Genomic DNA, 110,834 nt, shown 5'->3' with positions numbered 1-110,834 from the left:
AAAAGGCAGATCTGTTGGAATCATGGGAATGAGAGGAATAAGAACAGCCTCACCCTCAAAAGGCCCTGTCAGGATTGTGGCCTCTATTAGGTTTTCCATTGTTTTTTTTACGGCAAGTCGAGTGCCATTGCAAAGCTTTGGTGGGTTTATATTTCTTAAAAGTATTATTGGTACGCCTATTTTTAGTTGTAGCACGTGTGGTGGAAACCCTGAAAGATCTATGGAATTTAAAAATTCAGATGGATAATTAACCGCTTCATTTGGTTCCAAAACTGTGTCGACTGACTTGTAAAGGACTGCCTGGTCTTGAATCTTGGTCAAAACAATATTGTTGATTTCGTGGACGTCTATATTTTTGGGTGCGAGAATCGCTCTTTCACTTAGCCATTTATTATTTTTATAATTTTTTAGAATATTCGGAAATACTTTTTCAATCAATTCTTTTTTGGACGTCACTAAATTACAGAAATCAGCAGGTAGTTGTATACGTCCTGAAATTGAGTCTACTGGGAGCTTTCCGTTTCCATTGCCAGCAATTGATCTGAAAATGTTTGACCAGAGTCATCGTTTTGCAATCGGACACGCATATTTGTAGTTAATTTTAATGTTTTTACGTGTGCCCATAAATTAGAATTTTTCAGGCAAGCATTCATTTCGTCTGCAGGAGTTGATCTAGGTATTATAGGTAATGTTTGCCTGAAATCTCCCGCAAGCAATATTAAGGTGCTGCCAAAGGGTTTCGACTTCCCTCGCAAATCTTTCAAGCATTGATCCAGAGCCTCGAGCGATTTTTTGTGTGCCATTGTGCACTCATCCCAAATAATAAGTTTGCATTGCTGCAATACTTTACCCATCCCAGATGATTTGGAAATATTGCACGTGGGAGTTTCTGTAGAATGCAAGTTCAGAGGCAATTTCAAAGCGGAATGAGCAGTTCTTCCACCAGGCAGCAATGTTGCGGCTATTCCGGACGACGTAATTGCCAACGCTATATCATTTTTAGATCGAATTGATGCCAGAATCAGTTTTATCACAAACGTTTTACCAGTACCTCCTGGCGCATCCAAAAAGAAAATTTCTCCAACGTTGTTATCGACACAATGCATTATCGTATCATAAATGTCTTTTTGTTCCGCCGTTAACTTGGAAATGTTATTTTGTACATACGACAATAGATCACTCGTACTGTAACTTTGTTCACGATCCAATTCTACACATGTCGAAACAGCAGCGATACGGTTAGGTGAAGGCATTCCCAAACCCTGAAGAGGTTTGTTTGCCATACTTATGCAAAAATCTTCTATAACAACTAAAGTGTAGTTATAAATTTCTGGTGTAAAATCGAAAGTCATGTCTGACGTCTCTAACTGTTTTCGATGAAGTATATCTTCGGACATTTTTGACTTATATTTTTCCCATAAATCTGTAGGAGCTGATGGAGAGCAAGTTGTTAAAATGATGCCAAACAATGCACGAATTTGACTTGGGGTTGACGTTTCGCACGCGTCATTGATGCAGTTATCCCAGTGTTGGTCATTCTCCAATAAATTCAGAGCTTGGCATGCACTACGGTAAGTGTCATGTATAGTACCATTTACAGTCCTCAAATACTCAAAGGATGTCGGACCGGGTACATTCACCAAAAGCAGGCGTAGAAAGAAGCATTCATGTTGATTGGGGTGAACGGTGTAGAGTCTTCCTATCGTGGTATCTTTGAAGATGGTAGGTTGGCCGTCGACTGACTTACCCTGTTTTCGACGTTCAAATACTTTATTTTTAGTATTCCACGTGTAATACGAAGGCACTTCAGTATACAGCAGCTTTTTTGCAAAAGAATCATTTTTGCAAAGCGAAAAAAAAGCTGTTAATGTTGTATCCGGTGGATTCAGGACTCTTTGTTGCACGTTGGTTTCCGTGAAATAAACACGTTGACCATTCTGTAAATGTACCGCTAAGTGAACAACAGCTGGACTACGTTCATGTATCGGAAATGAAAGAATTCGCCAAACAGCTTCATTACTGCTTATGTATCTTCCAGCCTGATATTCTACGATTTCATCGAAATCTTTGATTTCGGACTGCAAGCCAAAAACTGCCATGTCACTGCCTTTGTTGACGTATTTACATATGTATTTGATTGCCTTTACGGAGTTACAGTATTCAACGTTTATGTGTGCATTAAATGTTTTTGATAATAAAGGGGAATATGGAACAACCCACTGGTTATCTACTTCGATGGTGGTACCGTTACGCTTCTTTATTATTGCTGTTTTACCGCCATCTTCAGTAGATCTTCTTCTATATTGTGGGTAACCATCATTGCCAGTAATTGTTTTAGGTACTAAAAGTCGAGGATATTGCTTTGTGCACCTTCCTTTGGCCATGCATGGTGAATTTTCGTTCAGTGCACCGCAAGGTCCATGTATCATATTTTTTACAATAATATCATGTAACCCCTTATCGACATTTTTATCAGGTATTTCAGCGGAAATCACATCATCAATTTCGTTTGAAGTAATTTTTTTATGTAGCCAGATTAGTATATGTGTGTGTGGCAAACCTCGTTTTTTGCCATTCCACTGAGTACATCCAGCATCGCACTGACCCAAACACTTCATGTTTTACAAGGTAGTTTATCAGTGATTTCAACTTTTGCCGGAAGACACGTGCCGTAATGTCATGCCTATGAACCGCCGATTGTCCTTGAAGTAAAAGCTGCAGTATCTCGTCCCAAGATTGATTACATGTAAATGTAATAAATAAATCTGGACGACCATAGAGACGAACATACGCAATAGCATCTTGAGCATATTCATGCATATGACGGGGACTGCCAGCATATGACGAAGGTAAAATTGTTAATCTTCCAACGTTTGTGGTATTACCGTCATTTATAACTGCATCTCGCAAATGAATGTATTGTTCAGAGCGGAGCTTGGTCTGATTCAGGCGGATATATAGCAAACGTTCTGATTCAATTTTAGCATACATATCAACGATAAATTGGTGAAACAATTCACGGCATTTTAAAATATAATTTTCTTCATCCTGCCGAATCATTAGTCTATAGGAATAATAATGCATTGCACTGCATTTCTTATTCATTTCTTTGTTAGTGGCTGGATTCATCAATTTAATATTAAAGTGATAGCCGTCGGCTCCATCCCAAAAAATGATAGGATATTGTAGGGCATCGTAGCATCGATGAGTTTCAGCAATTCTTAACAACTGAGCGTTTCGCTTATGTAGAATAATATCTCGAGGTAAAAACTGATCACCGACCATAACGATTGCCACTTCGTCGATAGTCGGAGCATTGTATCTACGCACATGTTGGCCAGGAGGCGTTTTGTCAGCGGAAATAACAATTTTATGAGTATCAGTAGGCATCAAATCGATGGCTGTTTTGAACAGAAGCACTAACTTATTATTTTCGTGGAAAAGATGTTGCAATTGGGAAACGATTGTCCTTTCAACGTTGGGAGAAATTTCGCAACGTGCATTCAATTCAGAATTTCTATCACTGATGAAGTACAATTGTAAAAATTTATGATTCTCGCCTGAGAATGGTAGAAGGGACCCTGCTTTATGATAAATTTGCCCTTTTACTTTGAAAGTAGACATAAATTGATCTGGATTTTCGATTTGGGCTCCAAACGACGTCATTTGGAAACATGAGTTGTATTGTCTGATTTTTGACAAAAAACGCTTAGATTCTGACGTAGTTCCAGTAAGGAAAGTCTTCAATGGCTCTGGTGGTGCAGCCAATAGAGGAAGTTTAACTTTTCCTGAGGCGCAACACATTCCCATTGTTTCACCATTGAATTTCAAGGCCTTGCAATAGGGACAAATTTTAGACATTGTCCCGATTTGAACACATCTACTCAAGCTATAATCATCGACTGGGTTGTACCTGAATGCCAGGCGATAACTTTCAGATTGCTCTGATTCCTCGGCACGCTTTCTTTTCTTACTTTCTCTATCAGCAGCAAGCCTGTTTCCCTGCTGGTCTTTTGATTCCTCGGCACGCCTTCTTTTTTCACTTTCTCTTTTAGCAAAAAGTCTGCTTCTGCGTAGCTCTAGTAGTTCCTCGGCACGCCTTCTTTTTTCACTTTCTCTTTTAGCAGCAAGTGTGCTTCTGCGTTGCTCTGGTAGTTCCTCGGCATGCTTTCTCTTCTTTCTTTCTCTATCAGCCTCAAGCCTGTTTCCCTGCTGGTCTTTTGATTCCTCGGCACGCCTTCTTTTTTCACTTTCTCTTTTAGCAGCAAGTCTGCTTTCGCGTTGCTCTGGTAGTTCCTCGGCACGCTTTCTTTTCTGACTTTCTCTATCAGCAGCAAGTTTTTTGGCATAGAATCTTTGAGCATCTTCATCAGTCATTATAAACTTAAACATTAATAGAATTCTACGCGAACATACGTTTTATATAACTTGAATGACGTCACGCCTTCAAGGCAAAAATGATGGCAACTAATTTCATGACGTCAGCCGAAACATGACGGCGAACATATGTCTTATATAACTTGAATGACGTCACCTTCAAAGCAAAAATGATGGCAACTAATTTCATGACGTCAGCCGAAACATGACGTCACCTGATCCACAGATCCACACACAGACAACTTATTTTTATATATATAGATATATATATATATATATATATATATATAGATATATATATATATATATATATATAAATATATATATATATATATATATATACATATATATATATATATATATATATATATATATATATATATATATATATATATATATATATATATATATATATTGTCTGTGCATATATATATGTATATATATATATATATATATATATATATATATATATATATATATATATATATATATATATATATATATATATATATATATATATATATATATATATATATATATATCTATATATATAAAAATAAGTTGTCTGTCTGTGGATGTGTGGATGGATGTGTGGATGGATGTGTCAGGTGACGTCACCTGAAAAAACTGGATTAGGTGACGTCAAAACTGAAAAACTAAAAAAAGGCAAAAACTACAAAAAAAAACTAAAAACTAATAAAAAAAATAAAAAAGCTAAAAAACTAAAAAAACTATAAAGGTAAAAAACCAATAAAAAACTAAAAAAAAAACTGAAAAAACTAAAAAAAGGCAAAAACTACAAAAAAAAACTAAAAACTAATAAAAAAAGTAAAAAAGCTAAAAAACTAAAAAAACTAAAAAAACTAAAAAAAGGTAAAAAACTAAAAAAAATAAAAAATAAAAAAAAACTAAAAAAAAGGAAAAAACTGAAAAATAAGCTAAAATAAAGGTAAAAACCAATAAAAAACTAAAAAAAAAAAGGAAAAAACTAATAAATGACGACACTCAAAGAGAAAGCGACCAGGACAAAAAACTAAAAAAAAAGGCAAAAACTACAAAAAAACTAAAAACTAATAAAAAAAATAAAAAAGCTAAAAAACTAAAAAAACTAAAAAAAGGTAAAAAACTAAAAAAACTAAAAACTAAAAAAAAACTAAAAAAGGTAAAAACTAAAAGAACTAAAAAAGAAAAAAATAAATGACGACACTCAAAGAGAAAGCGACCAGGACAAAAGGAATGTTCGATTAGCAATCAACAAAGCACCGGGACACAGGGAGTATAAATGACGACCAGGACACAAGTAAAAAAAAAATTTAACAAAACTAAAAAGAAGGTAAAAACTACAAAAAAACTAAAAAGAAAAAAAAACTAAAAACTAATAAAAAAACTAAAAAATCTAAAAATCTAAATAAACTAAAAAGGAAAAAAAAGGAAAAAAATAAGGAGAAAAACAAAACTAAAAAACGAATGTATATACAGACCGGTACACCGGGATACAAATGACGACCGGGACACAGGGAATATAAATAACGACCGGGACACAGGGACACAACTACAACGGGGACACCGGGGGAAACAGGGGGATATAAATGACGACCGGGACAAAAAAACTAAAAAGAAATAAAAACTAAAAACTAATAAAAAAAAACTAAAAAATCTAAAAATCTAAATAAGCTAAAAAAGAAAAAAAAAGGAAAAAAATAAAGGAGAAAAACAAAACTAAAAAACGAATGTATATACAGACCGGGACACCGGGATACAAATGATGACCGGGACGCGGGACACAGGGAATATAAATGACGACCGGGACACAGGGACACAACTACAACGGGGACACCGGGGGAAACAGGGGGATAACCTGACAATCTATTTATATGCAAAGACAATGGGACAGCAAAGAATGTTGTATATTCGCAAGTTTTACGTAGTTAAAACCATATATATATATATATATCTATATTCACAGGTGGGACATAGGGACACAACTACAATGGCGCGTAACTATTATGGCGCGTAACGACTTACGCGCGCGGGGGGGCTTGGGGGGGGCGCGAAGCGCCCCCACCAACTAGGTGTTGGGGTGGCGCGAAGCGCCACCCCAACAGCTAGTATATATATATATATATATATATATATATGTATATATATATATATATATATATATATATATATATATATATATATATATATATATATATATATATATATATATATATATATATATATATATATATATATATATATATATATATATATATATATATATATATATATTTAACTATGTAAAACTTGCGAATGTACAACATTCTTGGCTGTCCCATTGTCTGTGCATATAAATAGATTGTCAGGTTTACCGAAACTTGAACATGCAACATATAATTGTCCATGGGAAAAACAATCTGTATTCAGATCTATACCTCATTATTTTAATGATTCCCCTTGAGCTTTGTTGATGGTGATTGCTAATCGAACATTCCCTGTGTCCCTGTCGTCATTTATATATCCCCTGTGCCCCCCGCGTCCCCGTTGTTGTTGTTTCCTTGTGTCCCAGTCGTCGTTTGTGTCCCGGTGTCCCAGTCTGTAATTTCTCTTTGAGTGTCGCGGTTATATTCCCTGTGTCCCGGTGTCCCGGTCGTCATTTTTGTCCCGGTTGTCATTTGTGTTCCGGTGTCCCGGTCTGTAATTTCTCTTTGAGTGCCCTGGTCGTCATTTATATTCCCTGTGTCCCGGTCGTCATTTGTGTCCCGGTGCTTTGTTGATGGTGATTGTTAGTCGAACATTCCTTGTGTCCCGGTCGCTTTCTCTTTGAGTGTCCCGGTCGTCATTTATATTCCCTATGTACCGGTGTCCCGGTCGTCATTTGTGTCCCGATGTCCCGGTGTGTAATTTCGTCAATTTTATTTTGAAAAGAATTTGTCTATCCCTCCTCCATTACGCTGATGAAGTCCTAAATTAAGAAGAACCGCTTTGTCTATTGAATAAAATTTGTATGTGGTTAGTAGGGAGAAAGCTGTAGTCGATCCTGCTGTTGGTAATATGACGTCAGTCGACGCACAGACACACAGACAACTTATTTTTATATATATAGATGTTCCGGTGTCCCGGTCGTCATTGTGTCCCGATGTCCCGGTGTGTAATTTCGTCAATCAACAAACATGACGTCAGTCGACACACAAAAATGACGTCACTCGACACACTCACACACAGACAACTTATTTATATATATATAAATATATATATATATATATATATATATATATATATATATATATATATATATATATATATATATATATATATATATATATATATATATATATATATATATATATATATATATATATATATATATATCTATATATATAAAAGTTGTCTGTGGATCTGTGGATCGTGGATCAGGTGACGTCACCTGAAAAAACTGGATCAGGTGACGTCAAAACTGAAAAAAAGGCAAAAACTACAAAAAAACTAAAAACTAATAAAAAAAATAAAAAAGCTAAAAAACTAAAAAAACTAAAAAAAGGCAAAAACTACAAAAAAAACTAAAAACTAATAAAAAAGCTAAAAAACTAAAAAAACTAAAAAAAGGCAAAAACTACAAAAAAAACTAATAACTAATAAAAAAAATAAAAAAGCTAAAAAACTAAAAAAACTAAAAAAAACTAAAAAAGGTAAAAAACTAAAAAAACTAAAAACTAAAAAAAACTAAAAAAAAGGAAAAAACTGAAAAATAAGCTAAAATAAAGGTAAAAACCAATAAAAAACTAAAAAAAAACTGAAAAAACTAAAAAAGGCAAAAACTACAAAAAAAAACTAAAAACTAATAAAAAAAGTAAAAAAGCTAAAAAACTAAAAAATAAAAAAAAACTAAAAAAAGGAAAAAACTGAAAAATAAGCTAAAATAAAGGTAAAAACCAATAAAAAACTAAAAAGAAAAAAAGGAAAAAACTAAAAAAAATTTTCATCTAAAAAACTAAAAAAAACTAAAAAAGGTAAAAACTAAAAGAACTAAAAAAGAAAAAATAAATGACGACACTCAAAGAGAAAGCGACCAGGACAAAAGGAATGTTCGATTAGCAATCAACAAAGCACCGGGACACAGGGAGTATAAATGACGACCAGGACATAAGTAAAAAAAAAACTAACAAAACTAAAAAGAAGGTAAAAACTACAAAAAAACTAAAAAGAAAAAAAAACTAAAAACTAATAAAAAACTAAAAAATCTAAAAATCTAAATAAACTAAAAAAGGAAAAAAAAGGAAAAAAATAAAGGAGAAAAACAAAACTAAAAAACGAATGTATATACAGACCGGGACACCGGGATACAAATGACGACCGGGACACAGGGAATATAAATGACGACCGGGACACAGGGACACAACTACAACGGGGAAACCGGGGGAAACAGGGGGATAGAAATGACGACCGGGACACCGGGACAGGGAATGGTCGATTAGCAATCACCATCAACAAAGCTCAAGGGCAATCATTAGAATCATGAGGTATAGATCTGAATACAGATTGTTTTCCCATGGACCATTATATGTTGCATGTTCGAGAGTCGGTAAACCTGACAATCTATTTATATGCAAAGACAATGGGACAGCAAAGAATGTTGTATATTCGCAAGTTTTACGTAGTTAAAACCATATATATATATATATATATATATATATATATATATATATATATATATATATATATATATATATATATATATATATATATATATATATATATATATATATATATATATATATATATATATATATATATATATATATATATATATATATATATATATATATATATATATATATATATATATATATATATATCTATCTATATTCACAGGTGGGACATAGGGACACAACTATAATGGCGCGTAACTATTATGGCGCGTAACGACTTACGCGCGCGGGGGGGCTTGGGGGGGGGCGCGAAGCGCCCCCGCCAACTAGGTGTTGGGGTGGCGCGAAGCGCCACCCCAACAGCTAGTCTATATATATAAAAATAAGTTGTCTGTGGATCTGTGGATCGTGGATCAGGTGACGTCATGTTTCGGCTGACGTCATGAAATTAGTTGCCATCATTTTTGCTTTGAAGGTGACGTCATTTAAGTTATATAAGACATATGTTCGCGTAGAATTCTATTAATGTTTAAGTTTACAATGACTGATGAAGATGCTCAAAGAGTCTATGCCAAAAAACTTGCTGCTGATAGAGAAAGTCAGAAAAGAAAGCATGCCGAGGAATCAAAAGAACAGCAAGGAAACAGGCTTGAGGCTAAAGAACGCAAAACCGCGCAGTTAGATGAAGATCCACCTGGACAGCGAGAGTCAAAACATATTAAAACTGAAAATGATAGCGATGATGATTGGGTTTGGGATTTTGACTTGGATAAGGTCATCAATGACTACCAGATTTTAGTTAAAAAAACAAAGGTTCGGCTGAAAAATAAAAAAAAGAAAACTGAAAAAAGAAAAAAGAGAAATTACAGACTGGGATACCGGGACACAAATGACGACCGGGACACAGGGAATATAAATGACGACCAGGACACAGGTATTTAAGAATATCGTTCAAAGACAAATTTTTAATTGTAAGAAGACCGTTGAAAGAGAAATTTCTAATTGTAAAATGACTGAAAAACCTACAATGGCAACGGTACCACCATCGAAGTAGATAACCAGTGGGTTTACGGCCAACCTACCATCTTCAAAGATACCACGATAGGAAGACTCTACACCGTTCACCCCAATCAACATGAATGCTTCTTTCTACGCCTGCTTTTGGTGAATGTACCCGGTCCGACATCCTTTGAGTATTTGAGAACTGTAAACGGTACTATACATGACACTTACCGTAGTGCATGCCAAGCTCTGAATTTATTGGAGAATGACCAACACTGGGATAACTGCATCAATGACGCGTGCGAAACGTCAACCCCAAGTCAAATTCGTACACTTGCTCTCCATCAGCTCCTACAGAGTTATGGGAAAAATATAAGTCAAAAATGTCCGAAGATATACTCCATCGAAAACAGTTAGAGACGTCAGAAATGACTTTTGATTTTACATCAGAAATTTATAACGACACTTTAGTTATTATAGAAGATTTGTGCGTACGTATGGCAAACAAACCTCTTCAGAATTTGGGAATGCCTTCACCTAACCGTATCGCTGCTGTTTCGACATGTGTAGAATTGGATCGTGAACAAAGTTACAGTACGAGTGATCTATTGTCGTATGTACAAAATAACATTTACAAGTTAACGTCGGAACAAAAAGACATTTATGATACGATAGACTCAATTTCAGGACGTATACAACTACCTGCTGATTTCTGTAGTTTAGTGACGTCCAAAAATGAATAGATTGAAAAAGTATTTCCGAATATTCTAAAAAATTATAAAAATAATAAATGGCTTTTAGTTATTATAGAAGATTTGTGCGTACGTATGGCAAACAAACCTCTTCAGGATTTGGGAATGCCTTCACCTAACCGTATCGCTGCTGTTTCGACATGTGTAGAATTGGATCGTGAACAAAGTTACAGTACGAGTGATCTATTGTCGTATGTACAAAATAACATTTACAAGTTAACGTCGGAACAAAAAGACATTTATGATACGATAGACTCAATTTCAGGACGTATACAACTACCTGCTGATTTCTGTAGTTTAGTGACGTCCAAAAATGAATTGATTGAAAAAGTATTTCCGAATATTCTAAAAAAATATAAAAATAATAAATGGCTAAGTGAAAGAGCGATTCTCGCACCCAAAAATATAGACGTCCACGAAATCAACAATATTGTTTTGACCAAGATTCGAGACCAGGCAGTCCTTTGCAAGTCAGTCGACACAGTTTTGGAACCAAATGAAGCGGTTAATTATCCATCTGAATTTTTAAATTCCATATATCTTTCAGGGTTTCCACCACACGTGCTACAACTAAAAATAGGCGACCCACCAAAGCTTTGCAATGGCACGCGACTTGCCGTAAAAAAAACAATGGAAAGCCTAATAAAGGCGACAATCTTGACAGGGCATTTTGAGGGTAAGGCTGTTCTTATTCCTCGCATTCTCATGATTCCAACGGATCTGCCTTTTCAATTTAAAAGATTGCAATTCCCAATTCGATTAGCATTTGCAATCACCATTAACAAAGCTCAAGGTCAATCATTAGAAAAATGTGGTATAGATCTTAATACTGATTGTTTTTCCCATGGACAATTGTACGTTGCATGTTCGAGGGTCGGTAAACCTGACAATCTATTTATATGCAGCGACAATTGGACAGCGAAGAATGTTGTATATTCGCAAGTTTTACGCAGTTAATTTGTATTGTATCCATCTATCTATCTATCTATATAAAAACGAGTTGTGTGTATGCATGTTTGTTTGTTTGTAAAAAGAGCGTTTGCATATGACGTCATTATTAGTGCATACGGCTTTGTATATGCACAGACAATGGGAAAGCCAAGAATGTTGTATATTCGCAATTTTTACGTAGTTTAACTCCTGCAGACGAAATGAATGCTTGCCTGAAAAATTCTAATTTATGGGCACACGTAAAAATATTAAAATTAACTATAAATATGCGTGTCCGATTGCAAAACGATGATTCTGGTCAAACATTTTCAGATCAATTGCTGGCAAATGGAAACGGAAAGCTTCCAGTAGTGGGAAAGCCAAAAATGTTGTATATTCGCAATTTTTACGTAGTTTGAAACACATATATAAATCTATCTATATTCACAGGTGGGACACAGGGACACAACTACAATGGCGCGTAACTAATATGGCGCGTAACGACTTACGCGCGCGGGGGGGCTTGGGGGGGAACGAAGCACCCCACCAACTAGGTGTTGGGGGGGCGCGAAGACACTCAAAGAGAAATTACAGACTGGGGCACTGGGACACAAATAACGACCGGGAGATATAAATGACGACCGGGACACTCAAAGATAAATTACATACCGGGAAACCGGGACACAAATGACGACCGGGACACAGGGAATATAAATGACGAACGGGACGCTCAAAGAGAAATTACAGACTGGGACACTGGGACACAAATGACGACCGGGATACTGGGAATATAAATGACGACCGGGACACAGGGAATGTTCGATTAGCAATCACCATCAACAAAGCTCAGGGGCAATCATTAGAATAATGAGTTATAGATCTGAATACGGATTGTTTTTCCCATGGACAATTTTATGTTGCCTGTTCAAGAGTCGGTAAACCTGACAATCTATTTTTATGCACAGACAATGGGACATCAAAGAATGTTGTATATTCGCAAGTTTTACGTAGTTAAAAACATATATTATATATATCTATAACGAAAAGAGAAATCTTTTCTCTTTTATCTATATTCACAGGTGGGACACAGGGACAAAATAACAATAGCGCGTAACTAATATAGCCCGTAACGACCTAGGCGCGCGGGGGGCTTGGGGGGGGGGTTGGCACCCCCACAAACTAGGTGTTGGGGTGGCTCTTCGTGCCACCCCAACAGCTAGTATCTATATATATATATATATATCTATCTCTATTCACAGGTGGGACACAGGGAACCAACTACAATGTCGCGTAACTAATATGGCACGTAACGACTTAGGCGCCTGGGGGGGGCTTGGGGGGTCCCTGAATGCTGGTCCTTACTTTCAGTTGAAAAAACTTTTTCATATTTATTTTTTCATTTTTTTTTAAATGCGAAAACATCCTACATGGAAATTCTCTTCCCCCTTGACCAATTCATCCATGGAAATTTCCCCAATATATACCCCTCCCCTCAACCCCTTCTACCCCAACCAAAAGAATCTCCCTGAAAACGTCTTTACGCTTCCCAATAACCATTACTGGATGTAAACACTGGTCAAAGTTTGTCACTTGCAGCCCCTCCCCTGGGGACTGTGGGGGAGTAAGCCGTCCCAAAAGACATGGTTTTTAGGTTTTTCGACTATGCTGAATAAAATAGTTATCTCATAATTTTGATCAGGTGACTTTGGGGAAAAAATGAGCGTGGAAAGGAGCCTATTTACGTAAAAAGGCCACTAGAATAAGCCCTCTCGCGACATTCTACGACCACTGGGTCGATACGATCACTCCTGGGAAAAAACAACAACAATAACAAAAAAAAACAAATAAACACGCATCCGTGATCTGTCTTCTGGCGAAAAATACAAAATTCCAGATTTTTGTAGATAGGAGCTTGGAACATTTACTGTAGGGTTTTCTGATACGCTGAATCTGATGGTGTGATTTTCGTTATGAATTTTTTTTTATCACTTTTAAGGGGTGTTTCCCCGTAATTATAAAATAAGGCAAATTTTCCCAGGCTCGGACTTTTGACTTAAATCAACATTAAAATGTGAACTATTGGTATCAAAATTCAATTTTTTTTATAGTTTCGGTTACTATTTAGCCGGGTCACTCCTTACTACAGTTCGTTACCACGAACTGTTTGATAATTTGGATTTCGTAAGAATTATATTGAATTATGTAAAAATTATTTTGTTTTTTGTAAGGATTACATTTTGTTTTATAGGAACAGTTTTATATTGTATATATTAAGTATTATGCATTCTGTAAGAACTATTTTGGATGTTGTAAGAACTTTTTGTGTTTTGTGAAAAGCATTTTTTGTTTTATAAAAACTGTTTTGTATTTTGTAAGAACTGCTTTGTAACAGTTATTTCGGATTTTATAGGAATTATGTTTTATTTTACGAGAATGAATTATTGTATTTCTTTTGACGTATTTTGTATGAAGAATTTTGTACTTTTAAACAACTCTATTGGATGTTGCTAGAAATTTCTTTTATATTTTGTAAGAACGGTTTTTGATTTTATAGGAATTTGTTTTCTTTTGTATGAACTGTTTTGTATTTCGTTTGAAGTATTATGTATTTTTGTATGAACTGATTTGGATGCTGTTAGAACTGCTTTTTATTTTGTATAACGTTTTCTGCAGTCTGTAAAAACTATTTTGGATGTTGTTACAGTCTTTTGTGTTTTGCAAGAAGTATTCCGTATTTTGAAAGAATCATTATGTGTTTTGTAAGAATTATTTTGGGTTTTGAATGAAGAATTTTTATTTTGTCCGAACTTTTTTTGTATTTTGTAAGAAATATATCTAAGTATGTAAGAACTAGCTTGTACTCTGTTGACTGTTTTGGATTTTGTAAGAACCTTTTTTTTTTAATTTGTAAAAAGTATACGGAATTTTGTAAGAACTGTATTGTTTTTTGTAAAAGCTATTTCTTATTTTGTACGAAATATTCTGTATTCTCTAAGATATAGTTTGGATTTTGTAAGAATTTTTTTACTTTATAAGAATCTTTAAATATTTATAGATTGTATCTTTTTTTCGTAAGAACTATTTTGTATTTTGTTTGAAGTGTGATGTATTTCGCGAGAACTATTTTGCATATTGCTAATATTTTTTTGCGATTTGTAGGAAATATTTTCCATTTTATAATAACTATTTTTTAATTAATTGAAAATGTTTAGTGTTTTGCAACAGCTACTTTTGAATTTCTTAGGAAGTATTTTGTATTTTGTAAGAACTATATTGAATTTTGTAAGAAGTAGTTGCTCTGAAAAACTTACTCTTGCATGTCCATTGTTAACAAATATTTTTTTTTTCATGACTTCTTAGGAATTTCATACATCACTTGTATGAGAAGACACATTTACATTTCCGAATGACGTCACCTTTATTGTTGGTTCTATATTTAACAGGCTCATTTTTTAATATATTCAACACTATAATTATTGCGCTACGAGTACATACTGTTGTGATGTAAATCTCATTATTCTTTATTCTCTCAACAAATGTTGAGTTTTATTTTATTTTGTCTCAATGACCAAATCATCAAATAGAGTAAATGCTTTGAATCCGCAACAATCTGAAATAATTTATCAAAATAATTTCTAGCAAGGGCCCGACTGAAATAAAATAGTTCCTCCTTTTGGGGTGTCTGAAACAATTCTACAAATTATCTTCTCTCATAGGGCCGTCTGAAATACCCCCTCGAATTGTTTTTATCATGGTACCATCCAAAATAACACCTCAAACCGTTTCTAATAGAGGGCCGTTTGAAATTATTCCTCCAATCATATCTCGCATATGACTGTCCGAAATAAACATTCAAATAGTTTCACCCATATACCTCATCAAATACTTCATGCCTGAAGTAATCCCTCAAATCACTTCTATCACATCTTTGAAAGAATGTCATTCCAGAAGTAGGAGTATGTCCCCTAAGGTTGACATGTATTAAACCAAAGCCCATTACCCTGATATCCCCTAGATTTGTATTCAGCTGAAGTTTATTGCTTCTAGAACCTTTGAAACTGTTTATTTAGATTCAATTATTTTTCCAAATTAACGAGATATCGTGTGACTCTTTATGTGTCCATTTAATTCATCTTTAGCAAAAAAAAAAAAAAAAAAACAGAGCGTAAAAGCACCAGTAAAAATAAATCTAAGGGCCAGGCTCAGTTTTCCTAAGTTTTTTAAAGGGTCAGTTCCCCAAAGTTTCCTTAAGAGAATCTTACATGGCTTTTCGTCATTTGGTTCAAAGGGTTAGTCCCTATAAAAATCTCGTTAAATCCCTATTCTCCTAACAAAATAAAAATTGACTATATTAATTGTTATTTTACATCACCAGTGTAAAAAATAATATATATTTAACACCAGTTAAATATATCGTAAACAAATCTTTTTACGGAAACTTTGAGTTGCTGCAAGAAGTGGCGACCAGCAATATCTACTGGTAGAGGTGACCAAAGCATCGATAGGATTATTTTAAACCTTTTCTTTTTATTTTTAATGATCGTATTTTAATATAAATATTTTTTTATTTATATTTTGAGGAGGACGGCTCTTGGACATACCGGTCTTTATATTCATTCAAATACAGAATTCCACTGTCTTACAAAAAGAACTGCTTATTTTTCTTCTTGTTGTTGATGTTTAAAATCAATCACTCAAGTATGAATCAGAGCTCGATGCTGCACTCCGCCGTTTGGACCATTTTATTTGTTTCTTAGTGTCAGTGTCAACGGTGAAAATAGTTATAAGGAAATTAAAGAAAAAGTATTCTAGAGGTGTTGTGGACAAGGTTTAAGGTCTACACTTGTTTTTATGGTAGTTCTAAGCTCGCTGACCATTTTACATTATTTTATTAGATGTTTATTTCTTCTGGATTAGTGCCTGATGTTTTTTCAATAGGTACAGTCTCTCCGGTTCTAAGAAAAATGTAAAGGCCAAAAACTATGAAATATAGTTCGTTTTCTACTCCCGATCGTCAGTTTAGCTTTAAAGTAGGCCTTTCTAGAGACATAGTACATTGTGTTCTTGCACACATGCTGATTGATCGTGATGAAAGGAGGGGAAAGCTTATATTGGTTACCCATGAGAGTAGGCGAGCTTTAGACCCCGGAAAACGTGTGCAGCTTCTTTTAAGCGCCCTTCAACCTGGTCTGTCTAGGTCTATTATTGTAACATTTAGAGATCTATATTGTAAGTTAAAAGTAAAGATAACATTTCCCGGGGCATCTACTCTGATTAATAGGCCTGTAGTATTGATTCCTGTTTGCAAGGGTTTTATGCGGGGAGCTCCCCTCCTTAATATAACAATAGTGCTATTGGGGCACAGCAGATCATATTACAGAGTTGTGTGTTTCTTGTAAGCAAAGTTATGTTATTTAATTATGCTGATGATATCCTGAGGCAATCTCGTATCATATGATTGGTCTTTAGCTTAATTAAATAAAAAAAAAGAAAGTTTTTTAACTGCAAGTAAGGAGCTACATTAAAACTTAAAACGAACAGAAACTACTTCGTATATGAAAGGGGTTGTCTCTTACTCAACGCCTAGCTCTTTACGCTAAAGTTTGACTCTGTCCCAACTCTACTTTTTTAAAACAATAAGAAAAACTTTAGCGTAAAGAGCGAGGCGTTGAGTAAGGGACACCCCCTTTCATATATGAAGTAATTTCTGTTCGTTTTAAGTTTTAATATAGCTCCTTACTTGCAGTTAAAAATATTTGTTTTTTATTTAATTTCTGAACATTTTTGAATTAATATATGCTTTGATTTTGGCTCCCTGCACATGAATAATTAAAACGAAATTTGCATATAAATTTTTTTTACTTAATGGCTTTCTTATAGTTTTGATCGGATGATTTTGATAAGAAAAAGGGGTGGGGGAGGAGGCCTAGTTGCCCTCCAATTTTTGGCTACTTAAAAATGCAACTTGATTTTATTATTTTTTGTACGAACATTTGTGTTAGTAATAAACATACGTACCTTACGAATTAGCTTACGTAACGAACTTCTATATTTGTGTATTTTAATTACGTATATGAGGAGGTTTGCCCCCTCGTCAATACCTCGCTCTTTACACTAAAGCTTGAATTTTATCCTAAATCTTTAAGAATGACCCCTGAATCACAAAGGCCGTAGAATAAATAGTAAAATTTAATAAAAATACTTTAGCGTAAAGAGCAAGGTATTGTGAAGAAGACGAACCCCCTTATAAATGTCATATTTTATGTTCGTTTTAAGTTTTAATGCTACAGTCATCCCCAATGACATTGTTACAAGGTTTTCGACTAAGTTGAACATAATGGCTATCTCAAAATTTTTATCCGGTGACTTTGGGGAAAAAATGTGCCCTCCAATTTTTTTGTCACTTTAAAAGAGCACTAGAACTCTTAGAGATTTCTGTTAGAATGAGTCCTCTTGCAACATTCTTGGACCAATGGGTTGAAACGATCACCCCTGGAAAAAAAAACAAAAAAAACAAAACAAAAAACAACACGCATCCGTGATCTGGCTTCTGGAAAAAAATACGAATTCCACATTTTTGGAGATAGGATCTTGAACTTTTAACAGTAGGTTTCTCTGATACGCTGAATCTGATGGTGTTATTTTCGATAACATATATGATTCTATCACTTTTAAGGGGTGTTTCCCCCTATTTTCTAAAGTAAGGCAAATTTTCTCAGGCTCGCAACTTTTGATGAGCAAGACTAAACTAGATGAAACTTATATATTTAAAATCAGCATTAAAATGTCATTCTTTTGATGTAACTATTGGTATCAAAATTTCGGTTTTTAGAGTTTCGGTTACTATTGAGCCGGGTCGCTCCTTACACGTTACCACGAACTGTTTGATGACAGTAAAAGTGAAATACTTGTGTGTGACCCCCGTTCTAAACAGGCTTCTTGCATACCTGTTCGGCTCGGTGATAAGTTGTCCACCACTTCTAGCAATATTACTTATCTTCGCCGGCCAATTGCGTCAAATCTTAAACTGACTTGTTTGGCTTTTATTTGGCATTTTGCTGAAAAAGCCCGCCGTACCTACGGAGTCCTTATCGGTAGTAGATTATTGTTTAACTGTTTTTGGTTGCACACCTTTATAGTATGTTTGTTATGCCACATATTCTGTCGTTACCTCCCTTGATCCAAACAATAGTTCTTATGTATTATTATAATTTTTCGGTTGTATAAGATATAATTTACGCTGTACTGATTCTCTATATTGGTGTTTTTTATTAATAGTTATCTTTGGTATTTTTAACGTATATTTCTTTTTTTTTTCTTTTCTGTCATTATTCCTCTTGTTATTTTTAGCTTTAAAGTGGGTAATAAATTTATTCATTCAGTCAAAATAGTTCTAAGAGATACTTGTTACAAAACATTTCTTACGGAACACAAAATATTTCTTCCGAAAAAAACCAGTTTATAAAAAACATTAAATAGTTCTTAATAGTTTGTAAAAAGTTTTTAAGAATTATTTTGTATTTTATGAATACTATTTTGTATATTCTAAGAACATTAATCTCACGCTTATTGAGCCCCAACGAAACAAACTAAAACTCAGTCAGCATAATGTAATCTAAGCGAAAAATCAGTTGTGGTGTCATCGATAGCTTTAGAGAGAAAAAATGGCAGCACTGTAGTAGGAAAATAGAAACGATGCCACCTGCGAATGTTTATTAATATATGACATCAGACAACATGAATAATTACGCAATATCAGATAACACATCATGCAACAGTAATCAAGTCCCCAAAAAATTCCGAAAAGAATAAGAATAACTCAAAGTTCCGACAAATAATATAAATTTCATATAATCAACATAAAACTACGAAGAAGCTAAAGCTGTAGTTGACCCGGTTGGTATCTCAAAGGACCAGATTTGAGGGTTGTCACATGATGTTTTATATTGTTTCACTGACAACATTAATGATTACGAAATAGCAAATAAAACATCATTTATGAAGTTCTCGGAGATATGCCAAGAAATTCTCAGAAACCAGGATGCCTATTACTAAAATGATGCCAAAAAAGGTGTTAGCAACTCCAAATGTACATCAGGATATCAGCTGCAACAGTATCTGTGCCCCAAAAGACTAGGTGTGAGGGCTGTCACATGATGTATTGTATTGTTTCACTAACAATATGAAAGATTAAGCAATACCAGATAACTGATATTGTTTTACTAAAAACAAGAAAACTGAAAGTCCTACGTTGTTTCACTAACAGCAAGAAAGTCCAAAACAAGTCCCAAAACAAACAACATAATTTTCTTTAAATCAGTTGAAAATTACTTAAAAGCTAAAAATATAGTTGACTGAATTCATGTCGCAAAAAACCAGATATGAGGGCTGTCAAAGGATATATTGTATGGTTTCACTAACAACATGAATAATTACACAATACCAGATAACGCACCATTCTTGGAATTCTTGGAAATATGCCAAGAAATTCTTGGAAACCAGGATGCATATTCCTGGAATGATATCGAAAAATGTGTTATAAATTCCAATAGTACATCGGAATATGTGTTCCAATAGTATCTGTGTCACAAAAGACCAGATGTGAGCGCTGTCGCATGTTGTATTGTACTGTTTAACTGACAACATGAATAATTACGCAATACCAGATACCACATCATTCTTAAAATTCTCGGAAACATACCAAGAAATTTTAAGTGGCTCAGAATGCTTCTAAGTACCAAAAAAATCTAAGCCCCCCCCCTTATTTTTTTATATATAAAATCAAAGGAAAACTGCTTAGAAGCTAAAAATGTTGTTGACTCGCTTGTTATCTCAAAAGATTAGATACGAGAGCTATCCTGGGATGTATTGTATTGTTTCACTGACAACATGAATCATTATGCAGTACAAAACAACGCATCATTCTTGAAATTCTTGGAAACATGCCAATTAATTCTTAGATACCAGGATGTATATCCTTGGAATGATGCCAAAAAGGTGTTGGCAACTCGAATAGTACATCGGAGTATGGACTACGACAGCATTTACGCCATACCAGATAACGGGTCATTCTTTAAATTTTCAGAAATATACCAAAAGATTCTTGGTGTCCAAAAATAATAATGAAGTCTCCAAAATGAAAGTAAAACAGTTCAAAATAGGGATGAAACCTTTATATTGACAATGAATAGATATAAAATTATTTAACTGGATATTTCGAACACATATACAGTGTTTATCATCAGCAGTAAAACTAAAAGACAGGAATAAAAATAAACAAAATTTTCAAAATTCCAAAAAGCTCTAAAATTCTAAATTCTAAAAATTCCAAAAAGTCCCAAAATAAATATTAAAAAATAAAATCAATGAGAGTTGACTCAGGTGTTATTTCAAAAGACCAGATGTGACCGCTGTTACAGGATGTATTGCATTGTTTCACAAACAACATGAACGATTATCCAAAAAAATTTTGGAACCACGAATGTATATTCTTGGAATGATGCCAAAAAAAGGAGTTAGAAACTCCAATAGTAAATTAGAGTACGTGATGCCACAGTATGCCACAGTATCTGTGTCTCAAAAGACCAGATGTTAGTTGTCAAGAGAGTTTCAATGCGCCCAAATGCTCGAGTTTTGATTGCAAGAGACTTTAATGGGGACTTAATAGATAGTTCATCGCCCAGAACCCAACTCCTTCTTAATTCCGCCCTCCCTCCCTTTATACTCAGTTGCTACCAAAACACAAACTGTCACGTTTATAGGTGTCCTGTCAGCAACTTCTAAACTTGATCATTTTATTGCATCATTCCCCTGTGAAACTGTCGAGGTAATTAGTCACGGCTTTTAGTCGGATCACCTTTCAATAAATTTGAAAATAAATGCCTCTAATTGAATGCAACAGAATGTTAAATAAAATAAAAGTGCCCTGTCATTTGTTGTGCACACACTCAGGCCTTAGTGAAAAAGAAATAGCCATTGGACTTACCACCTATCTTGCAGAAATAAACCATGCATTAAAGTGTGCTGAAGCTTCAGCTGTCCCGTGCAAGAGGGTTAAGAAAGGCTCTCAAGTTCAGGATTGGTAAAAAAAAACCTCCCTTATGTCCACGTGTGAGTCTTCTAAAGTTTTGCTGAATATTTAGAGGAATTTGAACGCCCTTGTGAATACATTTGTGCAAATAATATTCCTCAGCCTGAGTGGACAAACTATTATAAGCATGAGTCTATTTTCTCCCAATCCTGCAGTTGAATCAAAATTTGAACAAGATTCAAGTGCTTGTCAGAAAAAACACGAAGCTTTGACATTTATAATTGAGCGATACATCATTGAGTGATACATCATTTTATTGTAAAAAATTAAAGAAATGAAACGCTGTGGCAGTTGATGGAATTACCACCAGACATTTCGATTATGTGAGTGCTTTTCTTTATAATCATTTATCTTTCATTTTTCAAATGTCTATTGAAAATGGAGATGTTCCTTATCAGTTTACAGTTGGTGAAATAACCCCTATCCCCAAAAAAGGCAAAAATGATTATACAGCGTGTAATTTGTTCCGACCAATAACAGATTCTTGTACTATTTTTTTATTATTTGAATCAGTTATTCTGGATGAAATTGTTTCCAAGTGTTATGTCCCACCCAACCAGCTTGGCTACCAAAAAGGTATTAGCCGGGAGCATGCCCTTTTTGCTTTGATTAATGTTCTTGCTGATGCAGAAAGACGTAGATACTATATTATCCCTTGTGCTTTAGATGTTGCTCGAGCTTTTGACTCTTGCATTTTTTTCCAAGTTTTACTTCAAGAGTATAAAGTAGGGGTAATTTTTGTCTAGTAAAGGGCTTTTTGTATATGTACCATCACCTTAAGGAAAAGTTCAAAGGGGAATCTTCCCTTTTTGATATTTTAAATGGAGTCCATCAGGGTGGCCTTACCTCACGGTCCTTATCTAAAAACTTTGTCTTACATGCCCAAAATTCTGTTAATTTTAGTTGTATTTACCGTGGATTTAATTTGTCATTAATGACATTTTCAGATGACGTTTTGGATTTAAGCCGTAATTTTAGTGGATGCGAAAACGCGTTTCATCAGCTTTATGATGGATATAAAGATATGGGGCTTTCTTTCAATGCAGAAAAAAACATTGTTGTAGCTTTCAATTTTAAAGAGAAAAATGGCCCTACTTTTTCATCTTTAGCTAATACTCAAGTCACCTTTTTCTAAAAAATTAGTTTACCTTGGAAAGCCTATTGAAAAGAATATGAAAGAAACTGTTTTGAATAATCTGAAAATTTGAAAAAAAAAGCTGAGAACTGCTTTTGCTTCAATTGTATCTAATATTAAACAAATAAATAAATTAAATCTCGCAAAAATTTATAATAGCCTAGTCGTACCTCATCTCCTTTCTCTTTATCCAGTTTGGCTGTTTTTTGATGAGCCTCAGAAACTATCTGTTCGTAGAGTATCATTTCGTTATGATAAATTCCTTCTCAGTAACTCTCCTTGGACAAGAAATATTTACTTAATGAATAAATTCCGCATAGTTTCGTCTATATGTGTTATTGATAAAAGGCTTCATGATTTTCGTTCTTCTATGTCGATAGTATTTCATCCTTGGTCTACATTATTATTTATTTGATTGTCTCTTGGTGTTGATTAGATTTGTATTCATTCATAGCTCATTTATTTTTATATTTTTTATTATTCCATCTTTAGGATTTTTCGCCCTCTTTTTGTAAAAGATGGGTTATAAATGAATTGAATTGAATTGAATTAAATTGTACCACTGACAACATAAACATTTATGCAATATCAAGTAACGCATCATTCTCGAAATTCTTGGAAACATATGAAGAAAATCTCGGCGTCCCAAAATTCTTCTAAGTCTTATTATTCTCAGAATGATGTCAAAAAAGGTGTTAGCAACTCCAATGGTACAACGGCGTATGGGTTGCCACAGTAATTACGCAATGCCAGATAAAGCATCATTCTTGAAATTCTCAGAAATAAATCAAGAAATTCTTGGCGTCCAAAAAGAATTCTGCGTCCCAAGTCCCCAAAAATTTGAAGTCAAAAACAATAAAAATAGCGCAATACCAGGTAAAGTATCACTCTTGAAATTCTTGGAAACATGCCAAGAGATTTTGGGAAACCAGAATGCATATTGTTGGAACTATGCCAAAAAGGTGTTAACAACTCCAACAGCGTCTCGAAAGACCAGATGTGAGGGCAGTCACAAGATGTACTGACAACAATGTATTTTTTCTCTGATAACATGTAGAATTACGCAATACCAGATAACAAATCTTTCTTGAAATATCCGGAAATATATAAGAAACACTCTCGGCATCCAAAAATAAAAAAGCCTCAATTTTTCTTAAGTTCAAAACAATAAAAGTATTTCTAAGTCTTATTTTCTATTCTCAGTATAATTCTAAGACTTTTTTCTTATTTTGGAATAAGAAACGATAGTGTAATGCATGCTGGTCATTTTGTTCTCGTTATATGGGAACGGATTATTTTTTGCGTATAAGTTTATTTGTAATCAGCACGTGAGAGTCAATTTAAAATGAATAAAGCGAAAAAAATGTAGAAAATCTTGTGAAGTCTTGCTACTTCACATTTTTGTGGTTAGTTTAGAATAGGTTACATCAAATTAACTGCTTTTAAGTTAAGATCAGTTAGGTTTGGTTGGCTTGACCAGCCATGCTAACTAAACCCTAATTGAAATTACTAAACCTTAGGCTGAATTACTAGACCTAAGCTAATCCAGCTTAAAAGCAGCTAACTTAATCTGGTCTTTTGAGACCCAAATACTGTGGCATCCAATACCCCGATGGAATTTCGATGTTGCTAATAGTTTCCCGATGGAAACTATGGGAATTGCTATCACATTTTTGGCATCATTCTAAATATATGCATCCTGGTTTTACGAGAATTTCTCGCCATGTTTCCTTGAATTACAAGATTAATGCGCTATAGGGTGTTGCGTATTCATTCATGTTGTCAGTGAAACAATAAAATACATCCTATGACAACCCTCATACCTGGTCTGTTGAGATTAAAACTTAGTCAACAGTATTTTTTAGCTTTTTAGCAGTTTTCTATTGATTTTATGAAATCTATGTTTTTGAGGATTTAGAATTATTTTTTTTTACTTAGAATTTTTTGGAACACCGAGAATTTCTTAATATGTTTACGAGAAGTTCAAAAATGATGCGTCATCTGATCTTACATAATCATTCATGTTCTCAGTGAAACAATACAAAACATCTAGTGGCAACCCTCACATCCGGTGTTTTGAAATAACAATTGAATCAACTATATTTTTAGCTGCTCATTAATATTGGAGTTGTTGACAAAGTTTTGGCATCATTCCAAGAATATACATCCTTGTTTCCAAGAACTTCTTGGCAAGTTTCCGAGAATTTCAAGAATGATGTGTTATATGGTATTGCGTAATCATTCATGTTGTCAGTGAAACAATACAATACAGCCTGTGACAACCTTCATATCCGGTGTGTTGAGATAATAACTGAGTCAAAAATATTTTTAGCTTATAATCAGTTTTCCATTGATTTTATGAAATTTATGTCTTTTTCTGAGAATTTCTTTGCACGTTCCCGAGAATTTTAAGATTAAATCGTTATCTGGTATTGGGTAATCATTCATGTTGTCAGTGAAACAATACGAAACATCGTCTGAGACCCCTCACATCTTGTCGTTTGAGATAAAAACATACTTAATTTTGCGGATATGAGTATTTTAAAAATAAATTGTACAAAATATAAAGGAGTTTTAATTGATGAATGTCTTAGCTTTAGCGAACATATAGATTATATTAGTCTTAAACTCACTAGGAATGTTGGCATTTTAAGAAAGTTGAAGTACATTTTCCCAAGAGATATTTTAAGAATACTGTATTAATCCATAATTTATCCTTATCTGCTATATTGTTGTACTGTTTGGGGTAGTACATTTCCTTCTCATCTCCATGATATTCGAGATTTGTAGAATAAAGTACTTCGAGTGGTGTGCGGAGTTGGTTTTAAAGACTCGATAAAAAAGAGGTATATAGATTGCAATATCTTACCTCTAGCAGGACTTGTAACTTTTATATCGAAGCCTGTTTATATATAAATATTTTCAAAATTATTTATTAACTAGCTGTTGGGGTGGCGCACCAACACCTAGTTGGTGGGGCGCTTCACGCCCCCCAAGCCCCCCCGCGCGCGTAAGTCGTTACGCGCCATATTAGTTACGCGCCATTGTAGTTGTGTCCCTGTGTCCCACCTGTGAATATAGATAGATTTATATATGTGTTTCAAACTACGTAAAAATTGCGAATATACAACATTTTTGGCTTTCCCACTACTGGGAGCTTTCCGTTTCCAATTGCCAGCAATTGATCTGAAAATGTTTGACCAGAGTCATCGTTTTGCAATCGGACACGCATATTTGTAGTTAATTTTAATATTTTTACGTGTGCCCATAAATTAGAATTTTTCAGGCAAGCATTCATTTCGTCTGCAGGAGTTAAACTACGTAAAAATTGCGAATATACAACATTCTTGGCTTTCCCATTGTCTGTGCATATAAAAAGCCGTATGTACTAATAATGACGTCATATGCAAACGCTCTTTTTACAAACAAACAAACATACATACTTAACCGCTTCATTTGGTTCCAAAACTGTGTCGATTGACTTGTAAAGGACTGCCTGGTCTCGAATCTTGGTCACAACAATATTGTTGATTTCGTGGACGTCTATATTTTTGGGTGCGAGAATCGCTCTTTCACTTAGCCATTTATTATTTTTATAATTTTTTAGAATATTCGGAAATACTTTTTCAATCAATTCATTTTTGGACGTCACTAAATTACAGAAATCAGCAGGTAGTTGTATACGTCCTGAAATTGAGTATCGTATCATAAATGTCTTTTTGTTCCGACGTTAACTTGGAAATGTTATTTTGTACATACGACAATAGATCACTCGTACTGTAACTTTGTTCACGATCCAATTCTACACATGTCGAAACAGCAGCGATACGGTTAGATGAAGGCATTCCCAAATCCTGAAGAGGTTTGTTTGCCATACGTACGCACAAATCTTCTATAATAACTAAAGTGTAGTTATAAATTTCTGATGTAAAATCAAAAGTCATATCTGACGTCTCTAACTGTTTTCGATGGAGTATATATACGGACATTTTTGACTTATATTTTCCCCATAACTCTGTAGGAGCTGATGGAGAGCAAGTTGTTAAAATGATGCCAAACAATGCACGAATTTCACTTGGGGTTGACGTTTCGCACGCGTCATTGATGCAGTTATCCCAGTGTTGGTCATTCTCCAATAAATTCAGAGCTTGGCATGCACTACGGTAAGTGTCATGTATAGTACCGTTTACAGTTCTCAAATACTCAAAGGATGTCGGACCGGGTACATTCACCAAAAGCAGGCGTAGAAAGAAGCATTCATGTTGATTGGGGTGACCGGTGTAGAGTCTTCCTATCGTGGTATCTTTGAAGATGGTAGGTTGGCCGTCGACTGACTTACCCTGTTTTCGACGTTCAAATACTTTATTTTTAGTATTCCACGTGTAATACGAAGGCACTTCAGTATACAGCAGTTTTTTTGCAAAAGAATCATTTTTGCAAAGCGAAAAAAAAGCTGTTAATTTTGTATCCGGTGGATTCAAGGCTCTTTGTTGCACGTTGGTTTCCGAGAAATAAACACGTTGACCATTCTGTAAATGTACCGCTAAGTGAACAACAGCTGGACTACGTTCATGTATCGGAAATGAAAGAATTCGCCAAACAGCTTCATTACTGCTTATGTATCTTCCAGCCTGATATTGTACGATTTCGTCGAAATCTTTGATTTTGGGCTGCAAGCCAAAAACTGCCATGTCACTGCCTTTGTTGACGTATTCACATATGTATTTTATTGCCTTTACGGAGTTACAGTATTCAACGTTTATGTGTGCATTAAATCTTTTTGATAATAATGGGGAATATGGAACAACCCACTGGTTATCTACTTCGATGGTGGTACCGTTGCCATTGTAGGTTCTTCAGTCATTTTACAATTAGAAATTTCTCTTTCAACGGTCTTCTTACAATTAAAAATTTGTCTTTGAACGATATTCTTAAATACCTGTGTCCTGGTCGTCATTTATATTCCCTGTGTCCCGGTCGTCATTTGTGTCCCGGTATCCCAGTCTGTAATTTCTCTTTGAGTGTCCCGGTCGTTATTTATATTCCCTCTGTCCCGGTCGTCATTTGTGTCCCGGTCTGTAATTTCTCTTTGAGTGTTTTTCTTTTTAGTATTTTTTAGTTTTTTACATTTTTTCTTTTTTCAGTTTTCTTTTTCTTCTTTATTTTTCAGCTTCACTATGAAATACATATCGCCGAACCTTTGTTTTTTTAACTAGAATCTGGTAGGCATTGATGACCTTATCCAAGTCAAAATCCCAAACCCAATCATCATCGCTATCATTTTCAGTTTTGATATGTTTTGACTCTCGCTGTCCAGGTGGATCTTCATCTAACTGCGCGGTTTTGCGTTCTTTAGCCTCAAGCCTGTTTCCTTGCTGTTCTTTTGATTCCTCGGCACGCTTTCTTTTCTGACTTTCTCTATCAGCAGCAAGTTTTTGGCATAGACTCTTTGAGCATCTTCATCGGCTTTTGCCATGGTAAGTTCATCAGTCATTGTAAACTTAAACATTAATAGATTTCTACGTGAACATATGTCTTAAATATCTTGAATGACGTCGCCGTCAAAGAAAAAATGACGACAACTAATTTTTATGACGTCAGTGGACACAGAAACATGACGTCACCTGATCCACAGACAGACACACAGACAGACAACTTATTTTTATATATATAGATATGTTCTAAAAGTATGTTTGAATTAGGAAGTGATATTCATACACATTTTATGAGACAGTCCAATTTAATTTGTCGTCCGCTTGCTATTACCCGTAGATCTCAATTTTCTATTCGGCATTTAGGACCCCATGCATGGAATTGTTTAACTATGACTTTAAGAAACATGGATAATTTTCGTGAATTTCGGCGGGACTTACAGCTATTTTTCCTTAATATTTATGGTTTTGATAGTTGAGTGGAACTCAAGTGGATCCAAGATGTTGATTTTGTTTTAGGCGATACTGGTCAAGTGGTTTTAGTTTCTTTTTGTTTTTTCTTTTTTCTTTTTTAAGTGTAATCCCACATCGATCAAAATGCAGGGTAATTGAATATTTTTTTTCTCTTTTTCTTTTTGCTTCTGGCCATTTTTTGTTTTTTTTATTTTTTTTATTAATAAATCCATCTTTCTGTCTCTCTCTCTCTCTCAACAACATTTCATTGAGAGTTTTCAATCAATGAAGTTTTTCCTTGATTTCATGAAATTTATGGTTTTTTTTGGACTTAGAATTTTGTGGGGAGGCCCGGAATTTCTTGATATGCTTCAAGAATGATACCTTATCTGGTATTGCGTAATTATTAATGTTTTCTGCTGCCAATTATTAATTCACAGTTGTAGAAGGTACTGTTTTTATTTTCCTACTCAAGTGCTACCATCTTTCCTCTCTAAAGGTATAGTTGACACCACTACTGATATTTCACTTAGGTTACATATGCTTTTCATCTGCAACGACCAAGGTATACCTCCTGACCTCTACAGACGCAAGAAGAAATGTAGTGCTCTTAAATGAGAGGATATTAGTCTAAGGACGTTTAATAGAAGGTGGTCAAAGAATTTCATTGATAATAGAGACCTTGCAAAAGCTAGATTCTTTTTTGTTGGCAAAAGTGATGATTTAGTGTGTTTTTTATGCAGGTGAGGATGGAAACTGTGAAATTGTGAATTTCAAGTTTGAAAAAAATCTAAGTTTAAAAAAATCACTACAAATATTATCTTTATAATATAAAAAATCACGAATGACATATCTATAGCATCTTCATTTGGTATTTTCAAAATGCCAAGGTGAATTTTTTTTTACAAGCATATCTAATGTGATTTTAAGACATGAAAAGAAGTCAAAATCTAAAGTTAAGAAAATGGCTATGGGGCAAAAAGATGGGAGGGGGGTCAAAAAACTGGGGGGAGTCATCTGGCCTCTGGGTCCAAGACAGGGGAATAGGGACCGTATTAGGGGGATATGTGGTCCTGAGTGGGAATATGGAGACCCAAACTCATGGGAAACTCCGGTAAAGGAATGCCAATTTGTTCAGGACTATCATTAAAAAATATAATACCTGGTCGATTGTATTCATTACAAGTTTTGAAGATCGAAGCAAGATCTAATGACCATAAAAAGCTTATTTCGGTCCATCTAACATCTCAAATCATCACGGTATACATATTCCTCGGAGTGAAGCCAAAAATGGTGCCCTGAAACAAATCACTGGTAGTATATACCCAAAAATCTGACTCCAATTGAAATATCGATTGCTTAATTCACTTATTACGATATTGTTACGCGTAACATCAGTTTGCGAGTTTTCCAAAAACAATACATTGATTACCTTAGAATATGTTGCTAAGAACATAATATTATCAACGATTTGTTGGCTCAAAGGTGTAATGTGTTGTTCTCTTAAAGCAGGAAATCATGGGTCTCATTTTCAACTCCTACATCAAACATAAGTTTAATAATATCATAATAACAATTTAATAATATCAATATCATAACAAAATCTACGATTTTGGTTATTTAGATAGAAGCATTGGGGGAATCCCCATTCTGTTTGGTCTTTAAAAAATTGCCTGTGCCAGGGATCGAAGCAGTATTGCTGTGCTAGTAGTATTGCCCCACAAACTACTTTTATAAGCACGGCAGTGGAATTTATAATTGTTTTTACAGAGAAAATTCATACTAGTTACTGTTTTTGTACTGTATATTTCACTTTTTTCATCTCTATAATATCACAACAATGTCTTTCTAACCAATTTGATTATGGGATGCTTTTTTTTCTACTTATAGAGCAAAGGAGAATTTAGCCGCCTCAATTGTGTGTTCGATCATGTGCATATTGCCTATTTTATTTGGAATACTTGGACTTCTTTTTGATAAGTATAAAAATTTTTGCACTCCAGTGCAAAATTGCGTTGTATACGGTACGTTTTATTTGTTATGTTTCACAATTATTTTTGACTGCTTCCTTATTTTTATCACTCATATCCATTGCCTGCAAGTTGGCTAGCACTCAGTGCTTTTAAAAGTAACCCCACTAACAGTCATTCCTTTCAATGAAAATCCCATCATGTCAGTGCAACAGAAATTTAAAACTATGTTGTTTTAGATCATTGACTTGTTCAAACTTATTTTGGATTAGTAAACTATCTTTCTATTTTTAATTGAATTTGTTCTCTTCGTCAACTACATAACAATGGTTCATAAACTTAAATGATTTTGGACCCAAAAAGACCCACAAATATCCACAACAGAGAAGCAATGATCTTCATAGAAAATCAGCTACTACAATCAGTTGCAACACATGTGGCAAAACTAAAAAACAGCTGGGTAAAGTTATTTACTGTCTTTTAACGGCTGGGTTTTTCGACGATTAAGTTGAAAATATCTTACTTTTTGATTTGACGCATTTTAGTATGACTTTTATTCTAGATGGCCAAGTAGATTTGAGACAGTAAGCACTGGATTAAATTGACTAACACAAAACATTTGTTTTGGTTAGAATATACAGCAGCATAAACTCTTCGATGAAATATTAACAGTATAGATTTTGAAACATATTGGCTAAACTGAAGTTGGTTCTTCGGTATTTCGGTCAGGTATTCATTTTTCTTAAATTAGGACAGCAGCTTGTTAATTTTGGTACCCAAGAAACTTAAGGGAATCAATTAATAGGAGATGCCGATTGCTAACTTTGGCGTCCAGGAAAATACATTAAAGAGTTTAGTTAGAATATTAATGCACCCATGTAAGAAGGCTACTGGTGCCTTCATTTTTTGAAAAAATTCAAAAAAATTGCAAAGGAAAACACTAAAACTTAACATAAGCAGAAATAAAGTCGTATGATAATTCAAGTTTCAAACATACGGAAATCCAATATTTTATTGTAACAAACAGTAAATAGGAAGTGACTCGGATCAAAGTAGTGTGGGGTTCCAGATACGAGCTTTACATCCTTATTTGGGCACTAAAGATTGTCATTGGTAACTAGAGCATTTTTTGACAAAGATTGTCATTACTAACTAGAGCATTGACCTACTTACAGTACTACTTCATTGGATCATCAGCATAATCCAGCCGGCAACTTATTTTTAAAAACCTGTCTGAACATGATTAACTTAAATACGCGTTTTGATGATTTAATTATATGAATATTTTTTTATTTAGGATTGAATGAAACTGGTCTTATCACGAACCTGGGTATAGTAAACCGGCAAGGTTATGTTCCCCCAATGAATCAATGGCTTTGGCATTTTTTTTTTTTAGAAGGAACTTATGGTCATCCATGTTCAACCTCCAGGGGCTCTATGTCCCCTCCACTAAATTTGTGCCCCCCTTTTTTTTCTTAAATTTTTTTAGCTTTAAAATTTTTTTGAACTTAAAACTATTTTGTTTTCTTCAACTGTTTTGTACATGTTTTAAAATGACATAAAATATACTTAAAACCAAAGAAATTAACTTGTCATATTTTTGAAATACGAAATGAATATGATATAGATATGTGATTTTTCTTATTAGAAAAATAATGTTTGAAGTCACATTCTATTTTCTTTTTTTGACTTAGAATTTTTTGGGAATTTTTTTTTAATCAGAACAGAATATGTAACCAGAACTAAGTCTAATCTGAACTGGAGGTCTTTATTGATGCACTGAGGTTTTAATAATCTTCTCAGAGCTTTGCAAAATCTGAGATTTAAGTTAGTGAAGGAATTACAAAGTATCCCACAAAGGATTGTGCAAAATTGTGGTATTAAAAAGAGCTTAACAAAGTAAATTTTCATAAAAGGATTGTTAAAGGTTTTTAAAAGTGATCGTGACTAACACTAATGAACACAAGATTTGGTTATAGAAGCTTCGATTGTGCAATAAACCTTTCGTAATGTTATTGTAAATGTTGGCAAATCAAAGTATTAGTGTTTTAAATTCAGACCTATTGTCACTGTCTTATTGCTCAAAATTGCTGTCTAAGTTTTCTCATGTTTAGATTTTCGTCCTCTAACAGTAGTCTACATTTGCGCAATAGTGGCAGCATCTCTATCCCTAATTACCAGCTTCTTTGAAATTGGATTTACCGTCAAAATCGTCAAAAAGTTGAGAGCAAGAGATCAAACAGTAAGTTTTTGGACTAGACTACTCTCTTTAAAAAAGAAACTTCTGTATTGCAAATTTTCTGAAATTCTTATCTGATACTTACTCACATACCAGTCCAGTTAAGGGGATTCGATACTATAAAGAATCAGCCTATTATATCCACTATAAACTCTTTTAGTCTGTGTGGTCAAACTATTTAGAATTGATTGGTTGGTCTTTCCATAACTTGTATAGCTTGGATAAGCAATCCGAATAAATGGTAGCAAACTAAAAGCCGACATCTACTTCCCCTGAAATCTTCAGAAAACCTTGTAACTTTCCTTGTTTCCTTGTAACTTTTCTCTGTTAAAATGTTTCATTATAACTACCAGGAAAATGCCCAAAATCACCTCAAAAGAAATATCATTATATCAATGTGACAGCTTTTCGATTTTTCTGTGATACAATCCACTTTGATTGAAAACTTTGCCGACAGAATTCCATTGCGTCTAGATCAAATTTCGTAATCAAATAACAAATTCTCAATAAGTTTCAATAATAAATGGCATCCAGGGACAATTTGCTAGTGGACCCTTTGCCTTTGAGGCTGTCAGCCAACGTCGAAGCTCACAAAATAATGTTTAAGGTATCGAATCCTCTTAATCCAGTTACTTGCTGAATTTTAGTAGATTACGAGTCAAATTGTCTCGACTGAAGTTTAAAGCTATGATTTTTGGGTGGCCGTAGCTAGTACTGTTATAATGTGTACAAAATAAGAAGAAGTCTAGATATACGTTGTATGGGCAACATGAGGTGCTGCGGAAAACTTTATTCGGCTTCACCGAAAAGTGTTACGATAGCAACACTTTGGTTTTGTTTCCTCGCTTCGATGAAACGCTGAAGTTGTTAATCTGTAAGGATCTTAAAATAAATATTAGGTACACCAACTCGCAAAAGTTACAAACCCCTCATTGCAACTAGTAAAAGTTGCAAACCCCTCATTGCTGAAAATGATTATAGGCTAACAGCCGATTATTACTTAGAAGTCCCCTACATGTCTTACCACTGGAACCAAATTAGTCTTACCATCAAATACACCGGAAACAAACAATAGGTACACCAACTAGCAAAGTTACGAACCCCTCAGTGCCGAAGATGATTATGAGCTATCAGCCGACTGTTGCTTAAAACTCCCCTATATATCTCACAATTGGTATCGGTTTATTTTTGGTTTCAGTGTATACCTTACTACTGAAGTTGTCGACCCCTTTAAACTTTCAAACCCGTATATCTAATGAAGGAATTTTTCTACCAAAAAATTTGATTAGCTCATCAAGAGCTATCGACTATCGTTGAAAAAAAAATCTATCTGTCTTAGTTCAAAAATTGACTTTTTTGCTGTAGGCCAAGTTTTTTAACGTCATCACTTAGAAAGGAGCAAAGGATAAACTCTAATTTCCTTAGCAATGAGATAACTTTTAAATTTTAAGAGGCACATCCGATACCATTTATGTATCGGCCTATGTTTGGTTTCAGGGTGTACCTTACTACTGAAGTTGTCAACCCCTTTAAACTTTCAAACTGGTATGTCTCATGAAGGATTTTTTCTACCAAAAAATGGATGATATATACTTTGATCAGCTCATCAAGAGCTATCAACTGCCGGCAAAAAAAAATCTATCTGTCTTAGTTCAAAAGTTGACTTCTTTGCCGTAGGGCAAGTTTCTAACGTCATCACTTAGAAAGGAGCAAAGGATAAACTCTAATTTCTTTACCAATGAGAGAACTCTTAAAGTTGAATGGGCACATCTGATACCATTTCTCTACCGCAATCCCAAGTGCAAAAACCGAATGATAAACTCAGGTGAAATCACGAACATAATTTGGTAGAAACAATAGATTTTTGGCCCCAGGCAAGAGTTCTACGAAGCTTTCCAAAACGCAAAGTCATTTTCATCAATCCAGCCTGAGGTAAACACTTTCTGTAAGAACCAGAGAGGTTAGACCCTTACCACTTCCTAGGAATAAGCTGAAATCAAAGTGCTAGGAAAAAACAAACAAAAAAACACACGACAAAACCAAAGTGTTGTTCTCGCAACACAATAAAAACAATGTGCATTGGGTGTCAAATCAGTGTTTCAGGTCCTGGGTCTTTTTACATGAAAATGTAGCTAGCCTGGTGTCCAGCCTTCTGACCACGGAGATTAATCCCTGGGCCCCGTACTGCCAGAGAGCACCAATCCACTCTTCAATCGAAGGATTAAAACAACGTGTATAAAATATACATAATCAATAGAAAGGCTATCCATGAATTACAGCAAAATGCGAAATGTATTATGGTAAACATAATTTTTTCCACAAAGAAACACGCATAGTCTTAGGTTCTTTTTGATCACCTGATGCACAAAAAGCGAGGATGTGTTGCTGTGCGTGATAGATGATTATTTTCAGAAAGCATATTGTATATATATATATATATATATATACTAGCTGTTGGGGTGGCGCTTCGCGCCACCCCAACACCTAGTTGGTGGGGGCGCTTCGCGCCCCCCCCAAGCCCCCCCGCGCGCGTAAGTCGTTACGCGCCATTGTAGTTGTGTCCCTATGTCCCACCTGTGAATATAGATAGATATATATATATATGGTTTTAACTACGTAAAACTTGCGAATATACAACATTCTTTGCTGTCCCATTGTCTTTGCATATAAATAGATTGTCAGGTTTACCGACTCTTGAACATGCAACATATAATGGTCCACGGGAAAACAATCTGTATTCAGATCTATACCTTATGATTCTAATGATTGCCCTTGAGCTTTGTTGATGGTGATTGCTAATCGACCATTCCCTGTCCCGGTGTCCCGGTCGTCATTTACATCCCCCTGTTTCCTCCGGTGTCCCCGTTGTAGTTGTGTCCCTGTGTCCCGGTCGTCATTTATATTCCCTGTGTCCCGGTCGTCATTTGTATCCCGGTGTCCCGGTCTGTATATACATTCGTTTTTTAGTTTTGTTTTTCTCCTTTATTTTTTTCCTTTTTTTTTCTTTTTTAGCTTATTTAGATTTTTAGATTTTTTAGTTTTTTTATTAGTTTTTAGTTTTTTTTTCTTTTTAGTTTTTTTGTCCCGGTCGTCATTTATATCCCCCTGTTTCCCCCGGTGTCCCCGTTGTAGTTGTGTCCCTGTGTCCCGGTCGTCATTTATATTCCCTGTGTCCCGGTCGTCATTTGTATCCCGGTGTACCGGTCTGTATATACATTCGTTTTTTAGTTTTGTTTTTCTCCTTTATTTTTTTCCTTTTTTTTCTTTTTTAGTTTATTTAGATTTTTAGATTTTTTAGTTTTTTTATTAGTTTTTAGTTTTTTTTTCTTTTTAGTTTTTTTGTAGTTTTTACCTTCTTTTTAGTTTTGTTAATTTTTTTATTACTTATGTCCTGGTCGTCATTTATACTCCCTATGTCCCGGTGCTTTGTTGATTGCTAATCGAACATTCCTTTTGTCCTGGTCGCTTTCTCTTTGAGTGTCGTCATTTATTTTTTTCTTTTTTAGTTCTTTTAGTTTTTACCTTTTTTAGTTTTTTTTAGTTTTTTAGATGAAATTTTTTTTTAGTTTTTCCCTTTTTTTCTTTTTAGTTTTTATTGGTTTTTACCTTTATGTTAGCTTATTTTTCAGTTTTTTCCTTTTTTTTAGTTTTTTTTTATTTTTTATTTTTTTTAGTTTTTTACCTTTTTTAGTTTTTTTAGTTTTTTTAGTTTTTTTAGTTTTTTAGCTTTTTTACTTTTTTTATTAGTTTTTAGTTTTTTTTTAGTTTTTGCCTTTTTTTAGTTTTTTCAGTTTTTTTTTTTTTTTAGTTTTTTATTGGTTTTTACCTTTATTTTAGCTTATTTTTCAGTTTTTTCCTTTTTTTTAGTTTTTTTTAGTTTTTAGTTTTTTTAGTTTTTTACCTTTTTTTTAGTTTTTTTAGTTTTTTTAGTTTTTTAGCTTTTTTATTTTTTTTATTAGTTTTTAGTTTTTTTTGTAGTTTTTGCCTTTTTTTAGTTTTTTTAGTTTTTTAGCTTTTTTATTAGTTTTTAGTTTTTTTTGTAGTTTTTGCCTTTTTTTAGTTTGACAACTTATTTTTATATATATAGATAGTTTTTTTTTTTACTTATGTCCTGGTCGTCATTTATACTCCCTGTGTCCCGGTGCTTTGTTGATTGCTAATCGAACATTCCTTTTGTCCTGGTCGCTTTCTCTTTGAGTGTCGTCATTTATTAGTTTTTTCCTTTTTTTTTTTTTAGTTTTTTATTGGTTTTTACCTTTATTTTAGCTTATTTTTCAGTTTTTTCCTTTTTTTTAGTTTTTTTTTTATTTTTTATTTTTTTTAGTTTTTTACCTTTTTTTAGTTTTTTTAGTTTTTTTAGTTTTTTAGCTTTTTTACTTTTTTTATTAGTTTTTAGTTTTTTTTTGTAGTTTTTGCCTTTTTTTAGTTTTTTCAGGTTTTTTTTTAGTTTTTTATTGGTTTTTACCTTTATAGTTTTTTTAGTTTTTTAGCTTTTTTATTTTTTTTATTAGTTTTTAGTTTTTTTTGTAGTTTTTGCCTTTTTTTAGTTTTTTCAGTTTTGACGTCACCTGATCCAGTTTTTTCAGGTGACGTCACCTGACACATCCATCCACACATCCATCCACACATCCACAGACAGACAACTTATTTTTATATATATATATATAGATAGATATATATATATATATATATATATATATATATATATATATATATATATATATTTTTATATATATATATATATATATATATATATATATATATATATATATATATATATATATCCGATTTTTAAGTCATTATGTTAAGGGATATTATGCCTCAGCTGATTAATTTTACAAATAGTGTAAATAATTTTTTTCGGTCTAAATGCTGACTCTGCTTTGAATTTTGTCTAGTTGTTATGCAACATGTATCAATGGTTCAGCTAAGTTGTGTGGGAGGTGTGCAACTAGATTTGTTGACCTTAGACATTATTTTATATGATTTTTGGACTATTGGTAACAAACTGGCTATCTTAAAATTTCAATTGAATGCGTTCAAGGAAAAGAGGAGATCCGATTACCCATTCGTAAGATAAAGATACCTATATTTTTCCGTTTTCCAAGATTTCCGATTTCCCCCTCCAAATCCCCTCAATGTCACCGAATCTGGTCGGGATTCAAAATAAGAGCTCTGAAGTACAAGATCCTTCTAAATATCAAATTTCATTAAGATCTGATCACCCGTTCGTAAGTTGCAAATACCTGATTTTTTATAATTTTTCCGAATTACAACCACCCCCTAAAACTCCCCCAAAGAGAACTGATCCGGTCCAGTCATGTCAGTCACGTATCTTGAACTTTTGCTTATTCTTCCCACCAAGTTTCATTCTGATCTCTCCACTCTATGCGTTTTCCAAGATTTCCGCCCTCCCCAACTCCACCCAATGACGCTGGATCCATTTTGGACAAGGTCCTTTTAAATATGAAATTTATTTAAAATCTGATCACTCCTTCTTATGTTAAAAATGCCTCATTTTTTCTCTTTTTCATAATTGACCCCCCCCCAACTCCCCTAAAGAGCAAATCCATTCCGGTTATGTCAATCACGTATCTAGGACTTGTGCTTATTTTTCCAACCAGGTTTCATCCCGATCCCTCCACTCTAAGCGTTTTCCAAGATTTTAGGTTTTCCCACTCCAACTCCCACCAATGTCACCAGGTCCAGTTGGGATTTAAAACATGAGCTCCGAGACACGATATCCTTCTAAATCTTAAATTTTATTAAGATCTGATCACCCGTTCGTAAGTTAAAATTCCCTCATTTTTTCTAGTTTTTCCGAATTAACCGTCCCCCCTCAGATGATCAAATCGGGGAAATGACCATTTCTAATTTAATGTGGTCTGATCCCTGATACGCTTGCCAAATTTAATCGTTAGCAAAGCCGGGACCGACAGAATTTGCGATCGCTCTATGTCACTTGGTAAAATAACAAGTGCATAAAAAGATGAAAATTAATCTTTTACTATTTTTCTTATCACTAAGAGAAACAAAAAATTCTCTTTACAGCCTTTTTTGAATTAAAATTTAATTAGCTCCAACTTATAGTATGAGTATTCTATTTTTCTTATTCACCTAATCAATTACACCACTGACATTCAGTAAACAAAATATTATAAAATATTATTTTTGAAACAATTTGGAATAGAAGAAAATTTAAAAGAAAGATTTAAGGAGAATGTGAATTTCCTGAAAGGGGTTAAAAATGGAGGCTAGGAATGGATTATGATGGAGAAGGAACGTACATAGCCGTGTTTATCGCGGGTGGCTTGATGCTGCGGTGAAATCTATTTCATCTTATTATTTACCAAAATCTTATTTATAAAGATTTAAAAACGGTGAAGAAGTCTAAGATACGTGACTGACATAACTGGACCGGATCCCCTCTCTTTGGTGGAGTTGGTGGGGGGGAGGTAATTCGGAAAAATGAGGTATTTTTAGCTTACGAACGGGTGATAAGATCTTAATGAATTTTGATATTCAGAAGGATCTTGTGCTTTAAAGCTCTTATTTTAAATTCCAACCAGATCCTGTGACATTGGGGGGAGTCGGAGGGGGAAACCGGAATTCTTGGAAAACGTGAAAATTGAGGTATTTTTTTCTTACGAATAGGTGATCGGATCTTAATGACACTTGATATATAGAGGGATCTTATGTCTTAAATGCTCCATTTTTGACTCGAAGTGGATTTGGGGACATAGGGGGTTGGAGGAGGGAAACAGAAATATTGGAAAACGCTTAGAATGGAGAGATCGGATGAAACTTGATGGGAATAATAAGTACAAGTTCTAGTTACGTGATTGACATAATTGGAACAGATCCGTTCTCTTTGGAGCAGCTGGGGCTGTGTGTTAATTTGGAAAAATTAGAAAAATTGAGGTATTTTTAACTGAAGAACAGGTGACCGGATCTTAACGAAATTTGATATTTAAAAGGAATCCATGTCTCAGAGCTCTTATTTCAAATCCCGACCGGATATGTTGAAACTGGGGGGAGGGGAAATCTTGGAAAACGCTTAGAGTGGAGGAATCGAGATGAAGATCCGGTCACCTGTTCTTCAGTTAAAAATACCTCAATTTTTCTAATTTTTCCAAATTAACACACAGCCCCAGCTGCTCCAAAGAAAACGGATCTGTTCCAACTCCCCCCGGTTTCAACAGCTCCGGTCAGGATTTGAAATAAGAGCTCTGAGACATGGATTCCTTCTAAATATCAAATTTCGTTTAGAAGGAATCCATATCTCAGAGCTCTTATTTCAAATCCTGACCGGAGCTGTTGAAACCGGGTGGAGTTGGGGGGGATCTTGGAAAACGCTTAGAGTGGAAGAATCGAGATGAAGCTTTGTGGATAGAATAAGCGAATGTAGTAGATACGTGATTGACATAACTGTACTGGATTCGCTTTGGGGGGAGGGGTTCAGTGCTATGGCGAGTTTGGTGCTTCTGGACGTGCTAGGACGATAAAAATTGGTAGGTGTGTCAGGGAGCTGCACAAATTGACTTGATAAAGTCGTTTTCCCCAATTCGACCATCTGGGGCGCTAAAGGGAGAGGAAAAATTAAAAAAATTAGGTATTTATAACTTACGAGTGGGTGATCGGATCTTAATGAATTTTGATATTTAGAAGGACATCGTGACTCAGAGCTCTTATTTTAAATCCCGACCGGCATTAAGCCTCTGATTTTTCTTTTAAATCAATCTATTGATTCTTAGAATTTTGTTAGAGCTCATACCATATGAGCTCTTGGCTCTTAGCTCTTCTGGCCTCGTCGCAAGTGCCATATGAGCTCTTAGCCCTTGTTTATTTCAGGGTTAATATTCGTTTAACAATGCTCCAAGCATGATAACCAGCCCTGAGAAACTACAGCACTCCAAAGATCAATTATGAAAGAAGAAGGGGGGGGGGGCTGAAATATCCACAGCTGATTGAAGGGTCACGGACACTGGTAGAGGACAATGCCCGCCAAGAAGAAAGAATATATCAAACAATATATATAAATAAGAAAAAATAGGAAAACACTCCTAATTTAATCTCGACAAAAACAAAGCTCCTAGTATCACTTATCCCCAAGGGCCGCACCCCCGAGATTTTCTGTCTTTGTGTCGGTAAACATGTGACTACAATGGTTTGTGTTACACTTGACTTTTATTAACATGATAAACTAAAATATAAACTATTTCAGATATAAATCCCTACGGTAGAGAAATTTTTTTATTTTGCTAACGCGTAGCGATTAACTACATCAGCTTTCCTAAAGCCATCCAAAATTAATATATATAAAAAAAAATACATAAATATTCCTCGAAAAATCCTAGACTAATTAAAATAATAAAAAAGGAGAAAATCACCTTCTCCCAAACACCCCTACGGTAACAACCATCATCTAAATACAACTCCATCCACCCTACCCCTTCAGCCCGCTCCTCCCTCCAGCCCTATAGCCCACTCACCTCCCCCTCCCAAAAAAAGACTAAAAAAACCTAAAAACTGATTCCCCAGTCTTTTGAGAGCATTATTAGCTTTTCCTATTAAATCATCCACTGATTTTGCAAATGCTGTTAGAGCAGTGTTATCCGAGAAAGAAGTAATACATACATCCTGCAGATAAAAGCGCATCATGTCCACGTAAACGAGATAAACTGAAGGGCCCAGCACAGAGCCCTGACGCAAACAACATTTCACAGGAAAAGACGATGAGACAACATCAACGACTTTAAGGGACCTACCGTAGACAAACTCTATTTATTCCAAGACTTTTCATTCGATGAAGCAACACTTGAATGTCAACCATGTCAAACGGTTTACTAATGTCAATGAAAATAGACATAGGTACGTTACCTGAGTTTAATGCATAGTTAACACTTTGAACCAGGTGCTGTAAGGCGTGCGTCATGCAATGACCCTTACGAAACCCAAATTGTGTCTGACTTAAAAGCCTATTCATCTGAAGGAAATTATACAACCGTTTATGAACTACTTTCTCCAGTATTTTTGAAGAGATGCTTAGAATTGATATGGGTCTCCAGTTTTCTATATCTGCCTTGCAACCACCTTTGTGAAGGGGAATGACCTTCGCCACCTTAAACTTCATCTGAAAACTTCCCTTTTCTAGGGAAGGATTAGTAGTGATAAAAACCAGACAGGGGAGAATATATCCTAAAATCACTTTAAGAGCTCGAAGGGTCAAACCATCAACACTGGCAGGATTAGAATTTGAGTGACTGCACAACTTTACGCACTTCTTCACTCGTGCACGGCTAAAATTCCATATTTAATGTTTCATCACGGACGTCATTAATAGTGTAGCATTTGTTTTATTATATTTATTACTAACACTAGATTGCACCTCGGAGCCAATATTCGAGAAAAAATTACCAAACTTGTTTACAATTTCAGTTGAATCACCACGGTTACATACATCCAAATTAATGTCTGCCTTAGTCTTTTTTCCTTTACCAGTAATGATCTCATTTAAAATATTCCATGTTTCTTTCATGTTAGCCAATATTCGAGAAAAAATTACCGAGCTTGTTTACAATTTAAGTTGAATCACCACGGTTACATACCTCCAAATTAATGTCTGCCTTAGTCTTTTTTCCCTTACCAGCAATGATCTCATTTGAAATATTCTATGTTTCTTTCATATTACCTTTACTTTCATTCAATTTATTTCCAGAATAATCAGCTTTTCTCCGCAGTTTTTTCACCAGATTTTTTTGCTTTGTAAATAAAAGACTCGCCACTTTTGAAACCCAAATATGTTTCATAAAGCCAATTTCTTGTTAATATTTGGTCAATTATCTCCTCTATTATCCATGGTTTACGGGGAACAAGCTTCTTTGATTTAAAAACTTTTACTGGACATTTCCTTTCATAAATAGGTTTAATGATTTCCATTAGGCAATCCTGGGCTTAGTAGGGTATTCTTTTTCTTCAAACAATTGATTCCAGTCTATTTTTGCCGATGGGAGCTTCAAACTTCTACAAAAGGGGTATCAGATAAGCTGAACCTAATGATGTGATTTTTATTAAGGTTTCAAATATTCAATACTTTTTTAATGAACGTAGTGATAAGATTTTTTTTTTTATTTCCACACTAAAAAATAATAAAAAAAACAAGAGCTAAGAGCTCATATGGCACTTGTGACGAGGCAGGAAGAGCTAAGAGCCAAGAGCTCATATGGTATGAGCTCTAACAAATTCTAAGAATCAATAGATTGATTTAAAAGGAAAATCAGAGGCTTAATGCCGGTCAGGATTTAAAATAAGACCTCTGAGTCACGATGTCCTTCTAAATATCAAAATTCATTAAGATCCGATCACCCACTCGTAAGTTATAAATACCTAATTTTTTCAAATTTTTCCTCTCCCTTTAGCCCCCCCAGATGGTCATATCTGAGAAAACGACTTTATCAAGTCAATTTGTGCAGCTCCCTGACACGCCTACCAATTTTCATCGTCCTAGAACGTCCAGAAGCACCAAACTCACCAAATCACAGAACCCCTCCCCCCAACTCCCCCAAAGAGAATGAATCCAGTACGATTACGTCAATCACGTATCAAGGGCGTTTGCTTATTCTATCCACCAAGCTTCATCCCGATTCCTCCACTCCAAGTGTTTTCCAAGATTTCCCCCTCCAACTCCCCCCAATGTCAAAAGATCTGGTCAGGATTTGAAATAAGAGCTCTGAGACATAAATTCCTTCTAAATATCAAATTTCATTAAGATCTGATCACCTATTCGTAAGATAAAAATACCCCAATTTTCACGTTTTCCAAGAATTCCGGTTTGCCCCTCCAACTCCCCCAACGTCACAGGATCTGGTCGGAATTTAAAATTAGAGCTTTAAAGGACAAGATCCCTCTAAATATCAAATTTCATTAAGATCTGGTCACCCTTTCGTAAATTACAAATACCTCAATTTTAAAAATTACCCCACCCCCTCCAACTCCACCAAAGAGAGCAGATCCGGTCCGGTTACGTCAGTCACCTATCTTAGACAGGTTTTTATTTTTCCCATCCAGTTTCATCCTGATCTCTCTGCTTTAACTATTTTCTAAGATATGCAGTCCCCCCAACTGCCCCCCCCAATGACACTGGATCCGGTTTAGATTTAAGATAAGAAATCTGAATTACGAGGTCCTTCTAAATATGAAGTTTCATGAAGATCCGATCACTCCTTCGTAAGTAAAAAATACGTCATTTTTTCTAATTTTTCAGAATTACCCCCCCCCCCCCCAATAGAGCGGACCCGTTTCAATTATTTAAATCACGTATCTAAGACTTCTCTTTATTTCCCCCTCCCCCAAGTTTCATCCCGATCCCTCAAATCTAAGCGTTTTCCGTGATTTTAGGTTCCCCGCCCCAAACTTCCCCCAATGTCACCAAATCCGGTCGGAATTTAAAATAATTGCTTTGAGACACGATTTCCTTCTAATTATCAAATTTCATTGACATCCAATAACCCGTTCGTAAGTTAAAAATACCTCATTTTTTCTAATTTTTCAGAATCAACCCCCCCCTCCCCCACTACCCCACTACCCCAAAGAGAGCGGATCCGTTCCGGTTATGTCAATCATGTATCTAGGACTTGTGCTTATTTTTCCCACTAAGTTTCATCCAGATTCCTCCACTCTAAGTGTTTTCCAAGATTTTAGGTTTCCCCCTCCCAACTCCCCCCCCCAATGTCACCAGATCATCCTGATCTCTCCGCATTAACTATTTTCTAAGATTTTTGCCCGCCCCCAATGACGTTGGATCCGGTCGGAATTTAAAATAACAGCTCTGAGACACGATATTCTTCCAAACATCAAATTTCATTAAGATCTGATCGACCGTTCGTAAGTTAAAAATACCTCAATTTTTCTATTTATTCTGAATTAACAGGCCCCCACTCCCCCCAGATGGTCAAATTGGAAAAATGACTATTTCTAAGTTAATCTAGTCCGGTCCCTGATACGCCTGCCAAATTTCATCGTCCTAGCTTGCCTGGAAGTGCCTAAAGTAGCAAAACCGGGACCGACCGACAGACCGACAGACCGACAGAATTTGCGATTGCTATATGTCACTTGGTTAATAACAAGTGTCATAACAAAGCCAAGAGCTCATAGGGAACTTGTGATGAGGTCAGTACCTAAATTTAGACTCGGTACTACTCGGTACTTATTTTCTCGAATATTTCAAGGATAAATGGCCTCCAGGGAGAATTCACTAGTAGACCCTTTGCCTTTGAGGCTGTCAGCCGACGTTGAGGCTCACAAAACGATGGATAAAATATCGAATCCTCTTAATCTAGTTACTTGTTGGATTTTAGTAGAATACGAGTCAAATTTTCTCAACTTAAATTTAAAGCTATGATTTTTGGATGGCAGTAGCTAGTACTGGTACAAGGTGTACAAAATAAGGAGAAGACAAAAACCAATGTGTACTGGGTGTCAAATCAGGGTTTCAGGTCTCGGGTCTTTTTACAGGAAAATGTAGCTAGCCTGGTGACCAGCCTTGTGAAGACAGAGATCGATCCCTTGGCCCCGTACTGCCAAGCAGAGCACCAATCGACTCTGGAATCGAAAGATTAAAACAACATGCATAAAATATGCATAATTAATGCAAAGGCTATCCATGAATTACATCAAAATACGAAATGCATTATGGTAAAAATAATTTTTCCACAAAGAAAAACGCAGTCTTTGGTTCGTTTTGATCACCCGATGAACAAAAATAGAGGACGTGTTGCTGCGCGTGGAAGATGATTATTTTCAGAAGGCATATTGTATATATTTTTGGTTTTGCCCTATCTTTCAACAACCATTTGCATTTACAAATGGAAAAAAAAATTGTTGTTTGAAAATTATTGAACAATCAAAGTCTTTTTAATTTTTTTAAAGCAAAATAAAATTATTTTATAACAAGGATTCGAGATTGACTGTGTTATAGAAGTAAAATCTTCAGTTATTATGTTTTGAATGACAACTGGTATATAAAGCACTAGTAATAACCAGCTAGCTATTCTTGTTACCCTCAAAAATGTTAAAGGCCTTTTCTAGAAGAGCAAAATGTTTATGCTCATTGGATTGAGGCTTCGTTTTGGTGTATTAGGCTACTGGTCACACACAATTATGAAACAGCTGTTTTCGTCTGACCCATTTGCATTGAATTAGATGTTTGACGTTGTTAATTCAGTGTTATGTCTAATAATCTGAATTCTGCAATACCAATAGAACTTGAGCCCTCCCCTCATATACATGATAATTTATTTTTTGCCTTGAATTCCAAAGTCGTTCTTTACTTTCATTTAAAAAGAAATTGCTGATTAAATTTAATAGATATTAAAGCACGACACAGAATATGACAGCTTACCAATAGTTTCATTTTTAGTCTAAAGAAATTCAAGTACGGGGAACCAGTTTTTAATACATTTGGTGAAAACATTGTATTATAACGAAAGTTTATAAATCTTTTGTTCGAAAAATTCATAGTTACAAATTGCAGCAAAAAACACAACACATTTTTATCAGGTCTAGTCCAAATTTAGCACAAGATTCATCATTCCCTATGTCTGAAGGCTTTACAGCGAGCAGCTGTTACTCACGATATTAAGTGACAGCGTTGTCTGCTAGGCTGTCCCTGGCATCTGTAGGTACATTGACCAAAAACACAAAAGATCTTCACAAAATCTGCAAGTCCTTCTCGAAGACTAAAAAAGTGTTATGTTTTACGCTCAGCAGAAAAAACGAAAAAGAGAGAAAATATAAAAGATCATAGTGGGTCTAACTTCATGTAATATATCCTTCTCGTATCAAATTTGATGTCACGTGGAGTATGGGGGTCGTGCAAAAGAAAATACAGGTAATTATTCTTAATCTTCACGTCCGATTTTCAAGTCATTGTGTTAAGGGAGATTTTGCCTCGGCTAATTAATTTTAATCCTGGTTAATTTTACAAATAGTGTAAATAATTTTGTTTCGGTCCAAATGCTGCCTCTCTGCTTTAAATTTTGTCTAATTGTTATGCAACATGCATTAGTGCTTCAGCTAAGTTGTGTGGGAGGTGTGCAACTAAATTTGTTGACTTTAGATATTATTTTATATGGTTTTTGGATTATTGGTAACAAAATGGCTATCTACAAATTTTAATTGAATGCGTTTAAGGAAAAGAGGATGTCAGGGGGGGATAGACGCTCTCCATCACTAGAACTATACACTATACATTCCCAGAACTGGAACTATACATTCCCAATCAAATGAACCTCTTCTAAAGTTCCACAACAACCCCTTCTATAAAAACCTTACATGCCTCACAACAACCAGCTACCACGAAATTTCTATCAGATGTATTTGGGGAAAAGACGGCGGCGGGGGGGTGGCTGCACCTCGATCACCTTGACTCTTCACGAGGGCACTAGAACGTCTGATCTTCATTCCATTGAGCCCGTTCAGGAGTTTATACGACCACTCTTTCCATATAAAACTTATATTCCATTTGGGCAGAACTCAAAAACCTTACACAGAGCACTGTGAGAGAAGGGGGGGAGTTGTCATCCTCAAAGACGTAATTTCCAGACTTTTCAACTACACTAAACAAAAAGTCAATCTCAAAATTTATGTTGGATGTGTTTGGGGAAAAGGCGGGCATGGGAAGGGGGTTGGTTGTCCTCCAATCACTTTCAACTATTAAAAAGGCACTTTCCCTTTCAATTTCCAATCGAATGAGCCTTATTCGAAGGTTCTACGACAAAAAAATGGTCATAGCAACATTTCTATCAGATACATTTCGGAAAAATACGAGGTGTGGGGGAGGGGGGGGGGTCATTTGCCCTCTCGTCACTTTGAACTTAAGAAATTACGCTAAAATTTTTGATTACCAATAAAATGAGCCCCTTCCAAATTTCGTACCACCGCGCTTTCCAAAAGAACCTTATGTACCCCCAGGGTATAACTTAGAACCTTTGTCCAGAGGACTATGGGGGTGGGCAGTGTCATCCTCAAAGACATGATTTCCCGGGCCTTTCAGCTACGTTGAACAAAATACTCATTTAGGTGATCAGAACGGATTGTAAACAAATATTCTTGTATTGTCGTTGGTTGTAATGTCGAATTATGATTCCAGTTTGGCAGCTCTGCAAAATATTTCCTTGAAAATTTCTATTTTTTCCATAATTGTTCTCGTTTAGGTGTAACAGAACTGACTGTAAACAAATGTTCTTGTATCGTCACTGCTACAAAACATGGAATCAGGAGAACAATCACATCATAATGGAATAAGTAGATTTTCTTGTGGAGTTATTGGTGACGGACGAAGCCATCAATAAAACAATCCAAAGAGTGGTAATTGATTTTAGAGGGTCATTAGCCTACAAAACGAGTGTTTATTCCGTATCCTTTATATTAGTGCCTTCAACTGGCTTAAAATAATAATTTGAATTGATGTGAGTTGAAAACTCGCATCATTCTGTCCTTTATCTTTCTGGTTTTTATCCCCTTCTAAGGAAAAATGATGTTAATCAGATTCGAACTTTTTATTTCAGATATTGTAAATTTTTACTTTATCTCCCCCCTTGGTATAGCAATGGAAAGATAATTCATAAGTTTGATGTCCCTGATATAAGTGCAAAGTTGGCCTTCCTGCATGGAAGGTTGTCGGAATCAGCTTTTTACCGTTTATCGCCTCATCATCCTTTGGTCCGTTTGTTCGGTTAATCTCATTGTAGCGAAGTGTTTTTTCTATTTGTAGTGTATTTTATTTGCAGTGTATTTCATTTTTTTTTCTTTTTGTGTTACTCCGCAAGTGCCATAACTTGTTATGATGTGGGTTATAAATAAATCCTTATTATTATTATTATTATTAAAACGCTTTTGTAAAAACTGTATAGTTTTAAGTTCACAAGGACAAAAGTGTTTAAATATCGTAAAGGCTACATTTTGGATTACAAAATTTTGCAGGGAGTGCCTAAAAATTTTTATTATACGCACTATCTCCAAAATGTAATAAAAAATATCATAATGCTTGTTTTTTTTTTTTTTTTTTTTTTAGGTAAATGCACTGTCACTACAAACTCCAGGATTATTGTTAAACCAGCCGCTTCCTCAATGGTCTTTGCAGAGCACTGAGAATGTAAATATTGGGAACACATCATTAAGCCCATATCAACAAACTCTTCTAGCTCAAAATGTACTACCAGGGCAACAAGTCCCACATCAAGCGAGTTTTACAGCTCCAAATCAACTTTATTACATGCCTAGTATGACAACCACAGGAAATCCTAACGCCATCCAGTTGCAACAGATACAGCGGCAACAAAATCAGGGAGTTGGAGCCCCAAGAGGAAGGCTATATTAAACTATGTTTTAAAAATAAAAGTTTTCCCAAAATCTTTCAAACAGCAGAAACTTTTTTTTATTTATTTATGGTAATTTGCCTAATTACAATCCTTGGATGAAGGCAGTCCTACTGATATCTTGACCGAAGGGTCAAAGATGGAGTATAAGTGGGGTTTTTGGAATAGAATAAAAGGTAATACACTATTCACTAAAGGAGATGAAACTTAAGCAATGCATACCAAAGGAGGCCAGAGCGAGGAAACCGTTGACCAAAGGAGGTCAGAGACAAAGCATGTTAAAGCTAAGAAAGTAACTTCAGATAAATATGTTGTGTTGCATGACAGAAGAACTTTTAATGCCGTATCTACGATTGTGGGAAATTGAGTTCTAGTTCTGATCCAGAATTCAGTCAAGTTTTTTTTTTGGAATTGTAGTTTTAAGTTTGAATCAGTCAAAAGCTCAGCAAATTCCTCTTGAGCTTTAAGTGGTAGGTGATCTATCTCAGTTAAATCAATACAAAACAGATTTTGAATGCAAGCTATCTATTTGAAATCAATTTAATAAAAAAAAATATGTACGGAACTGGGTTTCTAGCACTTTTAAGCGATCTACAGCAATTTTTGCAATAGACGTTTGACAATGATTTCTCTCAATTATAATATTGTCGACTCTGGAAAACATTTTGAACGATTTTCTTCTACCCTATCTTCCAAATTTCAATCATTTTAACAAAACTTTTCAATTTCATCATTAGAAGTAAAAATATCGCAATTTTTCCTTGAAGAGACAAGTTGAGATCGTTTGATTTCACAAAGATATCCGACAAATAACAAAGCTTGGATAGCCATGAGTAGTTTTGAAGAAAAGCAGCAAGTTCAGATTTTCAGATATGTCCATTTCGTCCTTTAATCTTCTTGAACTGTCAAAGCTTAAGAAGTTCTTCTTAAACTGTTAAGTTGCATTATTGAATGCAAAGTACTCCATTCAATAATAAAGTTGTGTAGAATCCTTACAACGATTTGAAAATAAGCAGCTGTTAATGGCATGGCCCTTAATAAAATTTATAATCTTAACAGCATTCTGAAGAACATCGTTAAATTCTGGTGCTATTTTTTTGTTGCAAGAGCTACTTGGTGAATAAGACAGTGAGTAAAAGTTATATGGTCATAATGAGCAGCTTGAAAAAATTATTTAAATCCGATTATTTCGCCCGTAATCGCTCTTGCAACAACTGTGCATATTCCACAGCAATTTTTTTCATTTTAGACCTTCAGTCTATAAAAATTCGTCAACTTTACAATATATGTCTTTTCTTGGAGTATGGTGTTTCATAGGACGACAAAATAACAATTCTTCCTCCACATTTTCTTTATAAACGTACCTGACATATACTAACAACTGAGCCGATTTCATAATATCAGTTGTTTCGTCCAACTGAATTGAAAATTCTGGACTTTCTCTAATTCTTGTAACAGGACTAATTGGTCCTTGTTAATATCAGAAATTCTATTCGAAACAGAGTTGTTCGACAAAGGAAGTTTTCGAATATTAGCGCAATATTTATTTCCATGTAGTATTTCTACCATTTTAGTAGCGCAGCAGGTAATACAAGGACTTCTCCAACGGTGAATGGCTTTTTAGTTTTGGCAATACAGTATAAAAACTTCACATGACGCTAGTAAATATTTGTCATTAAAGCGGTGTTCACATGCGTCTCTAGTGAGAATTTCATATCCAGACATGTGTGTGGCCAAACATCAAATTCTAGACAACTACCGCTAACAAGCAAAATTTGGTGCTTGGCTTGAAAAGTTATATCGAAGCATCCAGTTCTAGATTCGAGAACTCAAAGTCTAGGATTCTTGATTACAGCCAATCAGAATGTGTCAAGTTATACTATTTTCATCATCTATGTTTACATTTTTAAACTTAAATTTAGTTTGATTTTTTCCATTAATTGTTTTTTTTTTCATTTTAGGCAAATATGCAACACCAAACATAATAGTGAAGCAGACTAAAGTAATTGTTTGGCTTGTCTCATCCATTATCTTGTGACAGTAAAAATAGGGATTACAATTTTGTAGTTTTGCCCGCATAAGCTCTCATGATTGGCTAAAATGACAACTGTAATTTATTTGAAACTAAATATGTAGTTTTGGCTAAGGACTGAATTCTTCTTGTGGACGGTAATTTCCTAGACATTGATTTTTGTCATGACACGTGCTTGGACATGAGATTCTAACTAGACACGAATGTGAACGCCACTTGACGGTCATAAATTTGTCCAAGAATTTTTTTTTCTTTATTTAAATATTTATAGTCTTTCAAAATATTCTTTTGGTTTACTGACACACGAAACATGCTTCGATTCAAGATGTCTTTTAAATTTTGATGGTTTCATTCTCTTCAGAGCCAATAATTCATTGCAGATCAAACAAAGAGGTTGTTCATTGCCATTACAATTATGAAATGAAGCCAAATTGAAGAAAATACTAATCATGCTTTATTTTTTGCACATTAGCTTCCTGTTTTTAAATTCTTTGTCCTATCTGAGGAGAGTTTGCAGCATTATCTTCTGCGTCATTACCATTCTTTCGAAGTTCATCATTTATTCACGGCCTAAAATTATTTTGATCCTAAAATCGAATGTAAATATAAAAATAGCACATTACATACAATTGACTAATTTATTACCAAAGAAATAAAAAAACTAAAATCTTGTTACAGTGAAACACTGACAATTGATTACACTAGAAAAGCCAGTTTCGCCAGAAGGTGAACAAAAAAATGAACCAAAGCCTTTGAAAAACATACCGTTGTCCTTAATGTGCAACCCATAAAATTGTCAAGTTTAGATCTGAAATTTTCAAGCAACAAAATAGTTTTGGGCACATTTGAAGATTTCTAATATCTAAGCTTGTTTTCAGACAAAGAATTACCCTCATCTGGCTTAAAAATATAAACTTCAAGCATTAAAATCCTTTAATTTTTTCTTGGATGTCGAAGTTCCAATGAATTAAATCTAAAACAGCCTATTGCTTTGTCAAATATATGGGAGTAAAAGCTCAGCCTAAAACTTCCAAGTCCCAATAGACAGGAATTTGTAAGCCGAGCACGGACAAAAATTATATAAGAAATAGGGTAAAATATTGTCTTCTGCATGACTTCTCATTTTTTTTTTTACTACTATTATAAACAAAAAAGGTATCTATGATTTTGTTCATGTATATGCAGCTTAAATATGAAAAAACAAGAGCTAAGAGCTAATATGGCACTTGTGACGGGGTTGGAAGAGCCGAGAGCCAAGAGCTCATATGGCATGAGCTGTAGCAAAATTCTAAGAATCAATAGATTGATCTAAAAAGAAAATCAGAGGCTTAATACAGGCCGGGATTTAAAATAAGAGCTCTGAGACACGAGGTCCTTCTAAATACCAAAATTCATTAAGATCCGATCACCCATTCGTAAGTTAAAAAATACCTCATTTTTACAATATATCCTCTCCCTCTACCCCCCCCCCAGATGGTCGAATCAGGGAAAGAACTGTTATCAAGTCAATTTGAGAAGGTCTCCGACAAGCCTATTGGTTTTCATCGTCCTAGGATGTCCAGAACTACCGAACTCGCCAAAGCATTGGAAATACCCCAACTCCCCCAGAGAGATTGGATCCTGGCCAATTATATCAGTCACGTATTCAAAACTTTATTATTCCCATTAAGTTTCATTCCGATCTCTCCACTCTAAGCGTTTTCCAGGATTTCCGGTTTCCAAGATTTCTGTTTCCCCCCTCCAGCCCCCTATGTCTTCAGACCCGATTCAAATTGAAAATGGAGCATCTGAGACATAAGATCTTTCTATATATCAAGTTTCATTAAGATCCGATTACCCATTCGTAAGATAAAGATACCTAAATTTTCCCGTTTTCCAAGATTTCCGGTTTCCCCCTCCAAATCCCTTCAATGTCCCCGAATCTCGTCGGGATTCAAAATAAGAGCTCTGAAGCACAAGATCCTTCTAAATATCAAATTTCATTAAGATCTGATCACCCGTTCGTAAGTTAAAAATACCGGATTTTTTCAAATTTTTCCGAATTACAACCACCCCCTAAAACTCCTCCAAAGAAAACTGATCCGGTCCAGTCATGTCAGTCTCGTATCTTGGACTTTTGCTTATTCTTCCCACCAAGTTTCATTCTGATCTCTCCACTCTATGCGTTTACCAAGATTTCCGCCCTCCCCAACTCCCCCCAATGACGTTGGATCCATTTGGGACAAGGTCTCTCTAAATATGAAATGTATTTAAGATCTGATCACTCCTTCTTAAGTTAGAAATGCCTAATTTTTTCTATTTTTCATAATTGACCCCCCCCCCCCCCAACTCCCCTAAAGAGCAAAATCCATTCCGGTTATGTCAATCACGCATCTAGGACTTGTGCTTATTTTTCCAACCAAGTTTCATCCCGATCCCTCCACTCTAAGCGTTTTCCAAGATCTAGGTTTTCCCCTCCAACTCCCCCCAATGTCACCGGGTCCAGTCGGGATTTAAAACATGAGCTCTGAGACACTATATCCTTCTAAATCTTAAATTTTCTTAAGATCTGATCACCCGTTCGTAAGTTAAAAATCCCTCATTTTTTCTAGTTTTTCCGAATTAACCGTCCCCCCCCCCTCAGATGATCGAATCGTGGAAACGACCATTTCTAATTTAATGTGGTCTGGTCCCTGATACGCTTGCCAAATTTCATCGTTAGCAAATCCGGGACCGACAGAATTTGCGATCACTGTATCTCACTTGGTAAAATAACAAGTGCATAAAATGAAAATTAATCTTTTACTATTTTTCTTATCACTAAGAGAAACAAAAAATTCTCTTTACAGCCTTTTTAGAATTAATATTTCATTAGCTCCAACTTATAGTATGAATATTCTATTTTTCTTATTCACCTAGTCAATTACACCACTGACAGTCAGTAAACAAAATATTATTTTTGAAACAATTTGGAATAGAAGAAAATTTGGTATTTTTTAACGTAAACACAAATTAACATTTATGACATTTATATAGGCACAAATGGAAATCAGGTCGTCCACAGTTTGAGGTGGATGTCGTAAAGAAAGATTTAAGAAGAATGTGAATTTCCTGAAAGAGGCTAAAAATGGAGGCTAGGAATGAATTATGATGGAGAAGGAACGTACATAGCCGTGTTTATCGCGGGTGGCTAGATGCTGCGGTGAGTTGTTAGTAGTAGTGGTAATTAGGCACAAATGTGAGAGCAAAATATGAGCTGCAATGTTCATTATAAGAAAGTAGGGAGGGGCTGATGTAGGCACATTAAAAAATATTTTCAGCTTATAATTTGGGCTGTATTCGTGAAAGTTTCATTTTCTGGATCGCTGGGTTATTCTATTTCTTGACATGTTTGATAATAAGTAGCTTGCCCAGACTCAAAGAATTTTATTTAGTATTTCTATTAAGTCTGAAATCTATTTCATCTTATTATTTACCAAAATATTATTTATAAAGATTTAAAAACGGTGTACTAGCGTAATGGTTGCCCTCCTCAGAAGGAAACACTATAAAATTCTGAAAGCTACTTTTAAAACTCCTAAAATATTTATTAATTTTACGGCACTTGTATGAAATGTCCCCTGCATAATATTCTTCTAGTATAAGTTTCCCCCCTCCCACCTAATGTACAAATATACAGTCCAAATTATGTATTTTCCATTTATTCTGTCACTTCTCTTTGTCTTGTCTGATGCTAAGCTGAAAGAAACTAACAAAAAACCAATTCTGCAATGCGTAAATGAATTAACAAATTCGGCAGATTAACAAATGAATTAATAAATTTTACTACTCAAAGCACTTCTTTTATCTTTAGCTGCTGTTACGAATGACATAAGTATGATTTTAGAAGTTTTAAAAGTTTCTTTTTTTATTCTTTTGGTATACCTATTTATCTCAAAATTCAGTTTTTTCTGTAGTTTCGGTTACTATTGAGCCGCGTCACTTCGTACTCACAGTTCGTTACCACAAACTTTTTAGAAAACCCAACCAAATTTTTTTTTATTATATCAAACCCGTATTGTGACTTTAAACCTTAATACAATTATCAGTGCTCTCATATATATACATATATATATGTATATATATATATATATATATATATATATATATATATATATATATATATATATATATATATATATATATATATATATATATATATATATCTATCTTCTATATATATAAAAATAAGTTGTCTGTCTGTCTGTGGATCAGGTGACGTCATGTTTCTGTGTTGACTGACGTCATGAAATTAGTTGTCGTCATTTTTGCTTTGACGGTGACGTCATTAACGGTATTTAAGACATTTGTTCACGGAAAAATGTTTAATTGTAAAATGACTGAAGAACCTACAATGGCAACAGCCGAGGAAGCTGCTCAAAGAGTTTATGCCAAAAAACTTGCTGCTGATAGAGAAAGTAAGAAAAGAAAGCGTTCCGAGGAATCACAAGAACAGCAAGAAAACAGGCTTGCGGCTAAAGAACGCAAAACCGCGCAGTTGGATGAAAATCCACCTGGACAGCGAGAGTCAAAACATATCAAAACTGAAAATGATAGCGATGATGATTGGGTTTGGGATTTTGACTTGGATAAGGTCATCAATGCCTACCAGATTTAAGTTAAAAAAAACAAAGGTTCGTCGATATGTACTTCATAGTGACGCTGAAAAATAAAGAAGAAAAAGAAAACTGAAAAAAGAAAAAAGGTAAAAAACTAAAAAAAAAACTAAAAAGAAAAAACACTCAAAGAGAAATTACAGACCGGGACACAAATGACGACCGAGACAGAGGGAATATAAGTGACGACCGGGAACCTCAAAGAGAAATTACAGACTGGGACACCCGGACACAAATCATGACCGGGACACAGGGAATATAAATGACGACCGGGACACAGGGACACAACTACAACGGGGACGCCGGGGACACAGGCGGGATATATAAATGACGACCGGGACACAGGGATTGTTCGAATAGAAATTACAGACCGGGACACCGGGACACAAATGACGACCGGGACACCGGGACACAGGGAATATAAATGACGACCGGGACACTCAAAGATAAATTACAAACTGGGACACCGGGACACAAATGACGACCGGGACACAGGGAATATAAATGACGACCGGGACACAGGGAAACATCATTAGAATAATGAGGTATAGATCTGAATACGGATTGTTTTTCCCATGGACAATTATATGTTGCATGTTCAAGAGTCAGTAAACCTGACAATCTATTTATATGCACAGACAATGGGACAGCGAAGAATGTTGTAATTTGCATGTTTTACGTAGTTAAAAACATATATTTATATCTATCTCTATTCACAGGTGGGACACAGGGACACAACTACAATGGCGCGTAACGACTTACGCGCGCGGGGGGGCTTGGGGGGCGCGAAGTGCCCCACCAACTAGGTGTTGGGGTGGCGCGAAGCGCCACCCCAACAGCTAGTATATATATATATATATATATATATATATATATATATATATATATATATATATATATATATATATATATATATATATATATATATATATATATATATATATATATGTTTATATATATATATATATATATATATATATATATATATATATATATATATATATATATATATATATATATATATATATATATATATATATGTATATATATATATATATATATATATATATATATATATATATATATATATATATATATATACGACAACTAACCATGAAGTTAGTTGTCATCATGTTTGTTATGACGATGACGTCAATAAAGGTATTTAAGACATTCGTTCACGGAAAACTGTTTAATTGTAAAATAACTGAAGAACCTACAATGGCAAAACAGCCGAGGAAGCTGCTCAAAGAGTCTATGCCAAAAAACTTGCTGCTGATAGAGAAAGTAAGAAAAGAAAGCGTGCCGAGGAATCACAAGAACAGCTAGAAAACAGGCTTGCAGCTGATAGAGAAAGTAGGAAAAGAAAGCGTGCCGAGGAATTACAAGAACAGCAAGAAAACAGGCTTGCGGATAAAGAACGCGAAATCGCGCAGTTAGATGAAAATCCACCTGGACAGCGAGAGTCAAAACATATCAAAACTGAAAATGATAGCGATGATGATTGGGTTTGGGATTTTGACTTGGATAAGGTCATCAATGCCTACCAGATTTAAGTTAAAAAAAAACAAAGGTTCGGCGATATGTACTTCTTAGTGACGCTGAAAAATAAAGAAGAAAAAGAAAACTGAAAAAAGAAAAAAGGTAAAAAACTAAAAAAAAACTATAAAAAAAAAACACTCAAAGAGAAATTACAGACCGGGACACAAATGACGACCGAGACAGAGGGAATATAAATGACGACCGGGAACCTCAAAGAGAAATTACAGACTGGGATACCCGGACACAAATCACGACCGGGACACAGGGAATATAAATGACGACCGGGACACAGGGACACATCATTAGAATAATGAGGTATAGATCTGAATACGGATTTTTTTCCCATGGACAATTATATGTTGCATATGTTGCATGGGACACCGGGTCATTTGTGTCCCGGTGTCCCGGTTTGTATATACATTCGTTTTTGAATTGGTCTTTCTTTTAGTTTTTAGTTTTTTACCTTTTTTTAGTTTTTTTAGTTATACCTCATGATTCTAATGATTGCCCTTGAGCTTTGTTGATGGTGATTGCTAATCGAACATTCCCTGTGTCCCCGTCGTCATTTATATATCCCCCTGTGCCCCCCCCCCGGCATCCCCGTTGTAGTTGTGTCCCTGTGTCCCGGTCGTAATTTATATTCCCTGTGTCCCGGTCGTCATTTGTATCCCGGTGTCCCGGTCTGTATATACATTCGTTTTTGAAATGGTATATGATGAAATAAATTTTGTATTTTTCCCCTTTTTTTCTTTTTAGTTTTTTTTTATTTTTATTTTTTTTAGTTTTGTTTTTCTCCTTTATTTTTCATTTTTTTTCCTTTTTTATTTTTTTTATTTTTTATTTGTTTTAGTTTTTTAGCTTTTTTAGTTTTTTTATTAGTTTTCATTTATTTTTTCTTTTTGTTTTTTTTGTAGTTTTTACCTTTTTTATAGTTTTTTTAGTTTTTTTTTTACTTATGTCCTGGTCGTCATTTATACTCCCTGTGTCCCGGTCGTCATTTGTGTCCCGGTGCTTTGTTGATGGTGATTACTAATCGAACATTCCTTGTGTCCCGGTCGCTTTCTCTTTGAGTGTCCCGGTTGTCATTTATATTCCCTATGTGCCGGTGTCCCGGTCGTCATTTGTGTCCCGATGTCCCGGTCTGTAATTTTGTCAGTCGAAAATATGACGTCAGTCGACAAAACTAAAAACTAATAAAAAAACTAAAAAATCTAAAAACTAAGAAAACTAAAAAAGAAAAAAAAGAAAAAAAGGAAAAAAAATGAAAAATAAAGGAGAAAAACAAAACTAGAAAAAATGAAAATAAAAAAAAACTAAAAAGAAAAAAAAAACTATAAAAAAGTAAAAACCAAAAAAAAAAAACTAAAAAGAAATAAAGGGGAAAAATACAAAAATTTATTTCATCATATACCAATTCAAAAACGAATGTATATACAGACCGGGACACCGGGATACAAATGACGACCGGGACACAGGGAATATAAATGACGACCGGGACACAGGGAATGTTCGATTAGCAATCACCATCAACAAAGCTCAAGGGCAATCATTAGAATCATGAGGTATAACTAAAAAAAACTAAAAAAAGGTAAAAAACTAAAAACTAAAAAAAAGACCAATTCAAAAAAGAATGTATATACAGACCGGGACACCGGGACACAAATGACGACCGGGACACAGGGAATATAAATGACGACCGGGACACAGGGACACAACAACAACGGGGACGCCGGGGGATATATAAATGACGATGGCAACACAGGGAATGGTCGATTAGCAATCACCATCAACAAAGCTCAATAGCAATCATTAGAATCACGAGGTATAGATCTGGATACGGATTGTTTTCACATGGACCATTATATGTTCCATGTTCAAGAGTCGGTAAACCTGACAATCTATTTATATAAAAAGACAATGGGACAGCAAAGAATGTTGTATATTCGCAAATTTACGCAGTTAAAAACATATATATATATATATATATATATATATATATATATATATATATATATATATATATATATATATATATATATATATATATATATATATATATATATATATATATATATATATATATATATCTATATATATAAAAATAAGTTGTCTGTCTGTGGATGTGTGGATGGATGTGTCAGGTGACGTCACCTGAAAAAACTGGATCAGGTGACGTCAAAACTGAAAAAACTAAAAAAAGGCAAAAACTACAAAAAAAACTAAAAACTAATAAAAAAAATAAAAAAGCTAAAAAACTAAAAAAACTATAAAGGTAAAAACCAATAAAAAACTAAAAAAAAACTGAAAAAACTAAAAAAAGGCAAAAACTACAAAAAAAAACTAAAAACTAATAAAAAAAGTAAAAAAGCTAAAAAACTAAAAAAACTAAAAAAACTAAAAAAAGGTAAAAAACTAAAAAAAATAAAAAATAAAAAAAAACTAAAAAAAAGGAAAAAAACTGAAAAATAAGCTAAAATAAAGGTAAAAACCAATAAAAAACTAAAAAGAAAAAAAGGAAAAAACTAATAAATGACAACACTCAAAGAGAAAGCGACCAGGACAAAAGGAATGTTCGATTAGCAATCAACAAAGCACCGGGACACAGGGAGTATAAATGACGACCAGGACATAAGTAAAAAAAAAAAAAACTATCTATATATATAAAAATAAGTTTTCAAACTAAAAAAAGGCAAAAACTACAAAAAAAAACTAAAAACTAATAAAAAAGCTAAAAAACTAAAAAAACTAAAAAAAAGGCAAAAACTACAAAAAAACTAAAAACTAATAAAAAAAATAAAAAAGCTAAAAAACTAAAAAAACTAAAAAAACTAAAAAAAGGTAAAAAACTAAAAAAACTAAAAACTAAAAAAAAACTAAAAAAAGGAAAAAACTGAAAAATAAGCTAAAATAAAGGTAAAAAACCAATAAAAAACTAAAAAAAAACTGAAAAAACTAAAAAAAAGGCAAAAACTACAAAAAAACTAAAAACTAATAAAAAAAGTAAAAAAGCTAAAAAACTAAAAAAACTAAAAAAACTAAAAAAACCAAAAAAAAGGTAAAAAACTAAAAAAAATAAAAAATAAAAAAAAACTAAAAAAAAGGAAAAAACTGAAAAATAAGCTAACATAAAGGTAAAAACCAATAAAAACTAAAAAGAAAAAAAGGAAAAAACTAAAAAAAAATTTCATCTAAAAAACTAAAAAAAAACTAAAAAAGGTAAAAACTAAAAGAACTAAAAAAGAAAAAAATAAATGACGACACTCAAAGAGAAAGCGACCAGGACAAAAGGAATGTTCGATTAGCAATCAACAAAGCACCGGGACATAGGGAGTATAAATGACGACCAGGACATAAGTAAAAAAAAAATTAACAAAACTAAAAAGAAGGTAAAAACTACAAAAAAACTAAAAAGAAAAAAAAAACTAAAAACTAATAAAAAAACTAAAAAATCTAAAAATCTAAATAAACTAAAAAAGAAAAAAAAAGGAAAAAAATAAAGGAGAAAAACAAAACTAAAAAACGAATGTATATACAGACCGGTACACCGGGATACAAATGACGACCGGGACACAGGGAATATAAATGACGACCGGGACACAGGGACACAACTACAACGGGGACACCGGGGGAAACAGGGGGATATAAATGACGACCGGGACAAAAAAACTAAAAAGAAAAAAAAACTAAAAACTAATAAAAAAACTAAAAAATCTAAAAATCTAAATAAGCTAAAAAAGAAAAAAAAAGGAAAAAAATAAAGGAGAAAAACAAAACTAAAAAACGAATGTATATACAGACCGGGACACCGGGATACAAATGACGACCGGGACACAGGGAATATAAATGACGACCGGGACACAGGGACACAACTACAACGGGGACACCGGAGGAAACAGGGGGATGTAAATGACGACCGGGACACCGGGACAGGGAATGGTCGATTAGCAATCACCATCAACAAAGCTCAAGGGCAATCATTAGAATCATGAGGTATAGATCTGAATACAGATTGTTTTCCCATGGACCATTATATGTTGCATGTTCAAGAGTCGGTAAACCTGACAATCTATTTATATGCAAAGACAATGGGACAGCAAAGAATGTTGTATATTCGCAAGTTTTACGTAGTTAAAACCATATATATATATATCTATCTATATTCACAGGTGGGACATAGGGACACAACTACAATGGCGCGTAACTATTATGGCGCGTAACGACTTACGCGCGCGGGGGGGGCTTGGGGGGGGCGCGAAGCGCCCCCACCAACTAGGTGTTGGGGTGGCGCGAAGCGCCACCCCCAACAGCTAGTATATATATATATATATATATATATATATATATATATATATATATATATATATATATATATATATATATATATATATATATATATATATATATATATATTCACAGGTGGGACATAGGGACACAACTACAATGGCGCGTAACTAATATGGCGCGCAACGACTTACACGCGCGAGAGGGGCTTGGGGGGGGGGGGCGTGAAGTGCCCCCCACCAACTGTTGGGGTGGCGAAGCGCCACCCCAACAGCTAATATATATATATATATATATATGTATATATATATATATATATATGTATATATATATATATATATATATATATATATATATATATATATATATATATATATATATATATATATATATATATATATATATATATATATATACTAGCTGTTGGGGTGGCGCTTCGCGCCACCCCAACACCTAGTTGGTGGGGCGCTTCGCGCCCCCCCAAGCCCCCCCGCGCGCGTAAGTCGTTACGCGCCATATTAGTTACGCGCCATTGTAGTTGTGTCCCTGTGTCCCACCTGTGAATAGAGATAGATAGATATATATATATATATATATATATGTTTTTAACTACGTAAAACTTGCGAATATACAACATTCTTTTGTCTGTGCATATAAATAGATTGTCAGGTTTACCGACTCTTGAACATGCAACATATAATGGTCAATGGGAAAACAATCCGTATTCAGATCTATACCTCATGATTCTAATGATTGCCCTTGAGCTTTGTTGATGGTGATTGCTAATCGACCATTCCCTGAGTCACCATCGTCATTTATATATCCCCCTGTGCACCCCGGCGTCCCCTTTGTAGTTATGTCCCTGTGTCCCGGTCGTCATTTATATTCCCTGTGTCCCGGTCGTCATTTGTGTCCCGGTGTCCCCAGTCTCTGATTTCTCTTTGAGTGTCCCGGGCGTCATTTATATTCCTTGTGTCCCGGTGTCCCGGTCGTCATTTATATCCCCCTGTGCCCCCCGGCGTCCCCGTTGTAGTTGTGTCATTTATATTCCCTGTGTCCCGGTCGTCATCCCGGTATACATTCGTTTTTGAATTGGTATATGATGAAATAAATTTTTAATTTTTTCCCTTTTTTCCTTTTAGTTTTTTTTTATTGGTTTTGACCTTTTTTTAGGTTTTTTAGTTTTTTTCTTTTTTCTTTTTAGTTTTTTTTGAAGTTTTTATCTTTTTAGTTTTTTTATTTTTATTTATATTTTTTTAGTTTTCTTTTTCTCCTTTATTTTTAAGTTTTTTTCCTTTTTTTAGTTTTTTTTTCTTTTTAGTTCTTTTAGTTTTTACCTTTTCTAGTTTTTTTTAGTTTTTTAGATGAAAATTTTTTTAGTTTTATTCCTTTTTTTCTTTCAGTTTTTTATTGGTTTTTACCTTTTTTTTAGCTTTTTTAGTTTTTTTTCGTTTTTTCTTTTTACTTTTTTTTTAGTTTTTATCTTTTTTATTTTTTTTTATTTTTATTCTTAATTTTTTTTTATTAGTTTTTAGTTTTTTTTGTAGTTTTTGCCTTTTTTAGTTTTTTCAGTTTTTTTTTTAGTTTTTAGATTTTTACCTTTTTTAGCCTAACCAGGATTTGAACCTGGGACCTTCATTCTCCGTTCTGACACCCTCTCTCACCGAGTGACTACTCCAGCATGTTCATTTTGGTGTTTTAAATGGTATATTATTAACCAAATTAATGTGTTTTACAATATACTAAGCATCGTCATAACAAAAATGACGACAACTAATTTCATGACGTCAGTCAACACAGAAATTAAGTTCTGAAATTAAGTCATGAAATTAGTTGCCGTCATTTTTGCTTTGACGGTGACGTCATTCAAGTTATATAAGACATATGTTCACGTAGAAATCTATTAATGTTTAAGTTTACAATGACTGATGAAGATACTCAAAGAGTCTATGCCAAAAAACTTGCTGCTGATAGAGAAAGTCAGAAAAGAAAGCGTGCCGAGGAATCAAAAGAACAGCAAGGAAACAGGCTTGAGGCTAAAGAACGCAAAACCGCGCAGTTAGATGAAGATCCACCTGGACAGCGAGAGTCAAAACATATCAAAACTGAAAATGATAGCGATGATGATTGGGTTTGGGATTTTGACTTGGATAAGGTCATCAATGCCTACCAGATTTTAGTTAAAAAAACAAAGGTTCGGCGATATGTATTTCATAGTGAAGCTGAAAAATAAAGAAGAAAAAGAAAACTGAAAAAAGAAAAAAGGTAAAAAACTAAAAAAAAACTAAAAAGAAAAAACACTCAAAGAGAAATTACAGACCGGGACACAAATGACGACCGAGACAGAGGGAATATAAGTGACGACCGGGAACCTCAAAGAGAAATTACAGACTGGGACACCCGGACACAAATCATGACCGGGACACAGGGAATATAAATGACGACCGGGACACAGGGACACAACTACAACGGGGACGCCGGGGGCACAGGCGGGATATATAAATGACGACCGGGACACAGGGATTGTTCGAATAGAAATTACAGACCGGGACACCGGGACACAAATGACGACCGGGACACCGGGACACAGGGAATATAAATGACGACCGGGACACTCAAAGAGAAATTACAAACTGGGACACCGGGACACAAATGACGACCGGGACACAGGGAATATAAATGACGACCGGGACACAGGGACACATCATTAGAATGATGAGGTATAGATCTGAATACGGATTGTTTTTCCCATGGACAATTATATGTTGCATGTTCAAGAGTCAGTAAACCTGACAATCTATTTATATGTACAGACAATGGGACAGCGAAGAATGTTGTAATTCGCATGTTTTACGTAGTTAAAAACATATATTTATATCTATCTCTATTCACAGGTGGGACACAGGGACACAACTACAATGGCGCGTAACGACTTACGCGCGCGGGGGGGCTTGGGGGGGGCGCGAAGCGCCCCACAGACTAGGTGTTGGGGTGGCACGAAGCGCCACCCCAACAGCTAGTATATATATATATATATATATATATATATATATATATATATATATATATATATATATATATATATATATATATATATATATATATATATATATATATATATATATATATATATATATATATATGTTTATATATATATATATATATATATATATATATATATATATATATATATATATATATATATATATATATATATATATATATATATATATATATATATATGTTTATATATATATATATATATATATATATATATATATATATATATATATATATATATATATATATATATATATATATATATATATATATATATATATATATATATGTATATATATATATATATATATATATATATATATATATATATATATATATATATATATATATATATATATATACGACAACTAACCATGAAGTTAGTTGTCGTCATGTTTGTTATGACGATGACGTCATTAAAGGTATTTAAGACATTCGTTCACGGAAAACTGTTTAATTGTAAAATAACTGAAGAACCTACAATGGCAAAACAGCCGAGGAAGCTGCTCAAAGAGTCTATGCCAAAAAACTTGCTGCTGATAGAGAAAGTAAGAAAAGAAAGCGTGCCGAGGAATCACAAGAACAGCAAGAAAACAGGCTTGCGGCTGATAGAGAAAGTAGGAAAAGAAAGCGTGCCGAGGAATTACAAGAACAGCAAGAAAACAGGCTTGCGGATAAAGAACGCGAAATCGCGCAGTTAGATGAATATCCACCTGGACAGCGAGAGTCAAAACATATCAAAACTGAAATACCCTACTCATCCATACTCATCCATGAGTAGGGATGAACCCTACTCATCCATACAATCACATAGGTCAAACAGCATAGCCACACACAATCAACCATAAAGAATAATCCATGGACAGGCAGTCATGTCGTCAATAAGTATAAGTCGTCATTTACCGAACAATAGAAAAAATAATATAGACAAATAATTCAGAGGCAACACCCAACATAAGGGCTCATCAGGAGAATACACTGGCCTATATAGGGTTTCGCCACTCTAAATTCTCTACCCAGCACAGTGTTGTGGCTACCACAGAATATCCATGGCATCCCCGCGTCAGGTATCACCCCCAAAGTACATGCCCATGAAAAAAAAAAAAAACAGCAAATGTAAAACAACCAAGTAAAACCAAAACAAGCTTATCCTGTTAATATATCCCTCCCTTTAGCAACAATAGGTAAACTAAATATTATAAATTTTACCAAATCACAAATATTAACACATTGCAAAAAACCTGAATGAACTAAACAATTATAGAATTCAACTTTACCATGTGGCTAATTTTTTAAAAAATTCCGCTCAATTAGAAACGCAATTCAAAATAAATGGCGCTGTGACAACATTTCTCGAACCTCCGAAATTAGTTAAAAATTTCTTTAGGTATTTCTAGATAATTCTTTTGATATTTAGTTAAAAGTTCGTTATAATGAAAACTAAATTTTTTAAATTGCCAAGTTAATTTATTTGCAGAAAAACCTCTTGATATCAATTTTTGGCTTAAGATTTTACATCTATTTTTAAAATCAATATAATTACTACAAATCCTTGCATAACGAAGTAACTGTGAGAAAAACGCTGAATATGTGATATTTGAGTGTATATTACTTTCAGGGAATGGGAAACTAATCACTTCAAAATCAAAATCATCCGTTTTATTATACATTTTAAAACTTAATTTATTATTATCACAAATATTAATATTTAAATCTAAGAAATGATCTTCATGACCAGCGCTATGACTAGGCTCAAGAATAAGCTCTGATGGATATATATTTTTAGAAATATCAATGAAATCCTTACAATTTAAGACCAAAATATCATCTAAATATCTTTTATTATTTGACAAAGCATGTTTTAAATTAATTGGATTATTCTTATCCATCATATATTTATATTCTAGTTGACTTAAAAACAAGTCAGCTATAAATGGGCTGGCATTCCCCCCCATGGGAATTCCCATAATTTGCTTGTACAAATCACCCCCAAATCTTATATAAGTATTGTATAAAACAAATTCCAATAACTCAAAAATCATATCCAAGCTGTAACATCTCAAGTTAACTGCAGTACTAAAGCAGTTTGTCCATATGGCTTTTTTATTATAACTGTCTATTTTTAAGAACCTTTTACTAGATAAAAGGAAAGATTTCTTTATAACAGTTTTTAAATTATCAAACACTAAATTAAGTGATAAATTAGTATACATTGTCGCAAAATCGAAAGACTCAATTCTTTTAGCTGAAACCATTGTTAAAGAATCTATCACCTGCAGTGAATTATTAACACTCCAATATGGATTAAAATTCGAAAATTTTTTAATACCAGAACAATAGGTTTTAAGTTTATTTACAATTTCCTTTAAAATTAAAGAGAGGTCAGTAGCAGCAATGCGGGTTGGACATTTAGCTGCTCCAGCAATAAACCGTGGTTTAGGGAGATTCTTATGAAATTTTACAGTCCAATATAGGAAAGGGAACTTTTTATCATTGTCATTTATTTTAATATTAAAATTTTTAAAAAGTATTTCTTCAGTCTTTTCAATTAAATTCTCATCCTCTATATTTACCTTTTCATAAACATTAGTTGTGCATAACTCCCTTTTTAAGATATCACAATACAGTTTCTGACAAATTATGGCAAAATTATTATTAGCTTTATCCACTGGCACAATTACAAATTCATTCTTTAGATTAGCAATTGCTTGTTTAATCTTCGCATTATAAAATAATGATTTAGTGTTACTATTTTTTAAGTTAGAATATATTTTATTTCTTACTCTACTAATAATTAAATTCTTCCAACTTTGAAAACTCTCTTTATTTTTATTCTCTTTCTTACACCACTTATCAATAAATAAATCAAAATCATTTTCCAAGCCATCAAGAACACTCGATGGTTTCAGATGATGAGAAAGACGGAAATTAGCCCCTTTATTCATTATAATTTGAAGATCATCTTGCTTTATTATTGACAACTCCCCTGTTATAACATGTTTGTAAGTAGGATTTACAAATGGGCCAAGTTGCTTACAATTACAAACCGGTTTCCAATTTATATCGCTATCTAGTTTTTTTAGTATTAAATTATAATTAAAAATAATTTGCCCAATAGTTTTTGAAAATTTATAAGTTAAAACTGGACTATCATTATGATTTAAATTACTAGGAAGGGCCTGTTTCACATGCCGCTGATTTAAAATTTCTGGTAAATTAATATCTTCAATCTGCTTACAAGTAAAATTAATAGGTAAATATAATCTGTTATCCTTATTACTAATCTTATCGAACTTTTTCTTTTTTGAAATAAATTTCGTTTTAGTTAGAATGCAAATTGTATCACATATTACTTTAAAATTATAATCAAGAGCTGTATTATTCTTAACAATCCAGAAAAGTTTGATTAAATTCCTCTTGGATAAATTATTTAGACACTTTATTACAGAAATCATACCCCTAGATTCAAGTAGCTGGCATAGATCTATAGAAAGCGTATGTACATCTAATTCATTTTTTCTATTATTTTTCCTATGTCCTCTCGATCGTTTTTTACGTTTAGTAGGACAAGTAAAAGAAGGATGGTCCATAAAACCATCAATACATTTAACAACAACATGAGACATATCACCATATTTTGCTACACGATCATTTAGCCCAAAAGGATAAGCTGTACCAAGAGTATGGATCCAGAAATCCTCCTGTTTACGTAGTCTATTATTCTTCTCTTCTTTATTTAAATTTTCTAATTCTAAATTTTCTAAAATTGTGACAGTTATATCTGATATGGAACATTTACCATTACTACAATGTTGAACTAGATAGTTATTAGTTTTTTCATTATTAACTGTTGTCTTGTGTCCAGAAAATCTTTTATATATATTATTAGTTGTTTCCCCCACATATTGTAGGCAGCATTTATTACATTCTAATAGGTAAATTACATTGGTTGTTCTACAATTAACATTACCACGTAACTTGCATGCAAAATTTTTATTATACAATGTACTTTTAACAGAAGTTTGTGGGACAAAATGATATATATATATATATATATATATATATATATATATATATATATATATATATATATATATATATATATATGTTTTTAACTACGTAAAACTTGCGAATATACAACATTCTTTGCTGTCCCATTGTCTTTTTATATAAATAGATTGCCAGGTTTACCGACTCTTGAACATGGAACATATAATGGTCCATGGGAAAACAATCCGTATTCAGATCTATACCTCGTGATTCTAATGATTGCTATTGAGCTTTGTTGATGGTGATTGCTAATCGACCATTCCCTGTGTTGCCGTCGTCATTTATATATCCCCCGGCGTCCCCGTTGTAGTTTTGTCCCTGTGTCCCGGTCGTCATTTATATTCCCTGTGTTCCGGTCGTCATTTGTGTCCCGGTGTCCCGGTCTGTATATACATTGTTTTTTGAATTGGTCTTTTTTTTAGTTTTTAGTTTTTTTACCTTTTTTTAGTTTTTTTTAGTTATACCTCATGATTCTAATGATTGCCCTTGAGCTTTGTTGATGGTGATTGCTAATCTGAAATTTTTGGATACCTCAATTTTTGGTTATCACTTTCTTTCTTTCTGGCCTTAGTTCTGAAAAGACAATCTGTTGACTTAGCAGAACTTTAAGCCATAACACTGGGTTTTTCTAAATTTAGAATACTATTTAATCTCCATGAATTTTTGTTTATTTGATTTCATTGATGTCAGTTGCTTTCTGTTAAAAATACATTTATTTTTTAAATCAATCTTCTTTTGTGAAAAAAATCTGAATTGTTTTTCTTTTTACATGTTGCATAAATTGTAAAGGAATGCCTGGCCCTTCATTTCATAGATTTGACTAAAAGTCTTTGGGGCATCTTATATGAAAATACATCTGACACATTTTAATTTTTTTTTAGAATACATAGGACACCATTAAAGTTTTGTATTTGCTGTGCTAAAAAATTGTCTTGAAAAGTGCCAAGATTAAAGACTTATTTTAATATTCTTCTTGCTGATCAGTATAATTGTTTTTAGAATTCCTTCTTTTTAAAGCATTTTAGAGGGATTCTAAGCCAACCATGGGTATATCTTTGTCACAAATGATTTTCCTTAAGTGAGCTGGTGGAAAACAAATAGAACATATGATTTTTCTTTTTTTATTATTTCAAGACTAGAATATCACAAAACTGAGCATTCATATTGCTAATTGTATCTTAAGTAAATACAATCCCTGATGGGAGTTTTGTTGATACCTGTCTCAAAATTAATTTGTCTAAATAAAAAAGATATTGTTTATGGGACAGCAGTGAAAAATGGTAGGAACTATGACTTGAGTCTTTTTTTTCCAAAATATTTTCTTTTTTCAGATAATTTTTGTTTTCTGGTCACATTTGTGTTCCTTCTTAAGTGGCTGGCACTCTAGGTTGAGAATACTTTGTCCAAAAGGGCACAGGTTTAATTCCTGGCATTACCAGTTTATTTGGGTTGGGACAAAGGTCAGTGATGTGACTATGTGGGTTCAGCAAGAACTGGCCCAACCTTGAAAGGTTACCTAGAGAAATCTAGGGTCAGTTAGCAGGAAGGGCTTGCAAAAGCATAGAATGACTGGTCCCTAGCTTCCTATTGCAATTCCTGGCTAAAGGACCACTTGGTTCTTTACTGGGCTTCTGACTTAACCATAGAAACTTTCTTTTAAACCCATTAAATATAAGTACAAAAGAAAGATTGCCAGTAAGGTGGACCTTCCTTTTCAATGAATTGTTGATGTATAGACAAGAGTGTAGGTCATAAGAAATGGCTGGTGAATGTTTTGCAAGGTTTAAAAATTTAGCACAATTGGTCAGGTTGGCAACTGAGCACAAAAGTAAAATTTTGTGAATGGTTTTTCTTTGTGACTGTTATATTTATGTATTGTCAAGTATTTTAAAGTTAATCTTTATTGTTTTGTTTTAATTGCCATGGCCTTAGGAATTTAGTGTATTAGAACCTACTTAGATCCATTCATTTTCTTTTAAACAGACAGGATTTCTATGTTCCCTAGCTTCAATAAATTTATATACAATTTTGAGACCAGGGATTACAAAGTAGGTCAAAACTTGCAAATGGAACTGTGGTGTGACTAATTAATTTGTAATAAATGTATATCAATTTAAAGATTAAAAAAAAAACAATCATGTAGAAAACAAACAAGACAAATAAATAAAAGTATCCCTTTACAACCATTTAACAAAGTGTCACAAATGTAGGTCACCCTTAAGATTGAAATTAAAAAAGCTTCAATTATGAATCTGTTTTCTTTAAACAGACTGAAGGGGCAAACCTCCAAGCTATGACAAATGCAATCTCACTTTTGGGCTCTTTCCTTTTCAATAGGAACTTTCTTTAGATTTTTTTTTCCACCCAAGTAAAAACAGTAGGGACAGGATCAGGTGTAAGTGACCTTCCATTTAGCCTACATACCCAAGAGAAAATCATGCAACTCTATGATAATAATTGGTTAATTCTTTGTTGTTCATATATTTGACTTATAAAGTGAACATACCCCTTGATGCCTTTTTTTATGTTCTTTACAAACATAATAAGTGTTTCAATTGAAAGTTCAAATTTAAGCACTTTTTGAGCTCTTGAAAATGACCAAAATATTTCTAGTTTTTCGGGTAATAAAAAAAAGCTTAAAACATTGGTCTCAAACTTACTGTTTCATTCTTAATCCATTTTCTAAATGTTATATAATCCACTAGTACTGATTTTCCACAATTAAGTTGAACTAATAAATTTTACAAAACCATGCTGTTTTCTTCTTCTTTGATGCCAAGTTTTCAATTAAAGTATGTATTTTTGGTCAATTTTAACAAAATATATGTTTTTCACTGCCAAAATTTGTTAGGTTAGGTCAAAAAGTCCTTAAATTTGAATTAGCAATATAAGTAATTATTATACTTGGAAAGAGCATACAAAAAGGCATCAAGTGGTATATTCACTTTATTTGTATGTCAAAATATTAACAAAAAAAAAACTACTCCCAACCTACCTAATTTGCAAAGATATAGCTCAAATTATATATTTTCAATGTATTCTGCCACCTTTTAGCCTACTTGTTTTTCCAGTTCTTCTTTTGCCACAGTTGCTTCAATTATCAGGTACTAGGGTTGAGGGATAAATTGGCAGAATCAATAGGAAATATGTAATTTCAGCCTTAGATTTCCATATTAGGAGGGTTGGGGCTAAGGTAGAGCAGGGCTGCATGTAGAACATGTTAGCTATAATTATTATGTAAATTATAAACAGTTACCCTTTTTTAACAGGTTTTCTTCTATAGGCCTACAGGTCCTTCTCTTGGCTTTTACCACATCAAGCATAGTATACCCAGAGATGAATAAGTAGCAACAAGCTATATATGGGCTACATAATCACATGTTATTTAACAATGACTTCTCTAGAGCTTAACTATGAACCCTTAGTAATATTGACAAGAAATGAGTAACAGAAAAAATGAAATTTAGGCTAAATGGCAATCAGGAACTGGATACAGGCTAAAGGGGGCTAAAAACAGGGCTGTATAATTTGAGTTCAAAGAACTCCAATTATACAGTGATTTTTAAAAAATCACTGTATACAAATAATTTTTTTAGTGAAATAAACAATTCCCTTGTTAATTTAGGACTTTAAATTTATTAGCCTACTGAAATTTTTCTATCCTATGCAATTAAAATATTTTCACTTTTCAGAGCATTAAGACAATCTATGACAATAAAAAAAATCCAAAGCATCTTGAATGGAATGACTAAAAGAAGACAAATGAAAATCACAATTTGCAATCTTACAATTAAACGTCTGGTCGCACAAATTGAATTAGGCAACCCAGCTCTGAAATAATTGCTCAAGTAGCTTAGTAGTAACTTTAACTAATATTGCAATAGATTTTTAAGATTTTTCTTGGTAAAATTCTAGTTAATTGACTTCTTGCTACCTCGGAAAGGGTTAAGGTTAGGAAAATGAAACTTTCAGGGATGGGTCTACAGGCTAAAGTATGTCCCGGGAAGGTATTTTAAAGCACCCACCTCCACAACTTCTCCCTCCAGAGGGCCCTGAAATTTGCCTACATGACAGGTCTATACCTATTGAAATTTTGACAAACAACATTTTACCTTAATTTTCAGTTACTAGTTGCAGTAAAATTCTAGTTAATTGACTTCTTGCTATCTCAAAAAGGGTTAAGGTTAGGAAAATGAAACTTTCAAGGATGAATCTACAGACTAAAGTATGTCCTGGGAAGGTATTTTGAAGCAACTACCTCCACTCCATCTCCCTTTAGAGGGCCCTGACCTTTGATGACCTTTACAAATATGTGTGTTATAAAAGTGAAACCTTGCAAAATAAATATTCTGCTTAATTGAAGTACAACAAAATTGTTTTCAGCTTCATAACCTTGGTCAATTCCATTTTACAAGGTTTTAAAGATATACAAACACATTTTCTAAATTTTGAAAAAAAATATTGATATGGCTCAAAATTCTACTCAAATAACAGGAATTGTGTTTTCAGAAACAAAAGGCAGAGAAAAAGCAACTAGTAACTGAAAATTAAGGTAAAATGTTGTTTTGTCAAAATTTCAATAGGTATAGGCCTGTCATGTAGGCAAATTTCAGTGCCCTCTAGAGAGAGAAGGAGTGGAGGTGAGTACTTTAAAATACCTTCCTAGGACATGCTTTAGCCTGTAAACCAATCCCTGAAAGTTTCATTTTCCTAGCCTAAACCCTTTCTGAGATAGGAAGAAGTCAATTAACTAGAATTTTACCAAAATTAAAATTTTAGTTAATTGACTTCTTTCTATCTCATTAAGAGTTTAGGTTAGGAAAATGAAACTTTCAGGAATGAATCTACAGACTAAAGTATGTCCCAGGAAGGTATTTTGAAGCAACTACCTCCATTACTTCTCCATCTAGAGGGCCCTGACCTTTGATGACTTTTAAAAATATGTGTGTTATAAAAGTGAAACCCGGCAATAGATCTGCTGCTTAATTGAAGCACAAGAAAATTGTTTTCAGCTTCATAACTTTGCTCAATTCCATTTTATAAGGTTTTAAAGATGTGCAAATAGGCCTACATTTCCTAAATTAAAAAAAAAACATTGATATGGCTCAAAATTCTACTCAAATAACAGGAATTGCATTTTCAGAACTAAAGGCAGAGAAAAAGCAACTAGGGTAAAGTTCTTGTAAATGTAGGGTGAAATTTAGTAAATGTATTTGCATATCTTTAAAACCTTATAAAATGGAATTGAGCCAAGTTATGAAGCTGAAAATAATTTTGTTGCTACTTCCATTAAGCAGAAGATCTATTTTGCAAGGTTTCACTTTTATAACACACATATTTTTAAAGGTCATCAAAGTTCAGGGCCCTCTGGAGGAAGAAGTGCCCTCTGGAGGGAGAAGACACTGAAACTGTTAATAGTGGAAATAATCTTAGCTTTTCAGTGACCTGTAAGTAATCTTTTGCATATTCCTTAGGATTTAAAGGGTTTTTGGTGTTCTAGGCCCTTCTTGCATAGGCTAAGCTTAATAAGGAACCAGAAGAAAATTTTTATATTGTTAAAAATGTTGGTTTTAAGGAGGGCAGCTATCATATTGGTTAGTTATTCAAATATTACCAAATCAAACAAGCCTAGTTTCTAAACCAACCTATAATTTTTAGCTGAAGAAAATTAGAATGGTTACGTCAATGCCTATATTATATAGTATATATTCATTAAGATTGCTGTCTAAACTGGATTTTTAACATAAAGTAGGGGTAAAATTTTACTTTAGCTACTTTTGGCTATCTTTGAAAGAGGTTAGGTTAGGAAAATGAAACTTTCAGGGATGTGTCTAGAGGCTAGAGTACGGGTAAATTTATAGCAAACAGTATTACTGGCTTTTGTATAAAGTGAATATACCACTTGATGCATTTTTTTATGCTCTTTACAAATATAATAATTGCTTCTACCAGAAATTCATATTTTAAGCACTTTTTGACCTCTTAAAAAGGACCTAAATATGGAGTATAAAAAGGCTTAAAACATTGGTCTCAAACTTTATAACATTGGACTCAAACTTACTGTTTCATTATAAATCCATTTTTATTAATGATATATTATCCACAAGCACTGAATGTTGTGGCGTTTTCTTCTTCCTTGTTGCCGAAATTTCAATTAAAGCATGCGTTTTTGGTCATTTCTTACAAGATAATAAGATATTTGAAATCACAAATCTGTAATAGTTTAGAAACAAATTTGGGCTATGTATTTGCACATCAGGGGGGTGGGGTACAGCATAGCATATATTAAATATGTAAACTAACCATTACTGCATTTAATATAGTTATGTTTACAGCAAACAGTATAACTGGCATTTGTAATAGCCAGCTTTCGTATTTTGACCAAAAACGCATGCTTTTATTTAAAATTTGCTGTCAAGCAAGAAGAAAGCACCATAACATTGATAAAATTTATTTATCCAATTTAATTGTGGAAAATCACTGCTTGTGGATAATGTAACATTAAAAAAATGGATTCATAATGAAATGGTAATTTGAGTCCAGTGTTTTAAACCCTGAGACAAATATTTTAAGTCTTTTTTATACACCAAATTTAGGTCATTTTTAAGAGGTCAAACAGTGCTTAAATCTGAATTTCCAATAGAAGCAATTATTATATTTGTAAAAAGCATAAAAAAACGCATCAAGTGATACATTCACTTTATACAAAAGCCAGTAATACTGTTTGCTATAAATTAAACAAAGTATGTCCCAGGAAAGTATTTGAAGCACCTACCTCCACTTCTTTCTCCTCTAGAGGGTCCTGCAATTTTTGGCTACATCAATTTTTGGTTATCAGTTTCTTTCTCCCTGGCCTTGGTTCTGAAAAGACAATTCCTATTGATTTAACAGAACTTTCTAAATTTAGAAATAATATTTTATGCCACCTGATTGTAGGTTAAATATATGGCTGATATCATTTATTCTCCATGAATTTCTGTTTTATTTCATTTCATTCATGTCAGTTGCTTTCTGTTAAAAATACATTTATTTTTTAAATCAATCTTCTTTTGTGAAAACAAAAATTTGAATTGTTTTTCTTTTTACATGCTGCATAAAATGTAAAGGAACGCCTTTCCCTTCATTTCATATATTTTAAGTAAAAGTTTTTGAGGCAGTTTCTATCATAATACAACTGACACATTTTAATATTTTTTTTTTTGAATACATTAGGACAGTATTAAAGTTTTGCATTTGCACAGCTAAAAAATTGTCTTAAAAAGTGCCAAGTTTAGAGAGTTATTTTAATATTCTTCTTGCTGATCAGTATAATTGTTTTTAAAATTCCTTCTGTTTAAAGCATTTTAAAGGGATTCTAAGCCAACGCTAAAAGTTAACTCTAAAAGAATCTCTAATCGAAGAATAACTCTAATCGAACGCTAAAAGTTAACTCGGAATGGCAAATAAAACGTTAGAATGCTGGTTTCAGTCAACTTGAAAAGTGAACCAAACGCAACTCAGACGTTTTTTTTCGATTCCGAGTTAACTTTGAGCGTTCGATTTGTAAAATTTGACTAAAAGTTAATGAAAAGTTGACTTTTAACAACTTTTACATTTTGTACGTTCTCTCTCAAGTTAACTCGGAAAGAAGGCAGAAGTTTCAATTATAGCTAATCATGGAGTACGTCTTCAGATGGATCCAAGATGAAGGCACCACTTCTGTGTACCAGTGTGGTGAATTATTGAGCTTGGTTTCTTGTTGTTGGGTTGGTTGCACTAAAATAGACTTAAAACTGGCTTTTTTTTTTACTGGGTTGTGTGGGATAGGTAGATACTAAAATGGTTAAGAAAAAGGTAAAATTCTAGTTAATTGACTTCTTGCTATCTCAGTAAGGGTTTAGGTTAGGAAAATGAAACTTTCAGGAATGAATCTACAGACTAAAGTATGTCCCAGGAAGGTATTTTGAAGCAACTACCTCCACTTCTCCCTCCAGAGGGCCCTGAACTTTGATGACCTTTAAAAATATGTGTGTTATAAAAGTGAAACCTTGCAAAATAGATCTTCTGCTTAATGGAAGTAGCAACAAAATTATTTTCAGCTTCATAACTTGGCTCAATTCCATTTTATAAGGTTTTAAAGATATGCAAATACATTTACTAAATTTCACCCTACATTTACAAGAACTTTACCCTAGTTGCTTTTTCTCTGCCTTTAGTTCTGAAAATGCAATTCCTGTTATTTGAGTAGAATTTTGAGCCATATCAATGTTTTTTTTTTTAATTTAGGAAATGTAGGCCTATTTGCACATCTTTAAAACCTTATAAAATGGAATTGAGCAAAGTTATGAAGCTGAAAACAATTTTCTTGTGCTTCAATTAAGCAGCAGATCTATTTTGCCGGGTTTCACTTTTATAACACACATATTTTTAAAAGTCATCAAAGGTCAGGGCCCTCTAGATGGAGAAGTAATGGAGGTAGTTGCTTCAAAATACCTTCCTGGGACATACTTTAGTCTGTAGATTCATTCCTGAAAGTTTCATTTTCCTAACCTAAACTCTTAATGAGATAGAAAGAAGTCAATTAACTAAAATTTTAATTTTGGTAAAATTCTAGTTAATTGACTTCTTCCTATCTCAGAAAGGGTTTAGGCTAGGAAAATGAAACTTTCAGGGATTGGTTTACAGGCTAAAGCATGTCCTAGGAAGGTATTTTAAAGTACTCACCTCCACTCCTTCTCTCTCTAGAGGGCACTGAAATTTGCCTACATGACAGGCCTATACCTATTGAAATTTTGACAAAACAACATTTTACCTTAATTTTCAGTTACTAGTTGCTTTTTCTCTGCCTTTTGTTTCTGAAAACACAATTCCTGTTATTTGAGTAGAATTTTGAGCCATATCAATATTTTTTTTCAAAATTTAGAAAATGTGTTTGTATATCTTTAAAACCTTTTAAAATGGAATTGACCAAGGTTATGAAGCTGAAAACAATTTTGTTGTACTTCAATTAAGCAGAATATTTATTTTGCAAGGTTTCACTTTTATAACACACATATTTGTAAAGGTCATCAAAGGTCAGGGCCCTCTAAAGGGAGATGGAGTGGAGGTAGTTGCTTCAAAATACCTTCCCAGGACATACTTTAGTCTGTAGATTCATCCTTGAAAGTTTCATTTTCCTAACCTTAACCCTTTTTGAGATAGCAAGAAGTCAATTAACTAGAATTTTACTGCAACTAGTAACTGAAAATTAAGGTAAAATGTTGTTTGTCAAAATTTCAATAGGTATAGACCTGTCATGTAGGCAAATTTCAGGGCCCTCTGGAGGGAGAAGTTGTGGAGGTGGGTGCTTTAAAATACCTTCCCGGGACATACTTTAGCCTGTAGACCCATCCCTGAAAGTTTCATTTTCCTAACCTTAACCCTTTCCGAGGTAGCAAGAAGTCAATTAACTAGAATTTTACCAAGAAAAATCTTAAAAATCTATTGCAATATTAGTTAAAGTTACTACTAAGCTACTTGAGCAATTATTTCAGAGCTGGGTTGCCTAATTCAATTTGTGCGACCAGACATTTAATTGTAAGATTGCAAATTGTGATTTTCATTTGTCTTCTTTTAGTCATTCCATTCAAGATGCTTTGGATTTTTTTTTATTGTCATAGATTGTCTTAATGCTCTGAAAAGTGAAAATATTTTAATTGCATAGGATAGAAAAATTTCAGTAGGCTAATAAATTTAAAGTCCTAAATGAACAAGGGAATTGTTTATTTCACTAAAAAAATTATTTGTATACAGTGATTTTTTAAAAATCACTGTATAATTGGAGTTCTTTGAACTCAAATTATACAGCCCTGTTTTTAGCCCCCTTTAGCCTGTATCCAGTTCCTGATTGCCATTTAGCCTAAATTTCATTTTTTCTGTTACTCATTTCTTGTCAATATTACTAAGGGTTCATAGTTAAGCTCTAGAGAAGTCATTGTTAAATAACATGTGATTATGTAGCCCATATATAGCTTGTTGCTACTTATTCATCTCTGGGTATACTATGCTTGATGTGGTAAAAGCCAAGAGAAGGACCTGTAGGCCTATAGAAGAAAACCTGTTAAAAAAGGGTAACTGTTTATAATTTACATAATAATTATAGCTAACATGTTCTACATGCAGCCCTGCTCTACCTTAGCCCCAACCCTCCTAATATGGAAATCTAAGGCTGAAATTACATATTTCCTATTGATTCTGCCAATTTATCCCTCAACCCTAGTACCTGATAATTGAAGCAACTGTGGCAAAAGAAGAACTGGAAAAACAAGTAGGCTAAAAGGTGGCAGAATACATTGAAAATATATAATTTGAGCTATATCTTTGCAAATTAGGTAGGTTGGGAGTAGTTTTTTTTTTTGTTAATATTTTGACATACAAATAAAGTGAATATACCACTTGATGCCTTTTTGTATGCTCTTTCCAAGTATAATAATTACTTATATTGCTAATTCAAATTTAAGGACTTTTTGACCTAACCTAACAAATTTTGGCAGTGAAAAACATATATTTTGTTAAAATTGACCAAAAATACATACTTTAATTGAAAACTTGGCATCAAAGAAGAAGAAAACAGCATGGTTTTGTAAAATTTATTAGTTCAACTTAATTGTGGAAAATCAGTACTAGTGGATTATATAACATTTAGAAAATGGATTAAGAATGAAACAGTAAGTTTGAGACCAATGATTTAAGCTTTTTTTTATTACCCGAAAAACTAGAAATATTTTGGTCATTTTCAAGAGCTCAAAAAGTGCTTAAATTTGAACTTTCAATTGAAACACTTATTATGTTTGTAAAGAACATAAAAAAAGGCATCAAGGGGTATGTTCACTTTATAAGTCAAATATATGAACAACAAAGAATTAACCAATTATTATCATAGAGTTGCATGATTTTCTCTTGGGTATGTAGGCTAAATGGAAGGTCACTTACACCTGATCCTGTCCCTACTGTTTTTACTTGGGTGGAAAAAAAAATCTAAAGAAAGTTCCTATTGAAAAGGAAAGAGCCCAAAAGTGAGATTGCATTTGTCATAGCTTGGAGGTTTGCCCCTTCAGTCTGTTTAAAGAAAACAGATTCATAATTGAAGCTTTTTTAATTTCAATCTTAAGGGTGACCTACATTTGTGACACTTTGTTAAATGGTTGTAAAGGGATACTTTTATTTATTTGTCTTGTTTGTTTTCTACATGATTGTTTTTTTTTTAATCTTTAAATTGATATACATTTATTACAAATTAATTAGTCACACCACAGTTCCATTTGCAAGTTTTGACCTACTTTGTAATCCCTGGTCTCAAAATTGTATATAAATTTATTGAAGCTAGGGAACATAGAAATCCTGTCTGTTTAAAAGAAAATGAATGGATCTAAGTAGGTTCTAATACACTAAATTCCTAAGGCCATGGCAATTAAAACAAAACAATAAAGATTAACTTTAAAATACTTGACAATACATAAATATAACAGTCACAAAGAAAAACCATTCACAAAATTTTACTTTTGTGCTCAGTTGCCAACCTGACCAATTGTGCTAAATTTTTAAACCTTGCAAAACATTCACCAGCCATTTCTTATGACCTACACTCTTGTCTATACATCAACAATTCATTGAAAAGGAAGGTCCACCTTACTGGCAATCTTTCTTTTGTACTTATATTTAATGGGTTTAAAAGAAAGTTTCTATGGTTAAGTCAGAAGCCCAGTAAAGAACCAAGTGGTCCTTTAGCCAGGAATTGCAATAGGAAGCTAGGGACCAGTCATTCTATGCTTTTGCAAGCCCTTCCTGCTAACTGACCCTAGATTTCTCTAGGTAACCTTTCAAGGTTGGGCCAGTTCTTGCTGAACCCACATAGTCACATCACTGACCTTTGTCCCAACCCAAATAAACTGGTAATGCCAGGAATTAAACCTGTGCCCTTTTGGACAAAGTATTCTCAACCTAGAGTGCCAGCCACTTAAGAAGGAACACAAATGTGACCAGAAAACAAAAATTATCTGAAAAAAGAAAATATTTTGGAAAAAAAAGACTCAAGTCATAGTTCCTACCATTTTTCACTGCTGTCCCATAAACAATATCTTTTTTATTTAGACAAATTAATTTTGAGACAGGTATCAACAAAACTCCCATCAGGGATTGTATTTACTTAAGATACAATTAGCAATATGAATGCTCAGTTTTGTGATATTCTAGTCTTGAAATAATAAAAAAAGAAAAATCATATGTTCTATTTGTTTTCCACCAGCTCACTTAAGGAAAATCATTTGTGACAAAGATATACCCATGGTTGGCTTAGAATCCCTCTAAAATGCTTTAAAAAGAAGGAATTCTAAAAACAATTATACTGATCAGCAAGAAGAATATTAAAATAAGTCTTTAATCTTGGCACTTTTCAAGACAATTTTTTAGCACAGCAAATACAAAACTTTAATGGTGTCCTATGTATTCTAAAAAAAAATTAAAATGTGTCAGATGTATTTTCATATAAGATGCCCCAAAGACTTTTAGTTAAATCTATGAAATGAAGGGCCAGGCATTCCTTTACAATTTATGCAACATGTAAAAAGAAAAACAATTCAGATTTTTTTCACAAAAGAAGATTGATTTAAAAAATAAATGTATTTTTAACAGAAAGCAACTGACATCAATGAAATCAAATAAACAAAAATTCATGGAGAATAAATAGTATTCTAAATTTAGAAAAACCCAGTGTTATGGCTTAAAGTTCTGCTAAGTCAACAGATTGTCTTTTCAGAACTAAGGCCAGAAAGAAAGAAAGTGATAACCAAAAATTGAGGTATCCAAAAATTTCAGGACCCTCTTGAGGGAAAAGAAGTGGAGGTAGGTACTTTAAATACTTTCCTGGGACATACTTTAGCCTCTAGACACATCCCTGAAAGTTTCATTTTCCTCACCTAACCTCTTTCAAAAGTAGCTAAAGTAAAATTTTACCCCTACTTTATGTTAAAAATCCAGTTTAGACAGCAATCTCAATGAATTTAGACTATATAATATAGGCATTGACCTAATCATTCTAAATTTTTTTCAACTAAAAATTATAGGTTGATTTAGAAACGCCTGTTTGATTTGGTAAAATTTGAATAACTCGCCAATGTGATAGCTGCCTTCCTAAGAATCAACGTTTTTAACAACATGAAATTTTTCTTCTGATTCCTTATTAAGCTTACCCTGAGCAAAATGGGCCTACAGAACACTAAAAACCATTTAAATCCAAAGGAATATGGATAATATTACTTACAGGTCATTGAAAAGCTAAGATTATTTCCACTATTAACAGTTTCATTGTCTTTTCTTTAGACTAAACGATTTCACATTTCTAAACTCTTTTCCAGTGAAGCTTTCGATTGGCAATTCTGTGTTGACTTGCTAGGTTGACTTCTTACTAAATAAAACGGAGGCAGAGAAATAAGTCAACTTTTAAGTTAACTTTTGCGAGTCGAATCAATCGCAACTCAGAGCGTTCGAGGAGATAATCCGACTAACTTCTGACGTCATATGCGTCTCAAAAAACGCTTGGATTAATCAGATTAGTAATCGAACAACTAAACAAACACAAGGTTAGTGGTACAAAGTCAAATGTGTATATAATAAAATATGTTTATTAACTTAAGTGGCTTCAAGAAAGCATAAGCTTTTTAATGTTAATTAATTTTAAAAATATTTTCCACAAAACATATTTTTCAAAGAAAACTAAAGAGCTCCACTAACCCAAAAAATTTTCAGAAATTAAGTTTAATATCTTTCCAAGCCTAAAACTACCACAAATGGCCATTAATAAATAAATGAACCTCAAAGCAAAAAGAAATTACGATAAATAACCGAGTCAAACTTAAAACTAGCTAAAATTAACATGAGTAGGACTGAAAACCCCTCTGCCTTCTTCAGATTAGATAAAAAAAATAAGTTTTTTTTTAACTGAAAGTAAGGAACAACATTAAAACGAACTGAAATTACCCCGTATATGAAAGGGGCTGTTCCCGCCTCAGCGTCCCGCTCTTTATGCTAAATTTTGACTCTTTTGAGAGAAAATTAAAGTTTCTCTCAAATCTACTTTTTAAAACAGTGAAAAACTTAGTGTAGAGAGCGGGGCCTTTAACAGCCTCTTTCATATACGAAGTAATATCTGTTCGTTTTAAATTTTAATGTCTCTCCTTACTTTCAGTTAAAACATTTGTTGTTGTTTTTTTATATTTAGTTTCTGAACGTTCTGGAATTAATACATGTTTTGATTTATGCTCTCCGCACATGAATACTTAAAACAAAATTTGTATGTTATTTTTTTGGCTAAATGGCTTTTTCTTAGTTTTGATTGGATGATTTTGAGAAAAAAGGGGTGGGGGAGGAGGCCTAGTTGCCTTTCAATCTTTTGGTTACTTAAAAGGGCAACTAGAACTTATAATTTCTTACGAATGTTTTTATAAGTAAAAAATATACGTAACTTACGAATTAACTTACGTAGCGACTTCTATATTCGTATATTTTTATTACGTATATGAGGGGGTTTGCCCCCTCTTTAATACCTTGCTCTTTACACTAAAGCTTAAATTTTGCCTTAATTCTTTAAGAATGACCCCTGAATCACAAAGCCCGTAGAATAAATAGTTCAAATTCTAAAAATACTTTATCGTAAAGAGCAGGTACTTAAGAGGAGATGAAACCCTCAGATGCATAATAATTTTTGTTTGTTTTGTTGTAATGCTACTCCTTACTTTCAGTTGAAAAAACTTTTCCACATTTATTTTTTATTGTTTTTTGTTTTAAATAATGCTAGAAAATCCTGCGCTCCCTTCATGGAAATTCTCTCCTCTCATGACCAATTCCTCCATGGAAAGATCCTTACGCGCAACCTCCTCCCTTCAACCCCTTCCCTAACAAAGAAAAAAAATTCCCTGAAAACGGTGGTACACTTCCAAATTACCATTTCTATATGTAAACACTGGTCAAAGTATGTAACTTGCAGCACCTCCCTCAGGGACTGTGAGGGAGTAAGCTGTCCCCAAAGACATAGTTAATAGGCTTTTCGAATCTGCTGAACAAAATGTCTATCTCCAAATTTTGACCCGTTGACTTTCGGAAAAATGAGCATGGGAAGGGGTCTAGGTGCCTTCCAATATATTTGGTCACTTAAAAAGGGCACTAAAACTCTTAATTTCCGTTAGAATGAGCCCTCTCGTAACAGTCTAGGACCACTGGGTCAATACGATCACCCCTGAAAAAAAAAACAAAAAACAACACGCACCCGTTATCGGTGCGTGTATAAACTTATACATTTAAAATTAGCATAAAATTTCGATTCTTTTGATGTGTCTATTAGTATCAACATTCCATTTTTTAGAGTTTCGTTTACCACTGAACCAGGTCGCTCTTTACTAACAGTTCGTTACCACGAACTGTTTGACCAGAACAGAATTTGCACTTTACTGAAATTAAATGAAAAAAACAAGTATTTCAACTGAAAGTAAGGAGCGACATTAAAACTTAAAACGAACAGAAATTACTCCATTTGTTAAAGGGACGCCCCGTTCTTTACGCTAAAGTTTTTTACTCTTTTAAAAAGTAAAGTTGAGAGAAAGAGTGAAACTTTAGCGTAAAGAGCGGGGTGTTGAGGAAGGAAAAGCCCCTTTAACATACGGAGTAATTTCTGGTTGTTTTAAGTTTTAATGTTGCTCCTTACTTTCAGTTAAAAAACTTACTTTTTTCATTTAATTTCTAAACGTTTTTGAATTAATACATTTTTTTGATTTTGGCTCTCCGCATATGAATAATTGAAACGAAATTAAAATAGTGATTTTTTTGGCTAAATGGCTTTCTCTTAGTTTTGATTGGAAGATTTTGAGAAAAAAGGGGTTGGGGAAGAGACCTAGCTGTCCTCCTATCTTTTGGATACTTAAAAAGGTAACTAGAACTTTTAATTTTTACGAACGGGTTTATTAGTAGAAAATATACATAACCTACGAATTAACTTACGTAGCGAACTTCTATCTATATATATAAATAAGTTGTTTGTGTGTAATGTCTGTCTGTCTGTCTGTCCGCATATGACGTATGAATTACTTCATCATATACCAATTCAAAAACGAATGTATTCAAGCCAAAAAAAAGCTAAAAAAAAGGTAAAACTACAAAAAAAAACTAAAAAGAAAAAAAACAACTAAAAACTAATAAGAAACTAGAAAAGCTAAAAAACTAAAAAAAAACTAAAAAAGAAAAAAAAGAAAAAAGGAAAAAAACTGAAAAATAAAGGAGAAAAACAAAACTAAAAAAATAAAATAAAAATAAAAAAAACTAAAAAGGTAAAAACTACAAAAAAAAACTAAAAAGAAAAAACTAAAAAAAACTAAAAAAAGGTAAAAACCAAAAAAAAACTAAAAAGAATAAAAGGGGAAAAACACAAAAATTTATTTCATCATATACCAATTCAAAAACGAATGTATATACAGACCGGGACACCGGGACACAAATGACGACCGGGACACAGGGAATATAAATGACGACCGGGACACAGGGACACAACTACAACAGGGACGCCGGGGGGCACAGGAGGATATGTAAATGACGACGGGGACACATGGGATGTTCGATTAGCAATCACCACCAACAGAGCTCAAAGGCAATCATTAGAATCATGAGGTATAACTAAAAAAAACTAAAAAAAAGGTAAAAAACTAAAAACTAAAGAAAAGACCAATTCAAAAACGAATGTATATACAGACCGGGACACAAATGACGACTGGGACACCGGAACACAGGGAATATAAAAGACGACCGGGACACTCAAAGAGAAATTACAGACTGGGACACCGGGACACAAATGACGACCGGGACACAGGGAATATAAATGACGACCGGGACAAAGGGACACAACTACAACCGGGACGCCGGGGGGGGGGGGGCAAAGGAGGATATATAAATGACGACAGTGACACAGGGAATGTTCGATTAGCAATCACCATCCACAAAGCTCAAGGGCAATCATTAGAATCATGAGGTATAGATCTGAATACGGATTGTTTTTCCCATGGACTGTTATATGTTGCATGTTCAAGAGTCGGTAAACCTGACAATCTATTTATATGCACAGACAATGGGACATCGAAGAATAGTGTATATTCGCAAGTTTTACGTAGTTAAAAACATATATATATATGCATATATATATATATATATATATATATATATATATATATATATATATATATATATATATATATATATCGCCCCCACCAACTAAGTGTTGGGGTGGCGCGAAGTGCCACCCCAACAGCTAGTATTTGTATATTTTTATTACGTATATGAGGGGGCTTGCCCCCTCGTCAATACCTCGCTCTTTACACTAAATCTAAAATTGTGTCCCAATTCTTTAAGAATGACCCCTGAATCACAAAGGCCATAGAATAAATAGTTGAAATTACTAAAAATACTTTAGCGTAAAGAGCCAGGTATTTAGGAGGAGATGAACCCCACATATGCGCAATAATTTTGCTCGTTTTAAGTTTTAATACTGCTCCTTACTTTCAGTTGAAAAATATTTTCCATATCTATTTTTTCATTGTTTTTTTTTTAAATAGTGCTAGAATATCCTGCGTCCCCTTCGTGGAAATTCTCTTCCCATGACAAATTCTTCCGTGGAAAGATCCTCCCACGTAACCCCTCCTCTCAACCCCTCCCACCTCCCAACCAAAAAAAATCCCCCTGAAATCGTCCGTACTCTTACCAATAACCATTACTATACGTAAACACTGGTCACATTTTGTAACTTACAGCCCCTCTCCCATGGACTGTAAGGGAGTAAGTCGTCCTAGAAGACATTGTTATTAGATTTTTCGACTATGTTGAACAAAATGGCAATCTCAAAATTTTTATCTGTTGACTTTGGAAGAAAAATTAGCGTGGGAGGCCTAGGTGACCTCAATTTTTTCGGTCACTCAAAAAGGGCACTAGAACTTTTAATTTTCCGTTAAAATGAACCCTCTCGCAACATTCTAGTACCTCTGGGTCGATACAATCATCCTGGAAAAAAATAACAACAAAAACAGATAAACACGCACTCGTGATCGGTCTTTTGGCAAAAAATACGAAATTCAACTTTTTATAGATAGGTGCTTGAAACTTCTACAGTAGGGTTCTCTAATACGCTGAATACGATGGTGGGATTTTTGCTATGATGCTATGACTTTTAGGGGCTGTTTCTCCCTATTTTCCAAAATAAGGCTAATTTTTTTAGGCTCTTAACTTTTGATAAGCAAGACTAAATTTTATTAAGCAAATATATATTTAAAATAATCATAAAAATCCAAATCTTTTGATGTATCTATTAGTATCAACATTCCGTTTTTAGAGTTTCGTTTACTATTGAGCTGGGTCGCTCCTTACTACAGTTTGTTACCACGAACTGTTTGAAGAATACAAATGACTGTCGACTGTCAGCTTAATATAAATATGCTAATATTTATTCCTTAAAGTTTTGATAATTTTTATTTATTAAAAGTAAAAGATGAAAAATGTTAAGTGTATTTTGTTTTAAGCATTTTTAATAAAGTAAGGAGCCACGTAAAATCAACAACAATAACATAAACTTTGGAAGCTTCAGGTCAAGACAGTTACTCGTAGCCCCATTGAAAAGCCGAGCAATCCAATCACAGGTAAAAAATAAGGAACATTATAATATAGAGGGAACACATATCTTTTGGTTGGGAAAGTGAAGTTTCCTTGAGTTATGTTTCTAATGGTATTTGTTCTAGTTAGTCTAGTATTTCATTTAGTTTCCAAGTTGTTTTGGTAGGTAAGAAGAATGTGAAGGTAAAAGCTGGACTCTCGTCATTTCCGTTCAGAGCCTACGGAGACGTTGCATCTTCTCATTCCAGTAAAGCTGATTTAAGCTTCCTCATAAGTAGTTAGAGAATATCAAAGAATAATTGTTAAAGCTGTTTAAAAGAAAAAAAAATCATTTAGCGTTGACTTGCTAACATTTGACGCTTTTGTAATTGCAAGCTCAAAAATTATAACAATTATTTTTCAATTAATTTTATTACGCATGAAATACTATTTAAAATGAAAAATTTCTTAGACGAAAATTTCCCTATTCTGTTCATTCTGAGATTCAGAAGTGCTGCAAAAACTAGACCTACGTTGCCTGGGCCACGTGAAGTGTTGCGAGAGCAACACTTTGGTTTTGTTTCTTCGCTATCGAACAGTAATCACATGATCAAAGACTATTCCTCAGCGTTGAAAAAACAACAAAAAAACAATATCGAAAGAAGGGATTAAATTGACTTTGCAGCCAGTTGAACTTTGTCCTTTTCAATCGTAGACATCGTGATGGATGAAAACTCGGAACAATTTCTTATATAATATAGTTGGTATTATAAGGCTATCCCTAAATTTTCAGGATCAAAATACCATAGATGATATTCTATTAATTATTACAAAACTATCTCATTGTTTTACATTCTCGTTTGTGCTTGTTTCTTCACTATCGGTTAAATGATTAAGTTGTCAGCCTATCGAAGTTTTTAAAACGGCATATTCAAACAAGAATACTATCAGTTATCAAATGACCAAAGGCTATTCCTCAGCGTTGAAAAAGCAACAACTACAAAATAGTATCGAAAGAAGGAACTAAATTGACTTTGCAGCCAGTTGAACTTTATCCTTTTCAATCTTAAACATCGTGACGGATAAAAACTTGGAACAATATCTTATATAGTCTAGTTGGTATTATAAAGCTATCCGTAACTTTTCAGGATTAAAATACCATAGGTGACACTAATTATTACGAAACTACCTCATTGTTTTACGTTATCGTTTGTACCCATTGCGTAAACACTTAATTCTGTCAGATTTAAAGAGATCGAATACAATGTGCACCAATTTGCACAAATTTCTAGCCCAAAGTGAACATATTCTTACTTACAAGTCCCTCTCCCGTGATAGACATCAAGTTCACCGAAAAAGAATAAATGGGTACACCAACTAGCAAAAGTTGCAAACCCCTCATCGCTGAAGATGATTATAGCCCAACAGCCGATTACTACTTACAAGTCCCCTACATGTCTTACCACTGGAAACAAATTGGTTTAACCATCAAATACACCGGAAACAAATAATAGGTACACCAACTAGCAAAAGTGGCAAACCCCTCATTGCCTAAGATGATTATGAGCTAACAGCCGTTTCTCGCCCAAAGTGAACTGATTCTTGCTTATAAGTCCCTCTCCCGTGACAGGCATTAAGTTCACCGGAAACAAATAAATGGGCACACCAACTAGCACAGTCGCAAACCCCTCATCGCTGAAGTTGACTGTAGCCTAACAACAGATTATTACTTACAAGTCCCCTACATGTCTTACCACTGGAACCAAATTGGTTTTACCATCAAATACACTGGAAACAAATAATAGATACACCAAATAGCAAAAGTTACTAACCCCTCATTGCCGAAGGTGATTACTACCTAACAGCCGACTGTTGCTTGCAAGTCCTCTATATGTCTCACAATTTGTATCGCCCTAGATTTCGTTTCAGTGTGTACCTTACTACTGAAGTTGTCAACCCCTTGAAACTTTCAAACTGTTATACCTCATGAAGGAATTTTGAAACTTTAAAACTGTTATACCTCATGAAGGAATTTCTGTACCAAAAAATAGATGTCATATACTTTGATCAGCTCATCAAGAGCTATCGATTGCCGTTGAAAAAAATTCTATATGTCTTAGCTCAAAGGTTGATTTTTGTTTGCCGTAGGCCAACTTTCTAGCGTCACCACTTAGAAAGGAGCAAAGGATAAGCTCCGATTTCTTTAGCAATTAAAGAACTTTTAAAGTTTATTAGGCACATTTGATACCATTTCTCTACCGCAATCCTAAGTTCGAAAAACCGAATGATAAACTCAGCTGAAATCACGAACAGAAATGGGTAGAAATAATAGATGGCAGCACTTTCGGACCCGTGGGAAACGGCCACATTTTTGCTTCTGTAAATTTTTCTATTTATCACTCAAAGAAGATATATTGGCTGTGGGGCCGGGTAACTGACGCATATAGATTTTAGTCCATCTTCAATTTGAAAGCGGTGCCTGCCTGCTAGAACGGAGCTTTCCAGTCGAAAGCAGAAACATGGTTCATGGACAAGCAAAAACTATCCTTTTTTGCCCAAAGCAAGAGTTGCGCGGGGCTTTCCAAAATGTAATGTCATATTCATCAATCTGGTCTGAGGTCCACGCTTTCCGTAAAAACCGCAGAGGTTAGACCCTTACTACTTTCCAGGAATAAGCTGAGATCGGCGGCATAGAAAAAAAACAAAAACAAAAACGGGACAAAACCAAAGTGTTGCTCTCGCAACACAATTGGTATCATACCAAAACACGCCCGTTGTCAAAATCAAACCAATATTTGATATAAATGGACAGACTTACTTCCAGTAAGCCAATGCAAATAAAGGAACCAATGAACATTTCTTAAAAAAACGTATTGAGAAAATAGAGTTCCTTTGAAATCAACCTCCGTTGTCAAAATCAAACCAATAATTGTTATAAATGGACAGACTTACTTCCAGTAAGCCAATGCAAATAAAGGAACCAATGAACATTTCTTATTAATACGTATTGAGAAAATAGAGTTCCTTTGAAATCAACCTTCCTGGTATGGTAGAGTCAATATTTTATAATAATTTACAGCCAATGGGAATCATATAAGACTTTGGGTACTAACAAGAGGCCTCCACGAGAAAAATCTGAGAAAATAATGCCCCATCTTTTTTAGATCTATTGTTTGAGCGATTGATCTCCTCTGAAACTATTAAGGTCTTGCGAATTTTTTACTTAATTTAGCAAGTGGCGAAATCTTGTCAAGTGGAAAACTTTGCAGACGGCTTTCAGGGCCTAAAGATATTTATTTGTTTGAAAAGCTTAGTTATTATAGCGACTGAGGTTTGTGTTTAGTGACGACTGAATTTAGGAAGTGATGAAATCTTGTTGAGTAAGTGGCAAAACCTTGTAAACAGCTTTTTGGGCCTCAAGATATTTCGTTATTTTAAAGTTATAGTAACTTTAGCGAGTGATGTATGACAGAACTTGTAAATGCTGAGATCTTGTCGATTAAGTGCCAAAAACTGTATAGACAGTTTATATTAATAAACCATAATTAAGTTTTTAATCTTCAGTATCTAATCTTGCCTTGCCGCTTATTCAATTTATTTTTTCTTGTTTGTCGCTGTGTAACAATCTGTGTCTTCGGTTTGTTATCTATCATCGCTTTGACCAACAAGGATGTGACACTAATGCTTAATTCACTTGCTTTTGACAGTCTTGTGCTAATTATCAGCTATTCTTGTGAAAAAGATTCATGCTCTATACATTATTTCTTGACAAAAGCAAATAGCTTCTGATAAATTAAATGGCTAATACATATGCTCTCACTTCTAGATTATGAAGCTATAGTGAAGCTCACAGATGGGTTTAACGGTGCAGATTTGCGAAATATATGCACAGAAGCAGATCTATTTGCAATCCGTGCTGATCGTGACTATATCATTGAAGAGGATTTGATGAAAGCTGCTAGAAAAGTATCGGATAATAAGAAACTGGAGTCGAAACTTGATTACTAACCAATTTAAGATGTTATCCTGCTTCATTTTTGTTTCTGTATTTTCTGCTTTATTTCATGAATACAAATTTCTTTTGTCATTTCTTTATTTCCTTGGACGAAGTTTTTTCTATAGTGGAATTGATTTCAGATTGTAATGTCACGAAGAGCGTGCGTTAAAATAACAGTTTATTTGGAATCATCTCATGTATGCTATGGCGTCATGTATTTCCAACTAGTACTGGTCTTAGATAAAGTATTCTTTGACAGGCAAATTATTTATTTTTTGCATTTATTTATTATTATTATGTTTCGAATATGACACTTTTGTTTATATATAATGATATGCATAAAAGATTTACAGGCAGCGCATATGGCTATTTTTGTATTAATTTTAGTCAGCTGAAAATAAGGTGCCAATTTTCATCGGTTCTTTGTTATTGTTAAACCCATTCTTTGTTGATTTATAAGAAGCTGGTATTTAGATAGAGCCTCCAGGAATGTCAGTTAGTTATTTTCGAAGATATCTTTTAATTCTAAAGTGAATAATATACGGATTGACACTATATTTGTGTCGGCCAGGCTACATAAATGTTTCATAAAACTTTGATGGGCTTTGACGAGAAAAGGTTTACGGGAATGACAAACCTTGCTTATGATTCTTTGCTATTGAATGAATCCAGTAGTTGTCAATGCCTTCAAGCCTTTAAAATTGTATGTCTCAGGAAGAATTTTTTCATCAAAAACGTTGCCACGTTCCTAAAAGATTCTCCTAAAAAATAACTATTTTTGCATAAAATCTCCTTATTTTCTATTTCCTGATATTCTACCAATGTAATTAATTTCAAGAACAAACCATATTTATGGTCCAAAGCATTAAACCTGGATCATTTGTTTCCGGTTCATTTGAAGGTTAAGAAAACCTGATTCCAAAAACGAATTTTTATTCACCTGAAATGCACATCCGAAATCAGTGATATATGTGCTTAGTACTAGCATATAATTGCTATTTGCTGGTTTCAAATGTGCTTTGCGATTTTTGTTTACAAGTGTTTTTCTATGACAGAGATGAAAACAAACGCTTCCTAGCTTCAAATTCAAATCAGAAACTAGTAATACATAGATCAACAAAAAGGATTGCAAGCCATAGTCATCTTCTAATGTGGCTATGGTTTGGTAGGCAAATCTCACTTCTAAGCATAAAACTTGTTAAAGCTGATACTGTAAAACTAGAAAACGGCAATTAAATTGGAGTTAACATTGCAATTTGGAATGTACGAACGTAGCAAAACGGCAGGAACAGCAAAACGGCAAAACGCAACGCAGCAAAACGAACGTAGCAAAACGTACAGGAATGTAAGAACGTAGCAAACGGCAGGCTCTAATTTATATACGCGTGAGACTGTTTAACCGAAATGATCAACTACACAAGACTAACTTATGTCAGTATCTGGTAGCATTTTGGACCCGTGAGAAAAACATCCATTTTAAAACCCAAAATTTTTCTGCGTACTACTATCAGGCTGATTTTCAAAGCTGAAAAATTGACGGAAAATCTTCATGTAGTTCAACATAAATGGTAAAAAGTTCGAGTTTAAAAATTATAGATCAATAGCTAACAGTTCTCTATTTTTCAGAATTTTTCGGAGATATTAATAATCCACATTCAAAATTATACTGAACTTAATAATTTAGGAGTAATGCTCAACACGGATTTGCAAAAAAAAAAAAAACGATCATCTATCATGCAACTTTTAGAAGTAATGTATAATTTTTATAAAGTGCCTGACAGGATGCACTTGCAATGGTGTAACTATAAGGATGCACTTTTCATTTGGATCTGACAACATTTCCGAGGGGTTTAAGGCTCTCTTCCAAAATTCATATAGATTTAATTTCATTTTAAGGTTTTATCGCTAAGGTCTATCGAAATAATAATTTTACGTCTTAAATTAGTTTCAAATGGCAACTTTTTCTCACTACACAGTTTATGTAAAAACTTTCAGATACCATGGGCCGTGGTTCGTTCTTTACTAGGTTGCAGTTGTTGCTGCAACCATGATTATGTGTTTTCGGAAATTTCTTGTGAAAGAAATTAGCATCCAGATTTAACGGATACCCCTCATCTCCCTCTAATTAGAAAAGGAGTCCTGTTTCTATCCTGTTTGTGGGATAAGTGTAGAATTCGGATGGTTGTGCTTTGCTTCGAAATGTAAATACACTAAATAAGCTATTTCTTTCGAAGCATTGCTATACGAAAGGTAAACGCTGATTTAAAAAGTCAAGTTCTAGAGGGGGGGGGAGCTAGACCTTGTTGTGTTTAGTATAACAGTGGGTATGCTATTAAAAACGGACAGAAATTAAATAAAAAAAAATTTCGAATGAAAGTAAAGAGCACCATTGAAACTTGAAGCGATTAAAAATTATTCCATATATGAAGGGGCTTACAATGCTCTTTATACCTTATTCAAAGTTTGAATAAGAAGTTTAAATACAAATCGGAATAAAAAATATGTTTAAAACTCCCTTAACCTTTAACGCAAAGAGGGGGGGGGGGGTTGAGAAGGAGTTAAACTCCCTCTCACACGGATTTTATTCTTTTCATTTTAAGTTATTATGCTGTTCTTTACTTTGACATTTTCGAAGACCACACTGACTTTCCATCACGTACAAATAATAGCTCAAGTAGGGATAAATCCTTTTATTAGACAGTGAAAAAATGATAAAATTCTGGAAATCTCGCTGATGCACACAGAAACCTTTATTACCAGATAAGCTCTACTGATTTATAGGTGGTTTTCTGCTGATGAGGGTCGCTCTGTATGTGATCCAAATATCCAGAATTTTTTCTTTTTTTTCACTGTCTAATAAACGGATTTATCCCTATTTGAACTGTTATTTGTGTGAGCTTTACTTTCAATTGAAAAAAAAAACTAATTTTTTATTGGATGAGATTAGGAAGCCAAAAAGGCCATACCTTATCGGAATCTGGATCGTAAGGGAATTCTATCCGTTTTTTTTCTTTTTTTTTAAATACATAAAGAAATCATAGATAAAGAAAGAAGAAAATTCTTTTTCAAAGGCAATTCTTTTATTGCATTTGAAAAGTACCGTGTCAAGAATGGATAGGCTTTATCGGAGGAAAATTGGATCATGCATAAGTCTACTTTTGCTTCGTCTGCTTCAAATAATATAAGGGGTAAGATTTTATTGTACTTGGGAATTTGGTATCCGGGTTGCAGCGATAGCTAGCTACCAAGTAAGAGACGATCAGGCCCCATAGTAGAAAATGAAATAGACCTTAACTCCTAAGACTAGAATCAGGTCAAAAAATGAAATACACTATTAGAACCGCGTTGTCTGAAACCCCTGTACAGGAAACTTACCGTCCCTTGGCTTGAACAACAAGGGAAATACTCTGGGTTGGAAAATCAATAAAAGTGGCTGCAACCACGATATTCTACATATACGGTATCTTTTTTTTTCTTCTTTTCCTCAGAAAGTGAGGCACTGGAACATTGCAAAGAGCTGTTTAATCGCTTATTTTAAAGGAAATTAATGGGGTTAAAAACCTTTTGTAATTAAAAAAAAAATTATTTTAAAAATAAAATCAATTTTTACAAAAAACTGCATTTTTTCATTAGACTGTACTATGTTAACATCAGGAATATCAGGAATTTGTCAAACAGGAAAACAGTCTTCCTTTCTCCTTCTGTTTTTTTTTTGTCTATATGTTTTTTATTATGGTGTATGTTTATTTCTGTGTTTGTGCTGTTGCGTTGATGATTTCTTTTTTCATTATAGTAAAGAATAACTATGCTAGCAGCGGTAGCTAGCAACCAGCAGAAATTGATTTTCAAAATTATAATAAAGAATGAATTCTAGCCTATACTAACTGAAATGTTTACCATAAGGAGTAACTTCAGAGATTGATGAACTATATTAAAGACGGTTAAGAGACAAAAGTGATCGGAGGACAATCAAACCTCTTCTTCAGCTCATAATTTTACAAAAGCTTCCAATCAAAATTTAAGATAGCCATTTTGTTCAGCGTTGCTGAACGATCTTGTGACTATCTCTAGGGCTTATGCGTTGGTCAACCCCCCACAGTTATGCAATTTGCCCAGTATATTTAAAAACTAAATGTTGGCTTAAGATTAAATAAAAAAGCACTGTGTGTATGCTAATTTCCTATAAGTCATCTCAGCAGTATACCAGGAAGGACTGAGGATATAATGTCCAAAATTTTGGGGCTACTTCTATTACTACTTCTGCTCTTAAAATTTAACTAAATCAAAAGATTTTGAGCGTATTCAAGCTATCTAAGAGAATAATAGATTTTTTGCAAATGGTATCAAGCTTTATTTTTCAGTTCAACTAGAGGAGGTAAATAACTAATTTAAACACTACTATTTGTGTCCAGATTTATAAAAGGGTGATTGTTGTTGAAAATTGTTGAAAAAAATTCTCCAGTATAGAATTATCAGGCCAAACTATAAATTTTTTAAAGAAAACTGAAAAGATTTAAACTAATATTTTCTTTTTACCTTATTTTTATTTTTATTTTTGAAAAGTCTGGCAATATAAAACGAACAGAAATCAATTAAACAACTTTTTCCACGATACAATCTTTTCAAAGAAAAGTAAAGAACTGCATTAAACCAAAAATGAGCAAAAATAAAATAAAATAATCTACCAAGTGTAAAACTATCACAAATCAGCATCGATAAATAAATGAAATCTAAAACAAACAGAAATTACAATAAATAACCAAGTCAAATTCAAAAACGAGCAAAAATTAACATGAGTAGTGCTCAAAACCCTTATGCATTCCCGAGGCCAGAACAAAATTTGCACTTTACTGAATTTTTTTTTAATATTTGTGAAGATTTACCATCACTAGTAGTGTCTAGGGTTAACTTAAAACTGAAATCCCGGAAGGGTAACTACCTTCCGGGAAGCCCTTACGCTGGTAGACTCCAGGTATTTTTAAATGACGAAATTATTGTTTAATTTACCTAAGTTTTCTTATTCATTTTCACAATTCAAAGTGGCAACACTGACGATGTATATTACTGCCCTTGAAAATTCAATTGTTTGAACAACCAAAAACAAAATCTTTCATTTGATTGTTTTGACGTCTTTGGAAATCAGCATATTGTTAAAAGGGTATATTTTTAAAGGATGAAATTATTGTTAAATTTAACTAAGTTTTTCTTATTCATTTTCACAATTTAAAGTGGTGACACGGACGAAATATATTACTGCTCTTGAAACTTCAATATTTTGAAACAGCCAAAAGAAAAATCTTAGAAAATTGCAGTTTTAAGGCATGAACAGAGCTAACCTGGGCTAAGAAGACATAAAATGTTTTTATTTTGATGAGCTTGGTATATCATCATACTATACCAAAAATAAAAAAATATACACTCTTTTCATATCCAATATGATTATAAGAGTGTGACTGCATTTGTTTCATGCAGGAACAAACAGAGTTCCTACTGCACTTAAAAAGTTTGAAAATTATATGCAGTGACATCATCATGGGGGTCAAATATATTAACTCCTCCCTGTTCAAAACTCAAATTGTGTGTCCTCAAAGACATAGAAATCTTTCTGGATACGATAAAACCTTAATTCTCCCATCATGCTGAAAATTTTTATTTGTAGTCCTCCTTGAAGAAAATCAAAATGACGTTCCTAAATTTTAGCCTGCCCTATACAGTAACGCCTTATCAAAGCTAACATAGCCCTTACAAGACACAACAGATCCAAATACTTCCACATAGCTCTGACGATCGGTTTTCAAAAGACAAGATCAAAGTTGTATCTTCGTTCAATTACAAAATTTGACAACAGACTCAGAGCTCCTCCCCACCGCCCCCTGTTTACTACCCAAGTAATACACCCCAAAAACCCGAAATGATTTCTGATTACAGTGAAAACATAGTTTCCCATCAATTACCCTCATCTTTACCCTGAAGATCCTTGCCCCCTCAGGTTAGAAATTGAAACGATATCCCTGGATTTAAGCCTCTTCTCCTGTAGGTTACTCTGTCAAAAAATCATTCCCCATTCAAGACTTATGAATGGGGAATGAATGAACACACTCAAAAAACCCTTTGGACGGAGTTTCAAAAGAGCCGCAGAATTTCATCTTCAAGCAATTACAAATTTTTCATGAAATACCCTGTTAATAAGAGATTACCCCCCCCCCCCGTCTTCAGTTCAGTGTTCAAGTAATGCACCCCCAAAAACATGACAATCCCTCTGAACACGGTAAAAACTAGTTTCCTCGTCAGGCTCTTCGAAAATTTTCTATTGTTGTCGTGCCCGAAGTAAATCGAAAGAACGTCCTGGTATTTAGACCTCTTCTTTTCTAGAACACCTATCAACATCAAACTGCCCCTTGCAAGACCTAATAAATGAAGATACTCCTACAAAGCCATTCAGAGCAATTTTCAAAACAGTCAATCAAAAGTAAATCTTCAACTACTTAAAATTTTTTATTAACTATCTTATTTACCCAGAATTCCTCATCCCAACCCATCCTATCTTCAATGCTCAACTAGGGCATCCCAATTTTTTTTTTTTTTAAGTTGATCAATTTAGATGCTGCGGAAATTATGAGAAACTTCTTTTTCGAGTTAATACAAATAAGTAACCAGAAAATGTGTAAATGAAAAGCAAAGAAAACTACAGATAAAATGTCAAAAACTAGCAATAATGACTGTGAACTACTATAGTCCAGATATTTCAATTTTTCATGCCGAAATGCTTCTTTACAGTAAAATAAATTGATAAAAGTTGAAAGACAGTAAATTATAAAGCGATAAAGCTTTGTAGAATATAAATAAAAAGAAATTCTGGCAGATGTGAACAATTTCAAGAAAGATAAATACCAAAAAGAGAAAGTTGAAGGCATTTCTACTATGTCATAACTGAACAAGAAACAGGAAAGAGGTATGCAAAAAGATAATCACTTAAAATTACCAAATGTAACGTATGCGCCATGCTCAAACAGTCGATCAAAGTAAGACAGGTGTTTCGTTATAGATATTACAGCAATATAGGAAATACGTAATGGTATAGTTTTTGGAATAACAAAACGGGTTAAAGAACTCTAAATGACAATAGTTGAGAGCCCCAGAATAGATTTTTTTTTTTTTACCATCCTAAAGGAAGCACATTGACTTCTGAAAATATAATTTTTTTAATGTAAAAGCTTCTACGATCGGTTTGTCAACTAAAAGGAGAATTTGACTACTTTTAATTGTAACCTAAAGATTCCTTATAAGAATGTTTTTTGTCCCCATGTATGCTAAAATCTCTGTATATAACAAGTTGCAGGAGTAGCCCTTTTTTCAATTCATTCAACTTTGTTTTTTTTTTGCAAGATAGTGGTAAGGATCCAACCTCTGTGGGTGGAAAATGTGGAATTCAGCCATTTGTTTCTTCGAGCTGTGTTTGTGCTTTCGAATGGGAAACATGGCTGAAACAAGTGAGAACCCAGACACCAGTACTAAAATCTTAGAATGCTTCCCTCCCCCGAGCTGATATAGCTGATAAACGCGTCGTGGTCGCTATTTTTCTTAGCTTGATAGGACAAACAGCTTCCATCCGGCTATGTGTTAGTAGAAATATTTGAATCTATTCTTTGTAGTATACGTTTCTTTGTGAGTGTCTTCTTGTCTTTTTTTTTCTGTCTTAATATCTAAGCCATATTGGGCAATAAAGATATTAATTGATTGATTTATAATACACATAGAAATTGATATTGCTTCAAATCTTTCATATGAAGAGATTATAAAGACATTTATTTTAAGAAAAACATGCTAAGTTAAGTGTTAATCTACAGGATAAGATTGATTGTATATAATCTAAACTGTATATGTACTGTGTCACGTGGGCTGTACTATGTCAATAAAATTTTGTCACGTGGGATCGTAAAGATTTTTTTTAACCTTATCGTACATTTTATGATCAATATAAAAAAGTATATTAATGATAGTAAAACAATAAACATGCAAAAAACAAATATATTCTTCAGAGAAATAAAATGACCATAATATGGGGTTTGTTGGAGGAGAGATGTACTAAATGCCATTCTTGCCCAGAGACAAATATTGCCTCTTGATTCGTCTATTATCGGAGAATGGCGTCTGAGTCAACTCTCATCACTCTCGAACCGTCGAATAAATAAGTTTTTTATGAGGGATACAAAAATTTTGTATCCATAAAGAGGGATACAAAGATACAAATCGGCCCACTTAGTCAAGTGCAAACCAAAAAACTTGAAAATCTACCCTCTAACTCAAAATAAGAATGAGAATGATCTCGGCCCGGAGGCGAAGAAAGTTGCAGAAAGTATGGAAATTAGTTTCATTCAAGAAACACCCCTGAAACCAACTGAGGACGGGGAGCCAATAAATAGTTAATGAATACTGGATTAAGTTATAAGAAAAACGACTCAAAGGATACTAAGAATTGCCGTCCAGACGAATGATCCTGGATACTAGGATAAATATTTAGAATTCCCCGGCTCCATAAAATAAAATTTTATGCTCCCCTCCCCCGGCTCCATAAAATAAAATCCTTTCGAAATAATAAACCCAAAAGTTCTTAATCACAAAGGAGGAACTTTTTTCCTCTGGATCTGAAATTACTGCCTTCCAATGCTACTATTTATTTGTATTTGGGACTTCAGCTGAGCTATTCAATTTATTTTGCCAGTCTGGAATTGATGTATTTCCAATACACTCTGTTGACAACCTACTTGCATATTGTGTGTTTTGATTTAGTTCAAAATCTCCCTAAACATTCCCCAAAAGTTTCACCTTCATACATTTAGCCTTCGTAGTAGTAGTAGACGCAATAGCAGTTGTATCAGTATACCTTTTGGTTAGTTCAACACCCTCCTTAAAATACCCTGAAATTTGCAAGTTAGTATCCTAAGTAGTTCCTGGAATATTCCTGATATGTCCTTTTGACTACCTGCATGAAAATAGCGGATTTTCATTTAGTTAGATATTCCCCAAGATTCCCTGAAACTTTCAGCTTAACTACCCTTAGCCTTATTTTTACTGTTTTTACTAATAATATTAGCGGTGTTAGTAGTAGAAGTAGTAGCAGAGGCATGAACATAGTATCTTTTGGTTGGTTAAATATTCCACTCATCATGCCCTGTGACTTTCAACTTAATAGCTCTTAGCTGCTCCTGAGATACTGCTGATGCAGTCTTTTGACAACCTGTGTTTACACAGTATGTTTTGATTTAGTTAAATGTCCCCCGTAATATTCCCTAAAGGTATACCTTATTACTTTTTATGGCACTTGGTATTAACCGAGTGACATATAGCAATCGCAAATTCTGTCGGTCCCAGTTTTGCTACTTTTGGCACTTCCAGGTAAGCTAGGACGATGAAATTTGGCAGGCGTATCAGGGACCGGATCAGATTAAATTAGAAATAGTAGTTTTCCCGATTTGACCATCCGGAAGGAAGTGGAAGGCCGGTTAATTCGGAAAAAATAGAAAAAATGAAGTATTTTTAACTTACGAACTTAACTTATCAGATTTTAATGAAATTTGATATTTCGAAGGATAGCGTGTCTCAGAGCTGTTATTTTAAATCCTGACCGGATTTGGTGAAATTGGGGGGAGTTGGGAGGGGGAAACCTAAAATCTTGGAAAACACTTAGAGTGGAGGGATCGGGATGAAACTTGGTGGGAAAAATAAGCACAAGTTCTAGATACATGATTGACATAACCGGAACGGATCCGCTCTCTTTGGGGTAGTTGGGGGGGGGGGTTAATTCTGACAAATTAGAAAAAATGAGGTATTTTTAACTTACGAACAGGTGATCGGATCTCAATGAAATTTGATATTTAGAAGGATATCGTATCTTAAAGCTCTTATTTTAAATTCTGACCGGATCTGGTGACATGGGAGGAGTTTGGGGGAACCTAAATCATGGAAAACGCTTAGATTGGAGGGATCGGGATGAAACTTGGTGGGAAAAATAAGTAGAAGTCTTAGATACGTGATTTATATAATTGAAACGGATCCACTCTATTTGTGGGGGGGGGTAGTTCTGAAAAAGTAGAAAAATGACGTATTTTTAACTTACGAAGGAGTGATCGGATCTTCATGAAACTTCATATTTAGAAGGTCCTCGTAACTCAGATGTCTTATTTTAAATCTCAACCGGATCCATCGTCACAAGTGCCATATGAGCTCCTAGCTCTTGTTAACCTTAGCAGTAGTAAGCAGTAGTTGTCAAGTAGATTGTCAAAAAGGCGTATCAGCTATATCTCAGGAACGGATGAGGGTATCAAGTTGAAACACTGAGAAATCTTCGTCTCTGATCCATTCTATGCTCGTGTCCTGATTTTTATCTTTATCCATTTTGAAATTTTAGCTACAAGGTTACTTTTGCATAAGTCATTTTGAACAGACAAATAGCTATAACTGTGTTACCACGTTTATGGAACGTGTTGAAGACACCCCTTTTATGTTCAACAGGTGTTTCAATTTTTGTGAAATAAGGGAAAGTTTCATGTTCATAGAAAAATCTTTGCAGCAGTCAAAGATTTTAATGCCAATTTTGCAGATATATACTGAACCGGCTGAAGATAAATAATTTTTATTCGTTTTAAGTTTCAACTTTGCTCTTTCCATTCATAGGAAAGATTGGCTTTTTGTTGATAATTGGGTAAATCACCTACGAATAATTGATCAAAATGACAAGTATACTTAAAAAAAGAGTAAAAAAAGAAAAAAAAGGAATGCAAATGAGGGTGCCAGGAAAATTCCCCTCCCCCTGGATCCACCCCTGCCTGTCTAGGTCCTGCTATAACACTAAATAACCCTTGTAATAGGCTGGTGTATATAATGGACAAAAAATTAATGGTATTGGAATTTGTATGTACTCTCATGCGGAAAGAACCTCGAATTGTTTTTATCATTGTACCATCCGAAATAACACCTCAAACCGTTTCTAATAGAGGGCCGTTTGAAATTATTCCTCCAATCATATCTCGATTATGACCGTCCGAAATAAACATTCAAATAGTTTCACCCACAAGGATGTCATTCCAGAAGTAGGAGTATGTCCCCTAAGGTTGATATGTATTAAACCAAAGCTCATTACCCTGATATCCCCTAGATTTGTATTAAGCTGAAGTTTATTGCTTCTAGAACCTTTGAAACTGTTTATTCAGATTCAATTATTTTTCCAAATTAACGAGATTTCGTGTGACTCATTATGTGTCGAGTAAATTCATCTTTAACAAAAAAAAACAGAGCGTAAAAGCATCAGTAAAAATAAATCTAAGGGCTAGGCTCAGTTTTCCTAAGTTTTTTTTAAAGGGTCAGTTCCCCAAAGTTTCCTTAAGAGAATCTTACATGACTTTTCGTCATTTGCTTCAAAGGGTTAGTCCCTATAAAATCTCGTTAAATCCCTATTCTCCTAACAAAATGAAAAATTGACTATATTAATTGTTATTTTACATCACCAGTGTAAAAAATAATAATCGAAGACAAGCTTAGCAAAAAAACAAAGTATACTTGCAAAAAAAATTGTTTCTTTGTGAAGGTCACTTTTATTAATTAATGACAATATATTTTAAATTTCCTTATCCTTTTAATAGCCTCAAGAAAGCTTTATCTGCTATTCATCCCACTGAAACTTGAGGGATTTCTAGAAGCGCGAGAAATAAGCAAATAACAAAGTAACTTCACAGGCTTTGGGGGTGTTCTATGTATTCTGATTTGCCCAATTTAATAAGGAAATTCTGTAAAACATTAGTAATATATTACTAAGAACAAACTGTTAAACATGGATTGATAACTTTGTTGGTTAACGTGCCACCCATTTATGCATGGAGTCTCAAATTCAACTCTTACACCAGTTAAATATATCGTAAACAAATCTTTTTACGGAAACTTTGAGTTGCTGCAAGAAGTGGCGACCAGAGTACCAGCAATATCTACAGGTAAAGGTGACCAAAGCATCGATAGGATTATTTTAAACCTTTTCTTTTTATTTTTGATGATCGTATTTTAATATAAATCTTTTTTTATTTATATTTTGAGGAGGAAGGCTCTTGGACAAACGGTCTTTATATTCATTCAAATACAGAATTCCACTGTCTTACAAAAAGAATTGCTTATTTGTCTTCTTGTTGTTGATGTTTAAAATCAATCACTCAAGTATGAATCAGAGCTCGATGCTGCACTCCACCGTTTGGACCATTTTATTTGTTTCTTAGTGTCAGTGTCAACGGTGAAAATAATTATAAGGAAATTAAATAAAAAGTATTCAAGAGGTGTGGACAAGGTCTAAGGTCTACACTTGTTTTATGGTAGTTCTAAGCTCGCTGGCCATTTTACATTATTTTATTAGATGTTTATTTCTTCTGGATTAGTGCCTGGTGTTTTTTCAATAGGTACAGTCAGTCCGGTTCTAAGAAAAATGTAAAGGCCAAAAACTATGAAATATAGTTCGTGTTCTACTCCCGATCGTCAGTTTAGCTTTAAAGTAGGCCTTTCTGGAGACATAGTACATCGTGTTCTTGCACACATGCTGATTGATCGTGATGAAAAGAGGGGAAAGCTTATATTGGTTACCCACGAGAGTAGGCTAGCTTTAGACTCCGGAAAACGTGTGCAGCTTCTTTTAAGCGCCCTTCAGCCTGGTCTGTCTAGGTCTATTATTGTAACATTTAGAGATCTATATCGTAAGTTAAAAGTAAAGATAAAATTTTCCGGGGCATCTACTCTGATTAATAGGCCTGTAGTATTGATTCCTGTTTACAAGGGTTTTATGCGGGGACCTCCCCTCCTTAATATGACAATAGTGCTATTGGGGCACAGCAGATCATATTACAGAGTTGTGCGTTTCTTGTAAGCAAAGTTACGTTATTAATCATGCTGATGATATCCTGAGGCAATCTCGTATCATAAGATTGGTCTTTAGCTTAATAAAAAAAAGAGTCTTTTTCAACTGCAAGTAAGGAGCTACATTAAAACTTAAAACGAACAGAAATTACTTCGTACATGAAAGGGGCTGTACCTTACTCAACGCCTCGCTCTTTACGCTAAAGTTTGACTCTGTCCCAACTCTACTTTTTTAAACAATAAAAAAAACTTTAGCGTAAAGAGCGAGGCGTTGAGTAAGGGACAACCCCTTTCATATAAGAAGTAATTTCTGTTCGTTTTAAGTTTTAATATAGCTCCTTACTTGCAGTTAAAAAACTTGTTTTTTTATTTAATTTCTGAACATTTTTGAATTAATATATATTTTGATTTTGGCTCCCTGCACATGAATAATTAAAACGAAATTTGAATATTATTTTTTTTTTTGCTAAATGGCTTTCTTATAGGCTTGATCCGATGATTTTGATAAGAAAAAGGGGTGGGGAGGAGGCCAAGTTGCCCTCCAATTTTTGGCTACTTAAAAATGCAACTTGATTTTATTATTTTTTTGTACGAACATTTTTGTTAGTAATAAACATACGTACCTTACTAATTAACTTGCGTAACGAACTTCTATATTTGTATATTTTTATTACGTATATGAGGAGGTTCGCCCCCTCGTCAATACATCGCTCTTTACACTAAAGCTTGAATTTTATCCTAAATCTTTAAGAATGACTCCTGAATCACAAAGGCCGTAGAAAAAATAATTAAATTTACTAAAAATACTTTATCGTAAAGAGTAAGGTATTGTGAAGAAGACGAACCCCCTTATAAACGTCATATTTTATGTTCTTTTTAAGTTTTAATGCTACTCATTTGATGCTACAGTCGTCCCCAATGACTTTGTTACAAGGTTTTTGACTAAGCTGAACAGAACGGCTATCTCAAATTTATTTTCGGTGACTTTGGGGGAAAAATGTGCGTTGGAGGAAGCCTAGGTGCCCTCCAATTTTTTTTCACTTAAAAAGAGCACTAGAACTTTTAATTTCCGTTAGAATGCGCCCTCTTGCAACATTCTCGGACCACTGGGTCGATATGATCACCCCTGGAAAAAAAATTAAAAAATAAAAAATAAACATGCTTCTGGCAAAAAATACAAAATTCCACATTTTAGGAGATAGTACCTTGAACTTTCTACAGTAGGTTTTTCTGATACACTGAATCTGATGGTGTGATTTCCGATAAGATTCTATGACTTTTAGGGGGTGTTTCCCCCTATTTTCTAAAATTAGGCAAATTTTCTCAGGCTTGTAACTTTTGATATGTAAGACTAAACTTAGTGAAACTTATATATTCAAAAAAACATTAAAATGTTATTCTTTTGATGTAACTATTGGTATCAAAATTCAGTTTTTTAGAGTTTTGGTTACTATTGAGCCGGGTCGCTCCTTTCCACAGTTCGTTACCACGAACTGTTTGATGACAGTAAAAGTGAAATACTTGTGTTTGACCCCCGTTCTAAACAGCCTTCTTACATACCTGTTCGGCTCGGTGATAAGTTTTCCGCCACTTCTAGCACTATCACTTATCTTCACCTGCCAATTGCGTCAAATCTTAAACTGACTTGTTTGGCTTTTATTTGTCATTTTGCTGAAAAAGCCCGCCATACCTAAGGAGTCCTTATTGGTAGTAGATTATTGTTCAACTGTTTTTGGTTGCAGACTTTTATATTATGGCACATATTCTGTCGTTACCTGCCTTTTGGTTAATGCTGTCGGAGGGAGATAAAAAACCTATCCGTTATTATTATTATAAATATTGTAAGTACTTCCTTAATCTCCCACTTTAGGCTAAAAATTCAAGAGCATTCTCAAAATGTCGAGCTATAGGTCCTCTTACAAACGTTACTGACCGAAAAAATAAATTCCAAAGTTCCCTTGATCCAAACAATAGTTCTTATGTATTATTTTCTTGAAGTATAATTTTTCGGTTGTATAATATATAATTTACGCTGTACTGACTCTTTTTATTGGTGTTTTTTATTAATAGTTATCTTTTGTATTTTTAATGTACATTTCATTTTTTTTTCTTTTCTTTCATTATTCCTCTTGAGATTTCTTAGCTTTAAAGTAGGTAATAAATTTATTCATTCAGTCATTCAAAATAGTTCTAAGAAATACTTGTTACAAAACATTTCTAACGGAACACAAAATACTTCTTACAAAACACAAAATATTTCTTCCGAAAAAAAAAAAACAGTTTTAAAAAAACATAAAAATAGTTCTTAATAGTTTATAAAAAGTTTTTAAGAATTAATTTATATTTTATGAATCCTATTTTGTATGTTCTAAAAATATTAATCTCACGCTTATTGATCCCCAACGAAACAAACTAAAAATCAGTTAGTATATTGTAATCTAAGCGAAAAATCAGTTGTGGTGTCATCGATAGCTTTAGAGAGAAAAATGGCAGCACTGTAGTAGGAAAATAAAAACGATGCCACCTGCGAATGTCTATTAATAGACGACATTAGACAACATGAATAATTACGCAATACCAGATAATATATCATTCCTCAATCAAGTCCCCAAAAAATTCCGAAAGAAATAACAATAACTCTAAGTTCCGACAAATAATATAAATTTCATAAAATCAATATAAAACTACGAAGAAGCTAAAGCTGTAGTTGACTCGGTTGTTATCTCAAAGGACCAGATTTGAGGGTTGTCACATGATGTTTTATATTGTTTCACTGACAACATTAATGATTACGCAATAGCAAATAAAAAATCATTCTTGAAGTTCTCGGAGATATGCCAAATGATGCTAAAAAAGGTTTTAGCAACTCCAAATGTACATCAGGATATGGGATGCAACAGTAACTGTGCCCCAAAAGACTAGGTGTGAGGGCTGTCACATGATGTATTATATTGTTTCACTTTCAATATGAAAGATTAGGCAATACCAGATGACTGATACTGTTTTACTAAAAACAAGAAAATTGAAAGTCCTATGTCGTTTCAATAACAGCAAGAAAGTCCAAACCAGTAAACAAAACAAGTCCCAAAAGAAACAACATAATTTTCTTTAAATCAATTGAAAATTACTTAAAAGCTAAAAATATAGTTGACTGAATTGTTGTCTCAAAAGACCAGATTTGAGGGCTGTCAGAGGATGTATTGTATTGTTTCACTAACAACATGAATAATTACACAATACCAGATAACGCACCATTCTTGAAATTCTAGGAAACATACCAAGAAATTCTAGGTGCTCAGAATACTTCTAAGTACCAAAAAATTCTAACCCCCCCCCCATGTTTTTTATATAAAATAGAAAAACTGCTTAGAAGCTAAAAATGTTGTTGACTCGCTTGTTATCTCAAAAGATCAGATACAAAAGCTATCCTAGGATGTATTGTATTGTTTCACTGACAACATGAATCATTATGCAATACCAAACAACGCATCATTCTTGAAGTTCTTGGAAACATGCCAATTAATTATCGGATACCAGGATGCATATCCTTGGAATGATGCCAAAAAGGTGTTAGCAACTCCAATAGTGCATCGGAGTATGGACTACGACAGCATTTACGCCATACCAGATAACGGGTCATTCTTTAAATTTTCGGAAATATACCAAAAGATTCTTGGCGTCCGAGAAAAATAGTAAAGTTCTAAAAATTCTAAATTCCAAAAAGTCCCAAAAAAATATTAAAAAAAAAATCAATGGAAATCAATGAGAGTTGACTCAGTTGTTATTTCAAAAGACCAGATGTGACCGCTGTTACAGGATGTATTGCATTGTTTCACTAACAACATGAATGATTATCAAAAAAATTCTTGGAACCACGAATGCATATTCTTGGAATGATGCCAAAAAGGAGTTAGAAACTCCAATAGTACATTGGGGTACGTGATGCCACAGTTTCTGTGTCTAAAAAAAGACCAGATGTTGGTTTTCAAGAGAGTTTCAAAGTGCCCAAATGCTCGAGTTTTGATCGCAGGCGGCTTTAATTGGGACTTAATAGATAGTTCATCGCCCAGAACCCAACTCCTTCTTAGTTCCCCCCCTTTCTACTCAGTTGCTACCAAAACAGAAACTTTCACAATTATAGGTGTCCTGTCAGCAACTTCTAAACTTGATCATTTTATTGCATCATTCCCCTGTGAAACTGTCGAGGTAATTAGTGACGGCTTTTAGTCGGATGCTTCGTTTAAATGCTTCGTTTAAGGCTTGTAAACAGCCAGATAAAAATTGGTTTTATATAAAAGACTGGAAAAAAGTTACCCACAAGAGGTTTCGCTTATAATGGGACAAAATGTTAAATAAAATAGAAGTGCCCTGTCATTTGTTGTGCACACACTCGGGCCTTAGTGAAAAAGAAATAGCCATTGGACTTACCACCTATCTTGCAGAAATAAACCATGCATTAAAGAGTGCTGAAGCTTCACCTGTCCCGTGCAAGAGGGTTAAGAAAGGCTCTCAAATTCAGGATTGGTAAAAAAAAACCTCCCTTATGTCCACGTGTAAGTCTTCTAAAACTTTGCTGAATATTTGGAGGAATTTGAACGCCCTTGTGAATACATTTGTGCAAATAATATTCCTAAGCCTGAGTGGACAAACTATTATAAGCATGAGTTTTTTTCTCCCAATCCTGCTGTTGAATCAAAATTTGAAAAAGATTCATGTGCTTGTCAGAAAAAACACGAAGCTTTGACATTTATAGTTGAGCCAAGTGATCCATCATTTTATTGTAAAAAACTAAAGAAATGAAACGCCACGGCAGTTGATGGAATTACCACCAGACATTTTGATTATGCGAGTGCTTTTCTTTATAATCATTTATGTTTACTTTTTCAAATGTCTATTGAAATGGAGATGTTCCTTATCAGTTTATGGTTGGTGAAATAACCCCTATCCCTAAAAAAGGCAAAACAATTTTACAGCGTGAAATTTGTCCCGACCAATAACAGATTCTTGTACTATTTTTAATTATTCGAGTCAGTTATTCTGGATGAAATTATTTCTAAGTGTTATGTCCCACCCAACCAGTTGGGTTACCAAAAAGGTATTAGCCGAGAGCATGTCCTTTTTGCTTTGATGAATGTTCTTGCTGATGCAGAAAAAAGTAGATTCTATACTATCCTTTGTGCTTTATATGTTGCTCGAGCTTTCGACTCTTGCATTTATTTTTTCCAAGTTTTACTTCAAGCGTATAAAATAGGGGTAAGTTTTTGCATAGTAAAGTGCCTTCTGTACATGTACCATCACCTTAAGGCAAAGTTAAAGGAGGGATCTTCCCTTTTTGATATATTAAAAGGAGTCCATCAGGGTGGCCTTACCTCACGGTCTTTATCTAATAACTCTGTCTTACATGCCCAAAATTCTGTTAATTTTAGTTGTATTTACCGTGGATTTAATTTTTCATTAATGACATTTGCAGATGACGTTTTGAATTTAAGCCGTATTTTTGGTGGATGTGAAAACGCGCGTCATGAGCTTTATGATGGATATAAAGATATTGGGCTTTCTTTCAATGTAGAAAAAACCATTGTTGTAACTTTCAATTTCAAAGAGAAAAATGGCCCTACTTTTTCATCTTGAGCTAATGCTCAAGTCACCTTTTTCTCAAAATTAGTTTACCTTGGAAAGCCTATTGAAAAGAATATGAAAGAAGCTGTTTTGAATAATCTGAAAATTTGAAAAAAAGCTGAGAACTGCTTTTGCTTCAACTGTATCTAATATTAAACAAATAGATAAATTAAATCTCGCAAAAATTTATAATAGCCTAGTTGTACCTCATCTCCTTTCTCTTTATCCAGTTTGGCTGTTTTTAATGAACCTCAGAAACTATCTGTTCTTAGAGTATTATATTGTCATGCTAAATTCCTTCTCAGTAACTCTCCTTGGACAAGAAATAGTTACTTAATGAATAAATTCCGCATAGCTTCGTCTATGTGTGTTATTGATAAAAGGCTTCATGATTTTTGTTCGTCTATGTCGATAGTATTTCATCCTTGGTCTACATTATTTATTTGATTGTCTCTTGGTTTTGATTTGATTTGTATTCATTCATAGCTTATTTATTTTTATATTTTTATTACTCCATCTTTAGGGCGTTTCGCCCTCTTTTTGTAAAAGATGGGTTGTAAATAAATTGAATTGAATTGTACCACTGACAACATAAACAATTACGTAATATCAGGTATCGCGTCATTTTCGAAATTCTTGGAAGCATATGAAGAAAATCTCGGCGTCCCAAAACTATTGTAAGTCATATTATTCTCGGAATTATGTCAATGA

At 33.9% G+C, this 110,834-nt stretch overlaps 2 protein-coding genes and 1 long non-coding RNA gene across 3 annotated transcripts; all 3 read left to right on the top strand.

The window, feature by feature from the left end:
• Window positions 1–4,924: 4,924 nt before the first annotated feature.
• LOC136042464 (uncharacterized) lies at window positions 4,925–61,486 on the top strand. Its single transcript, XR_010621315.1, has 2 exons — window positions 4,925–5,710; window positions 60,982–61,486. It is a non-coding gene; the product is annotated as an uncharacterized LOC136042464 (long non-coding RNA).
• Window positions 30,662–49,421, top strand: LOC136042463 (uncharacterized). The gene is made up of 3 exons (XM_065727423.1): window positions 30,662–30,826; window positions 32,887–33,014; window positions 49,084–49,421. Exons 1-3 carry the CDS (start codon window positions 30,733–30,735, stop codon window positions 49,387–49,389), a joined length of 528 nt encoding a protein of 175 aa, XP_065583495.1. The 5' UTR covers window positions 30,662–30,732; the 3' UTR covers window positions 49,390–49,421.
• Window positions 61,487–76,544: 15,058 nt separating the features above from the next.
• Window positions 76,545–91,706, top strand: LOC136042462 (26S proteasome regulatory subunit 10B-like). The gene is made up of 2 exons (XM_065727421.1): window positions 76,545–76,699; window positions 91,446–91,706. The coding sequence occupies exons 1-2, from the start codon at window positions 76,642–76,644 to the stop codon at window positions 91,625–91,627; spliced, it is 240 nt and encodes a 79-aa protein (XP_065583493.1). The 5' UTR covers window positions 76,545–76,641; the 3' UTR covers window positions 91,628–91,706.
• The last annotated feature ends 19,128 nt before the right edge of the window (window positions 91,707–110,834 follow it).

The sequence above is a fragment of the Artemia franciscana genome, unplaced genomic scaffold (assembly GCF_032884065.1).
Source record: "Artemia franciscana unplaced genomic scaffold, ASM3288406v1 Scaffold_1322, whole genome shotgun sequence".
Taxonomy (NCBI): Eukaryota; Metazoa; Arthropoda; class Branchiopoda; order Anostraca; family Artemiidae; genus Artemia; species Artemia franciscana.
Note: the sequence above shows the minus strand (reverse complement) of the source record. Positions and strands in the feature narration are given on the sequence as shown.

Bases quoted from the DNA above. Each gene is read 5' to 3' on its own strand.
- LOC136042462 (XM_065727421.1), top strand. From the start codon at position 76,642: ATGGAGTACGTCTTCAGATGGATCCAAGATGAAGGCACCACTTCTGTG. The intron at 76,700-91,445 runs GTGAATTATTGA...TCTCACTTCTAG, and splicing joins CACTTCTGTGTACCAGTGTG to ATTATGAAGCTATAGTGAAG.
- LOC136042463 (XM_065727423.1), top strand. From the start codon at position 30,733: ATGTGCATATTGCCTATTTTATTTGGAATACTTGGACTTCTTTTTGAT. The intron at 30,827-32,886 runs GTACGTTTTATT...TCTCATGTTTAG, and splicing joins GCAAAATTGCGTTGTATACG to ATTTTCGTCCTCTAACAGTA. The intron at 33,015-49,083 runs GTAAGTTTTTGG...TTTTTTTTTTAG, and splicing joins TGAGAGCAAGAGATCAAACA to GTAAATGCACTGTCACTACA.